Source organism: Coregonus clupeaformis, chromosome 31, assembly GCF_020615455.1.
Source record: "Coregonus clupeaformis isolate EN_2021a chromosome 31, ASM2061545v1, whole genome shotgun sequence".
Taxonomy (NCBI): Eukaryota; Metazoa; Chordata; class Actinopteri; order Salmoniformes; family Salmonidae; genus Coregonus; species Coregonus clupeaformis.
In genome coordinates, this window is record NC_059222.1 from 17,473,153 (window position 1) to 17,617,331 (window position 144,179).

At 43.5% G+C, this 144,179-nt stretch overlaps 3 protein-coding genes across 6 annotated transcripts in view; all 3 read left to right on the forward strand.

Moving 5' to 3' along the window:
- lhcgr (luteinizing hormone/choriogonadotropin receptor) overlaps window positions 1-5,362 on the forward strand; it is a 21,357-nt gene extending 15,995 nt beyond the window's left edge. For both annotated transcript variants that reach the window (XM_041859040.2, XM_041859041.2), the window contains 4 exons: window positions 1,491-1,562; window positions 2,531-2,727; window positions 3,165-3,622; window positions 4,036-5,362. In XM_041859040.2, coding sequence (XP_041714974.2) covers window positions 1,491-1,562; window positions 2,531-2,727; window positions 3,165-3,622; window positions 4,036-4,590 — 1,282 coding nt within the window. In that variant the 3' untranslated portion in view covers window positions 4,591-5,362. The remainder of the gene's footprint in view (window positions 1-1,490; window positions 1,563-2,530; window positions 2,728-3,164; window positions 3,623-4,035) is intronic.
- Window positions 5,363-27,567: 22,205 nt separating this feature from the next.
- On the forward strand, window positions 27,568-80,184 carry LOC121547668 (tyrosine-protein kinase Mer). The gene is made up of 21 exons (XM_041859042.1): window positions 27,568-27,876; window positions 34,256-34,439; window positions 35,634-35,837; window positions 36,098-36,198; window positions 36,419-36,592; window positions 45,784-45,870; window positions 46,523-46,638; window positions 47,293-47,482; window positions 51,420-51,565; window positions 57,764-57,899; window positions 59,952-60,102; window positions 61,429-61,517; window positions 63,501-63,596; window positions 63,834-63,914; window positions 64,200-64,292; window positions 64,488-64,606; window positions 64,729-64,838; window positions 67,105-67,264; window positions 77,427-77,563; window positions 77,867-77,927; window positions 78,404-80,184. Exons 1-21 carry the CDS (start codon window positions 27,792-27,794, stop codon window positions 78,929-78,931), a joined length of 3,048 nt encoding a protein of 1,015 aa, XP_041714976.1. The 5' UTR covers window positions 27,568-27,791; the 3' UTR covers window positions 78,932-80,184.
- Window positions 80,185-140,883: 60,699 nt separating this feature from the next.
- LOC121547669 (transmembrane protein 87A) overlaps window positions 140,884-144,179 on the forward strand; it is a 15,169-nt gene continuing 11,873 nt past the window's right edge. For 2 of the 3 annotated variants that reach the window (XM_041859044.1, XM_041859043.1), the window contains exons 1-2: window positions 141,051-141,241; window positions 142,789-142,849. In XM_041859044.1, the coding sequence (XP_041714978.1) occupies window positions 141,086-141,241; window positions 142,789-142,849 (217 nt within the window). In that variant the 5' untranslated portion in view covers window positions 141,051-141,085. The other variant, XM_041859045.2, reaches the window with a different exon arrangement.

The window sequence follows — 144,179 nt, forward strand, 5'->3', positions numbered from 1 at the left end:
TCTCATTTGAGGTTGGGGGCCCCGGTGCATGTTCCCTGCGTGCCTGTTTGGTAATCCGGCCCTGTGTGTGTGTGTGTGTGTGTGTGTGTGTGTGTGTGTGTGTGTGACTCGGTTCTCATGCCACTCTTCTTATTGCTGTTAACCAAATCAAATTTTTATGTCCTAATATAAGTGATACTCTACCACTGCTTTGTGTTAATGTCTTGAGAATCAAAAACATATGTCTCTCCGACTGACTGTTTCCCCAAAGCACATCAGCACAAGATCAAAGCATGACCACGTTGCAGTTCCCCTGGAGACAGGCAGCAAGAGGTCAGGGGGCCCACAGATAGCATATGATAACAAAACGTGTAGAATTGCAGAAAATGTGCTTTAAAACTGCAACATGTTCTCTCAGCCTCATGGCAAAATGTGTATAATAGCATTATAAAACTGCCAATTTTTCTCGCTGCAAAATGTGTTGAAATGAAGGAGGTCGGTGCTGCACACACACACACACACACACACGCATACACACACACACATACAGTTGTGTTTTCATGAAATGTCAATACTTTTTGTAGTGTGCATTCTTTTCCCATATAAATATATATATTTTCCTTAACCCCTAACCCTAAACCTAACCCTAATACTTAACCTAACCCTAACCTTATACCCAAAAACCCTAAGCCTAACCCTAACCCAAAAACCCCCCTAACCCCAAAACCCTTAAGCATAAAATAGCATTTGAACAAATTCAGGACCTGAAAAAGGTTATTGTTTTCCTACCTTTTCAGGACATTAAGGTGAAATGATAGGACATTGGGGTCCTGATAATATAGGAAAACAAGTGCACACACCCACACCCACACCCACACCCACACCCACACCCACACCCACACCCACACCCACACCCACACACACACACACACACACACACACCCTCACACACACCCACACCCACACCCACACACACACCCACACCCACACCCACACCCACACCCACACCCACACCCACACCCACCCCACACCCACACCCACACCCACACCCACACCCACACCCACACACACACACACACACACACACACACACACACACCCTCACACACACCCACACCCACACCCACACCCACACCCACCCCACACCCACACCCACACACACACTTTGTCTCTCTCTTTCTCTTTCTCCCGCGCTCTCTCTCTCTTTTACTGTAATCATTCAAGCTCACAGGCCTAACAACATAGGATCATAAATGGGAACAATATCTGTTTCAGTCTGTTGCAGTTTATCAATGAGGTTCACAATGAAATCAAGACCAGACACTCATGGTAGTAGGCTCCAAATATAGAGATGGAAAAGAGAGAGCACCTCCTATCTTTGCGATCATGGCTTCTGTGACGGCATGGGCAGTGCCATTGTGGGCTATCTTGTGGCAAGTGTGCCGTCTACACATCTCTATGGCTCCAAGCTGATTTTGAACACATATTTGATTTACCTCTATCTCCTCTAGGGATTCTCCAATCAATGCAGCACGACATAATGGATCTAGGCCTGCGTATTGCGATCACAGTCCGTCTGAAAAGTGAGGTTTCATTTCCTTCTTTGTTTGCTACTTCAGTAGTTTAAATGTCCAGTGCAGCCATTTTTATCTCAATATCAATTCATTTCTGGTTAACAATTAAGCACCTTATTGTGATTGTTTTAAATTACAATTGTCAAAAATAATCAAAAAAGCTTCTTAGCAAAGGGCAATTTCTCAAGCAAGAATTTTGAGTGGGGAGGGGAAAACTGACAATTAGCTATTTATTGGCAGAGAGGTTTGGAACTCTCTTTCTTATTGATTTATTAACTAATTTACCGCATGGTGATGTCACAATGGAAGGCCAAAACTGAAATTTCAGGCAGTCTTTTCAAACAGCTCTTACACTAAAAGGGCATTATCATCATTTTCACAATTGTACAGTATTACTCCAACCTCATAATGTGGAAATATATATTAAACACAGGAAAATCACATTTTTGACTGCACCTTTAAAAACTCAAAAGTCTGAGTTCCCCAAATAATTATTCATTACATCATAGAATTGCTAAGTTTGTAGATTCATCCATTTTGACTTAGAGACATCTTCACTGAAGGTGCCTTATTTGCCTAATTCCTAATTTGAGTAATGAATCATCTACTGATTATGACTTTTCAGGGAGCCCAGTTAAACTATCTGATTGGAAATGCCACTACCTGTCTGAACTTTAGTGAACTGTTTTTCATCCAGTCCTGAAATACTAGTGACACATCCTGATCAATCATGACCTTTCAGTCATGACCTTTCATCTCTCCACCTTTGAACTATGGAAACAGGTTTTTCTATCTAGCCAATGGACTGTAGCCTCATATTACCAGACTCATTTATGTAAGTACGTGAGATCCGGCTGGCTCACGAAGCTAAATGCATTGGTCTTCAGTCTAAAAGAAATGTCAATATAATTATACAGTCATAAAACTTTAGTGACCATTGACCTGTTCTTTACAGCTCTCGCTTCCTGTACCACCAGGTCTCCAGGTGTTATGGTGGATTCATCCGACACATCCCTACTGGTGGAAATACCTGGAATAACCGAAGATGTTGATTATGAGTCCTACGGGGGTGTGGATTTCCAGTATCCAGAACTAGGGTTATATTGTCAGACCAGACCAACCCTCCAGTGCACACCAGAGGCTGACGCCTTTAACCCGTGTGAAGACATAGCAGGTAGAATCAAGAATTGCTGCGCTCAACTCATCTTAGTCCCTAAGCAAAAGTATTTGGGTGCAGGGTTAAAAATACATAAACTGGGGAAGGAAAACCCTAATTCACTGTAATAGTCTTAAGACGTTTTAATGTTCTTTTAAGCAGTCAAGCGGTCAAACAAACGGACATGTTTCGGCAACAGCCTTTTTCAGCGTTGAAAGAACAGTAGGCCTAGGCATGATGCACCCATATACAGAGATGACATCACTTTGTCGTACTGTCTCCTTTCCACTGTTATTTTACTGTTGTTTTACTATCTTAGTTATTTCTTAATTTTATTTTTGTTTAATTTTATATAATTTTGTTACGCACCATTAAATGCATTTTCTGTAAGAAATGTGTTATACAAATCAAGTTTGATTGATTGAGTTTGACTGATTTTCCCATGTTAACTCCAGGTTTCAGTTTTCTCAGAGTCGCCATCTGGTTCATCAACATCCTGGCGATCGCCGGCAACCTGACGGTCCTCCTCATCTTCTTCTTCAGCAGATGTAAACTCACCGTGCCACGCTTCCTCATGTGTCACCTGGCCTTTGCTGACTTCTGCATCGGTGTCTACCTCCTCATGATTGCCGTAGTTGACCTCCGCACCCGAGGCCACTACAGTGAGCACGCCATCGATTGGCAGACGGGGGCGGATTGTAGTGCGGCGGGCTTCCTGTCTGTGTTCGGTGGGGAGCTGTCGGTGTACACGTTGTCGACTATCACTCTGGAGCGCTGGCATACGATAACTCATGCCTTGCAGCTGGAGAAGAGGCTAGGCCTGGCGCAGGCTGCTGGCATCATGGCTGGAGGGTGGTTGATCTGTCTGGGGATGGCCATGCTCCCCCTGGTGGGGGTCAGTAGCTACAGCAGGGTATATGATACACTATGTACTATTAAAAGAAAAACACCAGAACCATGGACGGCAGAGCGTACCTAGTGCTTCTGAAAAGAATAGCGGCCAACATTTTCTGTTCATTTTCCAATTATTCTACATGTTGAATCCACACAAATAGCCACCACTAGTCTGCACCCAGCAGGTGCTTGCTATAACACACCGCGGCGACAGGAAGTGATGGCCATCCATTGTTGTCGCTATGACACATCGCGGCAACAGCAAGCGATGACTGTCCATTGTTGTGTTTAAAACACACTGCGACGACAGCAAGCGATGGCCGTCCATCGTTCTGGGGTGCTCTTTACATTATTGTCCCAGAGAAGAAAATTGGTTAGGACACTTTTTTTCAGTACTGCTGTATACAAAATAACACAATAAATATATTCCAGGTGAGTATGTGCCTTCCCATGGACATCAAGACTCCTCTGGCCCAGGCCTTCATCCTCCTGCTCCTCCTCTTCAACGTGGGGGCGTTCCTGGTGGTCTGTGTCTGCTACGTTCTCATCTACCTGGCAGTACGGAACCCCCAGTTACCCGGCCGCAGCGCAGACGCCAAGATCGCTAAGCGCATGGCTGTCCTCATCTTCACAGACCTCCTCTGCATGGCGCCCATCTCATTCTTCGCTATATCCGCAGCCTTTAAGGTTCCGCTCATCACTGTCACCAACTCCAAGATACTCCTGGTGCTGTTCTTTCCTATCAATTCCTGTGCCAACCCTTTCCTCTATGCCATCTTTACTAAAGCTTTCAGGAAAGATGTCTATCTGTTACTGAGTAACATGGGCTGCTGCGAGAGTAAAACTAATATGTACCGGATGAAGGCCTATTGCTCTGAGAATGTGGTGAAGAGTCGTTCTGGGAACAAGGGCACTCTGCTTTGTACAACACTAAGGATGGACCCTCTGCCACTGCAGAGCCAACAGCTGAAAGATGATGGAGATTAGGGGACAATCTGAAATGGCACCGTATTCCCTAGAGGCTAAATCGAATGCTCTATATAGGTTATAGGATGCCATTTGTGACGCAGCCCAAAACTGAACCTGAAATAAATATTTCAAAGAGGATGAAGATTAGACTAATCTTTTTTATTTTGTTCTATTCATTATCATCAACAACATCAACAAGTAATACAGGATTTTGTAGTGCAATTCACTGGTTCCTACATTCTTACTGGGTTGGGGGAGGTATTGTTCAGTTGGGAAGTTTATTTAACTGGGTCCTACAGTAGAACCAGGATTGTCTGCAATTTGCTGTAAATCAAAGAGACGGTAAACAATTTTGAACGTTTGAACTCCAATGTAATTCTCATATGGCTAAATGTGTAATTCAACCAAATTTTATTTAAATAAAAAAACATTTTCTGTTGGCATCCCAGACTTCCTTGGTGAATCAATGCTACAGTATGTACATGTTTTGTAACAGAATAACTATTCGAATATATATATACATATGTATTTATTTTACATTTGGAAAAGAGTCATATGGAATATCGGCAAGCAGAGGCTGTCAAAGGCTGTCTGTAGACCATTAGAATGAGAAGAGTGTCCACAGACAGTGGTTAGACCAAGTGTAAACCAGCCTTGCATTTCCCATCATGTCTATTTTGCTTGAATAGCAGTACTATGCTCAATAGTCAAATGGCGGCGCACATACAGTACCAGTCAAAAGATTGAACACACCTACTCATTCAAGGGTTTTTCTTTATTTTTGATATTTTCTACATTGTAGAATAATAGTGAAGACAACAAAACGATGAAATAACACATATGGAATCATGTAGTAACCCAAAAAGTGTTAAACAAATCAAAATATATTTTATATTTGAGATTCTTCAAATAGCCACCCTTTGCCTATATGACAGCTTTGCACACTCTTGGCACCGGTTTGGGTGTGTCAACTACTGCAATGCTGCTGTGTTTTTCACGTCAACAGTTTCCTGTGTGTATCAAGAATGGTCGACCACCCAAAGGACATCTAGCCAACTTGACACAACTGTGGGAAGCATTGGAGTCAATATGGGCCAGCATCCCTGTGGAACACTTTCGACATCTTGTAGAGTCCATGCCCAGACGAATTGAGGCTGTTCTGAGGGCAAAAAGGGCTGCAACTCAATATTAGGAAGGTGTTCCTAATGTTTTGTACACTCAGTGTATGTTCATGTTGCACACTCTTCACAACTGCTGCTACCAGACTCTTATTTACTATTGATAATACTGCACAATTTAAACACTTGTCCCCCAATCCCCCCTTCTCTGATACATGTGTAAATATTGTACTATAACTTGTGCTAAAATGTCTATTCTATTATTATATTGTATTATTTCTTATTGTTGTTGCATTGTCGAGAAGGAACTTGCCAGTAGGCATTTCATTGGACAGTGTTTACCATACATATGACTAATAAAACTTGAAACTGAAACCTGGTTTAGGCCTACATTTTATTTGTTTTATCATTACATTATTGGTACAACAGTGCGACAGTAGTCTAACGTATCAACTCAAGGCACAATAGGCTATCAGCTGCTGCAAATATTGACAAGTGCTGATCAAAATGTAATAACGAGATCAATATGGGTAATAATTGAAGGGAATGAAGAGTCACCTCTAAGATCCCTCAGAAACCTCTAGGTACTTCACCATAAAAGTTTACCCCCTCCAAGCAGCAGGATATTATGCTGGCAGCATGATCCCAGATGTATTTTTTTCAAAGTAAGAGCCCCCTGCATAGACATGCTGGGAATATCAAAAAAATGTTGTCGATTGTGAAATACAATTGTTTTTTCACAGCATTGCAACCCCCTTAAAAAAAAGGATGATTTGATGTACCTACAGTGAGGGAAAAAAGTTTTTGATCCCCTGCTGATTGTGTACGTTTGCCCACTGACAAAGACATGATCAGTCTATAATTTTAATGGTAGGTTTATTTGAACAGTGACAGACAGAATAACAACAAAAACATCCAGAAAAACGCATGTCAAAAATGCTATAAATTGATTTGCATTTTAATGAGGGAAATACGTATTTGACCCCTCTGCAAAACATGATTTAGTACTTGGTGGCAAAACCCTTGTTGGCAATCACAGAGGTCAGACGTTTCTTGTAGTTGGCGACCAGGTTTGCACACATCTCAGGAGGGATTTTGTCCCACTCCTCTTTGCAGATCTTCTCCAAGTCATTAATGTTTCGAGGCTGACGTTTGGCAACTCAAACCTTCAGCTCCCTCCACATATTTTCTATGGGATTAAGGTCTGGAGACTGGCTAGGCCACTCCAGGACCTTAATGTGCTTCTTCTTGAGCCACTCCTTTGTTGCCTTGGCCGTGTGTTTTGGGTCATTGTCATGTCCCCTTAGCAGAAAAACACCCCAAAAGCATAATGTTTCCACCTCCATGTTTGACGGTGGGGATGGTGTTCTTGGGGTCATAGGCAGCATTCCTCCTCCTTCAAACACGGCGAGTTGAGTAGATGCCAAAGAGCTCCATTTTGGTCTCATCTGACCACAACACTTTCACCCAGTTCTCCTCTGAATCATTCAGATGTTCATTGGCAAACTTCAGACGGCCCTGTATATGTGCTTTCTTGAGCAGGGGGACCTTGCGGGTGTTGCAGGATTTCAGTCCTTCACGGCGTAGTGTGTTACCAATTGTTTTCTTGGTGACTATGGTCCCAGCTGCCTTGAGATCATTGACAAGATCCTCCCGTGTAGTTCTGGGCTGATTCCTCACTGTTCTCATGATCATTGCAACTCCACGAGGTGAGATCTTGCATGGAGCCCCAGGCCGAGGGAGATTGACAGTTATTTTGTGTTTCTTCCATTTGCGAATAATCGCACCAACTGTTGTCACCTTCTCACCAAGCTGCTTGGCGATGGTCTTGTAGCCCATTCCAGCCTTGTGTAGGTCTACAATCTTGTCCCTGACATCCTTGGAGAGCTCTTTGGTCCTGGCCATGGTGGAGAGTTTGTAATCTGATTGATTGATTGCTTCTGTGGACAGGTGTCTTTTATACAGTTAACAAACGGAGATAAGGAGCACTCCCTTTAAGAGTGTGCTCCTACTCTGTCACGATCGTCGACAGATGAAGCGGACCAAGGCGCAGCGTGATAAGCGTACATTCTTTAATGCGTACACAACACGAACCAAAACAATAAACCAAACGATACGTGAAGTCCTAGGTTATACACACCAAACCAAATGGAACAAGATCCCACAACCTAACATGCCAAAAGGCTGCCTAAGTATGGTCCCCAATCAGAGACAACGAGCTACAGCTGTCTCTGATTGGGAACCACCCTGGCCAACATAGATATAAACGATCTAGAACAAAAGCATAGAAAATGTAACAGAAACTCCACACCCTGGCTCAACATTTAAGAGTCCCCCGAGCCAGGGCGTGACAGTACCCCCCCCCCCAAAGGCGCGTACTGCGACCGCGCCACACCAACACAACGGGGTAGGGGCCGGGTGGGCATTCCGCCTCGGAGGCGGATCCGGCTCCGGGCGTGACCACCACTCTCTCTCTATCCCCCGTAGCGCCCCTGGTCTGGTCTGGCCCCGCTGGCCGGAGCTGGACTGGACACCGGTGGAGCGGATTGCTCTGGCTCCGGTGTGGAGCAGCTGACCGGTGCCGGACCAGGCACCAGTGGAACAGGCACGGACTGTGCCGGACTGACGACGCGCACCACCGGCTTGGTGCGGGGAGCAGGAACGGGCCGGACCGGGCTGGCGACGCGCACCACTGGCTTGGTGCGGGGAGCAGGAACGGGCCGGACCGGGCTGACGACGCGCACCACTGGCTTGGTGCGAGGGACAGGAACAGGCCGGGCTGGACTGTGGAGGCGGACTGGAGGTCTGGAGCAGAGAGCTGACACAACCCGTCCTGGCTGAATGCCTATCTCCACACGATATGCGTGAGGCATCAGCACAGGACGTACTGGGCTGTGCACTCGTACTGGCGCTACAGCACGTGGCACTGGCGCAGGATATCCGGGACCGAGGAGGGGTACTGGAGGCCACGAGCGTTGAGCCGGCACACTCCGTCCTGGCTGCGTGCCCACCTTAGCACGACACGTGCGTGGTGCTAGCACAGGACGTACAGGACTGTGCTGGAACACTCGTGGCACAGTACGTGGCTCTGCATAACACGGAACCTGCCCAGTCTCACGCTGCCTAGCCTGAGTACGGGGAGTTGGCTCTGCTCTACCTCTAGGCTCCGCCAACCACCCTTCCAGCCCCCCAAACCTGGTGGCCTCCTCTCCTAGTCCGCCGATTCGCCCTGTAGCTGCCTCCAGCAGCCGCGTCGTCCACACCGTGTGCCCCCCCAAAAAAATTACTTGGGGTTGCCTCTCGCGTGTCCGTCGTCGGCACGGTTGGCGCCGTTTCTCCTCTCCTGCCTGGGCATTTACTTTTGCCCATGGCCCTCTGCCCGCGAATATGTCCTCCCAAGACCACCATTCGCCCACCTGGGACATCGCCAACTTCTCCTCCTGGGCACGCTGCTTGGTCCACTGGTAGTGGGATCTTCTGTCACGATCGTCGACAGATGAAGCGGACCAAGGCGCAGCGTGATAAGCGTACATTCTTTATTCAGTACTTACACGAACAAAACAACAAACCAAACGATACGTGAAGTCCTAGGTTATACACACCAAACCAAACGGAACAAGATCCCACAACCTAACATGCCATAAGGCTGCCTAAGTATTGTCCCCAATCAGAGACAACGAGCTACAGCTGTCTCTGATTGGGAACCACCCTGGCCAACATAGATATAAACGATCTAGAACAAAAGCATAGAAAATGTAACAGAAACTCCACACCCTGGCTCAACATTTAAGAGTCCCCCGAGCCAGGGCGTGACATACTCTCAGCTCGTTACCTGTATAAAAGACACCTGGGAGCCAGAAATCTTTCTGATTGAGAGGGGGTCAAATACTTACGCAGGACACAGAGATTCAAAAAACAGATGTCTTTAGTGAAGTCCGACAGTACAAGCCAACACGGCAACAGGCCACAGGCGAAACAAGCGTACACTGGACTGTCCAAAGTAAATGTGCACAACGTGCAGGACTCTCTCAAACAATACGAAAATACAGAGAGCACAGAACAGCGGACCAACATCTATACGTGACATCGAACAATTACACACAACACCTGACCAAACACAAGATAACTAAATAGGGTGCCTAATGAACACTAACAATGAACAGGTGTAACAAACAGACAAAACCAATCAAACATGAAACATCGAACGGTGGCAGCTAGTACTCCGGAGACGACGACCACCGAAGCCTGCCCGAACAAGGAGAAGGAGCCGCCTCGGCCGAAACCGTGACAGTACCCCCCCCCCTTGACGCGCGGCTCCAGCCGTGCGCCGCCCCCGGCCTCGGGGACGACCAGGAGGACGCGGAGCAGGGCGCGTAGGATGACCACGATGGAACTCGGTCAGAAGAGACGGGTCTAGGATGTCCCTCCTCGGCACCCAGCACCGCTCCTCCGGGCCGTACCCTCCCACTCCACGAGATATTGGAGACCCCCCATCCGGCGTCTCGAATCTAGGATGGCCCGAACAGTGTACGCCGGAGCCCCCTCGATGTCCAACGGGGGCGGAGGAGTCTCTTCTATCTCAAAGTCCTGGAGTGGACCAGCTACCACCGGCCTGAGGAGAGACACATGGAACGAGGGGTTAATATTCTTGTAATCAATGGGCAGTTGTAACCTGTAACACACCTCGTTCAATCTCCCTAGGACTTTAAAAGGCCCCACAAACCGCCGACCCAGCTTCCGGCAGGGCAGGCGGAGGGGCAGGTTTCTGGTTGAGAGCCAGACTCGATCTCCAGGTGCGTACACTGGCCCCTCACTGCGGTGGAGGTCAGCGCTCGTCTTCTGTCGACGGATGGCTCGCTGCAGATGGACGTGTGCAGCGTTCCACGTCTCCTCCGAGCGCCGCACCCACCGCAGGGGCCTCAATCTGGCTCTCATGCCAAGGTGCCAGAACCGGCTGGTACCCTAACACACACTGGAAAGGGGTTAGTTTAGTGGAGGAGTGGCGGAGAGAGTTCTGTGCCATCTCGGCCCAGGGCACATATCTCGCCCACTCCTCCGGCCGGCCCTGGCAATATGACCTCAGAAACCTACCCACATCCTGGTTGACACGTTCGACCTGCCCAATACTCTCCGGGTAGTAACCCGAGGTAAGGCTCACCGAAACCCCCAACCGTTCCATAAACGCTCTCCAGACTCTGGAGGTAAACTGGGGGCCTCGATCAGACACTACAGTGGGGAGAACAAGTATTTGATACACTGCCGATTTTGCAGGTTTTCCTACTTACAAAGCATGTAGAGGTCTGTAATTTTTATCAGAGGTACACTTCAACTGTGAGAGACGGAATCTAAAACAAAAATCCAGAAAATCACATTGTATGATTTTTAAGTAATTAATTTGCATTTTATTGCATGACATAAGTATTTGATCACCTACCAACCAGTAAGAATTCCGGCTCTCACAGACCTATTAGTTTTTCTTTAAGAAGCCCTCCTGTTCTCCACTCATTACCTGTATTAACTGCACCTGTTTGAAATCGTTACCTGTATAAAAGACACCTGTCCACACACTCAATCAAACAGACTCCAACCTCTCCACAATGGCCAAGACCAGAGAGCTGTGTAAGGACATCAGGGATAAAATTGTAGACCTGCACAAGGCTGGGATGGGCTACAGGACAATAGGCAAGCAGCTTGGTGAGAAGGCAACAACTGTTGGCGCAATTATTAGAAAATGGAAGAAGTTCAAGATGACGGTCAATCACCCTCGGTCTGGGGCTCCATGCAAGATCTCACCTCGTGGGGCATCAATGATCATGAGGAAGGTGAAGGATCAGCCCAGAACTACACGGCAGGACCTGGTCAATGACCTGAAGAGAGCTGGGACCACAGTCTCAAAGAAAACCATTAGTAACACACTACGCTGTCATGGATTAAAATCCAGCAGTGCACGCAAGGTCCCCCCTGCTCAAGCCAGCGCATGTCCAGGCCCGTCTGAAGTTTGCCAATGACCATCTGGATGATCCAGAGGAGGAATGGGAGAAGGTCATGTGGTCTGATGAGACAAAAATAGAGATTTTTGGTCTAAACTCCACTCGCCGTGTTTGGAGGAAGAAGAAGGATGAGTACAACCCCAAGAACACCATCCCAACCGTGAAGCATGGAGGTGGAAACATCATTCTTTGGGGATGCTTTTCTGCAAAGGGGACAGGACGACTGCACCGTGTTGAGGGGAGGATGGATGGGGCCTTGTATCACGAGATCTTGGCCAACAACCTCCTTCCCTCAGTAAGAGCATTGAAGATGGGTCGTGGCTTGGTCTTCCAGCATGACAATGACCCGAAACACACAGCCAGGGCAACTAAGGAGTGGCTCCGTAAGAAGCATCTCAAGGTCCTGGAGTGGCCTAGCCAGTCTCCAGACCTGAACCCAATAGAACATCTTTGGAGGGAGCTGAAAGTCCGTATTGCCCAGCGACAGCCCCGAAACCTGAAGGATCTCGAGAAGGTCTGTATGGAGGAGTGGGCCAAAATCCCTGCTGCAGTGTGTGCAAATCTGGTCAAGACCTACAGGAAACGTATGATCTCTGTAATTGCAAACAAAGGTTTCTGTACCAAATATTAAGTTCTGCTTTTCTGATGTATCAAATACTTATGTCATGCAATAAAATGCAAATTAATTACTTAAAAATCATACAATGTGATTTTCTGGATTTTTGTTTTAGATTCCGTCTCTCACAGTTGAAGTGTACCTATGATAAAAATTACAGACCTCTACATGCTTTGTAAGTAGGAAAACCTGCAAAATCGGCAGTGTATCAAATACTTGTTCCCCCCACTGTATATCCTCGGGTACCCCGTAATGCCGGAAGACGTGAGTAAATAGAGCCTCAGCGGTCTGTAGGGCAGTCGGAAGACCCGGCATGGGAAGGAGACGACAGGCCTTCGAGAACCGATCCACAACGACCAGGATGGTGGTATTCCCCTGTGAGGAGGGAAGGTCGGTAACAAAATCCACCGAGAGGTGAGACCAGGGTCGTTGTGGAACGGGCAGGGGTTGTAACTTACCCCTGGGCAAGTGTCTGGGCGCCTTACACTGGGCACACACTGAGCAGGAGGAGACATAAATCCTCACATCCCTGGCTAACGTTGGCCACCAGTACTTTGTACTAAAGCAGTGCACCGTCCGGCCAATACCTGGATGCCCAGAGGAGGGTGACGTGTGAGCCCAATAAATAAGCCGATCCCCGGACCTCGAGCGGGACGTACGTCCGACCCACCGGACACTGTGGAGGGCTAGGGTCGGTGCGTAATGCCCGCTCGATCTCCGCATCGACCTCCCATACCACCGGTGCAACCAGACAAGACTTAGGTAGTATGGGAGTGGGCTCCACGCACCTCTCCTCTGTGTCATACCGCCGAGACAGGGCATCTGCCTTCCCGTTCTGGGACCCAGGGATGTAAGTGATCTTAAACACGAACCGGGCTAGAAACATAGTCCACCGAGCCTGGCGAGGATTCAGTCTCTTAGCTGCCCGAATGTATTCCAGGTTACGGTGGTCAGTCAGAATGAGAAAAGGGTGTTGAGCCCCCCTCAAGCCAATGCCTCCACACCTTTAGGGCCTGTACCACGGCTAACAGCTCCCTGTCCCCTACGTCATAATTACGCTCCGCGGACTGAGCTTTTTCGAATAAAAAGCACAGGGGCGGAGTTTAGGTGGTGTGCCGGACCGTTGTGAGAGAACAGCCCGATACCGGCTTCAGACGCGTCCACCTCCACTTGGAATTGTAAAGTGGGATCCGGGTGCGCCAGCACTGGAGCCGAGGTAAACAGGTCCTTCAGTCTCCCAAAAGCCCTGTCCGCCTCAGCTGACCACCGCAAGCGCACTGGACCCCCCCTTCAGAAGGGACGTTATGGGAGCTGCCACCTGTCCAAAACCCCGGATAAACCTCCGGTAGTAATTCGCAAAACCCAAGAACTGCTGCACCTCTTTAACCGTGGTTGGGGTTTGCCAATTACGCACGGCTGACACACGGTCAACCTCCATCCTCACCCCTGACGCAGACAACTGATAACCCAAAAAGGAGACAGACTCCTGGAAGAACAGACATTTCTCGGCTTTGACATACAGGTCATACTCCAACAACCTCCTCAATACTCTGCGCACCAGGGCTACATGTTCGGCCCGGGTAGAACTGTACACCAGAATATCGTCTATGTACACCACTACTCCCTGCCCCTGCATGTCCCGGAAAATCTCATCTACAAAGGATTGGAAGTATGGCATGACGAGATACTCGTAATGACCGGAGGTAGTACTAAATGCTGTCTTCCATTCATCGCCCTCTCTAATGCGCACCAAGTTATATGCGCTCCTGAGGTCCAATTTTGTGAAGAACCGTGCCCCGTGTAATGACTCCATCATAGTCGCAATCAGCGGAAGTGGATAACTATATTTCACAGTAACCTGATTTAGACCGCGGTAATCAATACACGGGCGCAAACCTCCATCCTTTTCTTCACAAAAAAGAAGCTCGAGGACCGGGTGAAGTGGAGGGCCGTATGTATCCCTGTCTCAGAGACTCGGCAATGTATGTCTCCATTGCCCTCTTCTCCTCCTGTGACAACGGATACACATGGCTCCGCGGGAGCGCAGCTCCTGCCTGGAGGTCTATCGCACAATCCCCCTGTCTATGAGGTGGCAACCTTGCCGCTCTTGTCTTGCTAAACACGAGTGCCAAATCCTCATACTCGGGGGGAATGTGCAATGCGGGCATCTGGTTCGGACTCTCCACCGAGGTCGCCCCTACGGAAACACCCAGACATAGCCCCTCACACTGAGCAGACCACCCTTTAAGAGCCCTCTCTTGCCACGAAATAGTAGGATCATGGGTACTCAACCAGGGAAGCCCCAGTACCACCGGATACGCAGGAGAGTCGATCAGATAGAGCTGAATCGTCTCCTCATGACCCCCCTGCGTCTCCATCCTAAGTGGCGCTGTGACCTCCCTAATCAACCCGGATCCTAACGGACGACTATCTAGGGCATGTACAGGGAAAGGATTATTTACCGGAAGGAGGGGAATCCCTAACTCTACACAGAATTTGCGATCTACAAAATTCCCAGCTGCGCCTGAATCTACTAGCGCCTTATGCTGGGAACGAGGTGCAACCTGTGGAAAACAAACAGGTATGGTTATGTGTACGACAGAAAGCTCTGGGTAAGTGGGGCGCCTACTCACCTGGAAGGACTCCCCAATGTGTGGCCTGCCTTCTCCTCCACCAGGGACCCTCCCCAGCACCTAGCCGCGGTGTGCCCTCCACGGCCACAGTTGGTGCAGGGGACGGCCCCCCTCGGGCTCCTTCTTCTCCTTCCTCTAGCGCCAGCACCTCCGAGCTCCATCGGGCTCGGCTCGGAGGTGCTGGAGGGTGGAATGGGCGACCCCCACCTGGGACGTCCGCGGGTAGCGAGCAGGGTGTCCAGCCGAATGGCCATGTCAACCAACTGGTCAAATGAAAGCGTGGTATCCCTGCACGCCAACTCTCTGCGGACGTCCTCCCGGAGGCTGCAGCGGAAGTGGTCTATTAGTGCCCGCTCATTCCACCCTGCATCTGCCGCTAGAGTCCGGAACTCCAGTGCAAACTCCTGAGCGCTCCTCATCCCCTGTCGGAGGTAGAATAGACGCTCCCCCGCCGCCTTCCCCTCTGGTGGATGGTCGAACACTGCACGGAAGCGGCGGGAGAACTCCGCATAGGTGATAGTAGCGCCGTCTATTCTCCTCCATTCGGCGTTGGCCCACTCCAACGCCTTGCCGGTGAGACAGGAGATGAGGGCGGAAACGATCTCGTGTCCCGAGGGCGCCGGGTGTACGGTGGCGAGGTAGAGTTCAACTTGTAACAGGAACCCCTGACACCCGGCAGCGGTGCCGTCGTACGCCCTCGGGAGCGAGAGCCGAATCCCACTGGGTTCCGGAAGTTGGACGGGCGGGCTGACCGATGGTGATGGTGCGGTAGGTGGGGGTGTGGGTACCCGCTGGTCTCCCCATCGATGGAGGGTGTTCATCACTCGGTCCAGGGCGTGCCCGATTTGGTTGATTCTGTCCTCCTGACCACGAAGGCGCTCCTCCATGATCTCAGTGGGTGCGGGTGCTCCTGCTGATTCCATAGAGATGGTGTGTAATTCTGTCAGGGTTGAGTGTAGAGGGAACGTGGAATCACACGCAGGACACAGAGACTCAAAAAACAGATGTCTTTAGTGAAGTCCAACAGTACAAGCCAACACGGCAACAGGCCACAGGCGAAACAAGCGTACACTGGACTGTCCAAAGTAAATGTGCACAACGTGCAGGACTCTCTCAAACAATACGAAAATACAGAGAGCACAGAACAGCGGACCAACATCTACACGTGACATCGAACAATTACACACAACACCTGACCAAACACAAGAGAACTAAATAGGGTGCCTAATGAACACTAACAATGAACAGGTGTAACAAACAGACAAAACCAATCAAACATGAAACATCGAACGGTGGCAGCTAGTACTCCGGAGACGACGACCACCGAAGCCTGCCCGAACAAGGAGAAGGAGCCGCCTCGGCCGAAACCGTGACAATACTGGTATGTTGAAAGATATGGTGTAGGCTATATTTAAATAAATACATTTGTAATAAATACAAATATGTTATTGGAATTACTCAAGAGTCTGTAAAACTTAAATTGGTTTCTTGTGCTGGGCAACTGGTTTAATACAGTGCTGGTGACTCCTTACTCCACCCCCTCCATTGTCCTCAATGCAACACTGTACATTAATTACGTATTGGCTTATAGTGAAAAACGATTATTTGTGCAGATGTAAAAGTGGGGTTGGGAGTGCTCAGTAGGGTCTGTAGAATCTATAAATGGTGTCATTTCATGGGGGACTGAGGTCAAAATACCCAACAGCACTTTCTACTCCACCCCTTTCATTGACCTCAATGCAATAGGGTCTTTCTATAAATAATGGGGCCAATGTGTGACATTGTGATCCCGGATCCACATTTCAAAATCATTTGAAACATTTAATATAAGGTATTTATACTAACCAAATATGTTCAGTTCTTCAGTGGGACTGTGTCGTACAGCCTGCTGGTTATTACTCGGTCCGTTTTGAGCAAAATTGTGTTTTTTAGACACAACTGCAAACTTCAAGGAGTAGGGCATTCAAGGAATTGGTCTGATGGTCTGTTGTGATATTATTGGCCTCCCCCTTGCTTTTCATTTTCCTTCAAGCATAATTTTTTGAGATTAGTGATGTTACTCACTACAACAAATAAAAATGAATGTAATTTTGTCCTTGAAACATTTTATTGAAATACTGTAGAATTCCATTCATTCATATGAAGGACTGCTCCATTCACCCTTTCCTTATTGCATGTCAATTTTCCCTAGACGTTACCATCCCGTGTTAGTTGGCAAGTGGGCATGATTGAAATCAAAACCCAACCATCAAATATCCAAAGATTTAGCAACGCCATTAATTTCCTAAATCTCACAAATCTCTGTTTAGGAAGATACTGATTTCATGACCAAAGTTATCCTGTTTACACTCTTTAGTCAGTCACGGCACTAGAATTGATGTGGGTGTGGGCACACACCAATCAGAGTGTTGAATTTGCCATCATGTTGAAAGAACTACAGATGTACAGTATATACACTGAACAAAAATATAAACAAAACATGCAACAATTTCTAAGATTTTACTGAGTTACAGTTCATATAAGGAAATCAATCAATTTAAATAAATTCATTAGGATCTAATCTATGGATTTCACATGACTGGGAATACAGATATGCATCTGTTGGTGACAGATACCTTTAAAAAAAAGTAGGGGCATGGATCAGAAAACCAGTCAGAATCTGGTGTGACCACAATTTGCCTCATGCATTGCGACATATCTCCTTTGCATACAGTTGATCAGGCTGTTGATTGTGGCCTGTGAAATGTTGTCCCACTCCTCTTCAATGGCTGGGCGAAGTTGCTGGAGATTGGCGGGAACTGGAACACGGCTGTGCCGGTCTTGACACCTTAATACTGCCATAAATTAGAGATAGGATAATCTCTGGCTTCTAGTATTGTGAAAGGAATGTCCTTTGTTTCAAAGACTTTTGCCGCCAAAAACTTCAACATCCAACAATGAACATTTGGATAATATATCTCAACATCCAAACGTTGGGAATGATGAGAAATGGAATATGGAAAATTAATGTATAATTTGTGATGTCATTAAAAATTGTATAAAGGCGTTATAACGAAAACATTGAAAATCAACACGAGGTGAAGACGACAAAGTTGCCTCCACTAACAATCAACGTTACGGCTGAGTAGCTGTTCTAAGTACTGTATCTAAGAAGGTTAATTTAAGTGGGACCATCCTGTTACTCTCTTCAAACCATCTACTACACTGCTCTCATCACCCCACAGGGGATCATCAACACGGCTGATTAGCCTTCCTCAGAAGACCACTTCCAGAACGAGTGAAAGTAAACAGATGACTAAGAAGAAGGACATTGTGACCTCTTGTGGACAATCTGAGCCTTACATCTGAACCTTAGATCTAAAAGTCCATCCGAAGGGTCTAACAGACGACGAAGACAAACACGTAAATACATGCATTACTTCTTACCAAACGGGCAGCAGTTCTGGCAAGTGTTTCTCTCGCTCTCTCTTTAACACGCCATCTTTTGTAACAAGTGTCATATTGTGTTAGTCCGCTAGGGACCCGTTTCATTGTATTAAGTTTCTAATCCCTACCTATACCGTGTATGTGTTTGTATCTTGTATTATCATTTTTAATTAGTTAGTAAATAAATAATTAAATAATTTTGTGTGGTATGGAATGATCAGTAAGACCCGGGTTCGTGCAGACTTAAAGAGCCTATGACTTTCAGAATGAGATTGATATGAGGTAAATTATTAATAAATAACTGTTAAATGATAAGAGATATCAAGATATCTTTAGAGTTAATTCGGGAAACGGTAACTCGTTAAACAACTTTTGCCGTGGTGCCCCAAATTCCTAATGAGTTAATTGTTACATTATTAATTTAATCTAGCAACAATTAAACATAGTAGGTAATTATTCGATAAATAATAGTCATCACAATAATGAAAGGCACGTCACTACGCTGCCCACCTACCACCATGGGGCACTCTGTTCACAATGTTGACATCAGCAAAAAGCTGCCTCTAATGTCGTCTTAGAGAATTTGGCAATATATATACAGTATACACAGTACCAGTCAAATGTTAGGACACATCTACTCATTCAAGGGTTTTTCTTTATTTGTACTATGTTGCCAAGAGTGTGCAAAGCTGTCATCAAGGCAAAGGCAATGTATACAGTGTCTTGCGAAAGTATTCACCCCCCTTGGCATTTTTCCTATTTTGTTGCCTTGTGTCATTTGATTTACACAACATGCCTACCACTTTGAAGATGCAAATTGGGGTATGTCTCTATAAACTTAGCACATCTAGCCACTGGGATTTTCAAGGCAAAACTGCTCCAGCTCCTTCAAGTTGGATGGGTTCCGCTGGTGTACAGCAATCTTTACGTCATACCACAGATTCTCAATTGGATTGAGGTCTGGGCTTTGACTAGGCCATTCCAAGACATTTAAATGTTTCCCCTTAAACCACTCAAGTGTTGCTTTAGCAGTATGCTTAGGGTAATTGTCCTGCTGGAAGCTGAACCTCCATCCCAGTCTCAAATCTCTGGAAGACTGAAACAGGTTTCCCTCAAGAATTTCCCTGTATTTAGTGCCATCCATCATTCCTTCAATTCTGACCAGTTTCCCAGTCCCTGCCGATGAAAAACATCCCCAGAGCATGATGCTGCCACCACCATGCTTCACTGTGGGGATGGTGTTCTCGGAGTGATGAGAGGTGTTGGGTTTACGCCAGACATAGCATTTTCCTTGATGGCCAAAAAGCTCAATTTTAGTCTCATCTGACCAGAGTACCTTCTTCCATATGTTTGGGGAGTCTCCCACATGCCTTTTGGCGAACACCAAATGTGTTTGCTTATTTTTTTATTTAAGCAATGGTTTTTTTCTGGCCACTCTTCCGTAAAGCCCAGCTCTGTGGAGTATATGGCTTAAAGTGGTCCTATAGACAGATACTCCAATCTCCGCTGTGGAGCTTTGCAGCTCCTTCAGGGTTATCTTTGGTCTCTTTGTTGCCTCTCTGATTAATGCCTTCCTTGCCTGGTCTGTGAGTTTTGGTGGGTGGCCCTCTCTTGGCAGGTTTGTTGTGGTGCCATATTCTTTCAATTTTTTTATAATGGATTTAATGGTGCTCCGTGGGATGTTCAAAGTTTCAGATATTTTTTTATAACCCAACCCTGATCTGTACTTCTCCACAACTTTGTCCCTGACCTGTTTGGAGAGCTCCTTGGTCTTCATGGTGCCACTTGCTTGGTGGTGCCCCTTGCTTAGTGGTGTTGCAGACTCTGGGGCCTTTCAGAACAGGTGTACAGTTGAAGTCGGAAGTTTATATACACTTAGGTTGGAGTCATTAAAACTTGTTTTTCAACCACTCCTCAAATGTCTTGTTAACAAACTATAGTTTTGGCAAGTCGGTTAGGACATCTACTTTGTGAATGACACAAGTAATTTTTCCAACAATTGTTTACAGACAGATTATTTCACTTAAAATTCACTGTATCACAATTCCAGTGGGTCAGAAGTTTACATACACTAAGTTGACTGTGCCTTTAAACAGCTTGGACATTTCTAGAAAATAATGTCATAGCTTTAGAAGCTTCTGATAGGCTAATTGACATCATTTGAGTCAATTGGAGGTGTACCTGTGGATGTATTTCAAGGCCTACCTTCAAACTCAGTGCCTCTTTGCTTGACATCATGGGAAAATGAAAAGAAATCAGCCAAGACCTCAGAAATTTTTTTGGGGACCTCCACAAGTCTGGTTCATCCTTGGGAGCAATTTTCAAACACCTGAAGGTACCACGTTCATCTGTACAAGCAATAGTACGCAAGTATAAACACCATGGGACCACGCAGCCGTCATAACGCTCAGGAAGGAGACGCGTTCTGTCTCCTAGAGATTAACGTACTTTGGTGCGAAAAGTGCAAATCAATCCCAGAACAACAGCAAAGGACCTTGTGAAGATGCTGGAGGAAACAGGTACAAAAGTATCTATATCCACAGTAAAACAAGTCCTATATCAACATAACCTGAAAGGCCGCTCAGCAAGGAAGAAGCCACTCCTCCAAAACCGCCATAAAAAAGCCAGACTACGGTTTGCAGCTGCACATGGGGACAAAGATCGTACTTTTTGGAGAAATGTTCACTGGTCTGATGAAACAAAAATATAACTGTTTGGCCATAATGACCATCGTTATGTTTGGAGGAAAAAGGGGGTTGCTTGCAAGCCGAAGAACACCATCCCAACTGAGAAGCACGGGGGTGGCAGCATCATGCTGTGGGGGTGCTTTGCTGCAGGAGGGACTGGTGCACTTCACAAAATAGATGGCATCATGAGGAAGGAAAATTATGTGGATATATTGAAGCAACATCTCAAGACATCAGTTAGGAAGTTAAAGCTTGGTCGCAAATGGGTCTTCCAAATGGACAATGACCCCAAGCATACTTCCAAAGTTGTGGCAAAATGGCTTAAGGACAACAAAGTCATGGTACTGGAGTGGCCATCACAATGACAAGACCTCAATCCTATAGAAAATGTGTAGGCAGAACTGAAAAAGCGTGTGCAAGCAAGGAGGCCTACAAACCTGACTCAGTTACACCAGCTCTGTCAGGAGGAATGGGCCAAAATTCACCCAACTTATTGTGGGAAGCTTGTGGAAGGCTATCCGAAACGTTTGACCCAAGTTAAACAATTTAAAGGCAATGCTACCAAATACTAATTGAGTGTATGTAAACTTCTGACCCACTGGGAATGTGATGAAAGAAATAAAAGCTGAAATAAATCATTCTCTCTACTATTATTCTGACATTTTACATTCTAAATATAAAGTGGTGATCCTAACTGACCTAAGACAGGGAAGTTTTACTAAGATTAAATGTCAGGAATTGTGAAAAATTTTATGTATTTTAAATGTATTTGGCTAAGGTGAATGTAAACTTCCGACTTATAATAATAATAATAATAATAATATGCCATTTAGCAGACGCTTTTATCCAAAGCCAACTGTATATATACTGAGATCATATGACAGATCATGTGACACTTAGATTGCACACAGGTGGACTTTATTTAACTAATTGTGTGACTTCTGAAGGTAATTGGTTGCACCAGATCTTTTTTAGGGGCTTCATATTAAAGGGGGTGAATACATATGCACGCACCTTTTTTCCGTTATTTTTTTTATTGAATTTGTTTAAACAAGTTATTTTGTTCATTTCACTTCACCTATTTGGACTATTTTGTGTATGTCCATTACATGAAATCCAAATAAAAATACATTTAAATTACAGGTTGTAATGCAACAAAATAGGAAAAACGCCAAGGGGGATGAATACTTTTGCAAGGCACTATATATATATATATATTTTAATATTATTTTTCACGTAAATCAAGTGCTATTTGCATGTGAAAATGTCATGGGATGCATTTGTTCCATTGTTAACATGTTTGTTGGTGGCCCAGTCTTTGGGGTTATTGACAAATGAAGGTTTGTGGCTTTAAGCATCCTCATCACAAGCTCTACAAGCCCCACTGGCTTGACAACTTGAATTCTAGTTTCAACCACATGGAATGTAGCCTGCTGTGAGAATACTGCTGATCTAGCTCTCTCTTGTTTTTCATAATTTCATAATAAATCACCATTATTTAAAAGAAAACGCTGAAAATACAGTGTTTCTATGTTAAACGGTTTTGTTATATTTCAGTCTTGTGATGTACAGTGGGGAGAACAAGTATTTGATACACTGCTTATTTTGCAGGTTTTCCTACTTACAAAGCCTGTAGAGGTCTGTAATTTTTATCATAGGTACACTTCAACTGTGAGAGACGGAATCTAAAACAAAAATCCAGAAAATCACATTGTATGATTTTTAAGTAATTAATTTGCATTTTATTGCATGACATAAGTATTTGATACATCAGAAAAGCTGAATTGTATATTTGGTACAGAAACCATTGTTTGCAATTACAGAGATTATACGTTTCCTGTAGGTCTTGACCAGGTTTGCACACACTGCAGCAGGGATTTTGGCCCACTCCTCCATACAGACCTTCTCCAGATCCTTCAGGTTTCGGGGGCTGTCGCTGGGCAATACAGACTTTCAGCTCCCTCCAAAGATGTTCTATTGTGTTCAGGTCTGGAGACTGGCTAGGCCACTCCAGGACCTTGAGATGCTTCTTACGGAGCCACTCCTTAGTTGCCCTGGCTGTGTGTTTCGGGTCGTTGTCATGCTGGAAGACCCAGCCACGACCCATCTTCAATGCTCTTACTGAGGGAAGGAGGTTGTTGGCCAAGATCTCGCGATACATTGGCCCATCCATCCTCCCCTCAATACGGTGCAGTCGTCCTGTCCCCTTTGCAGAAAAGCATCCCCAAAGAATGATGTTTCCACCTCCATGCTTCACGGTTGGGATGGTGTTCCTGGGGTTGTACTCATCCTTCTTCTTCCTCCAAACACGGCGAGTGGAGTTTAGACCAAAAAGCTCTATTTTTGTCTCATCAGACCACATGACCTTCTCCCATTCCTCCTCTGGATCATCCAGATGGTCATTGGCAAACTTCAAACGGGCCTGGACATTCGCTGGCTTGAGCAGGGGGACCTTGCGTGCGCTGCAGGATTATAATCCATGACGGCGTAGTGTGTTACTAATGGTTTTCTTTGAGACTGTGGTCCCAGCTCTCTTCAGGTCATTGACCAGGTCCTGCCGTGTAGTTCTGGGCTGATCCCTCACCTTCCTCATGATCATTGATGCCCCACGAGGTGAGATCTTGCATGGAGCCCCAGACCGAGGGTGATCGACCGTCATCTTGAACTTCTTCCATTTTCTAATAATTGCGCCAACAGTTGTTGCCTCCTCACCAAGCTGCTTGCCTATTGTCCTGTAGCCCATCCCAGCCTTGTGCAGGTCTACAATTTTATCCCTGATGTCCTTACACAGCTCTCTGGTCTTGGCCATTGTGGAGAGGTTGGAGTCTGTTTGATTGCGTGTGTGGACAGGTGTCTTTTATACAGGTAACGAGTTCAAACAGGTGCAGTTAATACAGGTAATGAGTGGAGAACAGGAGGGCTTCTTAAAGAAAAACTAACAGGTCTGTGAGAGCCAGAATTCTTACTGGTTGGTAGGTGATCAAATACTTATGTCATGCAATAAAATGCAAATTAATTACTTAAAAATCATACAATGTGATTTTCTGGATTTTTGTTTTAGATTCCGTCTCTCACAGTTGAAGTGTACCTATGATAAAAATTACAGACCTCTACAGGCTTTGTAAGTAGGAAAACCTGCAAAATCGTCTGTGTATCAAATACTTGTTCTCCCCACTGTATATAATGTGTAATATTGGGATGAAAACTCAAAATGTAATACATTTCAACTCTATTTCTGACGTGGTACAGGCGTCTTCTTTTTTTAAGCCCATGTGTGTGAGGCGTATACTTTTGTTTCAAACTAGATTTGTTTAAGACTGCCAAGAAACACTCTGCGTGACCCTGATTTAGCCCACTGCAGTAAAGACTAAACAGAACATTGTTGGCCGCTGGCCTTGTGCTAAGACCTCAAAATGCTGAATCAGCGCCTAGCACCGGTCCTATAACTTTTTTTCCTATACAGTATGTTGTAAATATTATGTAGTACAATTAGTACACAGTATGTAGTTTTAGTAAGTAAAAGGCAAGACAGATTTCGGACACGGCCTCTACACTAGTTTAAAGACAGATTGTGAAGGAATAGTTGTTGTGTTCCAAGATGGCCAGTCCACTTAGGGCTATAACGACCATTACCGATTTGTCAAATTTCATGCAACTCGGCAGGATTGTAGAACCCACACAACTGAAAATGTGACCACTTTCCCAACAACTTAGGCAATAACATAGAGCATTAAATTGTGGTAGATTCTACAGACCCTACTTACTACTCCCAATGCCACTTTTACATTGGCACAAAGAATACAGCCCAATATTGTGAATATACCAGTCTGAACATTGTAGTTTTCGATAGTGGTCTATAAAAATGTTTTTTTAAACATATTTCTGATTTATTTAATGAATATCTTCTTGCATTTGCTTATAAGCACCATAACAATGGCCATTGATTACAAGTTATTGACGTTTAAATGTTTTGAAACGTGGACTTTTATTTTGAAGGTTTTCTCATTACCATACAACAACACGTCATAATTTGTGCTGCTGGCAGAATAGTAGCACATAGTTGTCAGAGAAATGTGATTTCCGATCATGGAGTTTATTATTGTTCTCCAAGCAGCAGGATATTATGTGGCAGTGCGAACGCAAATGTTCTTTTTCAAAATAAGAGTCCGCCTGCAAAGAATTGCTCAAATCTGGGAATATCTATTTATTTTTTCGCACTCTAGTGCAGTACAACAGTTTTTCAAAGCATTACAAGCACCTTAAAAAAATGGATAATTTGACATGTATTAATTTAAATATTGTATTATTTAGATATGTGTTGTTTTGTAGGGGGACCGTGTCGTACATACTCTGTACATACCTAGCCCCCTATGCAATACACTGTAATAGACTGTACATGGGATACATATTGGCTTGTAGAGTGAAAACTTTTCTACATGTCTCAGCTAAAGTGGGGTGGAAAATATTTTGTAGGGTCTCTATTGGTTAGTTTTAGAAGGGGACTGTGTAGCGCGGCCTGCTGATGGCTTTTCACTCCGCCCCCTCCATAGCCCCCAATACACTGTAATAGTAAATATGTATCGTTTTGGAGGGGGACTCATACATATCCAGCAACACAGCTTTAAAGGACCTGGTACTGAACTTAATACGCGCTCAACAACCACAAAAGAAACACAAAATACGTTTTTTATTAAAATGAAAATCTCATTTATTTATAAGTTAAATGTTATGAATATTAACCAGTCTATTAGTACACAGTATAATAACGCTTGCAAAGGCATTTTCTGTAGAGTGTTAAATGTATTACGTAGTCATTTTCTCTCTGATTGTCACACCCTGATCGGTTTCACCTGTCTTGTGCTTGTCTCCACTCCCCACCAGGTGTCTCCCATTTGTCCCCATTATCCCCTGTGTATTTATACCAGTGTTTTCTGTTTGTCTGTTGCCAGTTCGTCTTGTCTCGTCAAGCTTACCCGCACTCTTGGTTTGCTCCAGTCCCTTTTTTCCTGGTTTTGACCATTCTGCCTGCCCTGACCCTGCCTGCCGTTCTTTACCTTGTGACACTGTTCTGGATTACCGACCTTTGCCTGCCCCAACCCTGAGCCTGCCTGCCGTTTCTGTACCTTTCGGACTCTGGATTACTGACCTCTGCCTGCCCTTGAGCTGTCGTTTGCTTGCCCACTGTTTTTGTCAATAAACGTTTGATATTTCGAACTGTCTGCATCTGGGTCTTATCCTGAGCCTTGATACTGATAACTCATATAAAACGTACTCTTGTATGCCATTGTGACAAAGTATACACATTGCCCTCTAATAAGATTGCTTTAGAGACCTAATAAGACTGCTTTAGAGAATAAGTAAATAAGACAGGACTTCTAATAAGACAAAGGCCAAGTAATAATCACTTGTATTTTCTCACAAATGACAATTTGGAGAGATGGGCTATATGATCCATGAATCAGTCCAAAACCCAAGTCCAAGAAACGAACCTTTGGATTAATTGCGACCAAGGTGGGTTTAAGAAAATCCTTGTAAGGCTATGCATAACTGGGGTGATATAAACATATCGCAACATGATTTTTCTTGGATACTGCCTCAAAAGTATTTTATTTGCCAGGCAAAGTGACTGACCTGATGCATTTTTTGGCTCATGTCAAGGCTGGCCTTGGGCTGATTTAAATGTGTAAAGGTGCAGGTATTACCATCACCATTAGGTTCATCTAGGTCGTTATTAGGTATGCCACGCCATCAATATTTACATTGTCTTTGAAGCAGTTGGCTTCTCGACTAATCAACTGCTAATAATCGATATTTGGCACCTCCATCAGAGCAAGGCAAGAGTGCATGGAAGTCTAGTATGGAACGTAATTTTATTTCACACTGGAAGCAAACAGGGTAAGCAACAAAAAGTGTTACAGTGTTTTTTCTTTCCAACTGACATTCAACACAGCAACAGTACATTCATTTATGGTTTTGTAATGAATATAACATGCATGACTAAATGCATGTGTCTATAACACAGTCCCCCTCCAAAACGACACATATTTGGTTAGTAGAAACCCTACTGAGTATTTCCCACCCCACTTTAGCTGAGACAGGTAGAAAAGTTTTCTCTCTACAGCCCAATATTCTCAACATAACATAGCATTTTTTCATTATTGGTCTTAAATATATATATAGAAAACCATATTTTTTATTTGTTTTCATACATTTCTTGTTGGCATAATAAAAGTGGCCATTGATTAAAATGCAATATCTTTTGAATGAGTTAGCCCCATGTAGCTCAGTTGGTAGAGCATGGTGCTTGCAACGCCAGGGTTGTGGGTTCATTTCCCACGGGGGGCCAGTATGAAAAAATTTATGCACTCACTAATTGTAAGTCAATCTGGATAAGAGCGTCTGCTAAATGACGTAAATGTAAAAATTGCATTGTTGTTTCATAATACTGTCCTTTATTTTGAAGGTTTTGGCCTTACCATTCGATATGGCGTCATCGTTTGTGCTGCTGGCAGAATACTAGTGAGGTTCTAATACGGACGAAAACAGCTGTTTTAAAAGTGGATTCTAGAGCAAAATAAGTTTCAGTGTTATTCAATGATGTTGAGAAATGATAATGATAACTACTTGTGTTAACGTGTCAGATCCTTCCAATACGACTTCTAGAAAATAATTGGATACTTTTAATTTTTATTGGAGAGGAGTTGGTAGCGGATAAAATCCTATTGTCTGCGCGCTGCACACTATTTACTATGGCGAAAAAGTCGACTACGATCAATCTATGGACTATTTTACTTACTACCAGTGTTGGCATAATTTGGGGGAATCTGGCCAGTGGTAAGTTGCAATGTAACAATTGTTGGGGTTTGAAGGGCTTTGAACAACTTTTTCTGTCAAAAGTTCATTATGTCTTTGATGAAAATCAACTTCTGTTTTTCAAGCAATTCATTGTCGATGTTTCATATTTGGTCATTTTGAAACTTGAGTTTAAGATTTGGTCGATTGTAAATTCCATAGAGTGATTTCTTGTGAACATGTATTTGGTAAAACATTTGAAACACACATTTACATGTATCCTTAGTGAGGGTTACAAAGGGTCTCAAAATTAGGCTAATTAGTAGGCTTCCAACAAATACTTTTACAAGTACTTGTTTATTACCTTAAAAATAAACCCCCAGTACTCAATTGTTTATGTTGTGGTTTTCATTGGACAAAAGTAAAGTTGTTCTCATCAAATACCTTGAACACTTCAAAATAGGCTTATAAACTCAGCAAAAAAAACGTCCTCTCACTGTCAACTGCGTTTATTTTCAGCAAACTTAACATATGTAAATATTTGTATGAACATAACAAGATTCAACAACTGATACATAAACTGAACAAGTTCCACAGACATGTGACTAACAGAAATGGAATAATGTGTCCCTGAACAAAGGGGGGGTCAAAAAGTAACTGTCAGTATCTGTGGCCACCAGCTGCATTAAGTACTGCAGTGCATCTCCTCCTCATGGATTTGCCAGTTCTTGCTGTGATATGTTACCCCACTCTTCCACCAAGGCACCTGCAAGTTCCTGGACATTTCTGGGGGACCCTCCACCTCCAAATCGATCCCGCTCCAGAGTACAGGCCTCGGTGTAACGCTCATTCCTTCGACGATAAATGCGAATCCGACCATCACCCCTGGTGAGACAAAACCACGACTCGTCAGTGAAGAGCACTTTTTGCCAGTCCTGTCTGGTCCAGCGACGGTGGGTTTGTGCCCATAGGCGACGTTGTTGCCGGTGATGTCTGGTGAGGACCTGCCTTACAACAGGCCTACAAGCCCTCAGTCCAGCCTCTCTCAGCCTATTGCGGACAGTCTGAGCACCTGATGGAGGGATTGTGCGTTCCTGGTGTAACTCGGGCAGTTGTTGTTGCCATCCTGTACCTGTCCCGCAGGTGTGATGTTCGGATGTACCGATCCTGTGCAGGTGTTGTTACACGTGATCTGCCACTGCGAGGACGATCAGCTGTCCGTCCTGTCTCCCTGTAGCGCGGTCTTAGGCGTCTCACAGTATGGACATTGCAATTTATTGCCCTGACCACATCTGCAGTCCTCATGCCTCCTTGCAGCATGCCTAAGGCACGTTCACGCAGATGAGCAGGGACCCTGGACATCTTTCTTTTGGTGTTTTTCAGAGTCAGTAGAAAGGCCTCTTTAGTGTCCTCTAAGTTTTCATAACTGTGACCTTAATTGCCTACTGTCTGTAAGCTGTTAGTGTCTTAATGACTGTTCCACAGGTGCATGTTCTTAAATTGTTTATGGTTCATTGAACAAGCATGGGAAACCGTGTTTAAACACTTTACAATGAAGATCTGTGAAGTTATTTGGATTTTTACAAATGATCTTTGAACGACAGGGTCCTGAAAAAGGGACGTTTCTTTTTTTGCTGTGTTTAGAAATCCAGTGCTATTTGCATGTGGAAATATCTTCGGATCCATTTGTTTATGTTTTTGTACGGGCCCAGCCCAATCTTTGATGGTATTACATCATCCTACAGAGTGTATCTTTAATCCCAGCCTGCAGTATGTGCTTGTCAGGCTTTTATAAGGCCAAATCCAGGTGGTAGTGATTACAAATGGCCTGGATTCTGGAGTTTATATGACTTCCCTGAAGCATCCAGTGCAACTTCTGAAGGATTCTAAGTCTGACCAGTTACTTGGAATGCACAAACCTGTAGGGCACCCCTACATTCCAATGTGCAGTTTCTGTTCCACTGCAGTGTAGTGTTTTGATGTATTGTTAAGGGTTTTGCTAATCTGTGATGTCTGCTTGACTCGTCTAGGGACCTATGGTAAGGAGTTTGTGCAGTGCTGAATAGATGAATCCCTCTTTTATTCTCCTCCTCTCATGTTTAACATGTATACACAGTAGTTATCAGGTAGAACCGAAAACCAGCAGGCTCTGGACCTTGTAGGGTAAGAGTTGAGTACCCCTGAGCTATAGGATGAGAAATATACCAGAGGTTTGGCGCAGGTACACCCAACTAGCGCTAGCTAACGTTAAATACCTAGCAAAAATATATAAATAAATATATATATATATATATATATATATTATTATTATTATTTTTCTTCTATTTTTACAAATCGATTATTGGACTCACAGTATCAATATAAAATCTACAAAAATAATATTGTGATACTCTACTGTATCTATTTTCACCCCCTTCTCTAGGTATATGTAGGGTATGTAGCCTATGACACTGTGTGTGTAGAGGAGAAGTGAGAGAACAGGTTTGGCCTGTTACTAACACAGTGGACCATTGCTTCCAGGGAGGCAGAACAGTTTGCTTCCTCTGATAACAGATTATTTAAACTCTGAACTGCTGGTATTTCCTCCTTCCTCTCTGTCCCAGTGAAAGCTGGTGTCAGTTCCCTTAAAAAAAGTTTTTATGAGCTTAAATTTCACACATGAAACCATATATTCACATGTATAAATTTAGAGTTCACATGTTAACACCACCTTTTCACATGCGAGGAAATTGTTGTTTCACATGTTAAAAACTTTCACATGTGAAAATTGGATATGCAGTTTCGGCGGCAGGTAGCTTAGCGACCGAAAGGTCGCTGGTTCTAATCCCCGAGCCGACTAGGTGAAAAATCTGTCGATGTGCCCTTGAGCAAGGCACTTAACCCTAATTGCTCATGTAAGTCGCTCTGGATAAGAGCGTCTGCTAAATGTAACACTTTCACATGTGAATCTCACTTTGACATATACAGTTGAAGTCGGAAGTTTACATACACCTTAGCCAAATACGTTTAAACTCGGTTTTTCACAATTCCTGACATTTAATCTTAGTAAAAAGTCCCTGTCTTTGGTCAGTTAGGATCACCACTTTATTTTAAGAATGTGAAATGTCTGAATAATTGTCACGGTTTCGGCCGAGGCTGCTCCTCCTCCTTGCTCGGGCAGGCTTCGGCGGTCGTCGTCTCCGGAGTACTAGCTGCCACCGTTGGATGTTTTCGATGTTCGTTTGGTTTTGTCTAGTTGTTGTGCACCTGTTCCCTGTTAGTGTGATTATGTACCATATATATAGTTCCATTTGTTTGTCATGTGTTGTGTGTAATTGTTTTCCTGTCGTTTGGTGCAGTGCTGTTTGCTAGACTCTCTTTGTTTTACCATCGCACTATTGTTCGTGCGCAGTTCGGTTTGGGAGTGTTTTACGCACTGTGGCGTATGTTTCGCCTCCGGGTTGTTTGACCCGTGTTATGATTTTTGGATTTTCTAGTAAAGTCTGGATTACCTGAGCTCCTGTGTCCTGCTATTGATTCGCACCACATCCGCATCAGAGTTCGTGACAATAATAGTAGAGAGAATAATTTATTTCAGCTTTAATTTCTTTCATCACATTCCCAGTGGGTCAGAAGTTTACATACACTCAATTAGTATTTGGTAGCATTGCCTTTAAATTGTTTAACTTGGGTCAAACGTTTCGGATAGCCTTCCACAAGCTTCCCACAATAAGTTGGGTGAATTTTGGCCCATTCCTCCTGACCGAGCTGGTGTAACTGAGTCAGGTTTGTAGGCCTCCTTGCTCGCACACGCTTTTTCAGTTCTGCCTACACATTTTCTATAGGATTGAGGTCTTGTCATTGTGATGGCCACTCCAGTACCATGACTTTGTTGTCCTTAAGCCATTTCGCCACAACTTTGGAAGTATGCTTGGGGTCATTGTCCATTTGGAAGACCCATTTGCGACCAAGCTTTAACTTCCTAACTGATGTCTTGAGATGTTGCTTCAATATATCCACACAATTTTCCTTCCTCATGATGCCATCTATTTTGTGAAGTGCACCAGTCCCTCCTGCAGCAAAGCACCCCCACAGCATGATGCTGCCACCCCCGTGCTTCTCAGTTGGGATGGTGTTCTTCGGCTTGCAAGCAACCCCCTTTTTCCTCCAAACATAACGATGGTCATTATGGCCAAACAGTTCTATTTTTGTTTCATCAGACCAGAGGACATTTCTCCAAAAAGTACGATATTTGTCCCCATGTGTAGTTGCAAACCGTAGTCTGGCTTTTTATGGCGGTTTTGGAGCAGTGGCTTCTTCCTTGCTGAGCGGCCTTTCAGGTTATGTCGATATAGGACTCCTTTACTGTGGATATGGATACTTTTGTACCTGTTTCCTCCAGCATCTTCACAAGGTCCTTTGCTGTTGTTCTGGGATTGATTTGCACTTTTCGCACCAAAGTACGTTCATCTCTAGGAGACAGAAAGCGTCTCCTTCCTGAGCGGTATGACGGCTGCGTGGTCCCATGGTGTTTATACTTGCGTACTATTGTTTGCACAGATGAACGTGGTACCTTCAGGCGTTTGGAAATTGCTCCCAAGGATGAACCAGACTTGTGGAGGTCTACAATTTTTTTTCTGAGGTCTTGGCTGATTTCATTTCATTTTCCCATGATGTCAAGCAAAGAAGCACTGAGTTTGAAGGTAGGCCTTGAAATACATCCACAGGTACACCTCCAATTGACTCAAATGATGTCAATTAGCCTATCAGAAGCTTCTAAAGCCATGACATCATTTTCTGGAATTTTCCAAGCTGTTTAAAGGCACAGTCAACTTAGTGTATGTGGAGTGGTTGAAAAACTTCTGACCCACTCGAATTGTGATACAGTGAAATAATCTGTCTGTAAACAATTGTTGGAAAAATTACTTGTGTCATTCACAAAGTAGATGTCCTTACCGACTTGCCAAAACTATAGTTTGTTAACAAGACATTTGTGGAGTGGTTGAAAAACAAGTTTTAATGTCTCCAACCTAAGTGTATGTAAACTTCCGACTTCAACTGTAGAATTTCATGTTCACATGTGAAAAACAATCACGTAAAAATCAAATTAGCAGCTTTAAAATCTGGTGTTGAAATAATGTTATTCTCCTCACATGAGATGATGTTAACATGTTGCAAACAAAAATAATTATATTGAAAGCAAAACATAAACCCCAAAGTATTGATAGCAAAACAAAATATTGCAAGGAAATCATTTCAAAATGTGAGAACAAATGAATTGTAAATTAATGCAAAAAAAATGTTTTACGTGATTTTTGGGGGGGATAACGCTATTAAATAAAACACATCCCTCTTTCCTCTTTCCTGCAATTTTCCCTATCTTTGGTTATGTTACCTTGGCCTTAGCTGCCTTTTTTCCAGTTGCAAGTTTTGGCACATTCATACTAGCAACATAGCACTGCTAGTTTGCCTCAGAAGGTAAGCAGGGATGGTCCCTGGATGGGAGACCAGATGTAGCTGGAAGTGGTGAAAATAAAAATGTCCCCCAAAAATTGTCACGTGGTCAAAAAAAAATTCACGATGGAAAAGCACATATACAATTTTTACATGTGAAACTTCACACGTGTCCGAAAACTACATGTCTCTGACTGAAAATCTCAACAAATAAATGTATTAGTTTTTTTTACATTAACATTTTCACTTGATTTGTTCACGTGTGAAATTGGAAGGTGTTTTTTTCACATGATTTTATTCATGTTTTTTTGTTGTTGTAAGGGTTAGCCTGGTCCTAGATCTGTGCTGGTTGTTGAACTTGAGTATGACCATAGGAGTTTGCAAGACAGCAAAAACAGATCTGGGACCTGGCTAAGTGGCAGTAGCCTGTCTTGAGATTTTATTAGGATATGGCCATACAAATATTTGGCTCCTCCCATATCAGTTTTTTGCTGTCTAGGCAAGACAGGATAAACAGACCTGGGATTAGGCTATACGAATATCACTTGGCTGAGATCCAAGGGAGGACCTGGAATATTACTGAAATACTCCAGATATTTGGGAGATTCCTCTGCTTAGACAGGGAGAGGGAGAAACAAATGCAGAGTGGTATTGAATATCAAATTAACAAATGAACTGTTCCACCTCCTCCTATACAGTCTCAATACAGTTTGTTTCCATTTGAGTTAGGCTAATCAGGGTGGCTTGAATCATTTGAGTAGTTCCAACTCTGAGGGCAAAAGAGTAAATGTAGGGAACTGAAACACTAGTTTCAATTGCAGATTATTCTCCAATCCCCCTGTGAAGTTATTTGGTGTTTTTTGTTTTTGTGAGAAATGCAGTATATACAGGTATTGACTATTGATCTAAGGTAGGAGAAATGACAGAGAAGCTCTATAATACTGTAACAGGCGTTTGGAAATGACCGTCCCTTCCTGCTCACATACAGCTGAGCATCATGGGAGTCCCTATGTTTACCGTGTCTCTGGAGGACTTGGCCGTGGCAGTGTCTCTCCCCGCATGCCAGGACGTCAGGGTCGGTCCCCCCAGCCCACCGTACCCCCCGAGACCCTCATCATACCAGCCCATGCCCCGAGGGTCCAGCTCAGCCAAAACGACATCAGGAAGCTGAGGTTACTATCTATCAATAACTTGTTTGTATTGTTGGGGTTGTAACTTTTTCTTGTTGTCTTTTTAATATCATCATTAGGTACAGTGCTATGAAAAAGTATTTGCCCCCTTTCTAATTTTCTCTACTTTTGCATATTTGTGATACTGAATGTTATCAGATCTTCAACCAAAACCTAATATTAGATAAAGGGAACATAAGTGGACAAATATCACAACAATTACATATTTATTTCATAAACAAAGTTATGCAACACCCAATTCCCCTGTGTGAAAAAGTAATTGCCCCCTTACATTCAATAACTGATTGTGCCACCTTTAGCTGCAATGACTCCAACCAAATGCTTCCTGTAGTTGTTGATCAGTCTTTCACGTCGCTGTTTAGGAATTTTGGCCCACTTTTCCATGCAGAACTGCTTTAACTCACTGACGTGTGGGTTTTCAAGCATGGACTGCTCGTTTCAAGTCCTGCCACAACATCTCAATTGGGATTAGGTCTGGACTTTGACTAGGCCTCTAGTCCTCTTAAAATTCATGGTACCTTCTATTAAGGCAAGTCTTCCAGGAATTGCCTAGTCAAAGTCCAGACCTAATCCCAATTGAGATGTTGTCGCAGGACTTGAAACGAGCAGTTCATGCTTGAAAACCCACACGTCACTGAGTTAAAGCAGTTCTGCATGGAAGAGTGGGCCAAAATTCCTCCACAGCGACGTGAGAGACTGATCAACAACTACAGGAAGTATTTGGTTGGAGTCAATGCAGCTAAAGGTGGCACAACCAGTTATTGAGTGTAAGGGGGCAATTACTTTTTCACACAGGGGAATTGGGTGTTGCATAACTTTGTTTATGAAATAAATATGTAATTGTTGTGTTATTTGTTCACTTACGTTCCCTTTATCTAATATTAGGTTTTGGTTGAAGATCTGATAACATTCAGTATCACACATATGCAAAAGTAGAGAAAATTAGAAAGGGGGCAAATACTTTTTCATAGCACTGTAGATGTTATTTGTTTTACCATTCAGAACCCCTTTGGAAATATGTATTTGTATTAATCAATGCATGTGCTATCCTCTGAGGTTCAAATGCACATCTTACTGATTTAATATTTCAGTTGCAACTGTAAAATTCAACAACATTCAACTCAACTCAACTTCCATTTAATTCAACTCAATTCTATTCTATTTGATTCCACCCAGGTTCAAGCCCACGGTGGGGTCAGTGCACCTATCCGAGGGCCACGAGGCCAAGTTCAACTGCTCCATCGACGTCCCTGACGCCAACCTGGACCTCACCGTGCTGTGGAGGAAGAACAACATGGAGCTGGCTGAAAACCTGCAGGTGGTCATCAATGAACTACAGACCGTCACACACGGGATCATGACCCTACTGTCCACCGTCAGGTAACTGTGACCGGAGCATTGGAGTGGGAGCAGGGGACATTCTTGGCAGACACAGCACGTGAAGAAAATAGCATTTGGATACTTAGATCCTTGCCATTTTTTAAAGTTAAACTGCCAAGCTTTCGGTCACAATCGACCTTCGTCAGAGCATAGAAAAACAAACACAAAAAGACACAGAGAGTGGAATCAGTATGATAAATCAGGTGAAAAAGTTCTGAAATGTCTGGTTGCTAAATTTTTCCACTACTTGTGTGTCTCAGCATAACTCGTGTGCAGAGAGCTGACGCTGGGGACTACCGCTGTAGACTGAGAGTCTTTGACAAAGTGATAGAGTCCCAGCCTATCAGCATCCAGGTCGAAGGTGAGTCCCAACATCATACGAGTGCATTAAATGGATGACAAGGTTTTCCATGACTGGTTCCAATATACTGTGTGTTTTAGGGGATCAGTTTGAGCAAGATGAGGCGTAGAATCACTGATCATAATAAGTAGTTATTTGTGATGAAAGGGGATTCTGCATAGCCTGACTGCAATGTAGTCGATCTCAAACATGTACTCTGTTTGTCTGTGTGTGTTTTTAGGTCTACCAACGTTCACCAGACAACCAGATGACAGGAACGTAACTCGTAACAGCCCCTTTAACCTGTCGTGTGAAGCGGTGGGTCCCCCGAATCCTATCATGATCCACTGGCTACGCAATGGAGTGTCTGAGATGGGGTACGTTACGCCCTCCCCCAGCAACTACACTGTAGCAGGTGAGAGAGAGACACGCGCACACACACGCACACACACGGGCACATGCACAGGCGCATGCACAGATGAGCACACACGCGTGCGTAGACATGCGCACACAGATGCACACACACATGCACATACACACATATGCACATACACACATGCACATACACACATATGCACATACAATATCTTGCTTTCATATGAAGTATTGAACTGTGGCTGCCAATATTATCTCAGTACCTCTTTCTGGGTTTCACATAGAGTCTGGAGGTGTATTGTATTGTTCTATTGCTCCATCATCTTAGTTTGCATCACAAATGGCACCCTATTCCCTATAAAGTGCACTACCTTTGACCAGAGCCTCTGGTCTAAAGTGGTGCACTACATAGGGAATATGGTGCTATTTGGGACACACGCTTAGCCTCTCTCCTAAGGCCTAGAAAACCTCTTAAAAGAAAGAAAGTGGAATTCCACTCCGCGCTTTGCCGATTTCTCTAAACTTTGAATTCAGGTCATTGATTGAATAGGGATCTTAGCAGCTCACCTGAATCTCTCCTTTATAACGCCACATGTAGGTCATGTTATGTTTTGCAATGTTGAGTTGGGTTTTTTCCCCCAAGTCCTAAAGGAAATGAGTGCATAGGTCTATTAAGGGAAATGTTTTGTTCTGTGTGAATATTATTGATTAACAATTTTTTCACCTTATCTGAAGTAAATTACCTTGTTATTTCATTAAAGTTAATTGTTTCATGTAAGAAAAGAAAAAATATATATAGAGAGATAGAGAGATAGATATATAGAGAAAGTAAGACTGAAAGAGAGTAGAAGGACCAAGATGAACTTGTGTTGTGGTTTATGGAAGGAATACGGTTTCCTCATATCACTGAATGTCCTGGCAGTCTGGCACATTTTGTTATTCAGAAGAGATGGTAAAGGACATTCGTGTCAGTGTTTGTGTGTGTGTGTGTGTGTGTGTGTGTGTGTGTGTGTGTGTGATCGGTGTAAAATGTGCAGAGCTGTGTCCTACTCAGCTGTAGCAGAGATGTGTTGGAGGTCTGAATACTGTGGTGTCAGTCTATCTGCAGCCTCAGCGTCTGTTTCTCCCTTTCTCTCTCTCCCACTCTCTCTTTCCCCCATCTCTTTCTCTCTCTCCCACTCTCTCTTTCCCCCATCTCTTTCTCTCTCTCCCACTCTCTCTTTCCCCCATCTCTTTCTCTCTCTCCCACTCTCTCTTTCCCCCATCTCTTTCTCTCTCTCCCACTCTCTCTTTCCCCCATCTCTTTCTCTCTCTCCCACTCTCTCTTTCCCCCATCTCTTTCTCTCTCTCCCACTCTCTCTTTCCCCCATCTCTTTTCTCTCTCCCACTCTCTCTTTCCCCCATCTCTCTCTCTCTCCCACTCTCTCTTTCCCCCATCTCTCTCTCTCTCCCACTCTCTCTTTCCCCCATCTCTTTCTCTCTCTCCCACTCTCTCTTTCCCCCATCTCTTTCTCTCTCCCTCTGCTCTCCATTTTCCTCTCTCTCTCTCTCTCTCTCTCTCTCTCTCTCTCTCTCCTCTCTCTCTCTCTCTCTCTCTCTCTCTCTCTCTCTCTCTCTCTCTCTCTCTCTCTCTCTCTCTCTCTCTCTCTCTCTCTCTCTCTCTCTCTCTCTCTGCACTATCCCCCCTTTCTCCCTCTCTGTCCTGCTACCACATAGAGATGTATCACCATGTTCACTGTCACCGTGGGCCCCCTGGGTTACACTGCTGAATAGCTGACCACTTTCAACCGGACTCACTCATGCTTTAACAATGCCTGTGTGTGTGTGTCTGTATGTGTGGACTGTAATCTAAGATAACCATGTTGGTTATTGGGGGAAATGGATCCTTTCAGTTAGTCTTGGTGGGGAGGAATATGATACTGTCAGGGGTCAAGATAAGCTTTTTGTGCAAGGAGAATGGTTTGTGTGGTTTGATGAATGGGCATGTGTTGCGTGTCAAAAAGACTGAGTAAAGCTTTAACATTTTGGCCTGGATATTTGCTAAGTTAGTTATGATTTGAATCCTGGACTGACAGAGTGGAGACTGCACCATTGAAATGCTCCAAAACACCTAAAGGGGCCTTAATGATTAGTAATAAATATCTTGAAGCGTGAGCAGTGTTGTGAGCATAAAACTTTAAGTTACATGCCTCCTTTAGGTTCTCCCACAGACAAACACCTCTCTTCAATGTGAAAACACAACATTGGCTCTATGCAATTTACAGCAGCTAATTTACTTGGTGCCCTGGGGCCAAGCATTCTTTAATTACCGGTAGATCAGCTTTAATATTGCATATAGATTGTGGGTTCTATCAATGTAATTGTTTGCATCATTTCCAATCACCCATATTTAATTGTATTTTCCCCTAACCCTACCACCCCTCCTCTAATTGGAGTAAACTAATGGACAACAATTCTTAGACTTCTACTTCCAACTTATTTTTTCAACTGTTCTGTGAAGTTTCACAAAAGTTCTGAACCTTTCTGTTCTCATAATTTCTACAGATTCTAAATTAAAGAGGAACATTTTTACTAAGTGTATTATTATATTATTGATCGATTGACTATGGCTTTTCAAATCACCCAGCACTAACAGGGTCTGGTAGCGCTCAAGTTTTCCCTGTCAGAATAAGCAACAGAGGACTTGGAAACCATATCAACTCCTATAGAAATGGCACTATAGTTATTGTGAATAGGCTCATTTATGTTCTTCTAACTCCGCCTTCTAGTGAGTTTATACAAACTGTCATATCCTACCATTCTGATAGATTGGAGACTGTCAGAAAACATTGTTGTAACGTTAATCATTTGGTTGTTATTCCATTGGTTACCTCGAGGCAGATGCCCCAGAGGCAGAGCATTGAATATGGCGCTTTTAAATGTTATAGCAATCACTAGTAAAACCTTTCTCATGAATTACCTCATAATGATTACTCACTGAAACATGGCTGTCTTCAGACATATCCTCTATTATTGATGTTACTTTATCTGATCACCACTGTGTATTTTTTTACTACCTTTGTTGCCCATAGGGTAATACTGAACACATTATTAAGAAACGCTTCTTACCTCTGAAGTTGCTACAGATTTTATTGAGTGTATGAACAATACACCATCACCTATTCTGCCTTCTTCTTATGATGATTTAGTTGATAACTTTAATAGCAAATTAAGGGCAACCATTGATGCCATAACTCTAGTAAGGTTGAAAAGGGCCACATCCAAACGGAGAGCCCCTTGGATGACTGAGGAAACAAATCTACTAAAGAGAAATTGCAGAGTAGAAGTGGAGAAAGTCAAAGTTGCAGGACATTATAATATTCTGAGAAAGCAACTTGGCATATATAACAAGGCAATTAGAAATGCCAGATGGGGAAATGTTTCTAACTTGATCACTAATAATCAGAATAAAACGAGAGTGCTCTTCTCGACAATTGATGGCCTGATAAATCCTACCCCCGCAAACCTATGTGAACTTTCCTCCACATCTAAATGTGATGAGTTTGTGGCATATTTCAGAGATAAGATAACAAACATTAGGCTGGGTATCAGTCAAGAAAGACCTGATGAGAAGTTTGATGATATGTGCCTTAGACCACGCAAAGGCACTATGGAGTTACTTTCCCTGGTTGACACAGACATGCTCAGGAAAGTGATATCAAAACTTAAGTCTTCCACCTGCCTTCTCATTCCTGTCCCCACCACCTTCTTCAAAACTGTTTTAATTGCATATCTGAAGAAGTGCAAGCTATTGTTAATCACTCCCTGTTCACAGGCACTTTCCTCACTGCACTAAAAACTTCTATGGTGAAACCCCTTCTGAAGAAAAGTAATTTATATTCTTCAGCTCTTAGCAATTTTCGGCCAATCTCCAACCTTCCATTCTTAAGCAAAATTCTTGAGAAATTGGTTTTCAAACAGCTAAATTATTTTTTAAAGTGCCAACTGTATTTTTGAAAAATTCTAATCTGGTTTTTGTGCCCACCACAGCACAAAGACAGCCTTAATTAAAGTGGTAAATTATCTTATTGCCAACACAGATGTCAAACAGCTATCTGTCCTTGTATCCTTGGATTGAAGTTCTGCATTCGACACTGTTGACCACGATATCCCTCTGGTCAGACTGGAGAGGTGGGTGGGCCTCTCCGGTCCAGTTCTAAATTGATTTAGGACAGTTTTTTGTCACCCTTGGTGAACATAACTCAGAGAAAATAAACTCAGCAAAAAAATAAACTTCCCTTTTTCAGGACCCTGTCTTTCAAAGATACAGTGGTGAGTTGTGGGGCCTTTAGTAGTCTAGACACAGTGGTGAGTTGTGGGGCCTTTAGTAGTCTAGACACAGTGGTGAGTTGTGGGGCCTTTAGTAGTCTAGACACAGTGGTGAGTTGTGGGGCCTTTAGTAGTCTAGACACAGTGGTGAGTTGTGGGGCCTTTAGTAGTCTAGACACAGTGGTGAGTTGTGGGGCCTTTAGTAGTCTAGACACAGTGGTGAGTTGTGGGGCCTTTAGTAGTCTAGACACAGTGGTGAGTTGTGGGGCTACTGGCTGGGAGGTGAAGGGTTAGAGGCCAGAGTTGTGCTTTTTCCTAGTGTGTGACATGGCTGGGGTTGTGAGCGTGTGTGTGTGTGTGATGGGGGTTGTAGAGGAGATAGACGGATCGGGGGATGGCTCCCTGGACAAAGGCCTCATTCACGGGACGGCCCACCACCCCGCTCTGCTTTACAGGGAGGGGATTTAAAGGGGAGCTGGCTGGGGACTGCCTGGCTGCAGGCTGGCAGGGTTTACTTACATCCACATCTCTGGATGTTACGGGTAGCCTTTCCTCCCACTAACACTGACCAGTTTCCTTTCCTTTTCTGACTCGATTCTGATTCTGATTGAAGTTTGGGCCTGTTCAGCTTTTGTTACTAGGGTGGTAGCCTACTGTTGTTATGGGTAGCCTTTCCTCCCTCAAATACGGACCATTTTCCTTTCTGTATATTAAAGTCCAGTCAGCCACTGTTCTCTCCCAGAACAATACATGTTACATAATGATTTACAAACTTAGTCCCCAGAGGCACAGTACAGGGTCAGACCATGGCCACATTACATGCCCACAATCTCCTCAGAGCACAAAGGGAACAAATATGTTACAGTGTATTCAAAGATGGAATGGAATAGGCTACTTCAGTCGAAAATTGAAAAAGAAATCGGGGGCAAAATGTGATGCATTGATATAAAAAAGAGCAGAAGAAAATATCTGAGATGTGTGTCCCCAAGTGTACTCCTTTTGACCACAACCCAGTGGAACCTGGTCAAAAGTAGTGCACTATATAGAGAATAGAGTGCCATTTGGGTCTCATGCTGGGCTATATGAGGTTGTTCTGCAACCAGGTCAGTTCAGCAGTGAAATCCTGGTAGAATGGAACCATAGAAATAGAATGGAACCTTGCCAAACCGGATAATTACACACTGTTTGTTGGACTTGGAACCGCAATGCAATACTTCCAGGGCTAGTTACAGAGAGATCATACATTTGGCTCACTGGTTATAGAGAGATCATACATCTGGGCTTGATTGAGGTTGCCTGACTAAATGGAACCAATAGAATAGTTGCAAAAGTGCAAATCCCTGTCCATTTGGCACTCTAGGCAGACTAAAGCAATGCTAAAAGTATTTGAAAGATTTCAAATAGTATTTGAACACAGTTTTGGCTCACTCCAGCCCACTCACTCTCTATATGCATTTCAGCCCACTCACTCTCGCTATGCATTTACCGGTATCCACTAAACAACCAGTTTCAATGTTGTTAGCCTTTTAGTTGGAATGGTCACTTGCAAGTCTCAAGAGATTCTGTTTTGAGCTGCAGGAGTTGTCTAGGACCGCCACCAATAAATGGAGTGGGTGTGAAGAGCAAGTGTCTGACCTTTTGCTTCGTGTGTTGTCTTTTTATTTGGACTCTTTAGTACTTATTGAATGATCTGTGAGTTGAAAGGCCCTCTGAAAGACGCTGTTTCTTCTCTGTATGTGTCCCAAATGGCACCCCATTCCCTTTATAGTGAATTACTTTTCACCAGGGCCATAGGACTCTGGTCAAACGTAATGCACTATATAGGGAATGGGGTGCCATTTGGGACTTACACACAATGTCTTCTCTAGAAAGGGAAGCTGGAAGCTTGGTTGTTGTTTACTAGATTTGGCTCTTTCGCTGTTGCCTGAAATAGACTTAAACTTTGGTTTGCCAAAAAAGCCTTTTCTGCTCTATAAAACCAGTATCATAGACTGAGTAACTCTTTCTCTCTCTCTCTCTCTCTCTCTCTCTCTCTCTCTCTCTCTCTCTCTCTCTCTCTCTCTCTCTCTCTCTCTCTCTCTCTCTCTCTCTCTCTCTCTCTCTCTCTCTCTCTCTCTCTCTCTCTCTCTCTCTCTCTCTCTCTCTCTCTCTCTCTCTCCTCTCTCTCTCTCCCCCCCCCCCCCCCCCCCCTCTCTCTCTCTCTCTCTCTCTCTCTCTCTCTCTCTCTCTCTCTCTCTCTCTCTCTCTCTCTCTCTCTCTCTCTCTCTCTCTCTCTCTCTCTCTCTCTCTCTCTCTCTCTCTCTCTCTCTCTCTCTCTCTCTCTCTCTCTCTCTCTCTCTCTCTCTCTCTCTCTCTCTCTCTCTCTCTCTCTCTCTCTCTCTCTCTCTCTCTCTCTCTCTCTCTCTCTCTCTCTCTCTCTCTCTCTCTCTCTCTCTCTCTCTCTCTCTCTCTCTCTCTCTCTCTCTGTGTGTGTGTGTGTGACCGTACGCTGGCTTGTCTACAGCCTCTCTCAGTTTCTAATGGGAGGTTAGTTTATTTGTCTTTTTGAAGAGCTTCAATCCTGCTGGAAGTATTTAGTAACTCTGAGTAAACATGAGAGAGATCATGTGACTTTGAGAGATGTCAAAACTTTGATCATAGTTTTACCAAAACATAAGGTTTTAGTTTATAAAGGATTTGTAGGTATTTATGTAGACCTTATAATGGGCTTAGGAGGTAAGCTTCAGTACTTTTGAAACTCACTTGTTTAAAATGTCAATGTTTGACTGCCTTGATAACTGAGTGAGAGGCTCCATACCCTAACGAGACAGATGTGGCAAAGAGAACACTGCAGCACCATCAACACCCAAAAGGCTGAAGCAAGGCAGCAGAAGTAGAAGCACAGACTCCGACAGATATTTCAACCAATGCACCATCCAGGGGAATGTACAGATAAATGTGACATACAATAAGTAGCTATAGCTTTTTCAGCTGTGGTGGATAATAAAGAGAATGTATGGTTTAATTTATTAAAATCAGCTCAAATGAATGTCATGGATTGTCTTTCTTTTGACTGAACAGTGAGCAGGCAAAGTCGCGCATCATAAGCTCATTGTTATGGATGTATCCAAATAAATCTAACTAGAAAACAGCTTAAACAAATGCAAATGCAGCTACTTTGCTGTTATTCTGGCTGCACTTTTTGACGCGACTGTAAATTAGCCGTAGTTGGTTAGCTAGCAAGCAAGGGATAAGAACGTTGCCAGTCAGTATGGCAAGGGAACAAAAAGAAGGAACGACTGGGTCGTGTCTCTAGCAACCCTAGATTTGTGTCGGGACTATATCTTGTGGAAGGATGAAATAGTACGAATACATTTATCAAAATAATGTTTTTAATGAAAATCATTATTTGAATATGTTGGTAACCCGTTGTATAAAAGTGATAATGCCCTCGAAGCCGGTGTTTGTTGGATATATTTCTACAGAGGGTTCTTCATTGAACCCAAAAGGGTTCTACCTGGAAATAGAAAGGGTTCTCCTATGGGGACAGCCGAAGAACCCTTTTGGAACCCTTTTTTTCTAAGAGTGTACATTACCCATTATACTCTGTACATCATGTCTCTACACCTCACCAAGACAACAGGCTCATTAGATATTCAGAGGAAAGTAAACAAAACTAGAAAAGGTAAATGTCCTGAAGAAAATGTGTGTACTTGCTTCAGCAGTCTAAAAGTCTGTTGTATGGTGGTGGTAGAAGTTTAAATTGGTAAAGGCTAATGTAGAATCACAGTGAGGGTACAGTACAGAACACATTAATTTGATATTCCGAAAAATGTAAACAACAACAAGCCAAGCTGTTTCCAGTTCCAGTCAGCTCTCATGGGCAGAGCAAGCAGTGCATTGTGGAACGATTTCCGAGCTTGAAGGCAGAGCAAACAGTACATTGTTGTGGAAAAGGTTTCCAAGCATGAAACACTGGACAGTGTGGAAAAAAACAACACAAAAGGGACATTATATGGAGCAGGCCTACGCTGGGTAGATGCAGGGTTTAAACACTGGGACTGTGTGGTGGTAGCCAGGGGAAAGAACCCAGGCATTGAGAGAGATGCCATTGGTCCAGTCTGGACTCTAGTAGTGCAGAAGCGATTGCAAAGTGGAAAGATGCAAAAGTTTTGTTTATTGTTGAGGTACTGCTATAATCTAACCTGACACTTTACTCGCCAACTAACATGACACTTGACTCTCTATATGTAGGTACTAGGCCTATGTTCTAAAAAGGATGATTCAAGGATGAATGTGGTTTACAGTGTTTTATCTCACACTCACAGCAAACCACTCAACCACTCACATCACTAATTCTCTTTAGGCCTACTTGGGACTGAAGCTCTTCCCCCTATCAAGCTGACACAGCTCTCATCAGCCTTTTTCATGGCCTAACACTTTACCCACTACAGTACATGTAGCCCTGTATTCTGCTAATGGTAAACTATTATAAGTGACATCTACTTTCAGGAGTTAAGTGGAAGGGAGTGAAATGAAAAAGTGGCTTTAGTTGGCTTGTATCACATTTTTTGATATGTGAATTTTGCAGCTGACACAATATGAAAATTGGTTTCTGTTTGTGTGGTAGTTGGTAGCGGCATGAACGTTATCAAGACCTTGACTTACTTTCTATTGCCTTGTAGTAGTTTCTGTACTGTATGCCCATGATAAATGTATTGTTTGTAAAAGTTTCAATTGAAACATTTCAGTGGTTGAGTTCACCAAGTTGAACTTGAAGAGATGAATAAGGACACACACTACTACTCCACCATACTTTTATTTGGTTATACACAAAGTTCAACTTTACATTGGAAGCATTATCATTATAAAACGTGTTCCATTACCTTATCCTTCTGTACAATTCAGTTAACATGTTCTGCTGTGTTATGTTTTTGTCTGTAGGTGTGGACAAGTATACCCAATTCAGCTGTGAGGCCCACAACCAGAAAGGTGTCACTACTTCCAGGGAAGCAAACGTCAACATTAAAGGTAATGTGGACTCCAAAGTCTCCTCCCACACTTTCAACTGATTGAATAAGATAACATGGACAGGGGAGATCATCCTAGTTCAGCACTCCTACTCTGAGATGTTTTGTGAATATGGGATTTGATCTTTTTGAGTGCACATTCAGACACGTCAAGCTGTCTGAGCAATAATAGTGCCTTATATCTCAGTGGGTGGTGCCCGGTGAGGCAGCCACGGGGTTAGGTCGCTGCTCGGGTGTTTTTTGGTTTTCTTTGTTAACTTATGGATTGCTGTTTTGGCTGTATTTATTGTGTATGGGGATTCTATTTAAACAATAAGGCCGAGGGGGTGTGGTATATGGCCTATATACCACAAACCCCAGAGGTGCCTTAATGTTATTATAAACTGGTCACAAACGTAGTTAGAGCAGTAAAAATACATGTTTTGTCATACCTGTGGTATATGGTCTGATATACCACGGCTGTCAGCCAATCAGCTTTTAGGGCTCGAACCACCCACTTTATAATCATCAATATATTCTGTCTGTATATTCTGTTTATTCTGGCAGCACCATTTCAGGTAAATGTTCTAGTTCATGTAAATGTACTTGGCAAATAAAGATGATTCTAATGCTCCTTCTCTCGTGATGATGGATTGTGTTTGGTATGTTTGCAGTGCTTCCAGCTCCTGTCTCTGAGGTCACAGTGATACAACGTGAATCTAACAAACTTGTTCTGAGATGGACCCCTGGACACGATGGATTCTCCCCACTCACTACCTGCCAGATCAGGGTAAGCAAAGCTCCACACTCTCTGCCTAGATAGTGTATGATGACACAGAGAGACTAGCCTGGCTACCCATCCACAGTGCTCCGGCCAAACGCCACGCCCACTAACGTTTCTTTTCCACGATAAGTCTGGATTTGATCTCCTACCTGATGACTTCTCGAATGCGAACACATTCAAACCGTTTTGATTGGTCCCAGAAACCGATGGGTTGGGCCAGAGCCTGAACACGTGGGTAAAGCGCAGTTTCTGAAATAGTCATTGGCTTTGATACTCGCTGATGGCTTGTTTTGTACAACGCCCCTCACTTTGACGTCAGCAGAGAGGACTTCTAGGATGGCAGTCTGAATGAATGTATGTTGTGATAGATAAAGCAGAGGAATTCAATTCAGTATGAGTCATCAGGCAACAGAGAGACGGCACCAGTCCAAATACACAACTTGCTGATAGCATCAGTCAGTTGTCAATTCAAACAAATGTTTATCAGTGTTTATTTGAAGCCCTGCCTAAGGGTTGTTTAGTGTTGTTCCTAAACAACTTTGTGATATTTTTGCACAAATGTATCTTTTTGTAAGAAAATTATATCCTAAATGTCTGTCTACAGTAGGCTACTGTTGTGATGAACATAGAACCTATATTTTTCCCTGTGCTCTCTTCAAGGTGAAAGAGGTGAGCCGAAGGAGGGGAGAGGTCAGGCTGGCTAGGATAATCAACGCTACAGCTCCTCCGTTCCAGAGTGATGTCCCGGGGTTACAGGCCATGACCTGGTACAACATGAGCGTTTCCTGTAGCAATGAGCTTGGCCAATCACCAGTCAGTACCTGGGTCCAGAGCAACACTACAGAAGGAGGTGGGTAACATCTATGGGCCCGGGTAAAAGGTAGTGCACTATGTAGGGAATAGGGTGCCATTTAGGACACAACCCCATTGTCTTTGAGCAGGTGCTGGACATCAATACATTTTCAATACAAGGTGAAAAGAGACTCTGTACACTGCATTCTATGCTCCCATGTGAATTATTGGTGACAACGTTTCAGCCACATCATGATCCGCTATACTGCAGCCAGGCCATGGGTCAGTTTGGAGATTTCTGTAGTGTTTTCATGCATAGAGAATACATAGGTCGCAGGAGCATCCTGTCCAGGTCATTGCCTTCTTAAGACTGCATACATCATATGCACTTGCCTGTATGGGATTCTGTAGATCCTGTGTTAGGTCCTGCCTCTGTATAAGATGCATGGCTGTTTGTTGTGCTATTGTAGCCTGGGGGGATCCAAATTGAATTGTTACATTTCACAGTTGTTTCACTTCACGAAAGAGAGCAATTCAGTTTGGATCCGAGCTAGTTTTCTTGACCCCTCATCCCATCAAGTATTCAGAAAGCGGTTTAATTTCATTGATCAGAAATTGTTAGAAGTACAGTACATATTATGTTTTGCATGACAGGGGGTTCCCTAGTGAAATGTACGTCACGTCCAGTGTGACACTCTGGCTCCATGGACTTTGATATTTGAGCCAGGGTGTATTTTGTTTTGTTGGGTATTTGGGTGTATTTCGATGTTGGTAGTTCTGTTGTGTGTATTTCTAGGTTTGGTCTAAGACTCCCAATCGGAGGTAACGAGTGTCAGCTGTCGGCTCGTTATCTCTGATTGGGAGCCATATTTAATCTGTATGTTTTCTTGTTGGGTTTGTGGGTTTTTGTTCCTTTTGGTCAGTGTACCGTAGGACTTCACATTCGTCATTTGTTTGTTGTTTTCGTGGTTGCTTTTATTTAAATAAAGTCATCATGTTCACTCCACGCGCTGCGTATTGGTCCGTTTCCTCAGACGATCGTGACATCCAGAATACAGTGGCTTGCGAAAGTATTCACCCCCCTTGGCATCTTTCCTATTTTGTTGCTTACAACCTGGCATTAAAATTGATTTTTTTGGGGGTTTGTATCATTTGATTTACACAACATGTCTACCACTTTGAAGATGCAAAATATTTTTTATTGTGAAACAAACAAGAAATAAGACAAAAAAACTGAAAACTTGAGCATGCATAACTATTCACCCCCCCAAAGTCAATACTTTGTAGAGCCACCTTTTGCAGCAATTACAGCTGCAAGTCTCTTGGGATATGTCTCTATAAGCTTGGCACATCTAGCCACTGCGATTTTTGCCCATTCTTCAAGGAAAAACTGCTCCAGCTCCTTCAAGTTGGATGGGTTCCGCTGGTGTACAGCAATCTTTAAGTCATACCACAGATTCTCAATTGGATTGAGGTCTGGGCTTTTACTAGGCCATTCCAAGACATTTAAATGTTTCCCCTTAAACCACTCGAGTGTTGCTTTAGCAGTATGCTTAGGGTCATTGTCCTGCTGGAAGGTGAACCTCCGTCCCAGTCTCAAATCTCTGGAAGACTGAAACAGGTTTCCCTCAATAATTTCCCTGTATTTAGCTCCATCCATCATTCCTTCAATTTTGACCAGTTTCCCAGTCCCTGCCGATGAAAAACATCCCCACAGCATGATGCTGCCACCACCATGCTTCACTGTGGGGATGGTGTTCTCGGGGTGATGAGAGGTGTTTGGTTTGCGCCAGACAAAGGGTTTTCCTTGATGGCCAAAAAGCTCAATTTTAGTCTCATCTGACCAGAGGACCTTCTTCCATATGTTTGGGGAGTCTCCCACATGCCTTTTGGCGAACACCAAACGTGTTTGCTTATTTTTTTCTTTAAGCAATGGCTTTTTTCTGGCCACTCTTCCGTAAAGCCCAGCTCTGTGGAGTGTACGGCTTAAAGTGGTCCTATGGACAGATACTCCAATCTCTGCTGTGGAGCTTTGCAGCTCCTTCAGGGTTATCTTTGGTCTCTTTGTTGCCTCTCTGATTAATGCCCTCCTTGCCTGGTCCCTGAGTTTTGGTGGGCGTTCCTCTCTTGGCAGGTTTGTTGTAGTGCCATATTCTTTCCATTTTTTAATAATGGATTTAATGGTGCTCCGTGGGATGTTCAAAGTTTTTGATAAAACATTTTTTACCCAACCCTGATCTGTACTTCTCCACAACTTTGTCCCTGACCTGTTTGGAGAGCTCCTTGGTCTTCATGGTGCCGCTTGCTTGGTGGTGCCCCTTGCTTAGTGGTGTTGCAGACTCTGGGGCCTTTCAGAACAGCTGTATATATACTGAGATCATGTGACAGATCATGTGACACTTAGATTGCACACAGGTGGACTTTATTTAACTAATTATGTGACTTCTGAAGGTAATTGGTTGCACCAGAACTTATTTAGGGGCTTCATAGCAAAGGGGGTGAATACATATGCACACCACTTTTCCGTAATTTTTTTCATTTCACTTCACCAATTTTGACTATTTTGTGTATGTCCATTACATGAAATCCAAATAAAAATCCATTTAAATTACAGGATGTAATGCAACAAAATAGGAAAAAACGCCAAGGGGGGTGAATACTTTTGCAAGGCACTGTATGTCTGTTATATTTTCTTTGTATATCTTCCTGAGAGGCCACATAGGAAGCAAAAGCAGGAGTGGTCTCATGGAGAAAGCATGCAGTTGGTAGAGTACGGGGTGGGGCTGGAGAAAGCATGCAGTTGGTAGAGTACGGGGTGGGGCTGGAGAAAGCATGCAGTTGGTAGAGTACGGGGTGGGGCTGGAGAAAGCATGCAGTTGGTAGAGTACGGGGTGGGGCTGGAGAAAGCATGCAGTTGGTAGAGTACGGGGTGGGGCTGGAGAAAGCATGCAGTTGGTAGAGTACGGGGTGGGGCTGGAGAAAGCATGCAGTTGGTAGAGTACGGGGTGGGGCTGGAGAAAGCATGCAGTTGGTAGAGTACGGGGTGGGGCTGGAGAAAGCATGCAGTTGGTAGAGTACGGGGTGGGGCTGGAGAAAGCATGCAGTTGGTAGAGTACGGGGTGGGGCTGGAGAAAGCATGCAGTTGGTAGAGTACGGGGTGGGGCTGGAGAAAGCATGCAGTTGGTAGAGTACGGGGTGGGGCTGGAGAAAGCATGCAGTTGGTAGAGTACGGGGTGGGGCTGGAGAAAGCATGCAGTTGGTAGAGTACGGGGTGGGGCTGGAGAAAGCATGCAGTTGGTAGAGTACGGGGTGGGGCTGGAGAAAGCATGCAGTTGGTAGAGTACGGGGTGGGGCTGGAGAAAGCATGCAGTTGGTAGAGTACGGGGTGGGGCTGGAGAAAGCATGCAGTTGGTAGAGTACGGGGTGGGGCTGGAGAAAGCATGCAGTTGGTAGAGTACGGGGTGGGGCTGGAGAAAGCATGCAGTTGGTAGAGTACGGGGTGGGGCTGGAGAAAGCATGCAGTTGGTAGAGTACGGGGTGGGGCTGGAGAAAGCATGCAGTTGGTAGAGTACGGGGTGGGGCTGGAGAAAGCATGCAGTTGGTAGAGTACGGGGTGGGGCTGCTTCTGACTTCCTCTCTAAACTGAAGCCGCTGTGGGGGATATTTTAGTCTACAGATCGGACAGAAATCTTTCCATGCTGTGGGAAACATCAGAAGTGGTTGACCCGAATGTGGCCTCATCTCAATCATTTTCTTTGACGACTAGACATATCGAAAATTATTATTATTTGTTTCATTACCACCTATATAAAAATGTTGATGTAACCGTGAAGGACCGTGCACATTAATCAACATTTCAGTGTTCACATCAATGCGAATGTGCCAGAGTTTGGCAAAAGTAGTATGTGAGCTCTATTTGAGTATTATCACAGATTCCAAGATTGAAGATCATATTTGAGTGTGACCCTCTCTTTCCCTTCCCTTTGTTACTCCAGTACCGTCAGTCTACCCCCGTAACCTGACTGTTATGCTAAACGAGTCAATGCTGGTGATCCGATGGAAGGACCCGCCCCCGGATAGGGTCAATGGAATCCTCACGGGTTATGATGTCATCGTCACATATGGGACGCGGGTCAACAAGGTGAGTCTCCACCTGGAACCTGGAAGACATTGATGCTATCACCCTAGAAATATGATTATTAGAACGGACGTTTTCATTCTTTTTCTATGGCGCTCACTGCCTCTCTCAATCACTGAGTCCATCTCCCCATGGGTCTCAAAAAACAATTATATTTTATTCTATTCTATTCTATTGATTCATCCATGCCTCTGTGAGATCTAGAATAGCAGAAACTTGAGATGGCCTACTGTAAAAGGTTGTGTTGCACTTTCAATATTAACAATGTCAGTTTCATACTGAGATTTCGGTACCAAGATTTGAGAACTGAGATGTTCATATGATTTATAGTCCGTCAGTTTGTTCATCAGGTGGTGTGTGTGTTTGTGTGTGTGTGTGAGATGTGGTGGATTGTTGGTCCTGCCTCTGACCTTGTTCCTTTCTACCAAAACAGACGGTCAACTTCCCTATTCTCTGTCCTGAACTAAAGGGTTTCTCTCTACCGTTGAGTCAACAGTAAACTCTCCTGTGTGTAGCAATGTGTGTCCCTGTCTGAGTCATGGGTCATTGGTTGGTGGAGTGAACGGAAAATTAATACATTAGATAGATAGGGACTGTGTCCCAAATGGCACCCTGTTCTCTAATCCCCAACTCAGTCCTGGTGACCCCAAGGGGTGAACGTTTTGGTTTTTGCCATTACACTACACAGCTGATTCAAATAATCAAAGCTTAGGAAAGGCTGCTCTATTTAGTGCATAGCCCTAAGTGTGTCCCATAGGGCTCTGGTTAGAAGTAATGCACTACATAGGGACTCAAACAGAGATATACATGTGTAATAACCATGTGCCCTGTCCAGTCAAAGTTTGACGTCATCACACATCACCACACACAATGGCTTTGTAACAACACCAGTGAATGAAGGGATATGTATAATAACCCATGTGGGTCCTGTCCAGTCAAACACTGGCTGCATGATGTCATCATCACACAAAGGCTTGGTCAGAAACAACATTCACATATCAGTGACTGGAAGTGTGTGTGTGTGTGTGTGTGTGTGTGTGTGAGAATTCTTGTGTGTGTGTATGTAAGTGTGTGTGAGAACCAGCGCCTGTATCCTCAGCTGTTCAGCTGTTTCACCAGCCAAACTGCTGTGTTGTTCAAGAGAGTCATTTACAGAGTGATTCACAGAGGGATTCACAAAAACACCTTACAAAGACACCTAACTTATTCTACTATTCTACTTTTCTACTCTACTCTACTCAATCCTACTCAACCCTACTCTACTCTACTCTACTCAAACCTACTCAACTCTACTCAACCCTACTCTACTCAATTCTACTTTACTTTACTCTACTCAATCCTACTCTACTCTACTCAAACCTACTCTACTCAACTCAACCCTACTCTACTCAACTCTACTTTACTCTACTCAACACTCTTAGAAAAAAGGGTTCCAAAAGGGTTCTTCAGCTTTCCCCATAGGAGAACCCTTTTTGGTTCCAGGTATAACTATTTTGGGTTCCATTTATAACTCTCTGTGGAACGGGTTCTACATGGAATTCAAAAGGGTCCTACTTGGAACCGAAAGAGTTCTACCTGCAACCAAAAAGGGTTCTCCTATGGGGACAGCCGAAGAACCCTTTTAGGTTCTAGATGGCACTTTTTTTTTTCTAAGAGTGTACTCTACTCAACCCTACTCTACTCTACTGAACCCTACTCTACTCTACTCTACTCGATCCTACTCTACTCAATCCTACTCTACTTAAGTAATAATGCCAGAGAAGCCGGTTGTTGGATATATTGGCACGGGTGTTGTTAGGCCCGAGACGAAGTCGAGGACCGACAAGCCGTGCCAATATATCCAACAAACACTGACCTAGTCATTTGTTGTAAATGTTCCATTGCCATACTGGCTGGCAACGTTCTTATCCCTTGCTTGCTAGCTAGCCAACTACGGCTAATTTACAGTCACGTCCATAACTCGTCAGCACACGGTTGTTCAGAGGAGCTAGCCAACAACACAGCTACAGTAACACAATCACTTCAAACTGAAGCTGGAAAGACTGCAAATTAGCTGCGTTTCGTTGTACCTTTTTTCAATCGATTTTTAAAAATATATATCCATAGAAATTATGCCAACTGATTCATGATTTTGACCGGCTGAGAAACGCTGTCTGCCTTTCTGTCTCGTCCCGACTCCCGACACGTTCAATACTATGGGACAGCAGGAGATCGAATTTGAATATTGAAACAATGTTGCAAATGTTGGAGAGACACGACAGCAAGGTTTATACAAATCTCCGCTGTTGAAAACTAAATGTTAGTCAAAAAGAAATGTGAGATAATGTCTAGATGCTTTTTATAGTGGAGATCAAGTTTATAAAGTCAGATGGAACAGTGTAAATAGGCATTTTAACGTAATAGATTTAGTTGGTGGTAACTTGTGGAATAGACATCGGCTGGAATGCGGTTTTAACCAATCAGCATTCAGGATTAGACCAATCCGTTGTATATTCTACTTTACTCTGCTCTACTCAACCCTACTCTATTCTGCTCTATTATACACTACTCTACTCAACTCTACTCTACTCTACTGAACCCTGCTCTACTCTACTGAACCCTACTCTGCTCTGCTCTACTCAACCCTACTCTACTCAACTGTACTCTACTCTACCCTGCTCTACCCTGCTCTGCTCGACGCCACTCTATTCTATCAACAAGCTACAGTATAATTGCTATTTTTAGACATATAATAGATGTTTTTGGTCAGTGACATAGTACAACTTGTGTGTGTTTTCTGTGCCTTTGGCCAGCAGACCAGTCACACTGTCGGCATGTTAGCTAGTTCAGTTTTAGTTTCCAAAATAAAAGTCCTGGTGTGAAATGTTGTCATAGAGAGAGTACACAATGTGTCTGTGTGACTTCCATGTTTTTCCAGGCCGCCAGTCCCACTGTCAGCATGTTAGCTAGTGAGAGAGGAACCCCAGATGTTGCCATGCGGTGGTGTTGTGCAACCAAGGGCCTTGTCCACTGTCACATGTTCCCCAACAATCCCCCTCTCAGCTCTCTGTAAACACCATGCTGATCATGTCTGAGCCCCAAATGGTAACATATTCCCTATTAAGTGCACTACTCTTGACCAGAGCCCTATGGGCCCTGGTCAAAAGAAGTGCACTACATAGGGAATAGGAATAGGGTGTGATTTGGGATTCACCCCAAGTCCACATACCAGCCTGCCTGTCAAGAAAGCTTTGATTTCTTCCCCTTTATAAGAGCTCTGCTGAAACTCTTGAGTGTGAAACTCTTTTCTCAGCTTCCCAGTGTTAGCAGAGCTAGAAACATCCAGAATGGCTCAGCTATTACTTGACACAAAAAAATGTTTTGGTTACAAGTACAAATATATTTCAATGTTACATAGTATTTGGTTAACATCATTCCCTGGCTTTGACTTCACACAGATAATCATTAACTTCAAGGGACCACTACAAACACTATAATCCAAAAATGGCATACAGTATGTACAACAGACAATTTCCCCAGGTGTCCATCTGTTACTGGGTGATGTTCAGATTGTAGTTTTACATTGGTAAATTATTTGCTATCATATAATAATAATTATTATTATTATTTATTAAACTTCTATAGTATTTTCATAGAATCTCAAAGCGCATCTAGAGCAAAAAACAAGCAAGCAATATATCATGACATGATAAGACTACAGATGTAGCATCTTAATTTGATTAGTCTTTTGTTGCTGATAATTTTTATGCACAGCAGCAAATGCAAACTTGTAGTGTATTCAAGGTTTAAAAAGGCTTCTAAAGTTTGTAATTTCCACTTTAAAAAGTCAGACTTGATTTGCCGTAACAAAAAATACATCAACCCCAAGAAAAAATAACCATTGATTATAATCCACATAATAATTAACATTTCCTGTTGCTGCAGGATAATTTTTCTGCTGTAGCAAACTGGCTCAAATTAAGATCCTACCTCTGTATCTATAACAGTGTTTCTTAATTCCTGGGAAGACATTTTAGTTTTTGCCCTAGCACTACACATCTGATTCCACTAATCAAAGGTTTGATGATGAGTTGATTAGTGGTAAGTGTTGATCAAATTAAATCAATTTTTATTTGCCACATGCGCCGAATACAACAGGTGTAGACCTTACAGTGAAATGCTTACTTACAAGCCCTTAACCAACAATGCAGTTTAAGAAAAATAAGGGCTAAGTAAAAATAAAATAAAAGAAGAAACATTGAAAAATAACAAATAACTAAAGAGCAGCAGTAAAATAACATTAGCGAGGCTATATACAGGGGGTACCGGTACAGAGTCAATGTGCGGGGGCACAGGTTAGTCGAGGTAATTGAGGTAATGTGTACATGTAGGTAGAGGTAGAGTGACTATGCATAGATAATAAACAGAGAGTAGCAGCAGCGTAAAAAGAGGGGGTGGGGTGGGGGGAGGACAATGCAAATAGTCCGGGTAGCCATTTGATTAATTGTTCAGCAGTCTTATGGCTTGGAGGTAGAAGCTGTTAAGAAGCCTTTTGGACCTAGACTTGACGCTCCGGTACCACTTGCCGTGCGGTAGCAGAGAGAACAGTCTATGTCTAGGGTGGCTGGAGTCTTTGGCAATTTTTAGGGCCTTCCTCTGACACCGCCTGGTATAGAGGTCCTGGATGGCAGGAAGCTTGGCCCCAGTGATGTACTGGGCCGAACGCACTACCCTCTGTAGTGCCTTGCGGTTGTAGGCCGAGCAGTTGCCATACCAGGCGGTGATGCAACCAGTCACGATGCTCTCGATGGTGCAGCTGTTAAGGACCCATGCTAAATCTTTTCAGTCTCCTGAGGGGGAATAGGCTTTGTCGGGCCCTCTTCACGACTGTCTTGGTGTGTTTGGACCATGATAGTTTGTTGGTGATGTGGACACCAAGGAACTTGAAGCTCTCAACCTGCTCCACTACAGCCCCGTCGATGAGAATGGGGGCTTGCTCTGTCCTCCTTTACATGTAGTCCACAACCATCTCCTTTGTCTTGATCACGTTGAGAGAGAGGTTGTTATCCTGGCATCACACGGACAGATCTCTGACCTCCTCCCTATAGGCTGTCTCATTGTTGTCGGTGATCAGGCCTACCACTGTTGTGTCATCGGCAAACTTAATGATGGTGTTGGAGTCGTGCTTGGCCATGCAGTCATGGGTGAACAGGGAGTACAGGAGGGGACTGAGCACGCACCCCTGAGGGGCCCCCGTGTTGAGGATCAGCGTGGCAGATGTGTTGTTACCTACCCTTAACACCTGGGGGCGGCCCGTCTGGAAGTCCAGGATCCAGTTGCAGAGGGAAGTGTTTAGTCCCATGGTCCTTAGCTTAGTGATGAGCTTTGAGGGCACTATGGTGTTGAACGCTGAGCTGTAGTCAATGAATAGCATTCTCACGTAGGTGTTCCTTTTGTCCAAGTGGGAAAGGGCAGTGTGGAGTGCAATAGAGATTGCATCATCTGTGGATCTGTTGGGGCGGTATGCAAATTGAAGTGGGTCTAGGGTCTCTGGGATAATGGTGTTGATGTGAGCCATGATCAGCCTTTCAAAGCACTTCATGGCTACATGCGTGAGTGCTACGGGTCAGTAGTCATTTAGTGTTCTTGGGCACAGGGACTATGGTGGTCTGCTTGAAACATGTTGGTATTACAGACTCAGTCAGGGACAGGTTGAAAATGTCAGTGAAGACACTTGCCAGTTGGTCAGCACATGCTCGGAGTACACGTCCTGGTAATCCGTCTGGCCCTGCGGCCTTGTGAATGTTGACCTGTTTAAAGGTCTTACTCACATCGGCTACGGAGAGCGTGATCACACAGTCGTCCGGAACAGCTGATGCTCTCTTGCATGCTTCAGTGTTGCTTGCCTCGAAGCGAGCATAGAAGTAATTTAGCTCGTCTGATAGGCTCGTGTCAGTGGGCAGCTCGTGGCTGTGCTTCCCTTTGCAGCCCGTAATAGTTTGCAAGCCCTGCCACATCCGACGAGCGTCGTAGCCAGTGTAGTACGATTCAATCTTAGTCCTGTATTGTCCTGTATTGACGCCTGTTTGATGGTTCGTCGGCGGGCATAGCCAGATTTCTTATAAGCGTCTGTTGAATAGGTGTGTTTGAGAAACACTGATATATGATTGTAAACTGCTGAGTATAACCATGATCTCTCTAACATGCTGTTGTGTTCCTCAGATCCGCAGCTCCTCCAACACTGCTGCGGTGGCCCTACAGGAGTTCAACACTACATACAGTGTTCAGGTAGCTGCTTGTACTCAGGCTGGGCGTGGCATGCTCAGTCCAGCGGTCGGGATCTTCGTACCAGAGAACAGTGAGTAGACCGCACTACATAAGTAGCTCCTAATCCTAATACCTTCATACATATTGAAGTACATAAGCATGTCAACAACCGCAAGTAGATATTTAACCTGGCCATGTCTGAATACCCATACTTGCATCCTAAATAGTAGGCCAGATAAGTATGCGATAAAAATAAAGTTTTATAGTATGTGACGTTTCTAAAATCTAGTATACTTTAAATTTCTGGATGTCATACTCATTTCGGCTTTGACAACAGCCGGTAATCAGATGTGGGGATGTGCTACTGAAATTAACCAATAACGTGAAACAACGCAATCGCGCATGACGCATTCTCAGTATGCGAAAATAGAACGTTTTACAGTATGTGCATTTTTGAAAATTGAGTATGGTTTAAATGCCAGGATGTTGTACTAATTTAGACTCTTCATCTAGTAGAATTCGATGCACACTTTTCCACAATGCATTGGAAGAGGTGGGCTGCGAGTCATAGGCCCTAGTTCCAGTAGAGGTGTGTGGGTAAAATCAAGTGATGTAAAGTACTTAAGTAAAAATACTTTAAAGTACTACTTAAGTTGTTGACTCACCCTAGCCTCCCGAGTGGTGCAGTGGTCTAGTACTTCAACATTTCAACATCATCAAATCACCTCTGCTTAGTCTAATACAGTGACAACTAAAAGATACCAAAAACATTTTAGTCCAATCAATGCAAGCTAAATATCATGTGACTGTCCAAGGTTCTGATTTCTGTGTGTGTGTGTGTGTGTGTGTGTGTGTGTGTGTGTAAATGTATGCACTCACTAACTGTAAGTCGCTCTGGATAAGAGCGTCTGCTAAATGACTAAAATGTAAATGTAAAAATGTGTGTGTGTGTGTGCGCGCATGGGTGAAAGTTGTTGACTCACCCTACTTGTAGAGAAACGCCAATGCCATCCTCCTCTCTTTCATGTTGACGAAACGGTCTATCACTCTGTCATACAGTACACGCTTTTAGTTTTTGTTGTCCTAGGCTACCTAGCTAAAATGCTTGCTCGCTAGCCAAACTTCCTTTCATGCGCAACGATGAGCCAGCTAATTAACATTAGCCTACTACATAGCTACATATTGAACTTCCATCCTCTCAGGCCAGGGGCGCAATGTATGAATTTATGGTTGGATCAGAATCACCGTTATAATCACTTGCCAGTGCGGAGAATTAGGTAAAACCAGAAGTCCAAATCCCTATCTCCATCCATGGCTAATTTAGGAAAGGGACAATTTTAGCTAGCTAGCTAGCCACTAAAGGACAATGACACAATGAGATGCAACAATTCAAGTTTCTTCTGTCAATTACGTTTTGCTGTTGATGTCTTTTTTTTGGTGCGCCAGGACCATTCACAGTTGAGCTAACTTAGTTTAGGTCAATGCTGATTGGCTAATTGTAGACTTTTTTTATCAAGGGAGGCCAAATGCTCGCTGGCTTCCCTTGCATTCAACGCTATGGACGGCAACAATGTCATATTCTTTTTGACCAGACAGTATCAGATATGCTACACATACAGAGACAGAGGGGCGCTGTTTTGCTGTCTCGGATGCTTTCTCCTGTGAGATACATTCAGCCTCTTCCGAATTGAAGGAAAATTATGAAACACAGAGAGACGAAAGATGATAAATTATTATGTGTATGTTTTTTGTTTTTGTTTTTGGTCAATGTTTTGGGGAAGCCTGGCTTCCCTTGGCATCCATGAATACACGCCACTGCCTAGTTCTCTTCAAGTAGCCAAACAACAAAACTAGGCTACTTATTTGGGAAGATGCAGAATAGTGAAGCTTCTGCGGTGGTGTTCAAGGGCAATTTGGTTGTAGCAAAATTACACACAAACTGAGAACACACACATATACAGCAAAACATATACAAATACAACATACAGTTGAGGGAGTTGAAACTTTGATCATGTCGACATCATGTTTATATCATGCCTGTATCATGTTTGTGTGTTCTGTTCTATCAATCGATCATACTTTGATTTGATTGATTCATTGTTTGATTGATTCAATCATTGATTGATTGCCTATTGTGTTCCAGATTGGCCGCTGGCTCCCTCCTCCAGTCCAGACACTAGAGGATCAGACTCTGTGTACATCATACTGGGGGTGGTGTGTGGCTTCTGTCTCCTGCTGCTAGTACTCTGGGCTGCTATCTGCATGAGAGGCAGGATACTAGACACACACTTTGGGTAAGTTTGCATGCTTCTTCACATATTAAAATCTTAATTGTATGACGATGTACAAGGAGGAGATGCACATTGATGTACTACAGTACCCCAAATACTCTGTGTAACATCTGGTTTATCTTGTTCCTGACGCTAAGCTAGTGGTGTCCTCAATACCTTAATGATCTGATCATGATCACTTTAAACCCCAGTGTATTGACTTTGACCGTGCTGCTGTCCATTGTTGTAGTACTGGAAGTCACGCAGTAACTTGATTCTTAAGTTGGTCAAGGGAAACGGTGTAGCTAAGCTCAGTCTTCCTTCCTCAAGTAACTTACCGGTACTTGACTTGTTCCTAGTAGATCAGAGGGCCTCAACAGTGCTTCTCCAGTGAATTCTGTTTTGCCTTTGTGGTTTTCTTCACTCCGTTTCATCAGTAAGAAGCGTCTATTGTATGTTGCAACAGATTTAAAAGTTACTCAGCATTTTGATCCCTGAAGTTGGTGAGGGTAAACGGTGTATTGGTCAGTGGAAGTGGTTATATTTCCTGTTGAAGCAGGGGTATAGTTACTCAGTACATCCGGATACCTTGTCAATAAAGCAGCCTGGTTTCCTCATAATCACTGACAACAGCTGCAGCTGAGGTCAAGGCTGCCAAGGTTGTACTGACTGGCTCATGTTCATTAGGCACCAAATGGAAGAAAACAGCTGGACTAAATCAGCAGTGAGACCTTGGTGGTGTTTTCAACAGAAAATTAAAATGGGCCTATCTCATTGGACAAGCCCAGGTAGTCCCTCCCTGTTTGTCTGTTTTCTTCTGTTTGGTGCCTAATGAACACAACCATCCCTGGTCTTACTGCTGAAGACCGAGGTAGTCCAGCTGTGTTGGAAAGAAATACCAAAAAAATCCTCTCCACTCTGCTCCACCACTCCTCTCTGCTCCTCTCTCCTCTGCTCCTCTCCTCTCCTCTCCTCTCCTCTCCTCTCCTCTCCTCTCCTCTCCTCTCCTCTCCTCTCCTCTCCTCTCCTCAACACCAAAACAACCCATCTCCTTTCCTTTCTGCTGTCTCTGTTCTGGAATTCATTATGTTAAAGAGGTGACTCAGTGTTGCCGTTCAGGATATACAGATAAGAATGCTCAAAACTGGCAGACAACCTCTCATCCCCCAGAGGCAGGAAAATATCAGGTCATGGAGCTAGCTTCCTGATTCAAGATGAATTCTCAATCTAACGTCAACCAAGTGATTACAACTCTGAGGCAAGCTCTTGTTAAAGTGTTAGTGAGTGTGTGACTCACTCTGCTCAATTGTATATAGTAACTTGTTTTGTTTCTCTCTGGCGCCCCTGCAGTCAGATGTTTGGAAGTGGAGAGAAGCTTCAACCCATTGTTCAGTACAGGCCACACAGGTCCTACAACCGATCAGCCATTGAAATTACACGTACGTTAATAAACGTTCTACTCTGATCTAATCTACTCTGCTCTACTTTACTCTACTGTGTTCTACTCTAATCCTTAATGTTTCTATTAACATACAGTACCAGTCAAAAGTTTGGACACACCTACTCATTCAAGGGTTTTTCTTTATTTTTAGTATTTTCTACATTGTAGAATAATAGTGAAGACATCAAAACTATGAAATAACACATATGGAATCATATAGTAACCAAAAAAGTGTTAAACAAATCAAAATATATTTTATATTTGAGATTCTTCAAAGTAGCCACCCTTTGCCTTGTTGACAGCTTTGCACACTCTTGGCATTCTCTCAACCAGCTTCATAAGGTAGTCACCTGGAATGCATTTCAATTAACAGGTGTGCCTTGTTAAAAGTTAATTTGTGGAATTTCTTTCCTTCTTAATGCGTTTGAGCCAATCAGTTGTGTTGTGGCAGGGTAGGGGTGGTATACAGAAGATAGCCCTATTTGGTAAAAGACCAAGTCCATATTATGGCAAGAACAGTTCAAATAAGCAAAGAGAAACAACAGTCCATCATTACTTTAAGACATGAAGGTCAGTCAATCCTGAAAATTTCAAGAACTTTTAAAGTTTCTTCAAGTACAGTCGCAAAAACCATCAAATATGGTGCAAATAGTCTGCATAGCCATTTGATTAGATGTTCAGGAGTCTTATGGCTTGAGGGTAGAAGCTGTTTAGAAGCTTCTTGGACCTAGACTTGGCGCTTTGGTACCGCTTGCCGTGCAGTAGCAGAGAGAACAGTCTATGACTAGGGTGGCTGGAGTCTTTGACCATTTTTAGGACCTTCCTCTGACACCCCCTGGTATAGAGGTCCTGAATGGCAGGAAGCTTGGCCCCAGTGATGAAACTGGCTCTCATGAGGACCGCCACAGGAAAGGAAGACCCATAGTTACCTCTGCTGCAGAGGATGTTCATAAGAGTTACCAGCCTCATAAATTGCAGCCCAAATAAATGCTTCACAGAGTTCAAGTAACAGACACATCTCAACATCAACTGTTCAGAGGAGACTGCGTGAATCAGGCCTTCATGGTCGAATTGCTGCAAAGAAACCACTACTAAAGGACACCAATAAGAAGAAGAGACTTGCTTGGGCCAAGAAACACAAGCAATAGACATTAGACCGGTGGAAATCTGTCTGATTTTGAGATTTTTGGTTCCAAACACTGTGTCTTTGTGAGACGCAGAGTAGGTGAACGGATGATCTCCGCATGTGTGGTTCCCACCGTGAAGCATGGAGGAGGAGGTGTGGGGGTGCTTTGCTGGTGACACTGTCAGTGATTTATTTAGAATTCAAGGCACACTTAACCAGCATGGCTACCTTAGCATTCTGCAGCGATACACATTCCCATCTGGTTTGCGCTTAGTGGGACTATCATTTGTTTTTCAACAGGACAATGACCCAACACACCACCAGGCTGTGTAATGGCTATTTTACCAAGAAGGAGAGTGATGGAGTGCTGCATCAGATGACCTGGCCTCCACAATCCCCCGACCTCAACCCAATTGAGATGGTTTGGGTTTAGTTGGATCGCAGAGTGAGGGAAAAGCAGCCAACAAGTGCTCAGCATATGTGGGAACTCCTTCAAGACTGTTGCAAAAGCATTCCAGGTGAAGCTGGTTGAGAGAATGCCAAGAGTGTGCAAAGCTGTCATCAAGGCGAAGGGTGGCTACTTTGAAGAATCTCAAATATAAAATATATTTTGATTTGTTTAATACTTTTTTGGTTACTACATGATTCCATATGTGCTATTTCATAGTTTTGATGTCTTCACTATTATTCTATAATTTAGAAAATAGTTTTAAAAAATAAAGGAAAACCCTGGAATGAGTAGGTGTGTCCAAACTTTTGACTGGTACTGTATATCAGAGAAGAAAATCTATATCCACAGATTCTGCTCAATAATAGAAATAGGAGCTATATTTTCCCCTCTTGCTCCCTTTCTAGTTGGTAACCTGGGTGTGAGTGATGAACTCCAAGCCAAACTACAGGACTTCATGATTATGAGAAACCTGCTTTCCATCGGGAAGATTCTGGGAGAGGGTGAGGATGACATTCATTTGATTATTTATTACACAAAAGTATGAGGCGATTTGTGTTATAAATTAGGTAGAATAAAACCTTTTCTTAATCATATGTCATTTCTTCAATTTTTTGGTCATCTCATTTCTTTGTGGCTGCTCCTTAATCACATTTCACATGTTATTTATTTGTTGCTATTTGTCATTTAGCTGTATTTCTGACTGTTACCTCTATAGTTACCCATTGTTTATTGACCAGGTGAATTTGGCTCTGTGGTGGAGGGAAATCTGAAACAACTGGATGGAACGTCTGAGAAAGTGGCTGTGAAGACCATGAAATGTGAGCTTCTTCATCCTCTATTTGTTTTCTTTAATTGGGCTGATCTAACAATGCCCATTCATTTAGGTCAGATTCAGATAGCTTTTTTCTCCTTCTTACTCTCTGAGTAATATCCTAGAATGTTGATGAATTCCACATAGCCTGGTCCCAGATCTTTTTGTGCTGTATATGACCGCAGGAGTTGGCATGCCAATGACCGCAGGAGTTGGAAAGACAGTGCAAACAGATCTAAGACCAGGCTAAATAACACATACAATTTGTATTAATCTCCTCTTTGTTTTCCAGTGGATAACTTCTCCCAGAGGGAGATAGAGGAGTTCCTGAATGAGGCTGCCTGTATGAAGGACTTCGACCACCCTAACGTCATCCGGCTGCTAGGTACTGTAGGTCTTCTTTGCTGCCATCACAGACCATCCTGCTCAGTCCTGGTCCATCATGCAGAAACGATGGATTCATGCTCACTCACTCCATCCAGCCATATATACACATAAGAGAGATCAAAAGTTGATGTCTAAAAGATCTTGTAAAATGTACTGGTATTTACCTGGTATTACGTTGACCTGCTCCTGTTAGGTGTTTGTCTGGAGGCGGGGTCTGGTCACTTTCCCAAGCCCATGGTGATCCTGCCCTTCATGAGATATGGAGACCTCCATAGCTTCCTGCTGCGCTCACGCCTCGGAGACTGTCCACTGGTGAGCTATCTGATGCGTTCCCGACGAGCACTTTGGAAAAAAGTATTGTCTTGTCTGAATATGGTTAATGACATTGTAATGATGAACATGATGTCTTCTTCTTCTTCTTCTTCTTCTTTCAGTTCCTGCCCACGCAGACGCTCCTGAAGTTTATGATTGACATCGCCATGGGGATGGAATACCTCAGTGGGCGGAACTTCCTCCACCGCGACTTGGCTGCACGCAACTGCATGTAGGTGTACATTTCACCTGAAACAGAGCCATACAAAACATTACAAACACCTTCCTAATATTGAGTTGCACCCCCTTTTGCCCTCAGAACAGCCTCAATTCGTCGGGCATGGACTCTACAAGGTGTCAAAAGCGTTCCACAGGGATGCTGGCCCATGTTGACTCCAATGCTTCCCACAGTTGTGTCAAGTTGGCTGGATGTCCTTTCGGTGGTGGACCATTCTTGAAACACACGGGAAACTGTTGAGCGTGAAAAACCCAGCAGCGTTGCAGTTCTTGACACACTCAAAACAGTGCGCCTGGCACTTACTACCATACCCCTTTCAAAGGCACTTAATATTTTGTCTTGCCCATTCACCCTCTGAATGGCACACATACACAATCCATGTTTCAATTGTCTCAAGGCTTAAAAATCCTTCTTTAACCTGTCTCCTCCCCTTCATCTACACTGATTTGAAGTGGATTTAACAAGTGACATCAATAAGGGATCATAGCTTTTACCTAGATTTACCTGGGCAGTCTATGTCATGGAAATAGCAGGTATTGCTAATGTTTTGAACACATAGTGATTACATCTTTACATTTTGACAAAGTTCAGGTCAGAGCTGTATATACACACACACACCCATATAAAAACTGAACAAAAATATAAACGCAACATTGGTCCCATGTTTCATGAGCTGTGTTACGAACCCCGTGGCTTTAAACGTCTAGGGGGATGGACATGAGACCCGTAACATAATTCATGCAAATTAGGATGATGACATGGAACAGTGAGAACGAAAAACTACACGACAACCATAAACTACCGTCAAACATAAAATGTTTATTTGTGAACACACGGTAAAGGTTTGGGAAAAAGGGCTGAGCAGGACCCAAGAAATGAAACAATAGTGTAAAACACCCCTAAACTGATCTTGCCTGCTTCAAGAACCGCTAAGCTACTGCTACTCATACAAAAATACAGTGGGTGGTCCGCTCAGGTCTAACTAGTGTTTATAGACAGTTCTTTCTACGGGTAATGTATGCCCAAGGGCAGCTTGCTTAACTTCCCCTTTTCCCAGAAACACACAAAGTTACCAAACAGAGTAACCAGCAAATTAGTGAGTACTCTAAACACAGGACATCACAGTATCCATTACTCACATACAAAAAAGTAGTCTAACAAAATTACCAAACAGGGTAACCAGCAACTTAGTGAGTACACAATTCACAGGACACAACAGTATCCATACTCACATACGGAAATAGTCTCTCTCTCTAACAACACAACTGACTGGTTTTTATACAATGGGCTGTGTGATTGAAAAACCAGCAACAGGTGGTGCAATGCAGAGGAATGTTCACTGATTGGTCCACCTTAGCAATCAGCAGACATCTCAACGACCACCAATCAGGAACATACAGGACACCTGTGATTAGGATAGAAGGAGAGGAAAAACACAGGACACAGGATACCTGTATCCGTAACAAGCTGAAATAAAAGATCCCAGATGCACAAAAAGCTTACTTCTCTCAAATGTTGTGCACAAATTTGATAACATCCTTGTTAGTGAGCATTTCTCCTTTGCCAAGATAATCCATCCACCTGACAGGTGTGGCATATCAAGAAGCTGATTAAACAGCATGATCATTACCCAGGTGCACCTTGTCCTGGGGACAATAAAAGGCCACTCTAAAATGTGAAGTTTTGTCACACAACACAATGCCACAGATGTCTCAAGCTTTGAGGGAGCGTGCAATTGGCATGCTGACTGCAGGAATGTCCACCAGAGCTGTTGCAAGATAATTGAATGTTCATTTCTCTACCATAAGCCGCCTCCAACGTCGTTTTAGAGAATTTGGCAGTACGTCCAACCGGCCTCACAACCACAGACCCACATGTATGGCATCATGTGGGCGAGCGTTTCGCTGATGTAAACGTTGTGAACAGTGTGCCTCCCTGATCAACTCTATGCGAAGGAGATGTACCGCGCTGCATGAGCCAAATGGTGGTTTTCTGATCCTCAGGTACCTCAGGTGTAAACGGAGAGTATGGCAGCTTAACCATCCTTGGTCCTTGGTACTGTTAATGCACGACTGTGGTCTATTTTGGCAACTTATTCAAGTAGAAACTCACGGTTGCTGTCCGCCATATTGTCATTGTTATGTAGACACATTGTCCTGTGCTTGTATCCTGCCTAGTCAACGTTGATATGTTTCTAGTAAGTGGAATTGATAGATTGTTCTATCGATTGATTGGTTGGTTGATTGATCTGGTCCTACAGGCTGCGTGATGACATGACGGTGTGTGTGGCAGACTTCGGCTTGTCTAAGAAGATCTACAGTGGTGATTACTACAGACAGGGCAGGATAGCCAAGATGCCTGTGAAATGGATTGCAGTGGAAAGCCTGGCGGACAGAGTCTTCACTGTAAAGAGTGATGTGGTATGGAGGTCCACACACACACACACACACACACACAATGATGTTGTAAGGAAGGTCTGAGATCGAGCTCCCATCAGCTAGTTTCATTTCTTTCAATCCTTTACTGATGGTGGGAATACATGTGAATGTGTCAGAGAGAAAGGAAAAGTACTGTTATTCTAGTAACACTAGTTCCCTTTCTGAAACATTAAACAGTCAGTCAAATTATAGACTGATCATTTCTTTGTCAGTGGGCAAACGTACAAAATCAGCAGGGGATCAAATACTTTTTTAGCATATATATAGCCTCGTTATTGTTATTTTATTGTGTTATTGTATTAATTTACTATTTTATTTTTATCTATTTGCTACTTTTCTTACTTTTTAACTGCATTGTTGGGAAAGGGCTCGTAAGTAAGCATTTCACAGTAAAGTCTTCACTTGTTGTATTCGGCGCATGTGACAAATACAATTGGTGGGAATAAATGTGAATGTATCAGATAGAAAGGAAAAGTACTGTTATTCTAGTAACACTACTTCCCTTTCTGAAACATTAAACAGTCAGCCCGTGAAGTTCAGGCCACAGCTCACAGCATTGGAAAAGTCCTTGGGTAGGTTAACAGATTTCTCATCAAAGAGCCGTGTGACTGCTGAACAGTTAAACGGCTATCCGGACTTTCTGCTTTTCACCCCCTACCTACATCACATTCAATCAATCACCTAACCAAACCTACATGTACATATTACATCAATCAATCAACCTAACTACCTCGTACCCCAGTACACTGACTCAGTACTCCTTGTACAGTGAGGGAAAAAAGTATTTGATCCCCTGCTGATTTTGTATGTTTGCCCACTGACAAAGAAATGATCAGTCTATAATTTTAATGGTAGGTTTATTTGAACAGTGAGAGACAGAATAACAACAAAAACATTCAGAAAAACGCATGTCAAAAATGTTATAAATTGATTTGCATTTTAATGAGGGAAATAAGTATTTGACCCCTCTGCAAAACATGACTTAGTACTTGGTGGCAAAACCCTTGTTGGCAATCACAGAGGTCAGACGTTTCTTGTAGTTGGCCACCAGGTTTGCACACATCTCAGGAGTGATTTTGTCCCACTCCTCTTTGCAGATCTTCTCCAAGTCATTAAGGTTTCGAGGCTGACGTTTGGCAACTCAAACCTTCAGCTCCCTCCACAGATGGGATTAAGGTCTGGAGACTGGCTAGGCCACTCCAGGACCTTAATGTGCTTCTTCTTGAGCCACTCCTTTGTTGCCTTGGCTGTGTGTTTTGGGTCATTGTCATGCTGGAATACCCATCCACGACCCATTTTCAATGCCCTGGCTGAGGGAAGGAGGTTCTCACCAAAGATTTGACGGTACATGGCCCCGTCCATCGTCCCTTTGATGCGGTGAAGTTGTCCTGTCCCCTTAGCAGAAAAACACCCCCAAAGCATAATGTTTCCACCTCCATGTTTGACGGTGGGGATGGTGTTCTTGGGGTCATAGGCAGCATTCCTCCTCCTCCAAACACGGCGAGTTGAGTTGATGCCAATTTAAGCTCAATTTAGGTCTCATCTGACCACAACACTTTCACCCAGTTCTCCTCTGAATCATTCAGATGTTCATTGGCAAACTTCAGACGGGCATGTATATGTGCTTTCTTGAGCAGGGGGACCTTGCGGGCGCTGCAGGATTTCAGTCCTTCACGGCATAGTGTGTTAACAATTGTTTTCTTGGTGACTATGGTCCCAGCTGCCTTGAGATCATTGACAAGATCCTCCCGTGTAGTTCTGGGCTGATTCCTCACCGTTCTCATGATCATTGCAACTCCACGAGGTGAGATCTTGCATGGAGCCCCAGGCCGAGGGAGATTGACAGTTCTTTTGTGTTTCTTCCATTTGCGAATAATCGCACCAACTGTTGTCACCTTCTCACCAAGCTGCTTGGCGATGGTCTTGTAGCCCATTCCAGCCTTGTGTAGGTCTACAATCTTGTCCCTGACATCCTTGGATAGCTCTTTGGTCTTGGCCATGGTGGAGAGTTTGGAATCTGATTGATAGATTGCTTCTGTGGACAGGTGTCTTTTATACAGGTAACAAGCTGAGATTAGGAGCACTCCCTTTAAGAGTGTGCTCCTAATCTCAGCTCGTTACCTGTATAAAAGACACCTGGGAGCCAGAAATCTTTCTGATTGAGAGGGGGTCAAATACTTATTTCCCTCATTAAAATGCAAATCAATTTATAACATTTTTGACATGCGTTTTTCTGGATTTTTCTGTTGTTATTCTGTCTCTCACTGTTCAAATAAACCTACCATAAAAATTATAGACTGATCATTTCTTTGTCAGTGGGCAAACGTACAAAATCAGCAGTCATACTCTGGACCTAGTTTTGTCCCATGGAATAAATGTTGTAGATCTTAATGTTTTTCCACAAAATCCTGGACTATCGGACCACCATTTTATTACGTTTGCAATCGCAACAAATAATCTGCTCAGACCCCAACCAAGGAGCATCAAAAGTCGTGCTATAAATTCTCAGACAACACAAAAATTCCTTGATGCCCTTCCAGACTCCTTCTGCCTACCCAAGGACGTCAGAGGACAAAAATCAGTTAACCACTTAACTGAGGAACTCAATTTAACCTTGCGCAATACCCTAGATGCAGTTGCACCCCTAAAAACGAAAAACATTTGTCATAAGAAACTAGCTCCCTGGTATACAGAAAATACCCGAGCTTTGAAGCAAGCTTCCAGGAAATTGGAACGGAAATGGCGCCACACCAAACTGGAAGTCTTCCGACTAGCTTGGAAAGACAGTACCGTGCAGTACCGAAGAGCCCTCACTGCTGCTCGATCATCCTACTTTTCCAACTTAATCGAGGAAAATAAGAACAATCCAAAATTTCTTTTTGATACTGTTGCAAAGCTAACTAAAAAGCAGCATTCCCCAAGAGAGGATGGCTTTCACTTCAGCAGTAATAAATTCATGAACTTCTTTGAGGAAAAGATCATGACCATTAGAAAGCAAATTACGGACTCCTCTTTGAATCTGCGTATTCCTCCAGGGCTTAGCTGTCCTGGATCTGCACAGCTCTGCGAGGGCCTGGGATCGGGAGAGACACTTAAGTGTTTTAGTACTATATCTCTTGACACAATGATGAAAATAATCATGGCCTCTAAACCTTCAAGCTGCATACTGGATCCTATTCCTACTAAACTGCTGAAGGAGCTGCTTCCTGTGCTTGGCCCTCCTATGTTGAACATAATAAACAGCTCTCTATCCACCGGATGTGTACCAAACTCACTAAAAGTGGCAGTGATAAAGCCTCTCTTGAAAAAGCCAAACCTTGACCCGGAAAATATAAAAAACTATCGGCCTATATCGAATCTTCCATTCCTCTCAAAAATTTTAGAAAAAGCTGTTGCGCAGCAACTCACTGCCTTTCTGAAGACAAACAATGTATACGAAATGCTTCAGTCTGGTTTTAGACCCCATCATAGCACTGAGACTGCACTTGTGAAGGTGGTAAATGACCTTTTAATGGCGTCAGACCGAGGCTCTGCATCTGTCCTCGTGCTACTAGACCTTAGTGCTGCCTTTGACACTATCGATCACCACATTCTTTTGGAGAGACTGGAAACCCAAATTGGTCTACACGGACAAGTTCTGGCCTGGTTTAGATCTTACCTGTCGGAAAGATATCAGTTTGTCTCTGTGAATGGTCTGTCCTCCGACAAATCAACTGTACATTTCGGTGTTCCTCAAGGTTCCGTTTTAGGACCACTATTGTTTTCACTATATATTTTACCTCTTGGGGATGTTATTCGAAAACATAATGTTAACTTTCACTGCTATGCGGATGACACACAGCTGTACATTTCAATGAAACATGGTGAAGCCCCAAAATTGCCCTCGCTAGAAGCCTGTGTTTCAGACATAAGGAAGTGGATGGCTGAAAACTTTCTACTTTTAAACTCGGACAAAACAGAGATGCTTGTTCTAGGTCCCAAGAAACAAAGAGATCTTCTGTTAAATCTGACAATTCATCTTGATGGTTGTAAAGTCGTCTCAAATAAATCTGTGAAGGACCTCGGCGTTACTCTTGACCCTGATCTCTCTTTTGACGAACATATCAAGACTGTTTCAAGGACAGCTTTTTTCCATCTACGTAACATTGCAAAAATCAGAAATTTTCTGTCCAAAAATGATGCAGAAAAATTAATCCATGCATTTGTTACTTCTAGGTTAGACTACTGCAATGCTCTACTTTCCGGCTACCCGGATAAAGCACTAAATAAACTTCAGTTAGTGCTAAATACGGCTGCTAGAATCCTGACTAGAACCAATAAATTTGATCATATTACTCCAGTGCTAGCTTCCCTACACTGGCTTCCTGTTAAGGCAAGGGCTGATTTCAAGGTTTTACTGTTAACCTATAAAGCGTTACATGGGCTTGCTCCTACCTATCTTTCCGAGTTGGTCCTGCCGTACATACCAATACGTACGCTACGGTCACAAGACGCAGGCCTCCTAATTGTCCCTAGAATTTCTAAGCAAACAGCGGGAGGCAGGGCTTTCTCCTATAGATCTCCATTTTTATGGAACAGTTTGCCTACCCATGTGAGAGACGCAGACTCGGTCTCAACCTTTAAGTCTTTACTGAAGACTTATCTCTTCAGTAGGTCATATGATTGAGTGTAGTCTGGCCCAGGAGTGTGAAGGTGAACGGAAAGGCTCTGGAGCAACGAACAGCCCTTGCTGTCTCTGCCAGGCCGGTTCCCCTCTCTCCACTGGGGTTCTCTGCCTCTAACCCTGTTACAGGGGCTGAGTCACTGGCTTGCTGGTGCTCTTTCATGCCGTCCCTAGGAGGGGTGCGTCACTTGAGTGGGTTGAGTTACTGACGTGATCTTCCTGTCTGGGTTGGCGCCCCCCTTGGTTTGTGCTGTGGTGGAGACCTCTGTGGGCTATACTCGGCCTTGTCTCAGGATTGTAAGTTGGTGGTTGAGGATATCCCTCTGGTGGTGCGGGGGCTGTGCTTTGGCAGAGTGGGTGGGGTTATATCCTTCCTGTTTGGCCCTGTCCGGGGTTTCTTCGGATGGGGCCACAGTGTCTCCCGGACCGCTCCTGTCTCAGCCTCCAGTATTTATGCTGCAGTAGTTTATGTGTCGGGGGGCTGGGGTTAGTTGGTTATACCTGGAGTACTTCTCCTGTCTTATCCAGTGTCCTGTGTGAATTTAAGTATGCTCTCTCTAATTCTCTCGTTCTCTCTTTCTCTCTGAGAACCTGAGCCCTAGGACCATACGTCAGGACTACCGGGCATGCTGACACCTTGCTGTCCCCAGTCCGCCTGGCCTTGCTGCTATTCCAGTTTCAACTGTTCTGCCTGCGGTTACGAAACCCCTACCTGTCCCAGACCTGCTGTTTTCAACTCTTAATGATCGGCTATGAAAAGCCAACTGAGAGACCTGAGCCCTAGGACCATACGTCGGGACTACCGGCCGTGGTGACTCCTTGCTGTCCCCAGTCCGCCTGGCCTTGCTGCTATTCCAGTTTCAACTGTTCTGCCTGCGGTTATGGAACCCCTACCTGTCCCAGACCTGCTGTTTTCAACTCTTAATGATCGGCTATGAAAAGCCAACTGAGATTTATTCCTGATTATTATTTGACCATGCTTGTCACTTATGAACATTTTTGAACATCTTGGCATGGTTCTGTTATAATCTCCACCCGGCACAGCCAGAAGAGGACTGGCCACCCCTCATAGCCTGGTTCCTCTCTAGGTTTCTTCCTAGGTTTTGGCCTTTCTAGGGAGTTTTTCCTAGCCACCGTGCTTCTACACCTGCATTACTAGCTGTTTGGGGTTTTAGGCTGGGTTTCTGTACAGCACTTCGAGATATTAGCTGATGTAAGAAGGGCTATATAAAATAAAATTGATTGATTGAGGGGATCAAATACTTTTTTAGCATGTATATAGCCTCGTTATTGTTATTTTATTGTGTTATTGTATTAATTTACTATTTTATTTGTATCTATTTGCTACTTTTCTTACTTTTTAACTGCATTGTTGGGAAAGGGCTCGTAAGTAAGCATTTCACAGTAAAGTCTTCACGTGTTGTATTCGGCGCATGTGACAAATACAATTGGTGGGAATAAATGTGAATGTATCAGATAGAAAGGAAAAGTACTGTTATTCTGGTAACACTAGTTCCCTTTCTGAAACATTAAACAGTCAGCCCGTGAAGTTCAGGCCACAGCTCACAGCATTGGAAAAGTCCTTGGGTAGGTTAACAGATTTCTCATCAAAGAGCCGTGTGACTGCTGAACAGTTAAACGGCTATCCGGACTTTCTGCTTTTCACCCCCTACCTACATCACATTCAATCAATCACCTAACCAAACCTACATGTACATATTACATCAATCAATCAACCTAACTACCTCGTACCCCAGTACACTGACTCAGTACTCCTTGTACAGTGAGGGAAAAAAGTATTTGATCACGTGCTGATTTTGTACGTTTGCCCACTGACAAAGAAATGATCAGTCTATAATTTTAATGGTAGGTTTATTTGAACAGTGAGAGACAGAATAACAACAAAAACATTCAGAAAAACGCATGTCAAAAATGTTATAAATTGATTTGCATTTTAATGAGGGAAATAAGTATTTGACCCCTCTGCAAAACATGACTTAGTACTTGGTGGCAAAACCCTTGTTGGCAATCACAGAGGTCAGACGTTTCTTGTAGTTGGCCACCAGGTTTGCACACATCTCAGGAGTGATTTTGTCCCACTCCTCTTTGCAGTTCTTCTCCAAGTCATTAAGGTTTCGAGGCTGACGTTTGGCAACTCGAACCTTCAGCTCCCTCCACAGATGGGATTAAGGTCTGGAGACTGGCTAGGCCACTCCAGGACCTTAATGTGCTTCTTCTTGAGCCACTCCTTTGTTGCCTTGGCCGTGTGTTTTGGGTCATTGTCATGCTGGAATACCCATCCACGACCCATTTTCAATGCCCTGGCTGAGGGAAGGAGGTTCTCACCAAAGATTTGACGGTACATGGCCCCGTCCATCGTCCCTTTGATGCGGTGAAGTTGTCCTGTCCCCTTAGCAGAAAAACACCCCCAAAGCATAATGTTTCCACCTCCATGTTTGACGGTGGGGATGGTGTTCTTGGGGTCATAGGCAGCATTCCTCCTCCTCCAAACACGGCGAGTTGAGTTGATGCCAATTTAAGCTCAATTTAGGTCTCATCTGACCACAACACTTTCACCCAGTTCTCCTCTGAATCATTCAGATGTTCATTGGCAAACTTCAGACGGGCATGTATATGTGCTTTCTTGAGCAGGGGGACCTTGCGGGCGCTGCAGGATTTCAGTCCTTCACGGCATAGTGTGTTAACAATTGTTTTCTTGGTGACTATGGTCCCAGCTGCCTTGAGATCATTGACAAGATCCTCCCGTGTAGTTCTGGGCTGATTCCTCACCGTTCTCATGATCATTGCAACTCCACGAGGTGAGATCTTGCATGGAGCCCCAGGCCGAGGGAGATTGACAGTTCTTTTGTGTTTCTTCCATTTGCGAATAATCGCACCAACTGTTGTCACCTTCTCACCAAGCTGCTTGGCGATGGTCTTGTAGCCCATTCCAGCCTTGTGTAGGTCTACAATCTTGTCCCTGACATCCTTGGAGAGCTCTTTGGTCTTGGCCATGGTGGAGAGTTTGGAATCTGATTGATAGATTGCTTCTGTGGACAGGTGTCTTTTATACAGGTAACAAGCTGAGATTAGGAGCACTCCCTTTAAGAGTGTGCTCCTAATCTCAGCTCGTTACCTGTATAAAAGACACCTGGGAGCCAGAAATCTTTCTGATTGAGAGGGGGTCAAATGCTTATTTCCCTCATTAAAATGCAAATCAATTTATAACATTTTTGACATGCGTTTTTCTGGATTTTTCTGTTGTTATTCTGTCTCTCACTGTTCAAATAAACCTACCATAAAAATTATAGACTGATCATTTCTTTGTCAGCGGGCAATACTTTTTTAGCATGTATATAGCCTCGTTATTGTTATTTTATTGTGTTATTGTATTAATTTACTATTTTATTTGTATCTATTTGCTACTTTTCTTACTTTTTAACTGCATTGTTGGGAAAGGGCTCGTAAGTAAGCATTTCACAGTAAAGTCTTCACTTGTTGTATTCGGCGCATGTGACAAATACAATTGGTGGGAATAAATGTGAATGTATCAGATAGAAAGGAAAAGTACTGTTATTCTAGTAACACTACTTCCCTTTCTGAAACATTAAACAGTCAGCCCGTGAAGTTCAGCTCACAGCATTGGAAAAGTCCTTGGGTAGGTTAACAGAGTTCTCAACAAAGAGCTGTGTGACTGCTGAACAGTTAAACGGCTATCCGGACTTTCTGTTTTTCACCCTCTACCTACATGTACATAGTACTTCAATCAATCAACCCAACTACCTCGTACCCCAGTATACTGACTCAGTACTCCTTGTATATAGCATGTAAACGCAGCAAAAAAAGAAACGTCCTCTCACTGTCAACTGCGTTTATTTTCAGCAAACTTAACATGTGTAAATATTTGTATGAACATAAGATTCAACAACTGAGACATAAACTGAACAAGTTCCACAGACATCTGACTAACAGAAATTGAATAATGTGTCCCTGAACAAAGGGGGGGTCAAAATCAAAAGTAACAGTCAGTATCTGGTGTGGCCACCAGCTGCATGAAGTACTGCAGCACATCTCCTCATGGACTGCACCAGATTTGCCAGTTCTTGCTGTGAGATGTTACCCCACTCTTCCACCAAGGCACCTGCAAGTTCCCAGAAATTTCTGGGGGGAATGGCCCTAGCCCTCACCCTCCGATCCAACAGGTCCCAGACGTGCTCAATGGGATTGAGATCCGGGCTCTTCGCTGGCCATGGCAGAACACTGACATTCCTCTCTTGCAGGAAATCACGCACAGAACAAGCAGTATGGCTGGTGGCATTGTCATGGATGAGCCTGCAGGAAGAGTACCACATGAGGGAGGAGGATGTCTTCCCTGTAACGCACAGCATTGAGATTGCCTGCAATGACAACAAGCTCAGTCCGATGATGCTGTGACACACCGCCCCAGACCATGACGGACCCTCCACCTCCAAATCGATCTCGCTCCAGAGTACAGGCCTCGGTGTAACGCCCATTCCTTCAACGATAAACGCGAATCCGACCATCCCCCCTGGTGAGACAAAACCGCGACTCGTCAGTGAAGAGCACTTTTTGCCAGTCCTGTATGGTCCAGTGACAGTGGGTTTGTGCCCATAGGCGATGTTGTTGCCAGTGATGTCTGGTGAGGACCTGCCTTATAACAGGCCTACAAGCCCTCAGTCCAGCCTCTCTCAGCCTATTGCGGACAGTCTGAGCACAGATGGAGGGATTGTGCATTCCTGGTGTAACTCGGGCAGTTGTTGTTGCCATCCTGTACCTGTCCCGCAGGTGTGATGTTCGGATGTACCGATCCTGTGCAGGTGTTGTTACACGTGGTCTGAAACTGTGAGGACGATCAGCTGTCCGTCCTGTCTCCCTGTAGCGCTGTCTTAGGCATCTCACAGTACGGACATTGCAATTTATTGCCCTGGCCACATCTGCAGTCCTCATGCCTCCTTGCAGCATGCCTAAGGCACGTTCACGCAGATGAGCAGGGACCCTGGGCATCTTTCTTTTGGTGTTTTTCAGAGTCAGTAGAAAGGCCTCTTTAGTGTCCTAAGTTTTCATAACTGTGACCTTAATTGCCTACCGTCTGTAAGCTGTTAGTGTCTTAACGTTAATGTATTAATTTACTTTGATTTGTATCTATTTGTTAATTTTCGTACTTTTTAACTGCATTGTTGGGAAAGGGCTCGTAAGTAAGCATTTCACAGTAAAGTCTACACTTGTTGTATTCGGCGCATGTGACAAATACAATTGGATTTGAATAGACTGCAAATGTGATACATGAAATCACAAATTAAAACACATTTACAGTTCTCTGCTCACGTTATGTAGATGCATCTAACATGGTATTTCTAGTGGGGGCTAGCATAACCTAAGAATTTTAACATTTACGTTAACAGTCTATCACAAGAGAGAAACTACAGCTAACATAATCGTGTGCTGTGTTTCTTCTTGCAGTGGGCATTTGGTGTGACCATGTGGGAGATAGCGACACGGGGCATGACGCCGTACCCTGGCATCCAGAACCATGAGATTTATGACTACCTACTTTTGGGCCACAGGCTGAAGCAGCCAAAAGACTGCCTAGATGAACTGTGAGTGTTTTTCTTCTCTCTACATGGCTGTCGTTCGGATTGGGTTTTAGTGGATAGGAACATTTAGCCTGATCCAAGACCTGTTTGTGCTATATTTCCAACTCCTAAGGTCATTGTCAATGAATGGACATATTAACTATACAGATCTGGGACCAGCTTAAGGAACATTATGTTACAGCCAGGACAATATAGATAAACTGAAGAAGAAGTAATGTCTGCAACTCTGTAACGCTCCCCAGTGGTTTGTTAAGACTCAAAACAGACAACATTTGAATGATTATTTTTACTTCTCCTGTCCACCAGGTACGAGATCATGTACAGCTGTTGGCGTGCTGACCCCCTGGACCGCCCCGTCTTCACTCAGGTGAGAGAACTCCCGGCAAAGCTGCTCTAGACAAAGTCTATGTCCCAAATGGCACTCTATTCAATTTATAGTGCACTACTTTTTACCAGGGCCCATAGGGCTCTGGTCAAAAGTAGTGCACTATATAGGAAATAATATGCTGCCATTTGGGATGCAGCCATAGACATAGACACCCTGGTCAAAAGTAGTGCACTACACTATTAGAAAAAAAGGTGCAATCAAGAACCTAAAACGGTTCTTCGGCTGTCCTCATAGAAGAACCCTTTGAAGAACCCTTTTTGTTTTCAGGTAGAACCCTTTTGGTTCTAGGTAGAACCCTTTCCACAGAGGGTTGTACATGGAACCTGAAATGGTTCTACCTGGAACCAAAAAGGGTTATCCTATGGGGACAGCTGAAGAGTGAATATAACGAATAAGGTGAAATTTGGTACGCAGACATAGACTGCGTAAAGATGAATCTTCTAATCTTCCCTTAGGTAGGAGAACAGTTGGAGAAGCTGACAGAGAAACTTCCGGAGGCTTCTACCAGCAAAGAGGACATCATCTACATCAACACCAGTTTCCCTGAGGAGGATCAGGCCTGTGCTTGTGCAGACCCCGACCTGGATTTGCCGCTTTATAGCTCCTCCCCTTCCTGCAGTCATAGCAACCAATTCAGCCCCTCCCCTTCCTGTAGTCATCTGTTCAGCTCTTCTCCGTCCTGCAGTAACAGTCGCCAGAGACGAGACAACCGAGATCTGTTGACAGCAGTCATCCACGAGAGTATGGAGGAAAAGGAGGAGGAAGATGATCGTTACGTTATTGTCATCTCTAATGCCAATAGGAGCGGGGACCCCGCTGTCACCATGACAGCAGCAGCGGCAACAGCAGCAGCTGTGGACAGTGACACTCCCCTGTTGGCTAGGGAGGGCTTGGGTGGAGTTGTGGGGGGAGCTACTCGTGACTCAGTGGGTGATGTCACTGGGATGGAACAGCACACGAGTGACACAACGCTGTTGCTCTGATGGGCATGGAACATTGGGACTAGAAATCCAGTAATTTGAAATCAGACAAAGAAAAGAAAAGCTCTCTCCCAGGGGTCATGTCTGATGATAATACACATCCTTCTTGTCTGCACTCTGGACTGTTGAGGACATAATATAGGTATTGTAATGACCCTGCCATTGATAAGCACGATGACCACTCACCCAAGGGAGCTAGCTTTCTTGGAGCAGCGGTAACATTTCTGGATCTGGACCCTATGATACTGGGTGCAAATCACGCCTCGCAATCTCGTGCTACTCCCTCATTTTGTTACAGTTTGAACGTATGTTACCGTGTGGATCATGAGCACATAGGCCTTCTGCTTAGTGCAGCATGTGTAGTCTCACGTTGCAACACTTCCAAATAGTTTCACCAAGGATTTGCCCAGTGTCTATAGAAATATAATCCCTATTTCTATGATTCTGTCTTGTGTGGTTCTGTCCAGTTTCCATAGAAATAGAATCCCTATTTCTATGATTCTGTATTATGTGGTTCTGTCCAATTTCCATAGAAATAGAATCCCTATTTCTATGATTCTGTCTTGTGGCATTATTAAAATAGTGTTATTACCTTGTCTATTCCCGAATGCTTTGCATTGAAATAATTGTGACCAGTTTTCCAGTGGATGTTTATACCTCAAATGGTTACCACTAGCTATCAGTGTTAATGCAAGAGATGTACATAAGATATGCTTAATTTGCACATCTCTCTTATAGTATATTTCCAATAAAATAAGCTCTGCTCAAAAATGAAGTCAGTGTATCCCTAGCAGATATTGAAAGCTGTGAACAAGGCACAATTACGGCCAACCACTGTTGTAAGTCAGTAGTACACTCCCATTACAATCAGAGGCCATCTAAACATTTGCATTTAAACTGTATGTAATTTTAACAATTCCTTTTATATATTGAAGTATTTATGAAGTGGCAATGTGTATATGAACTTTACATTATATGTGTATATAGAGTATTGTGTACATATGATGTCGATAAACAAAATAGTTATTTTGAATCTCAGAGGACCTTGTATACAGCCTTGAAGTACTCCACCAAGCTTAGACAGTGGACCCTGGAATGTCCACAATATCTAATAGTTTATATTGCAGATTTTAAGTTAAACTTTTGTTAAATATAAATATAGTCAATGTTGATATTGACTTAATTGTTAAAGAGATTTGCATGTTTTTTTTCATGATGCAATAAACGATTGCAAATAAATATAAAATGCAATTTTTTATCCATCTGACCCTGAAAATAATTCCATCCTGGAATGAATAAGATGCACGCGAACACACACACACACAGTTTTGTTTTACTGTCCTTGTGGGAACCAAAACATTTATTCCCTTTCAATATCCTATTTTCCCTAACCTTTAACCTTAAATCTAACCCTAACCCTAATTATAAACCTAATCCCTAAGCCTAAAATTGAATTATTTCCTTGTGGGGACTGACGAAATGTCCCCACCAAATGTTCCATGTTTTACTATCCTTGTGAGGACTTCTGGTACATACAAGGATAGTTAAACAAAAACACACACACACAGAACATGATGATGATCAGAGAAAGGGAAATAACCGATTTCAAGTTGCTATTGTTTTTAATCAAGTATATATATGGTCACTGGCACTAGCTAGCGTCACACCGCCAACATTTTCTTCGATAGGAGGTGATTCGAGGAGAGTGATCCCCCCCACCCCTCTTTGTGGTTACAGCAGCAGTGTTGTTGAAGTCGGGAGTCGGGTCAAAGCTAGCAGGGGGAGCAAGCACGTACACGAACAGAGTGCGTAAAACAACCTGATCTGCTAGGCCTGTTGTGAGTGCTGATTGTACGGAGATTGTGACAGCTGGTTAAATGGCGTCCCTAGACAAGGCAATAACTAGATGTATGTCAGGAGAAGTGCAGTACTATCATAAGGAGAGTTATACTTGGAATACGGAGGAGGAATGGAAGGAAAAAGAGAGGCAGAGGAGGTCTAAGAGAGAGAGGGAGGAAGAGGGTGAGCTTGAGTCAGTTAAAAAGGGCGGGAAAAAGGGAGATGGTTTGTTAAAGAAGAATGGTAGAAAGTGTAAGCAGAGTGAGTTGAAGACCGGAGGAGAAATGGAAGTGAATGAGGGTGAAGTATCGGAGGTGGTAGGTGTGGTGAAGTTCTCGGAGCCCGAGGTTTGCACCGAGGGTCAGGATAAAGATGAGTCTGTGACAGTAGGAAAAAGTGGACCCTTGCCTTTTGGCTGATCCATTTGTGATTTCAGGGTGGGTGAAAGCAGATTTGGGTGCTGTGGAATCAGTAAGGGTAAGCAGAAGTGGTCTTGTGATAATTGTTTGTCTTTCTGCTGGTCAGAGGGCGCAGGCGCTCCGTGTTAAACGAATGTGGGCAAGATATGTGAATTGTTTTGCTCTCAAGAAAAGGGCGCCATTGAAAGGCGTGATTACTGGGGTAGCGGTAAATGTGAAAGCTGACCAACTGAAGGGGAAGATTCCCGGTGTTTGTGATGCTCGTCGTTTGGTGCGACGCAGACAGGGGGGCATGAGTGGAGAAACAGAAGAGTCATTGTCTGTTCTTTTGAGTTTTGATGTTGAGTCTTTGACCGACAAAGTGATGTTAGGATATATAAGTTATCCGGTACGAGCTTTTGTGCCGAATACATTACATTGTTACAGGTGTCAAGCTCATGGGCATTGTGGCAGAAGTGTGTAGGAGAGAGGTTCCTAGGTGTGAGAAGTGTGCAGAAGGGCATGAGACAAAGGAATGTGTAGCATTGGGGAAAGTAGTGGTACGTGTTAATTGTAGGGGTGCCAATGGGGCTGGGGATCCGAAATGTCCGGTGCGAGAGAGGCAGGTTGAGGTTTCCAGGGTTAGAGTAGTGCAGAAGTTGTCATATGTTGAGGCAGTGAAGAAAGTAGAGAAAGATGGGTCAAGGGGGAGGGATCCTGAGAGGAGTGGTGTGAGTAGTAGATCTGTACCAGTACAGAGGATAAACCAACAAGTGATATATGTTTCAGTAAGATTGGTTTTTTGGCATTTATAGCAATGGTTATCAACTGTACTGCAGGGATGGAACGTAAGTCGCAGAACATAGAGGTTGTGGTGGCAGCTGCAGAGAGGTATTTGGGTGTGCGAGACTTGACATCAGAAGAGTTACAGGGTGTGTTAGGTGGTGTCCCATTCCTTCAGGCTGTTGGCCTGAAGTAGTAATGAATACATTTAAATAGTGGAGTATGGTTAGTATTATTATAATTTTTTGTGAGTGTTAGATGGTAGGGTATATATTGTATTATTATTTTTTTTAAGCAAAGTATAAGGGAGTTATACTCCAGTCTAGTAGGTGGCGATAATGCAACATTTATTTGATGCCAACTGCTGTTAAACCTCATCAAAGAGGAAGCTTTACATGGGGGGTGTTTCATCCTGCGAAAGGGATTTTACAGGCATGCTGGGAACATGAGCGAAGACAGAACACGAGCTTTGGGTGGGTGGGTAATACCCAGGCGAAGGAGATGGGACTGTATGGAAGGGAGTTTAGTCCAACGGTAGTTATTCCTGTAAATCCACCATGGCTACTCCTGCCTCCAGTAGTTGATCTAGAAGTGTTGGAGAGACTACAGAAAGATAGGGAGGGTGTTGATCCATCTGATTTCTTTAAGAGACGTCTGGAAACTGTGTATCAGGATTTTGTGGCCATTTACACAGATGGTTCAAAAGATCCAAGGACAGGACGTACTGGTCAGCATTTGTAGGGCGTGAATGTGGGGTGGAAGTCAAGAAACGTATTACAGATCATCTGGCTGTATAAACGGCGGTGCTGATGGCCATACTGTTGGCCTTGCAGTGGGTGGAGGAAGTCAAACAAGACAGAGTAGTTATTTGCGCTGATTCATGTGCAGTGTTAATGAGTCTCCAGTCCTTTAGCTCACGTAGCAGACAAGACCTGCTTTATGAGGTGCTACAAACCCATGGCAGGATTAAACAGATGGGTATACAGATAAGATTTACTTAGTTTAAAGAGTATATTGAGTAGAACGTCATTAGATATAGTGTCAAATATTTATTTTTATTTTTTAAGAGCAACGGGGCTGGCAGGTAGGATTTAGTTTCTCCCTGTCTCTGGCCCACACTCCAGTACAGTAGGTGACGATAATGCACCATAACGTTGGATGCCAAACGCCGATAAACCCCACTGAAGAAGAAGAAGGAGAAGCTTTACATGGTGTATGGTTCCACCCGATACAGAACCAATCAGTAGATATAATCGAGAAGAATCATCAGAAATCACTCGATGAATCAGACAGTGGGGCGCTGCCTGACCGACTAGTTGGTCAGAAGGGTCAAATCAACGTTTCATATCGTAGTTTGCGAGTAGGCAAAAAGCATCAACCACGGCTGTTATTACACCCCGTATATGTTGGTGGCGGTAATGACCATTTTTATTGTGCTGTAACTAAAACTAGAAGAAGATCTTCTGACGTCTTTTCCCTTCGTCAAAGGTACTTAATCGTATTTTTTTTTTTACTGTGATTTCAAAAGCTAATGTAATGGATTTTAAAAAGTGTTTTTACCCCGGGATAGCCCGCTAATATGACCCATAGTAGGGAAGAACATGTATTGAGTGCAATTCGATTTGAATATATAATCCATTTAAAAGGATTTGCAATTTTGCATTAGCAGTCTTTTCGGCTTAAATTTCCCGGGAACCATGGCATGGTGTCATTTCCTGTTTTCGGTGCTAGGCTGCGTGTCCTGTCTCTGTCTTAAATATCAATATTATTCCCGAAGTGTGCAATAGTACACTTTCTCCCATGGATTTAAACTATCTAGCCAATGCTTACACCATTCATATAACCAGGAACCAATATCCAAAGTGGGTACATAGAAAGACTCATTTCATATGATATGCCTGCATTTAAAATGCAAATTAGGGGGTACTTTGGAGGCACTATGGGCAGAGCAAGATCTGATTGGGCCTACAATGACCAAAAAAGGTTGAGAACCACTGGACTAGGCAAGTATTAGATTGTACATTAGAACAATTCCAACAATAATCATCCATTAGCCAAGATGCCCAAAATATTCCTGACCCATGCTTGTTGAAGCCCAAATGTGTCATCACCTGTCTGTAGGCATTTCAGACTACTTAATGTCCATGCGAAGCACAACTTCCTACCCATAACTGTCTTTAGATTCCCTATAAGAAAATAATTTAGAGAAAGCAAAGTAACTCCACTAGTCATGCATTATGATACAGTAGATAATTATGTGTCCTATGTATCAGATCATATTATATCTTCATTTAGAATAAATAATAATAAACGTTTTTCTTTACAGATGCCATCCTGCCATCAACTTGGATCGGTGAGAAAGTTTCTCTGTTCAGTTCTGTTGAACTTAATTTAACCAGGATAGTCCACTCAGTAACAATTGTCACTATTCTGTAGGGAGTACTGGAAGAACAGAGCCGGTTCCCTCTGCAGCAGAAGTTGTGCCCAGCTGCAGTGATGCACCTCCTTCACCAGCTTCGAAAAATGGCAGGCAGCTGATGTTGAGGCCTGGAAGGGGTTGAGGGAGCTACTCCACATGCCTGCAGTGGAACTAGAATGTCCTCCACCCAACGCCATCTGCAGTGTGTGTAGAGTTTTGGAGGAGGCTGAGCTATGGCGCTGTGGGGATTGTGGCTCAGATATATATTTCTGTGCCACCTGTGCTGTGAGAACACACAAAACTCCCAACATTGTCCACCAGTTGGAGTTATGGAAGGTAATGTATTTTATCTTATGTCAATAAACCAGTCAACTTCTGGCTAAAAAAATGGCTTCCCTGTCAAAAATGTTGATAATGTACATACAGTTCAGTTTCTATAAAAGTTACAGTTCCCTGCAGCAGTAAGGTAAATGTGGCTAAATCTGTCGTGCCAAGCACAGAGTTGATTTGGAGTTTTCTAACAACTTGTGCAATGAAATATCCCCCTGATAGTGTAGTTTCAAATCTGCAGCTACTGTAGTCTGTTCTACAACAACTTTGTGTCTGTCTGTCTGTCTTAGTCAGGGCAGTTCATCCCATGTGTCCCTGTGGGCCTACGATGGAAGTGGAGGAGACAAGATGACTGTGAGCTGGAACCTGTCACCCTGATCCACTACAGACTCTGGCCTGCCACCCCCCATCTGCCGCAAACAGCAATTTCAGTGGACCTCCTGCGCCAGTTTGCAGCCCTGCAGCTGGAGTGTGGGGTGTCTTTGAGGGGGATTACCTTTCCATAAATCCAATGTATGCTGGAAGGTAGTTATTGTATTTTAAATTAGAAATCAAACCATACATGTAAGTGTTTTTTACTATGAGGATTATTTTTTAAATATTTTTTTATATCTCCAGACAGTTGAGCTCTACCGGAAGCTCACAAATGAATAATTTGAGGAGTTCAAACACTGGCAGGTTGAACGAGAGACTGTCAGGAAGTTGGCGCAACTGACCTCTGTTCACAGGTATGTCAATGATAACAATTAAGGAACACCTATAAAGTCTCAGTAAGCTAGGATTCTTATTTGCATTCAGTGTTGTTCATAATTTATAAGGGGAAATATATCCAACCTCAGTTGTCTTTCTTATGCTTTGCAAAAGTATTCGTCCCCCTTGGCGTTTTTTCTATTTTGTTGCATTAAAACCTGTAATTTAAATGGATTTTATTTGGATTTAATGTAATGGACATACACAAAATAGTCCAAATTGGTGAAGTGAAATAAAAAAAATAACTTGTTAAAAAAAAAATCTTCAAAATAAATAACGGAAAAGTTGTGCGTGCATATGTATTCACCCCCTTTGCTATGAAGCCCCTAAATAAGATCTGGTGCAACCAATTACCTTCAGAAGTCACATAATTAGTTAAATAAAGTCCACCTGTGTGCTATCTAGGTGTCACATGATCTGTCACATGATCTCAGTATATATACAGCTGTTCTGAAAGGCCCCAGAGTCTGCAACACCACTAAGCAAGGGGCACCACCAAGCAAGCGGCACCATGAAGACCAAGGAGCTCTCCAAACAGGTCAGGGACAAAGTTGTGGAGAAGTACAGATCAGGGTTGGGTTATAAAAAAATATCTGAAACTTTGAACATCCCACGGAGCACCATTAAATCCATTACAAAATTGAAAGAATATGGCACCACAACAAACCTGCCAAGAGAGGGCCGCCCACCAAAACTCACGGACCAGGCAAGGAGGGCATTAATCAGAGAGGCAACAAAGAGACCAAAGATAACCCTGAAGGAGCTGCAAAGCACCACAGCGGAGATTGGAGTATCTGTCCATAGGACCACTTTAAGCCGTACACTCCACAGAGCTGGGCTTTACATAAGAGTGACAAGAAAAAGCCATTACTTAAAGAAAAAAATAAGCAAACACATTTGGTGTTCGCCAAAAGGCATGTGGGAGACTCCCCAAACATATGGAAGAAGGTACCCTGGTTAGATGAGACTAAAATTGAGCTTTTTGGCCATCAAGGAAAACGCTATGTCTGGCGCAAACCCAACACCTCTCATCACCCCGAGAACACCATCCCCACATTGAAGCATGGTGGTGGCAGCATCATGATGTGGGGATGTTTTTCATCAGCAGGGACTGGGAAACTGGTCAGAATTGAAGGAATGATGGATGGCGCTAAATACAGGGAAATTATTGAGGGAAACCTGTTTCGGTCTTCCAGAGATTTGAGACTGGGACGGAGGTTCACCTTCCAGCAGGACAATGACCCTAAGCATACTGCTAAAGCAACACTTGAGTGGTTTAAGGGGAAACATTTAAATGTCTTGGAATGGCCTAGTCAAAGCCCAGACCTCAATCCAATTGAGAATCTGTGGTATGACTTAAAGATTGCTGTACACCAGCGGAACCCATCCAACTTGAAGGAGCTGGAGCAGTTTTGCCTTGAGGAATGGGAAAAAATCCCAGTGGCTAGATCTGCCAAGCTTATAGAGACATACCCCAAGAGACTTGCAGCTGTAATTGCTGCAAAAGGTGGCTCTACAAAGTATTGACTTTGGGGGGGGGTGAATAGTTATATACGCTCAAGTTTAAATTGTTTTGATCTTTTTTCTTGTTTGTTTCACAATAAAAACTATTTTGCATCTTCAAAGTGGTAGGCATGTTGTGTAAATCAAATGATACAAACCCCCAGAACATCCATTTTAATTCCAGGTTGTAAGGCTACAAAATAGGAAAAATACCAAGGGGGTGAATACTTTCGCAAGCCACTGTATTCTATCATTGCTTTGCCAAACAGTAGTAATGTTATGCGGCAATACCATTGCAAGCCTCTCAAAAACCCAACCCTTCGTTCAAGTCGTGGGAGGCGGAAACAGGTAAAGTATGGGATTGTGGGTGGCTTTGCTACCAAGGCCGCTACGGTTGCCATGAAGGCCTGTCTGGATCCACAACATGCTGGATAACGGGGATCTGGTAAAGCTAGGTGGACCAATCATCTGCTTAGTGGATACTACCGATTACAGATACGTTCACGAAGAAACTACAGCGTAAATTACCTATGTTTCCCAAAGAGCACAAGGGTTTAAGTAATACCCTTGCAAATGTCCATTCTCTGTATACCTAATAATTTTGTATAATTAATTATTTGCATTATTATTTTAAAGGAAAACGGTCATCAAATTATTGCAGCTGATGCCCTATTTGGGCTTCCCAGAAAAAGATTGTCTGGGACCAGCATTGAGGGTCCCAAATATGCTGGGTGGTTCTTTTGTGACCAAGACAAAGTTGACTGCTTTGTAGGAGGAGCATCAGACACACCAACTGAGGTATACTGGATTTTGAAGAATGGGATGTATCTCACAATCAGTTAGTTTCACTAGCCCTCTTGTGTGACTTGTGTGACGTGTGTTTGTGTGTATTAACAACAGCTGGGCTACTAATGTTGGAGAAGTTTAAAGGTTTGATTGAAATCAGGAGAAGCCATTTAACCTTGGTGATGCGACTCTGCCATTGGACTATTCTGTCCATAATGTTTTTTAAATTGAACAGATTGGATGAAACATGAACTGCTTAGTGAATGTGACTTTTTTCCTATGCTCATGATGCTGACTGTCAGGTAATGAATACATTTTTTTCTTTATCATTTATTCTGTTAAACACCAATTCTTTGTAGTTGCACAGTTGCCCTAACAATATTAAGAAATAGCTAGTTGTAATTTGTCCTAGTCCCTTAATTAATCATCGTCACCCATTGTAATGCTCATTATGGTTTCTGATTGTACTTTACATTTCAGGTCACTGACGGTACCAGGTATGTGACTGGTAGTGGGCTGACGGAGAACAGATGGAGAGGTTGTGGTCCTACCTTAGAACATTTGGGAAGATCACAAAAGAGATGACACCATCTCATCGTGTTGACACCCTCACCGATGCCCTCCTCTACTACGCAGCCAGGGTCAGGGAGAAGCAAGGTATAAATGTAGAACTGGAAATCAGTTAAGTATTGTGACGACCCATTGTTCAGGATTGTGTTGATATCATTTTTTTTAAAGAAAACGCTGATGTATTTTAAACAATCTATGAAATGTATGTTCACCTTCATATGTAATAGCACCAGTAATACAACTCTGTCTGCAGAAGGTCCTGAAGGAGGAAACCGAGGCAAAGGAGGAGTTGATGGTGCTACTTAACAGCATTCCGGGTTAGATTCCATGTGTTTTGCTCATAATTTTTGTTAATATGTAATTATCCTTTTCTGCTAATTCAATCAGATGAATTGGAAGCAGGGCTTCAGTAGCTGGAGTCAAGGCTTTCTCCTACAGAGCTCCTCTTTATGGAATGATTTGCTGATGTGAGAGAATCAGACTCAGTCTCAACTTCAAGTCTAGACTGAAGACTTCTCTCTTCAGTCAGTCCTATGATTGAGTGTAGTCTGGCCCATGGGTGGGAAGGTGAACAGAAAGGTTCTAGCCCCCACAACACACCCCACCCATAAACCTTGACTTCCTTAAACCTGAAAGCCATCTGAGCCTAGAATCTTGAAATGTTTGCACCCTCTATAGCCATTATGGTCTTTACCTGACCCTGCTGGTCATCTATGAACATTTGAACGTTTTTTTGTGTGCTCTATCCTGTTCTGATTATCCACCAGTCTGACAAGCATGCACACCATGAACCGCTTGTATTGTGCTTCTGCCTCTGCATTGCTTGCTCTTTGGGGTTTTAGGCTGGGTATCTGTAAAGCACTTTGTGATGCTGTTTTACAACTGCTGATGTAAAAAGGGCTTTATAAAATATATTTGATTGTTTTGATGATTAATTCCTTGCTGTGGTTTCACTGACAATTTGATATTTTAGTAAAATTCCTAATAAGATATTTTTCACTAACTTGTGAGCATTGCACATGTAGAACACAGCACAACTGCCAGTGTGGTTTATTTTGTTCTGCAATATATTTAATTAGACCCTTGATTATGTTGGAGGCAGCACACAGTCAGATGTGGAAGTTTGGACCCGTCAGATAAAGGAGACCCTCACAGACAAGAGGACATTGTTCCTTACCTGGCAGGAGAGATACGTGGAAACTCTCGCAGAGCAACATCGAGTTGCGTAAGTAGTTGCTACATCTCTGACCTAAGGTTTTATCCCATCTCTAAACACCCTTTTCTGTCTGGCTTAGCCCTACCAGTCATGACTGCCACGTTCCTATACCCTACTGTGTCCTGGTCCCACAATCTCTTGGATCTCCATAGCTACTCCCTGTTACTTTATACTCTTATCACCACCTCCTGCTGTCACCTGCCCCTTTTCACTACATATTCCAGAAACATCAGTTCCCCCCCTCCCCTGATTAATCTATTCTACATAATAATAATAATAATAATAATAATATGCCATTTAGCAGACGCTTTTATCCAAAGCGACTTACAGTCATGCGCGCATACATTTTTACGTATGGAGTCTTCTGACCTGCACACCAACACTTCACGCTGCATAATCCACTCCACACTCAAATCTACACTCAAATGGGTTTTGCCTTCGTATCTGGTTAGTTTTATGTTGAGATGCTTTCATACTGTTATATTTTCGCTTATATATTTGTATAATATTTTCTAGGTCTGACATGATGTCCCCGTCAATCACCGACGATAGGAACGCTCAGTTGACTACTCAGCTTGAAAAGTAAATCGCTTTTTTAGGATGTTGTCTCCATCATATTTGTCCCACTGTATTGGGGCTGGTCAATATAGGTTTTAAACCTTTTAACAAATGTTCACATTTCAGCCCGGAGAAAAGGTTGAAGGCCATGGAGAAGAGACACCGGATTGTACGCTGGTCTCTTCAACACTGTGCAGCAATTTTGGAAAGTCTGCAGACTAAGAAGAGTCACTGTCTGCTGGCCACAATCTATAGGCTTGTCCTGGAGCGCTCTTTCTATTGTGGCCTGGTCAGAAAGTATGTAGGTACAGCAGCCAATTCAGTGTTGTTGAACACTGCATCACACCCTGGCATATCACTGCTGTTGTTATCTCATTCACCCAGGTGCTTTGAACTATATGAAAGATTTCTATCAAACTTCAAGATTTTCATTACCATTTTCTTAAAATTGTTTTTCAGATGGACAAACCATTGCTGTGCGTCTCTCCAGAAAAATCAAGCGGACATCGGATAAACAGAATAAACAGCAGAACAACACCTACAATGGAAGGAACAAGTCACCTCAATTCCCGCCAAGACTGGAGTATGTGGATGTTCTCCAGCAAGACCATCCAGTCTGGTCCCAGGTGTCCAACAGCTTGGGGGACAGTCTGCTCCGGGCAAAGCAGCATGCGGTGATGCTGCATTACATGTGCCTTAGGGCAGCGGAGGAGAGGGACCTTATACAAGCAGACCTACAAAATGGGCTTTTGCATTGCCGGCAAGAGCTGGGGCTTTTTGAAGAGGCCCTTGCTTCTCTTGGGTAGTGTGAGGCCGAGCCAACACGCTTTCACCTGGGTGCCTCTGTGCTGCTCCGAAATAAAATGCAGAACATATTAAAGCTCCAGCAAGCATTTTCAATGTTGGCTGGTGATGGCTCGGTCAGCACAGATGTAGAGGAGGACAGTGAATCGGAGGACAGTGATTCAGAAGATGAAAGTGGTTGAGGAATGAATGTCTGTCTGTGTGTGCGTGTGAGTACTATAGGGACAAACTATACACTGAGTATTCCAAACATTAGGAACACCTTCCTAATATTGAGTTGCACCCCCCCCCTTTGCCCTCAGAACAGCCTCAATTTGTCAGGGCATGGACTCTACAATGTGTCGAAAGCGTTCCACAGGGATGCTGACCCATGTTGACTCCAATGCTTCCCACAGTTGTGTCAAGTTGGCTGGATGTCCTTTCGGTGGTGGACCATTCTTGATACACGTGAAACTGTTGAGTGTGAAAAACCCAGCAGCGTTACCGTTCTTTACAAAAGTTCTGAACCCTTCTATTCTCATTGTTTCTACAGATTGTAAATTGAAAATAAACATTTTTGCTAAAATATTATTATATTATTGATCGATTGACTATGACTTTTCAGATCACCCAGTAGTGTGATCTGCAGGGTTAGCTCCAGGTAAATATTGCAATGGCCCATGTTGATTCCAATGCTTCCCACAGTTGTGTGAAGTTGGCTGGATGTCCTTTGGGTGGTGGACCATTCTTGATACACACAGGGAAATGTTGAGCGTGAAAAACCCAGCAGCGTTGCAGATCTTGACACAAACCGGTGCGCCTGGCACCTACTACCATACCCCTTTCAAAGGCACTTAAATATTTTGTCTTGCCCATTCACCCTCTGAATGGCACACATACACAATCCAAGTCTCAATTGTCTCAAGGCTTAGAAATCATTCTTTAACCTGTCTCCTCCCCTTCATCTACACTGATTTAAGTGGATTTAACAAGTTACATCAATAAGGGATCATAGCTTTCACCTGGATTCACCTGGACGGGAGATGACAAGTGCCTGGATTAGGACCTGTGCCGCTTTCTGTGTAAGGTAGGGTCGTACTCTGCGAATGTTGTAGAACATGAACCTGCAGGATCGGGTCACCGCTTTGATGTTAGTGGAGAACGACAGGGTGTTGTCCAGGGTCACGCCAAGGTTCTTTGCACTCTGGGAGGAGGACACAATGGAGTTGTCAACCGTGATGGCGAGATCATGGAGCGGGTAGTCCTTCCCCGGGAGGAAGAGCAGCTCCGTCTTGCCGAGGTTCAGTTTGAGGTGGTGATCCGACATCCACACTGATATGTCTTCCAGACATGCAGAGATGAGATTCGCCACCTGGTTATCAGAAGGGGGAAAGGAGAAAATGAATTGTGTGTCGTCTGCGTATGATAGGAGAGACCATGTGAGGATATGACAGAGCCAAGTGACTTGGTGTATAGAGAGAATAGGAGAGGGCCTAGAACTGAACCATGGGGGACACCAGTGGTGAGAGCACGTGGTGCGGAGACAGATTCTCGCCACGCCACCTGGTAGGAGCGACCTGTCAGGTAGGACGCAATCCAAGAGTGAGCAGCGCCGGAGATGCCCAACTCGGAGAGGGTGGAGAGGAGGATCTGATGGTTCACAATATCAAAGGCAACGGATAGGTCTAGAAGGATAAGAGCAGAGGAGAGAGAGTTAGCTTTAGCAGTGCGGAGAGCCTCCGTGACACAGAGAAGAGCAGTCTCAGTTGAATGACCAGTCTTGAAACCTGACTGGTTTGGATCAAGAAGGTCATTCTGAGAGAGATAGCAGGAGAGTTGGCTAGAGACGGCACGCTCAAGAGTTTTGGAGAGAAAAGAAAGAAGGGATACTGATCTGTAGTTGTTGACATCAGAGGGATCGAGTGTAGGTTTTTTGAGGAGGGGTGCAACTCTCGCTCTCTTGAAGACGGAAGGGACATGGCCAGCGGACAAGGATGAGTTGATGAGCGAGGTGAGGTAAGGGAGAAGGTCTCCGGAAATGGTCTGGAGAAGAGGAGAGGGGATAGGGTCAAGCGGGCAGGTTGTTGGGCGGCCGGCCGTCACAAGTCGCAAGATTTCATCTGGAGAGAGAGGGGAGAAAGAAGTCAAAGCATAGGGTAGGGCAGTGTGAGCAGGACCAGCGGTGTCATTTGACTTAATAAATGAGGATCAGATGTCGTCAACCTTCTTTTCAAAATGGTTGACGAAGTCATCCACAGAGAGGGAGGAGGGAGGGTGACGAGTAGGAGTATTCAGCAGGGAGGAGAAGGTGGCAAAGAGCTTCCTAGGGTTAGAGGTAGAGGCTTGAAATTTAGAGTGGTAGAAAGTGGCTTTAGCAGCGGAAACAGAGGAAGAGAATGTAGAGAGGAGGGAGTGAAAAGATGACAGGTCCGCAGGGAGTCCAGTTTTCCTCCATTTCCGCTCGGCTGCCCGGAGCCCTCTTCAGCACCAACTACAGGCCCTGTTCCAGCTCCACTCCCATCTCCAGGCCCAGCTCCACTCCCATTTCCAGCTCCACTCCCAGCTCCAGGCCCAGCTCCACTCCCAGCTCCAGGCCCAGCTCCACTCCCAGCTCCGGCTCTAGACCCAGCACCACCCCCAGCTGCAAACAGATATTCTAAAATCAAAAATGTGCTCCATCTTTTCATAATCAGCAGGCAAGTGGTGGATGGCCATTATAGTAAAGCCCACCGTTGCCCTTTAGTGAAAGCAGTGGCCACAATGGGTATCTGTTCAAAGGGAATGTCCTGATTGTCTAAAGTAATGGGTCAAGTCACTGCCTGTACTGTACATGTCAATGTTGTTCATCTCAATGACCAAGACATTACAAATTTGCATTGAAACATTGTAGAGAGCATTCACTGCATCTTACTTATTGTAAACTTGATGCCACGGCCTGCCTCCAAAATGGAAGATAGTTGGTCTATGCCATAGTGGGAGGACTTTTTTAACTCTATCCCACCTGGCATGCCCTCTACTTCAATGACCACTGTGACGACCCTCCCACTCTGTCTGCCGTATTCTCTCTTTGCTCTTGTTTCCTTATTAGGATGCCGGTGGGCGGAGTTGGGAGGGTCGTCAGCTACATGGGAAACACCTTGGCCGGGTGTGTCCCAGCATAAATGGAACTCTTCCACAGTCATTGAGGAGACTCTCTCCAGGCAGATACTTTGATTTTGGTTGTGATATTTTTGTGGCTTTTTTTGGGTTGTTTGCTTTGGCACTTATCAACACTTTTCTATATTACATTTATGCAAGCAAACACTCACTTACACTACTGATTACTGATTACACACCCCATTGTTATTTCAGTGTGACGATCCCGGCTGTCTGAGTCGGGTCCTGTCTGGTGACTAGTGTTCCTGCTCGTATTCTCCAGTTTCCCGAGGGTTCGGGAACGCTCCGGGGAGCGCTCTGGTTTTCCGCACCTGCATCCCATCAGCAATCTGCACACCTGGTCCTGATCATCACCCTTCTTAGGCTCTGGGCCAACATCCAGTTCCTGCCGGATCGTTAGCCATGAACAGTATGTTGTCAGCGTATCAGTCTCTGAGCCAGTTGTGTTTGTTTTGTTGTTTTGCACCTTTTTTGACTTGCTGTGTACTGACCTCCGTTTTGTTCTGTCTGCAGTCCCTCACCCGGAACCTTCACCCAACCTCTGCCTGATGGTCGGCGGCTGCCGAGCCAGTACCGGACCAACCACTGCACCCTCAACAACCCATCCACGCCACCCGCTCTGTTCCCTGGATTATTCAGCTTCACTCGGACACTATTAATAAACACTCACCTTTGTCTCACGTACCGTGTCCTGGTCTGCTTCTGGGTTCTGGCTTAGTTAACCGTGACAGAACGATCCGCCAGTAATGAACCCAGCGGACCTGGACTCTGTTCGCCATGCTATTACCCAGCAGGAGAAGATGTTGGGCCATCATAGCACGGTACTACAGGAGATCGCGTGGTCAGTTCGGAACCTTTCTACCGGTCTGACGGAGGTCCAGAACCAACGCAAGTGTCCGGTGGAGGATCCACTACCGGTTTCACCCATCTCGCCTGCCGCTTCTGAAGCTGTGTCCATCCGTGAGCCCAAGGTTCCGACGCCGGATAAGTATGAGGGAGAGCTGGGAAGATGCCGTTCCTTCCTTATGCAGTGTGGACTAGTGTTCGATCTACAGCCCTACTCTTATGCCACAGACAAGGCTAGGATAGCCTTTGTGATTGAGTTGCTGCGTGGTCGAGCGCTGGAGTGGGCTTCAGCCGTTTGGGAACGACAGGATCCCTGCATGGCTTCATACCAGGGGTTCACGGCCGAGATGAGGAAGCTCTTCGACCATTCCGTCCGAGGGAGGGACGCAGCTAGGCGCCTGTTTTCGCTTCGCCAAGGAACTCGCAGCGTGGCCGACTTCGTGATCGAGTTCAAGACGTTGGCTGTGGAGAGTGGGTGGAACGAGGAGTCTCTGCAAGCGGCCTTTTACCAGGGTCTGTCGGAGCAGCTCAAGGATGAGTTGATCTCCTATCCGGAGCCTAGTGACCTGGACAGCTTGGTAGCTTTGTCTATTCGGGTGGATAATCGAGTCCGAGAGCGAAGGAGGGAGAAGCAATGGGTTCCGTCCAACCGATCAGCTTCTCAGTTCCCAGTCGGGTCGGGTGGTGGACCAGAACACGTCGATCATTCTCCTCCACAATGGATTAGTGGAGAGGTCCTCTCTCCCGATTCTGAACCCATGCAAGTGGGGCGGCACGGGTTAACCAAGGAGGAGCGTCAACATAGACGTCAGACCAACTGCTGCCTCTACTGTGGTAGCTCGGGACATTACATCTCCACCTGTTCCCGGCGGTCGTCAAACTGCCCGGCTCGCTAAAGTTGGGAGGACTTTTAGCGAGCCAGTTTCAACCTCTCAGTACCTCTGTCAGACCCCGTTTCCGGCTACCCTTGTGAACAGGAATCAGAGCTTAGCGCTTAACGCTTTTATCGATTCAGGTGCCGATGGAAGCTTTCTTGATGCCGAGTTGGTGGAACAGCTGGGGCTTTCCAAGGAGCAATTGCCGGAAGCCATTGAAGCGACCACTCTGAACGGCAGTAGTCTGGCACGTATCACGATGAGGACTGAACCGGTTAAGATGCGGTTGTCGGGGAATCATTCTGAGATGATTTCATTCTTCATTCTGCCGTCTTCCCATGTTCCTCTGGTCCTTGGATACCCCTGGCTGAAGGAACACAATCCCACGTTCGATTGGGTGACGGGCAAGGTAACGAGTTGGAGCCTTGATTGTCATGCTAACTGTCTCAAGACTGCCTGCCCCCATTCGGTTCCCAGTCAGGTGATTGAGGCTAAACCCCCAGATTTGTCCCTGGTTCCCGAGACATATCACGATTTGGGGAAGTTTTCAGTAAGCAGAAGGCTCTGTCACTCCCTCCCCACCGACCCTATGATTGTGCCATCAACCTGGTCCCTGGAGCTGTCTACCCCAAGGGAAGGTTATACAGTATCTCCCGACCTGAACGTGAGGCGTTGGAGACCTACATCAAGGAGTCCCTAGCTGCTGGTCTCGTTCGCCCCTCGTCATCACCCCCTGGGGGCAGGATTCTTCTTTGTGGGTAAGAAGGATGGCTCTCTTCGACCGTGTATTGATTATCGGGGGTTGAATGACATCACGATCAAGAACAAGTATCCCCTGCCCTTGATGAGTTCTGCCTTCGACTCTTACAGGGTGCTACGGTGTTTACCAAGCTAGACCTACGCAATGCGTATCACCTGGTCCGGATCAGAGAGGGGGACGAGTGGTTGACGGGTTTCAATACACCGATGGGTCACTTCGAGTATCAGGTGATGCCGTTTGGACTGACCAATGCTCCAGCGGTATTCCAGAGTATGGTGAACGACGTCCTGAGAGATATGATCGGTCTCTTTTTGTTTGTTTACCTGGATGACATTCTGATCTTCTCGAAGGAACCTTCCGACCACGTCCAGCATGTCCGGCAGGTGCTGCAGCGATTGTTGGAGAATCGCCTGTTCGTGAAGGCCGAGAAGTGCGAGTTTCACGCCCACACGACATCCTTTCTCGGGTACATCATCTCCAGGGGAGAGATTAGGATGGACCAGGAGAAGGTTAGAGCGGTTCTGGAATGGGTCCAGCCCGGTACGAGATTGCAGCTCCAGAGATTTTTTGGGGTTTGCGAATTTCTACCGCAGATTCATCCGGGATTACAGCCGTGTGGCCGCTCCGTTAACTGCCTTGACTTCCAGCATCAGGACCTTCAAGTGGAATCCGGAGGCGGATCGAGCGTTTCTGGATTTGAAGAGGCGATTCACCAACGCACCGATTCTCTCTCAACCGGACACGGCCCGTCAGTTCGTCGTTGAAGTGGACGCGTCTGATGTGGGAGTTGGCGCCATCCTGTCGCAGCGATGCTCCACGGACAGTAAACTCCATCCCTGCGCCTACTACTCTCGTCGCCTTTCGCCTGCGGAGAGGAATTACGATGTGGGTAACCGGGAGCTTCTCGCGGTGAAACTTGCCTTGGAGGAGTGGCGCCACTGGTTGGAGGGGGCGGAGCAACCGTTTATTGTCTGGACGGACCACAAGAATCTTGCTTACGTGCAATCGGCTAAACGTCTCAACTCCCGTCAGGCCAGGTGGGCGTTGTTTTTCGGACGATTCAAGTTTGCCCTGACGTTCCGACCTGGATCTAAGAACGGCAAGGCGGGACGCCTTGTCCCGGATGTTCTCCAAGACGGAGGAGAGTGGGTCCAAGACCGAGACAATCCTCCCCCGGAACTGCGTCGTGGGAGCAGTTATGTGGAAGATTGAGGAGGAGGTGCTGGCGGCCCTTCGGACTCAGCCCGGTCCCGGTAACGGTCCACCCGGTCGGTTGTTTGTGCCTGAGTCGGTTCGTCCTGCTGTCCTCAAATGGTCCCACGCAAGCAAGATGGCTTGTCACCCTGGCGTGGCTCGGACTATGGCGTTTCTTCGCAGACGCTTTTTGGTGGCCTGCCATGGCCGAGGATACTCGGGGTTTTGTTGCTGCCTGTCCAGTGTGTGCGCAGAATAAGAGTATCAATCGGCCCAGCTCTGGACTACTTCACCCCCTTCCTATTCCCCGGCGACCATGGTCGCATCTGGCCCTGGACTTCGTCACGGGGTTGCCCGCCTCTGAGGGGAACACGGTCGTTCTGACTATCGTGGACAGATTCAGCAAGTTCGCCCCACTTTGTGCCAATTGCCAAGCTTCCCTCTGCCTCGGAGACATCCGAGATCCTGGTTAGGGGAGGTTTTCAGGGTCCACGGTTTGCCCAGTGATATCGTTTCCGACCGTGGCCCTCAGTTTACCTCTGCTGTCTGGAAGTCCTTCTGTTTGGCCATTGGAGCTACGGTCAGTCTCACATCTGGTTTTCACCCCCAATCCAATGGTCAGGCGGAGAGAGCCAACCAGAAGATGGAATCAACGCTACGCTGTCTGGTCTCTTCCAACCCCACCTCCTGGGTCTCTCAGTTGCCTTGGGTTGAGTATGCCCACAATACTCTTCCTACATCTGCCACTGGGATGTCTCCCTTCCAGTGCCTGTATGGCTACCAACCTCCCCTGTTTCCTTCTCAGGAGAAGGAGCTCTCAGTGCCTTCTGTTCAGGCCCATATTCGGCGTTGCCACCGGACCTGGCATCGGGCCAGAAAGGCACTCCTTAGAGTTTCGGACCGGTATCAGCTCCAGGCGAATCGTCGCCGGATTCCCGCTCCCACCTATACCATCGGAGATAGGGTTTGGTTGGCCACACGGGATCTTCCGTTACGGACTGAGTCTAGGAAGTTGTTACCGGGGTTCATTGGTCCGTTTGTGGTGGAGAAGGTGATCAATCCAGTGGCAGTTCGACTCAAACTACCGAGGACGCTCAGAGTCCATCCCACCTTTCATGTCTCCTGCCTCAAGCCTGTCTTCCTCAGTCCTCTGTTGCCTCCTCCGCCTCCTCCTCCTCCTCCTCGGATGATCGGAGGTGGTCCTGCCTACACGGTGCGTCGCATCATGGATTCCAGACGGCGGGGCCGGGGTTTCCAGTATCTCGTGGACTGGGAGGGGTATGGTCCTGAGGAGAGGAGTTGGATTCCGCGGCGACAGGTCCTAGACGCAGACCTCATCAGTGACTTCTACCGCCTCCATCCTGGCGCTCCGGGAAGTCCGCCCGGTGGCGTTCGTCGGAGGGGGGGTACTGTGACGATCCCGGCTGTCTGAGTCGGGTCCTGTCTGGTGACTAGTGTTCCTGCTCGTATTCTCCAGTTTCCCGAGGGTTCGGGAACGCTCCGGGGAGCGCTCTGGTTTTCCGCACCTGCATCCCATCAGCAATCTGCACACCTGGTCCTGATCATCACCCTTCTTAGGCTCTGGGCCAACATCCAGTTCCTGCCGGATCGTTAGCCATGAACAGTATGTTGTCAGCGTATCAGTCTCTGAGCCAGTTGTGTTTGTTTTGTTGTTTTGCACCTTTTTTGACTTGCTGTGTACTGACCTCCGTTTTGTTCTGTCTGCAGTCCCTCACCCGGAACCTTCACCCAACCTCTGCCTGATGGTCGGCGGCTGCCGAGCCAGTACCGGACCAACCACTGCACCCTCAACAACCCATCCACGCCACCCGCTCTGTTCCCTGGATTATTCAGCTTCACTCGGACACTATTAATAAACACTCACCTTTGTCTCACGTACCGTGTCCTGGTCTGCTTCTGGGTTCTGGCTTAGTTAACCGTGACATTCAGTTAGTTACTTTAATTAATAAATATATACTTTGAGTACTCCTTGTCTCCACGTGTCTCCCTTTTGTTACGAACTTGAGCCGGTTCGTGACAAGTGGGGGCTCGTCCGGGATTTTGAACTGGTTGTGTTTGGGAGAACGTGGAGTTAATGTCCAATGCTGTAGGGTTTTTCTTTGTAAATTTTGTTAGTTTGTTTGAGTTTGATAGGCCAGTATTGGTTGCCTTTGGGTTTTGTACTGCGTTGGAGAGAGTACATTGGTTAGTTTCCAGTCCCTGCCCAGCCTGGAAACTCTTGCTCTACTCGCTGTTGGGACATCGGTCTGAGGTGAGTACAATCGGCTGTGTACCTCAGTGGGAGATTGGGTAGGGTAGTGACATTTGCTACCCGGAGCTATAGCTTTTTCCCCTGATAGGCTTAGTGACGTGTTTTGTTTGGGATACGTTGGGCATGGTTAAATGTTTGTTATTTTTGTGTGGTGTCAGTGGACTGAGCAGTTGTCTCGGGGGCACATCCGTGGCTTGGGGAAATCTACCAGCGTGCTGGGGGTTTAATTCCTTGCCAGCGGGCTACAGTGCGTAATTACCCACCGCGAATCTGCACGAAGACTAGGGTTGAGTTATTGTAGGTTGGGGAAGCTCCATATCCCAGCTCTCTTCTGTGGTGCTCGGTGTGATTGTCATTTCTCTTGTGTCTGGTGTGCTCAGCAGAGGGGTTGAGCAAGATTATTATGATCTATATATATATATTTTTTTCTTGATTATGGCGTCTAATGTAGATGAGTTCATTCGCTTTCCATCAGAAGAACTGTTAGAATTATGTACTAAAGAACAGCTGTTGAAGGTTGCTGAACACTACAAGGTTGAAATTAGTGATAAACGCCTAAAAAATTCTATTAGGTTAATATTGAAGGCCAATTTGATGGAGAGTGGTATTCTGGATGTTACCACTGGGGCAGCCTCTGCTGAGGACACGTTGTCTCCCGATATGTTACAATGACCGCTCCATCGGTTAGTCATGGTGGTCTTCTTTTTGAACAGCAGAAAGAACTGCTTCTGTTACAGCTAGAGCATGAACAAGCTAAAATGGAGCATGATCGTGTAAAATATGAAAGGGAATTGGAATTTAAACAGGATATAGAGCGTGCTAAAATCAAGCTGCAACAAGAGCGACTAGAGTTGGTTAGGGAAGGAAAGCTCTCAGGGGAGAGTTTGCTCTGGGAAGGTGACCCAGAGTTACCTAGGGTCGTTCCTCTTTTGGTCGTAATCCAGAGACATTTGATGTTGTAGGGAATTTACGGTTGTTGCCCCAGTTTAATGAAAAGGACCCGGAGACATTCTTTTCGTTGTTTGAGCGTGTTGCTGACGCTTAGGAGTTGGCCTGATTCTGATCGCACTTTGATGTTGCAGTGTGTGCTGACTGGTAAAGCGCAAGAAGCATATTCAGCTCTTAGCGTAGCAGACAGTGTTAGTTATGAGAAGGTTAAAACGGCTGTGTTACAGAGTTACGAATTGGTCCCTGAGGCTTACCGCCAACGATTTAGAACTTTAAAAAGGGATGATCAGCAGACTCATGTTGAGTTTGCGCGAATATTATCTTCACAGTTCAATCGCTGGTGTTCTGCCTCTGCAGTTATGACTTTCCAAGGGCTGTGTGATCTGATTATGTTAGAACAATTTAAGGACACAATCCCTGATCGTATAGCGACGTACATTAACGAACGAAAAATAAAGACTGTTGCTGAAGCTGCGGTTTTGGCAGATGAATATGTGTTGACTCACAAAAATGTTTTTGCAGAACCCCGTATTCGGAGTGAGTGGGGGCGTTCGCAGAGATTTGGGCCTCGCTGCTCGAGATACTTCGGTTCCCGGGCAGAGTTTCATTCAAATAGGGTTGAGCCTGATACCCGTGGTAAAACTGACGTTGGTCAAGAGTGTCACTACTGTCAAGAATTAGGTCATTGGAAAAATGAATGTCCGATTCTTAGGTCTAGGGGTAAATTCAGTACAGGTGCTTATGGTAAATCGAGGCCTGCAGCGTTAGCCGCGCCTGTTCCACATCAGTTCACTCATGACGCATTGTCTCATGCCCGGAGCCAGGTGAAGGGTTATATTGATCCCGACTATTTACCTTTCGTTACGGAGGGGTTTTGTGTCTATGGTAGGAAGTAAGAACCTAGTGCCAGTAAAGATCCTAAGAGACACAGGTGCCTCTGAATCATTTGTGTTGGAATCTGTGTTACCCTTCTCTGCGGAGACTGATTCGGGGAATAGTGTTCTAATTAGGGGAATAGGTTTGAACACTCTGTCAGTTCCATTGCATAAACTGATGTTGGATTGTGGACTGGTGAAAGGTGAGGTTGTTGTGGGGGTGCGTCCTTCATTGCCTATTGAGGGTATTGACGTGATCCTTGGAAATAACTTGGCTGGGGAGCGTGTGTGGCCTATCATGTCTCCATCTTTAGTGGTTTCCACTAAGCCGTCAATTGTAGGGATTCCTGATGAGAGTGCGCAGAATTTCCCAGAGGTGTTTTCTGCGTGTGCAGTGACGCGTTCTATGATACAGGACGACCTGGTCACGGAGCTGGCTAACGAGAATACCATAAAGAAGTCTGTTACTGTTTTCCCTGTTATCCCGTTATCTGTATCCCGCTCCGATTTAATCGAGGCGCAACGGACTGACCCTACATTAGAAGAGTTGCGGGACCAAATTGTGTCTGTGGAACAGTTGGGAGATGTCGCACAGGGCTATTTTCTCCAAGAGGAGGTCCTGATGAGAAAGTGGATGTCTCATGGTAGTTGTTTTCTGGGGGAGGCGATTAGTCAGGTTGTGGTACCAGTTAAGCTTCGTGAGTTGGTGCTGACAACTTCTCACAACGACGTTGCTGGGCATATGGGTGTGAGAAAAACCTACAATCGCATATTACGACATTTTTTTTGGCCAAGATTAAAGAGGGATGTTTCTGATTTCATCAAAACTTGTCACACCTGTCAATTAACTGGTAAACCTAATCAAGCTATTAAGCCGGTACCACTGTTCCCTATTCCTGTACTCAGTAAACCTTTTGAGTATCTGATTATTGACTGTGTTGGTCCTCTGCCTCGTTCCAGAAAGGGTAGTAATTATTTGTTGACGGTGATGTGTCAGACCACTAGGTTTCCTGCTGCCTATCCTCTCCGGTCTATCACGACTAAGTCTGTGTTAAAAGCTTTGACTCAGTTTTTCTCACTGTTTGGAATCCCTAAGGTCATTCAAAGTGATCAAGGATCTAATTTCACCTCTAATCTCTTTGGACAGGTTCTCCAACAACTCCATATTAAACACAACTTGTCTAGCGCTTATCATGCCCAAAGTCAAGGAGCACTGGAACGTTTCCATCAAACGCTTAAGTCTTTGTTGAGATCTTATTGTACTGAGATGGATAAGGATTGGGAGGAGGGGTTGCCTTGGTTACTGTTAGCTGCTAGGGAGGTTTCACAGGAGAGCACAGGTTTTAGCCCAAATGACCTAGTGTTTGGACATAAGGTGCGTGGGCTTTTTATCTGTTCTCCAGGATGACTGGAAGTCTCCCGAGCCTCCTCAGTCCCTGTTATCATATGTGTGTGATTTTCGGCGACGCTTGTATGCCGCTGGTGAAATGGCTAAAGAGAAGCTATCATCTTCACAGGACAGGATGAAGAGCATATATGATCGGCGAGCTGAGCCTCGTCACTTTAGTCCAGGTGATCAGGTTCTGGCTCTGCTGCCAATTGTTGGTTCTCCTTTTCAAGCCAAGTTTCAAGGTTCATATACAGTGGTGCGCCAGTACACTGAGCAAAATTATCTAGTTGCCACTCCAGAACGGAGGAAAGCACACCAACTGTGCCATATAAATTTGTTAAAACCCTATTATGCACGTTCCTCTGAGACTGAACAGGGGGAGTCTACAGAGGACGGTAAGGCTGTTCTTTTGGCTGATACTGTTTATTCCCTGGATTCTGGTCATGCTAGGTCTGTGCAGGAGCAGGAAGATGTTTCTGGTCCCGACGATTGCATACTGCAGGGTAGATTGAAGAATTCAGAGACACTGGAGATTTTAGATAGTCTTCTTACTCATCTACCTGTTGATGGGCAAAAAGAGATGGTGGGTCTGATTCGGAGATTTCCAGGGTTGTTTTCTGATACACCAACACGTACAAACTTAATAGAACATGATATTGACATTGGAGATGCTGACCCCATTCGTCAACGGTTCTATAGAGTTTCTTCAGAGAAACTGCGTTGTCTGGATGCTGAGGTCAGGTACATGCTGGAGAGTAAAATAGCAGAGCCTTCTTTCTCCAGTTGGGCTTCTCCCTGTATCTTGGTCAGTAAATCGGATGGAACAAACAGATTTTGTACGGACTACCGTAAGGTAAACGATGTCACTAAGCCGGATTCATTTCCTCTTCCTCGGATGGAGGACTGCGTTGATCAAGTCGGGCGCAGCTAAGTTTGTGAGCAAATTTGACCTGTTAAAGGGCTATTGGCAGGTGCCACTGACGAGTAGGGCACGTGAAATCTCTGCCTTTATTACACCTTTTGGTCTGTACTCGTATTCGGTTATGAGTTTCGGGCTGCGTAATGCGCCTGCAACTTTTCAGCGACTTATGAACAGGGTTGTCTCTGGTCTGGCCGGGTGCGCTGTTTATCTGGACGATGTAGTGATATATGCAGATACTTGGGAGGAACATCTGTCCCGTATTCAAGCCTTGTTCGAACGTCTGGCTGCGGGTCGTCTCACGATAAATTTGGCTAAATGTGAGTTTGCTCAGGCGACTGTTACATACCTTGGAAAGGTGGTTGGGCAGGGTGAAGTGCGTCCTGTTCGGGCTAAAGTGGTAGCTATTGATGCTTTTCCACTACCAACTACTAAAAAGGAACTGATGCGTTTCTTGGGAATGATTGGGTATTATCGTGGTTTTTGTAGGAACTTCTCTACTGTGGTCGCTCCCTTGACAGATTTGCTGAAAGCTAAGGCTGTGTACGTATGGTCTTCTCATTGTCAACAGGCTTTCGAAGATGCAAAGAGGTTGCTTACTTCAACTCCGGTACTGGCTGCTCCTCGTGTGGATTTGTCATTTACCTTGCAGGTGGATGCTAGTCATGTGGGGGCGGGTGCAGTGTTGCTGCAAGCAGATGTGGCTGGGGTTGAGAGGCCTGTTAGTTTATTTTCCAAAAAGTTTAACCATTATCAGTTGAACTATTCGGTCATTGAAAAAGAAGCATTAGCACTTATATGGGCGCTACAACACTTTGAAGTGTATGTTGGGTCGGGTGTAGTACCTATTGTGGTCTACACCGACCATAACCCTCTCACATTTTTGAGGTCCATGAGGTGTCCTAATCAGAGGATAATGAGATGGTGTTTATTTTTACAATCTTTCCATCTAGATGTGCGGCACATCCGGGGACTGATAACGTGATTGCTGATGCGCTCTCTCGTGCGCCCTGTTCATGAATATTGATGTGACCGACCAGTGTTTGATTTTGTCATGTTCTATCTTTCCTGTTTGTCCCCTCCTAGTCTTGTGTTTTTCTTTCCTCTTAAAGGTTGCTTCCTGTGTAAAGGTTGCTGAGGTCTGGAGAGGAGGATGATGGGTGGGGGCAAGTGGAGGGGTGAACATGTACAAATTGTCGGTTTGGGACGCAGGGGCTGGTACGTTGGTCCGGGGGTCCTTGTTGGTCCCGGTCTTATGGGGGGGGTGTGACGACCCTCCCACTCTGTCTGCCGTATTCTCTCTTTGCTCTTGTTTCCTTATTAGGATGCCGGTGGGCGGAGTTGGGAGGGTCGTCAGCTACATGGGAAACACCTTGGCCGGGTGTGTCCCAGCATAAATGGAACTCTTCCACAGTCATTGAGGAGACTCTCTCCAGGCAGATACTTTGATTTTGGTTGTGATATTTTTGTGGCTTTTTTTGGGTTGTTTGCTTTGGCACTTATCAACACTTTTCTATATTACATTTATGCAAGCAAACACTCACTTACACTACTGATTACTGATTACACACCCCATTGTTATTTCAGTTAGTTACTTTAATTAATAAATATATACTTTGAGTACTCCTTGTCTCCACGTGTCTCCCTTTTGTTACGAACTTGAGCCGGTTCGTGACACCACCTTCTTGGCAGCCACAGCCATATATGGAACTCTGCCCTGTCCACCTGCTTCATCTAAACAGAAACAGAAATAAGGCTTTAGTGAAGGAATATCAAGTGTACACATTATTCCAAGCTTCTACCAGTGATCCAGAAATCCAGAAATCTGCTGACTTGAATATCAACAATGTAAACCAACAAGGCCCAGCTACCACATCTGTTTATGTTAGCCCTTGTATCCAGAACTCTGCCTGTGAATTTGTGGTTACATTTTTTAAGCTTGCTTAAAAGCGGAGCAGGACTGTTATTTAATTGTTGAATCACAGATATACAGTACATTTTAATAGTTATTTCAAATAAAATGGTACATACTATACTTCTGGTTGAATAAGGCTTGTACTCCATGCACCCTAGCCTTGTCAAACCCCTTTGACTGTGAAGCTGCAGGTTTGCCTAGATGTAACAATAAAAGAGGCACAGTGCTGTATGAGTGTGCTTAAAGGCATTATAGATGTACAGATGTAGGATCTTAATTTGAGTCCGTTTTCTACAGCAGGAAAATAATCCAGCAGTAACAGGAAATGTGATATGTGGATTATAATAAATTGACATTTTGTCAGGTGGTTGATACATTTATCGCAAGGGGAAATCAAGTCTGACATTTCTAAGTGGAAATTACAAACTTCAGAAGCCTTTTCAAACCTCAAATACACTACAAGTTAAAAATGTCCTGCATTGCAGATAAGTTTTCCTGCCACAGGGTGATCAAATTAATATCCTACATTTACATTTACATTTACGTCATTTAGCAGACGCTCTTATCCAGAGCGACTTACAAATTGGTGCATTCACCTTATAGCCAGTGGGATAACCACTTTAGAAATGTTTTGGGGGGGGGGGGGGGTTAGAAGGATTACTTTATCCTATCCCAGGTGTTCCTTAAAGAGGTGGGGTTTCAAATGTCTCCGGAAGGTGGTGAGTGACTCCGCTGTCCTGGCGTCGTGAGGGAGCTTGTTCCACCATTGGGGTGCCAGAGCAGCGAACAGTTTTGATGGGCTGAGCGGGAACTGTATGCTTGAGATGAAGTGTTACCAAAGTTATGTTTTTAATATGTGTACCAGAAAAGTGTACAGAAAACCTGGCCCTCAACAAATTCCTTTCCCCTCCCAGATGAGGCTGTGCTGACTGGTATGGGGTCCTCGGGGTTGTGGACAAGGAATGCTGTGTCGACCCCCATACCTTCCAACTCGATAACCTAACAAAAAATGATGTAGTAATAGACAAGATAAATAATAAGTGAAATTAGATGTAAAAAAAAACAATACCTAAAAATGCTTATAGGGAAAGAGTTGGCAAAAAGACTGAAATCCCTTTGTAAGAAAAATGCCTGTTCTCTGGATCTTAAATCTGTATCTCAAATCTAAATCCAACTATCAAATCCCAAAACATTACTTTTTTAAAGTAAAAGTTTCCAAATGTCATGATTTACTATTGTGACCTTACAGTATATATTCCCACCATTGATTTCAGCCGTCTTAAATAATCTTTGACTTTTAAGGCCTTCAGGTTCCCCTTCAACTCCTTACCTCCTGCCTGTAGCTTGTCTGCCTCCTCACTGTAATGGGCTTTTGTGGCAGGTGGTAATGCCTGCCATTTGCCCTGTGTACCTGCCATAACTCCTGACATACAACAGAAAACATGACAATGTCAGTGACATTGTTTTATTTATCTATTCTATCAAGGCATTACTACAACAAAACATTTTCTTGTTGAAACAATGTCGAAATAGGTGTCAGATGGAGTCAGTAGACATTAGAATTTGTTGTTAGACCCATAACGTTTTGAAGAGAAACTGTGGTATCTGAACAATTTATGACTTTGCTAATGGTTGCAAATGGTCTTAGAGGATGTTGACTTAGCTTAAGGGAGCATCTGGAGAGTAGTTCTATAGGGGCACCCTAAAGCAGAGGAAGTCTGTTAGGTGGAGTCCTGGGATTGGTCTGTAGGGGAAAACACCCATATCAGGTTACATAGGATATATACTATGGTTTGGGACAAAAGAAGGGGAGAATAACATATTAGAGATTGGAGCCGGTTATTCTCCAGATATCGGCAGATATCTGTAAATTGACGCTGGAATCCTTTAATATAATAAACCTTTATAATCAAAGTACAGTGTCAGCGGATTTCCTTGTTCTCACAGCATAATTAGCATCGTTTTCTCGACACTACAATAATGGCGACGAGGTATTTGGGTCGTGTTGCGTCTTTTCTCAGCGTTCCATTCATGGGCGCCGAGCTGACTCTCGCTCCAGAGTCCGGCAGATAAGGGTGAGTTTTCTCACCACTTTGGGCACTGGTCAGTTCGTGTGTCTGCGTGTGTGTGCGTTGAATGAATGCACCGTTAAGAACTTGCGTGTGTGCTTTGCTGTTATTTGCTGTGGGGTAAGAGTCTGTTCTAAATTTGTTTGCGCTGGTAACAACGCAAACAGGGGGGAGTGTCTATAGGGATATTTTGCTTGAATAAAATTCAAAAAGAATACAATGAAGGAAAGGCCAGGAACTAAGGAAAAATGTATACAAATTAGGACATCGCGGATCTATGTTAAGCCCTCAAACGAGGCGATCATTAGGATGGGCCGAAAATCCTAAAAGCGCATTAGGTGGGTTTAGGTCAGTCCTGGGGACTGGGGTTGTGGTATATACATTCGATTGCAAGTTACCGCTCGACTTATAGTTGACGAAGTATATGTTGTGATGTAACCGCTCATTATATATTCGCGAACTCGTGTGGCACAAATTTAGGAACAAAGGAAAAAATGGCGCGATGGTAGTAGCATGCTTAGGGGTCTGTAAGAACGGAAATAAGCCTCTTAAACTGTATGTGTGTGTGTGTGGAAGAGAGTAGGATTTGTGTTCTATGTTTTGTGTTGGTTTGTGAGTTCTGTTAAGTGTTACTGGTTGTCTATGGGGGGAAAGAACGGAGCGACAGATAGTCTGTCTACTTTCTGTTGTTTAGGCTTGGAGAGAGCTGCTTGGGAGCTCCTTCCACTCTGAAATCGCATTGTGAATGAACTACGCATGCGTGTGATTTTATGAGTTTAGAGTTACGTAGAGCAAATGTGTCACTCCCCTGCCTGCACTGAGCTGCTGGGAGACGCAGACACGAATGGAGTGTTCTGTTTGTTAAATCGGCTGTTGCTTAACGATGAAACTATTTGATTGAGATCTATTGAATTGATAAATGAGAGATATGTTGACGGATTAAAAATAAAATAAAAATAAAATAAAATGTTATTGAGCTATTCATACTATTCCTGAGTTAAGCTGTTTACTTATTTCTTAGAGCGAATGTGAACAGAGGGGTATTGAATGGTTGAAATAACCCAGTGAGTGCATAAAATACTAAATTCTTGTCTGTTCTTTGTTCTTCTGTCATATGAGAGATGATGAGGAGGAGACAGAGAGACAGAGGAGGTGCTGATGAGTGCATCATGCGACAGAGTGTCCTGCAACGGATCAAGTCAAATCAAGGCTAGTACTGTTCTATTCACAAAACTTACCTTCCCATGGAGGATATTTTGGGTGCCTAGCATATTTGATGTTATGACAATTTGACAAGGACTTGGCAACAGACTGATCAATTGATGTAATTAAGAATTCCATTTTGGAGTTTTTTGTGAATGAGTGGGTTTGATTAGAGTTGAGTGGGAAATCGAGCACTGACATTATTCTGTAAAATTAAGGTAATTGGGTGCTTATTAGGCAATTGATTTGTGAGTACTGTAGTGTTGCTGGATTATAGGTCTTAATTTTTTGGATTGCTCTAAGGTGACTACTTTCATTTACTTTCCTGATCGGATGTGGTAAGATTGCCACTAATCAATAATTTGGTAAAATAAAATAAAATAAATTGATACAAATAAGTAAATTGATGAATAAATTAATAAATTAATAAATTAATTATTTAATTTGGGGAAGAAAAAAAAAAGAAGAGGGAACTATAGGCTACATAGTCTAAAATAATAAAGGAATATAAAAGAGTTGTTACAAGGGGGGAAAGGGACATAAAACTATGAAAGTAATTACTCCTGTTGATGTAGTAGAAAATAGTAATCCTTTAGTTAATGGTATTGCAAGGTTATCTGGAAAGGGGAATAAACGTTGGTGTGACATTGAACAACCATGGCTAGTGGAAGGGATTCTTAACCCTGACGTCATCAACATGATGAAAGTGCTTGTATAATAGAGAGAGGAAAAGCAGAAATGACCATAAAGATGAATCCAAACTCCAAAAGTAAGAAGAAAACGAGATGTCTGAAAACTAAGGGTGGAGTGAGGTTCAGGAGGATGGAACTTGAAGATGATGATGATGATGATCAGAGTGATTCAGAAGAGATCATGGGTGGATATGACTGTGTGATCAGAAGGAAGTTGGCAAGAGAGGAAAGAAGGGGTGATGGAAGTTGAAGGAAGAAGAAGGATACTAGAGATTCGATCTCTGATGAAAGTGAAGATGGAGAAAGCGATGAAGATTTGGAGATTAAAGGTGCTTTATGTTCAGGAGGATTTTATCCTACAATGATTAGCACAAAATAAATAGAAAGAGATATACAGTGGGGAAAAAAAGTATTTAGTCAGCCACCAATTGTGCAAGTTCTCCCACTTAAAAAGATGAGAGAGGCATGTAATTTTCATCATAGGTACACGTCAACTATGACAGACAAATTGAGAATTTTTTTTCCAGAAAATCACATTGTAGGATTTTTTATGAATTGATTTGCAAATTATGGTGGAAAATAAGTATTTGGTCACCTACAAACAAGCAAGATTTCTGGCTCTCACAGACCTGTAACTTCTTCTTTAAGAGGCTCCTCTGTCCTCCACTCGTTACCTGTATTAATGGCACCTGTTTGAACTTGTTATCAGTATAAAAGACACCTGTCCACAACCTCAAACAGTCACACTCCAAACTCCACTATGGCCAAGACCAAAAGAGCTGTCAAAGGACACCAGAAACAAAATTGTAGACCTGCACCAGGTTGGGAAGACTGAATCTGCAATAGGTAAGCAGCTTGGTTTGAAGAAATCAACTGTGGGAGCAATTATTAGGAAATGGAAGACATACAAGACCACTGATAATCTCCCTCGATCTGGGGCTCCACGCAAGATCTCACCCCGTGGGGTCAAAATGATCACAAGAACAGTGAGCAAAAATCCCAGAACCACACGGGGGGACCTAGTGAATGACCTGCAGAGAGCTGGGACCAAAGTAACAAAGCCTACCATCAGTAGCACACTACGCCGCCAGGGACTCAAATCCTGCAGTGCCAGACGTGTCCCCCTGCTTAAGCCAGTACATGTCCAGGCCCGTCTGAAGTTTGCTAGAGTGCATTTGGATGATCCAGAAGAGGATTGGGAGAATGTCAGATGAAACCAAAATATAACTTTTTGGTAAAAACTCAACTCGTCGTGTTTGGAGGACAAAGAATGCTGAGTTGCATCCAAAGAACACCATACCTACTGTGAAGCTTGGGGGTGGAAACATCATGCTTTGGGGCTGTTTTTCTGCAAAGGGACCAGGACGACTGATCCGTGTAAAGGAAAGAATGAATGGGGCCATGTATCGTGAGATTTTGAGTGAAAACCTCGTTCCATCAGCAAGGGCATTGAAGATGAAACGTGGCTGGGTCTTTCAGCATGACAATGATCCCAAACACACCGCCCGGGCAACGAAGGAGTGGCTTCGTAAGAAGCATTTCAAGGTCCTGGAGTCGCCTAGCCAGTCTCCAGATCTCAACCCCATAGAAAATCTTTGGAGGGAGTTGAAAGTCCGTGTTGCCCAGCGACAGCCCCAAAACATCACTGCTCTAGAGGAGATCTGCATGGAGGAATGGGCCAAAATACCAGCAACAGTGTGTGAAAACCTTGTGAAGACTTACAGAAAACGTTTGACCTGTGTCATTGCCAACAAAGGGTATATAACAAAGTATTGAGAAAGTTTTGTTATTGACCAAATACTTATTTTCCACCATAATTTGCAAATACATTCATAAAAAATCCTACAATGTGATTTTCTGGATTTTTTCTCCTCATTTTATCTGTCATAGTTGACGTGTACCTATGATGAAAATTACAGGCCTCTCTCATCTTTTTAAGTGGGAGAACTTGCACAATTGGTGGCTGACTAAATACTTTTTTTCCCCACTGTAGACCGATGCGTATCATGCCTGGATAAAGGGAATAATTTAGAAGAAGTAAGAGAACTGGAAGAACAACTCAAGAAGCTGAAGAAGAGAAGAAAAACTGCTGAGAAAAGGATCCCAAGAATTGGAGAAGTATACATTGAGGCAAAGGAAAGAGAGCACAAGTAAGAAGATGATGCCAGATGATATTTCGAGGACAGAACCTATAATATAAGCCTTTGAAGAATACCGATATGTCAGATATACTTGAGAAGCTGCCTACTTTTCAAGATGGAGCATATCCTTTGATTTAAAAAATTTGAAGAAATTATGGTGGGAACATAGTCTGCCATAGGAGACATTAAGGTACTTTTGGCTAATCTCCTTGGGATTCCAGATATGGAAGACATTTTTCAGAGAGCGGGACTTAATAGATATGTGGGGACTGCAGTGAATGACCCTGAATTGTTGGCTGCAAGTAGAAATCGGCTGTGGAGAGCACTGAAAGATAAGTTTCCAACAAATGTGCATTCTGACAACATTCTGATTGATCCACTAGGACAAAAAGAAAATCTGAGAGCCTATGTGTCAAGAGTTCATCAAGGGAGAAATATTACTGGAAATGATCCAGATGTGAGTCAAATTGAGAAGTCAATTTTGAGAGCTAAACTGCAGATGGGACTGCCCTCACAAGTAAGGAGCAAACTGGCAGAGGTGGTTGGACTTGGAAGCATGACAAAAGGTGTCTATAGAGATCATATAGCCCATCAAGTGGATCTGTACAGGAAAAAGGAACACAACTAGAAAGAACAGGACCAAGAAACTCTCAGAAAACTAAATGAAATACAACTGGGGAAGAATAAGAAGGAGAAGAAATAAGCTTTGGTTATGAAGAATCAGTGTGCACCAAATCAACAATCACTGCCACAGCTTCAACTGAACAAGGTCAAATGCAATTGTACCAGCAACAACTAGTGGTACAAGCTGTTTCATATCCATAACCAGTCTCTGGACAGACACAGAATTGGAGAGGAAGAGGACGAGAAGGCTTAGAAAGAGGAAGAGGAGGAAGATTTAAGCCATACTTCCAACAATCTTCAGAAGTGTGTTATGATTGTGGACAGGTTGGTGAATTTGCTGTGAGTGTAATGGGCCAGAAGGAAACACAAGAGGGAATTTCAGAGGAACATACAGGAGCAAGTGAAGATCATCTGGAGGACAGGTGAACCCTTATAGGGGCAAGGAGCAAGGATTCTAGGGGTGCCTAGAAGATCCGAAAGGGGGGTGTCAGCTGGTAGCACCAGTTAGGGGAAAAATATCCAACAATTGAGGTGAAAATAAACAACTGACCATGGGAAGTGATGGTGGATAGCGGAACTGCTTTTATCTGTGTTCAGCCTGAAGAGGTTACACATCTCACTATGTCAAATCAACTAATTAGGATAGGGATTTGAGGGAGTGAAACAGTTGATTATTCTTAAGGAACCAATTGAGCTCTGCTATGAAAATTAGAAAAGTACAATACCCATACTGGTATCAGAACATGCACCTATTGCATTGTTGGGAAGAGATGCATTGTGTAAAATTGTACAATAAGATGTACACCAGACGGCTGTCTGGTAGAAGTGCCAAAGGAAAAGGTTTACCAATTGTTGATGATGACAGAGATGAATTAGTCTTTAGTATTCTGGACTGGAAATCTCAATGAAGATTTTTTGAAGCAGGCTAAGATATGGAAGACATTTAAAGGGGAAAATAGGCCAGATGCGAGGCTTCTGGAATATCCATTTCAATTCAGCTCAAGTATTTCAAGAATGCTGCCGAATTGAACTCAGAGGAATGGTTGAGTCATCAACTAAAGAAAGTTCAACTCAGCTTATGTTGAATAATTTTAGGACCACAAGGAGCAGCTATGAAGATAAACATAGACGATTATCTGGATAAAGAATTTGAGATTGAGAAGAGTGTGCAACATGTGACCTAGTTGGTTTCTGAAGGCTATGAGCAGAAGCAAATAGGAGAAATGATGACAGAAGCAGAGAAAGCTGTTTTTGTACTGATGAAAGAGAATTGTGGGATTTGGAGGAGTGAAGATCAGCGATTTCTGAAAATAATGATTTTGGCTCAAGGACAAGGAGAGTCATAAGCTGTACGGATGACACATGAATCTATTTGAAGTGTGAAGGGATTAAGAATCAATTAAAGAGGAGATGTTGCAAAAAGTTCAAGAATGTTTGTGATATCAAAGTAGTACTGATATTGGATTTGTGAAATCAGCCCAATTGAAGTGAAAGTTGAACTTCGACGAGGAGGCAGACCTCCTTGGAAGAATCAGTATCCATTGAAAGATGAAGCAATCCAAGGGATTGAACCAGAAGTTGAAGGACTTTCGAAAGCAGGTGTTTTGAAGACAATAGAAAAAATCCTTAGAGTAGCAATCAATTGTTGTCTTGGGAGAAACCATGAGGGGTTGATAGTAGCGCCTCTAGACCTATTAGGTTTGATGATTTAGGAAGCTAGGGGTTAGCTAATGTTGCAAGGGGGGAAATTAGGAGAAAGATCACAAAGGAGTAGGGTTTTTGGGAACCATATTTGCTTGAACAGATTGACTATGTCATAGGCAGGTGGACAATCTGTCTGAAAAGTAATGTTTACAGGGGGTGACTGTTATTCTTGGTTACATTCCTACACCAAGAGGGGAATAAGATGTCAAACTAAGCTAAAAGATGCTCAATCGTTTGCCAAGTTTTTGTGTAAAGAAGTCATAAGCAGGTGGGGACTTCCCGATCAAATATCCTAAAATTAGTGGGAAAGGAATTAGTGGATAAATCAGTGAAATGGTTTTTGAAAAATTAGGAGAAAAAGTCAGACTAAAAAGTTATGAAAACTAGGGTTGAAGGAACTCTAGGACAGACAGCTCAGCTTCAATGTTAGTACGAGAGAGAGAACAGTGGTGAAGGGAAATTTAGTGTTCAGTGGGAAGATAGATATGGCAGGAGTTTAGATCTGTTAGGAGCAGTTGCATTGAGAAAGTATGCGTTGCTGAATGATAAGAGAAGATTGAGGATGATTGTAGTCTCTGTGTACAATTCCCAGCAGGGGGATCAAGGTGATTATAAATGTATTTTTTATAATCCACAGTTTGAAAGTGAGGGATTAGAGTTGGGACTGAGAGTTAATGTAGTGACACTAGTGGTGATAGATGGAAATACAAGTAAAGAGTTCAAAGCTTTGGGGAAAATAGATGAATCAACAACAATGACATCAACACTTCAGCCTATTAAAACAACAGTGAGAAGCAATTCAACTCTTTCAACATTGACAGTTATTAAAGCTATAAATGTATCACATTTGATTACAAGGGAGCCAATCGCTCCAGCACCAATTTTAGAAGAAAAGACTGTCATTAGGGTTAGGATGGGTGGTACAGCTCATCTTCCTTGTAGATGTGAGAGAAGGAATGTGTAGAGGTGACATTCCTCTCATGTGGAGAGATAATTATGGAGAAGAAGTGTTGTTATGAGGACAAGAAGAAGAAGCTGTTTCACCTAGTGAAAGGAAGTATATTTTGTAAAACGATATGAAGTGGAAGAGGGTTATGAGTGATTGCTAACTTATTTTATCTTTATCTTGAGGGTCCATGTCTGTTGAGAATTCCAGCACAAGGAACATGGGGGTTGAATCTTAGAGAAGGTGGCTCAACCTCTATAAAGTATGTGTAAATCTTATGCTTTATTATGGCTGTTGTATGGCTGTTGTATCAGCAACAATCATTAAGAGATATAATAATGTAGTTGTGGAAGCATTTGTTTAGGCCTAGGTTTAAGTGTTCTTGGTTAAATGAATTAACCTATGTGAATTTGTTAGATGGGAAGGAAAATCAGTTAACAGCGCTTCATGAATCATTGGAGGTGAAACCCGTGAGGGCTCAAAGCTGTTTTTGTTGAAATAAAACATATGATGGAAAGAGGATGTTTAGGGGAATATCAGATGGTGATGATTATATGATGACTTTGGGGTAAGCATGAACATAAGGTTAGTAATGAGAAATATAATGTAACTTTTGATGTTGAATTTAGTAAGAAGAGAAGGACTTTGAGGGTGAGAGAAGTTTTGCATGGTAATGTGACTATTGGGAATTTTAGAAACATCTGGGGTTTGTGGAGAGAAATAATATATTCTTACCCTATGGATGGAAAGGATGTTGTTACATGTCGATGTTGAAGCTTCCATATGAGGTTTTGAAATTAAAAGAGGGGAAGCACGGGGAAAGAGATAAATCTGATTCTGAAAGAGATAAATGTAATAGTCTGGAAGCCTACCATTTGAGGATAAGTCTAGGAGAGAAGTTTTTTCCATGGTATGGTGTAAATTTTTGGAAGATAACATAGATAATATTACCTATAATTTGAAGGGTTTTGCAAATGAAACAATAAGAGGTTTAACCTTCTGTCAAGACTCAAAGGAGTATTGATGGATATATATCAATTTTGAATTTTTCACATGTTTTTAAATATTATGTTGATTTTAGTATTTTGTGATGAATCAAAGGGGGGAAATGGAATGTGATTCATTTTATATATAATTTTATATATCATTTTTAGTTGATATTGATGTTTTAATTTGAATGTGTTGTTTTGCAAAAGATACTGTTTGGTCTTTTCTTTTCTTCCAGAAGCATATGGGGGAATGTGTAGAAGGGACAATATGAAGGGACAATATGAGTGGACTGGAGGAAGTGGAACAAGGAAGGTGTGGAAATGTTCAGATTCCATCATCAACGATGCATTGGAAGTCGACACTGCTGAGGAGATGAAGTGTAGTGGACTACATTCCAGTGTCTGCAATGATATATAGACATATTTGCATGTGTAATACATAATTTGTGTCATATTCTTTCTGTATTAAGTTTTGAAGAATGATATTTGCTGTTATTGGGTACATGAGGGGATCTCAGATGTTTTTGTTCATTTCGTGGATGCTTAGGGATATTGGGTCTAGGCAGGGATAGAGAGAATCCACAGGAGGGTCCGATGGGTCGACCAGCCTGAATGTGGACATTTTTGATTGTATTTTGTTTGCTGAGGCTTTCATGTGTATTTAAATTGCATCATAGTTTAAAATGCATTGATAAAGATGTATGAATTGATCTGGATTACTTAAGTGGTTGCCTGGGGCAGAGGGGCCGTGAGAGAATTTTACTGTCTTGATTGATTGATGGATATTTGGAAAGAAAGCTGCCAGACAGGTTTTTCGCTCTCACACTCCATAAAGATTTGTTCATATTTCATAGAAATGTATTTACACTCCATAAAGATTTGTTCATATTTCATAGAAATGTATTTACACTCCATAGAAAAAGGTGTTTACTCTCCATAAAATTTGGTTTATTGTTAAAAGTTACTCAATAAGAGAAAAAATTGTATTTGTCATAAACCTATTCTTTTTGGTTTCGAGACTTAGTTAGTCTCAAAGGGGGGAAATATGTGGTATCTGAACAATTTATGACTTTGCTAATGGTTGCAAATGGTCTTAGAGGATGTTGACTTAGCTTAAGGGAGCATATGGAGAGTAGTTCTATAGGGGCACCCTAAAGCAGAGGAAGTCTGTTAGGTGGAGTCCTGGGATTGGTCTGTAGGGGAAAACACCCATATCAGGTTACATAGGATATATACTATGGTTTGGGACAAAAGAAGGGGAGAATAACATATTAGAGATTGGAGCCGGTTATTCTCCAGATATCGGCAGATATCTGTAAATTGACGCTGGAATCCTTTGATATAATAAACCTTTATAATCAAAGTACAGTGTCAGCGGATTTCCTTGTTCTCACAGCATAATTAGCATAGTTTTCTCGACACTACAAAACCCCTCTGATCATTCATCTAAAAATAATAATAATTAACCTACATCAAAAGACACACTGATTGAGAAATGCATACAGTCCACAATACTTGAATGCCTGCCTTGCTCTTGTAATTGCAAACAGGTAATTAAAGCCAAACCTGCACAAACCTTTCGCTTTAAGGTGGTCCCTCATAAACAGGTTGTAAGCTGACACATTCCGTTTGTAGAGCTTAGTTTTTGTTTTGAAGGACAGCTTGACTCTGGGACAGTTTTCTTCTTTCATTCCCTAACTAATTCTAGTGGAAACAATAGGAAGACAACACAATAGTAAAGACTACAGCATCACATTTTCAAATCCGAGTAATTACACATATTAGTTTATTAAAAGAGTAGACACAAAAATATTGCTCCACCAACTCAGCATTTTATCTAGCAGATTATTGAAAAAGGAGCCCTTATATACCATGAATTATCTGTATTGTGTCACAACCAGAGGGGCAGTGGGGGGTGTTTTGAATCTGGGTTTTACCAGGCAATATGAAACTAGAGGCAAAACACAAATAGCTACTGGAAAAAGTTAAAATAACATAAGAATCAACATTATTTTCACAACAGCAGGATCCAGGATTTGCATGTTATTTTTTCAGAATTTGAAGTCATAACCCTCTGATAGCTAGCCAAGGGGAAGGGGTAGGGAGTGCATTGGGACCAGGTGAGGGAATCCAATAGCCCAACAACGATGGATGAATGAATACTTAATGGTTCCATAGCGGCATTTGTTTGGGAATAATGGCACACATGTAACACATCACAGAACATTCAACACTTCACTTAAATATAACATAAATATCACAGGACATACGTCACAAGACAAGGTCATACAGACACATAGATAGAGGTATTCTGTAGGTGGTGAGTTACGGTTTAGTCTTCCTGGATTTAGGAACCTGATGCTGGTTGATATGAATGACTTGTGTGCCCTGTTTGTTCTACTGAGTGGGGTTTTGAACCTTCGACCTGACAGCAGCTGTTGGTACTGGTCATATAGTGGGTGTGTCTTAGTAACATTTTCTGGATTTATGGATGGTTCTTGATTTGTAGAGTGATGGGATGCTTTGAGACTTGACACTGCCGAACCATACCACCCAAGGAAGCAGAAGGTTAAGATGCTTTCAATTAATTTCTTATATAAAAGGTGAATCATCAGTAAGGCCATAGGAAGTTTCCTAAGTAATCCTAAGCCAAATGTTTTGCCCAGAACCCAGGGAGATATTACAAAAAGAGAAAACCCTTTCTGATGTTCACAGAATAAAAAACAGAACATTAATGACCCTAACCTCCACCACACTCTCCGACAGTCCAGTTCTGGTGGGCGACCCTCTCCTGGTCATTCCCTGGTCAAATAAGGCTTTCAAAACCTCTCTTTGATCAAGAAAAATTGATGATCTTCTTTGTCCTAAGAACAGAATGACACTTGTTATGACATATCCTAATCAAGCATTATATATGGATCAGCATGCATATCACAGACTTCATATGAGAAGTGGGCCATAATCAGCTAAGAAATCACTAAGGCATATTACAAGATTACACGCAAGGCAAGCCCCATGGCAGATGATACTAACTTCACATTATTCACATCCAGCCATAGGTACAGTATGATGGAATAAGGCATGTTTCAGTATAAGCTTTGTGCCCTTAGCCATTAACACACTAAAAACCGACTCCACTGATTATTGCAAGGACTTACTAGTGAGATTGTTTCCATGATATGTTGGCTGATGCGGTACACTGTTGTTATGTTACTGTGTTGTGTTGCTATTGACATGGTGATTTTGCTTCTGTTTGTAACTAACTTTGTAACAATGGGCTGTAAAATCAGAACAAACTTTATTCACCAAGAATATTTACATGTACCAGGAATTTGACCTGGTGACATGGTGCTGATATACAGTATATGGATAAGAATATTATAACAATATTACAAGGACTCATGTATTCAAGTATGTTGTGCTGGAGTATCCTGATGTTCAGCTTGTCAGTTGCACCAAAGAGCTAGAGAAGGAGCTTGAACGAGTACAATGCATATGGCTATATTTTGCTACCCTGCTCCCCAGCTCTACCCTCACGTTTTTGGCCATAGTTGGTGACTTTAACGGAATGTAGATAGGAAGCCACAATTTTACCCCTCAAAGACATGAGAGATCCATCGCACCCTCTTCACGACCCTCCACGGCTTCTCAGTTCCACCTGCTAGGACAAAGCCATTCCAACTATTTCCTACATTCTGCTATCAGACTCTATACTGGTAGAGATACATTTAACGTCTACACGTTTCTATGATATATTCAAATCAAATACAATTGTATTGGTCGCATACACATATTTAGCAGATGTTATTGCAGGTGTAGAAAAATGCTTGTGTTCCTAGCTCCAACAGTGCAGTAGTATCTCCTGAGTGGCGCAGTGGTCTAAGGCACTGCATCGCAGTGCTAACTGTGTCACTAGAGATACTGGTTCGAATCCAGGCTCTGTCGCAGCCGGCCGCGACCGGGAGACTCTTGGGCGGCGCACAATTGGCCCAGCGTCGTCCAGGGTAGGGGAGGGAATGGCCGGCAGGGATGTAGCTCAGTTGATAGAGCATGGCGTTTGCAACGCCAGGGTTGTGGGTTCGATTCCCACGGGGGGCCAGTATAAAAAAATAAAAAAATAAAAAAAAAATATTCACTAACTGTAAGTCGCTCTGGATAAGAGCGTCTGCTAAATGACTAAAATGTAAAATGTAATGTAAATGTATCTAACAATTCACAAGAATACACACAAATCTAAAAGTAAAAGAATGGAATTAAGAAATATATAAATATTAGGACGAGCAATGTCGGAGTGGCATTGACTAGAATACAGTATTTAAACATTATTAAAGTGACCAGTGATTCCATGTCTATGTACATAGGGCAACAGCCTCTAAGGTGCAGGGTTGAGTAACCGGGTGGTAGCCGGCTGGTGACAGTGACTAAGTTCAGGGAAGGGTACTGGGTGGAGGCCGGCTAGTGATGGCTATTTAACAGTCTGATGGCCTTTTTCAGTCTCTCGGTCCCAGCTTTGATGCACCTGTACTGACCTCTCCTTCTGGATGATAGTGGGGTAAACAGGCCGTGGCTCGGGTGGTTGATGTCCTTGATTATCTTTTTGGCCTTCCTGTGACATCGGGTGCTGTAGGTGTCCTGGAGGGCCGGCGGTGTGCCCCTGGTGATGCGTTGGGCAGACCGTACCACCTTCTGGAGAGCCCTGCGGTTGCGGGCGGTGCAGTTGCCGTACAAGGCGGTGATACAGCCTAACAGGATGCTCTCAATAGTGCATCTGTAAAAGTTTGTGAGGGTCTTAGGGGCCAAGCCAAATTTATTCAGCCTCCTGATGTTGAAGAGGCGCTGTTGTGCCTTCTTCACCACATTGTCTCTGTGGGTGGAGCATTTCAGATTGTCAGTGATGTGTACGCCGAGGAAATTCAAGCTTTTCACCTTCTCCACTGCGGTCTCGTCAATGTGGATGGGGGCGTGCTCCCTCTGCTGTCTCCTGAAGTCCACAGTCAGCTCTTTCGTTGTGTTGACATTGAGGGAGAGGTTATTTTCCTGGCTGTTCTATATTGTTTTGTCTCTTGCAATTTAAGAGTCAATGCAATTCACACTGTGCCTTAACATGTTCTACTTGTCTACTAATAAATTCAAACTAAAACCGTGTGAGGGTTTTTGCCTATTATGCTGTACCAAAAGCAATGACCACCAACTCTGATTGTGTGGCAATAAAGAGTCTTGCTGCGACCAGTATAACAGAACAATCTAAAGACACTACACAAGATGGGAGACCAAGACCAGTCTGTCACATCTTTCCTTTTCATCTGTCATGTGAGCAGTGGCAGTCTTTCTGAATTCGTAAATGATAAAGAAATGTGTGTGTAAGATATGACAAAAATGTCACACCCTCAGTTAAACTAATAATGTATGACTATTAGAAGACTAGAGCTTAGAGAGTTAATCATATGTGCTAGTATAAGATGCATATTTGCCCAGCAACAGAGTATTTGTGTCTTGTGAAACCAGTAAGGGAAGTCTGTGTATGTGTGACCTGATGCTGGAGGAACCAGAAAAGCAACCACACGAACACAGCTGGAGTGTGAAATAGATACAGGAAGAAACAATAGGTTGCTGTGCAAGCTAACAGAGAAATGAGATAGTTGCCTAAATATGGGCTAGGAGCTTTCTCATTGGCCCACTTAGGGGCGTAGTAAAGGTATAAAAAACATTGTGCATTGTATGATTTTCAGAGCGCGCTCAATTAATAAAGACTGATCATTACAGAAAGGGGTCTTTGTTTAATTTATTTAAACTAGAGATTTACACCTCTGGGAATTATTCAAAGATTTAAGAAGTGTTTGACTTCAACCATTGAGATAACAAAATTCTTGTGACAGTAAAGTACAATCTGGGTCAGCCATCGGTCAACGACCAATGCGCGAGACTGCTCTCTACACAAAAACAAAACTGAAACTATAGAACTGCAAATGAGCCGTCGTGGGGCAGTGTGCCCACAAAAGCCTGGGACTTGGTTGGAGGTCGTACAGGGTCGTATTCACTAGGCACCAAACAGAATGAAAACAGACTGAAACTGCAAGGGACTGCCTGAACTTGTCCTATGAGAAACGCTTGTTTTTAGTTTTTCATTGCAAGGGAGTTTTGCTACGGTCCGCACCAATAAATACGACCTAGTACTTACATAGGTTACAACAGAGCTACCTAATTCTCTTCCTGGAGATCTAACCTCCTGTGGGTATTCAGTCCAACCCTAACCTAACATACCTGATTCAGCTAGTTGAGGGCCATGTTCCAGGCCCTGACCAAATTGCAGATAATGCATTGCATCAACCAATAGTTGCATAGCACGTCATTTGCATGCCACGTCATCGACTGCGCAGTCAGGCATTAGATTGCTATACCGCTATATCATATGGGTCGCAGTCCTGCTTGACTACATTGCAGACGGCTGCCAGATCTCGCAAAGCTTGGATAGTTGTTTAACATATCAGCTAACCACATCATATGATATAGCAATGTAATGCCCGACAGTCGATGACGTGGCGCACAACCATTGGTTGATGCAATGCAACGTCTTCAACGTAATCAGGCAGGAACACCACCAATATGTGGTTAGCTGATATGTGCAACACTAGCCTCACGGGGGGCCAGTATGAAAAAAATACGTATGCACTCACTAACTGTAAGTCGCTCTGGATAAGAGCGTCTGCTAAATGACTCAAATGTAAATGTAAATGTGGCCATCCTTCCAAATCTTGTCTCGTTGAATCGTGTTGGAAATCTTGAGGAATCCAGTACAGGATTCTGGGTTTGAATGGGAGTGTAGGTTTTTCTTCAAACACTTATCTGGCGCACCTAACTAACTTGATAAGCTGAATCACGTTAGTTACTACTGGGTTTGGAGCGAAAACCTACAGGATGGTAGCTTTACACAGGGTTGCCCAACCCTTGTAGTATCTGAACATTCCAGAATTTGTTTCTGCTTGCGGAAACACCTGGAAAACATTACTATAGGGGCCCCCTAAAACAGAGGAGAGTCTGTTATGTGTAAAGGCCAGGGATTGGTCTATAAAAAACCACCCATATTATGTTACATATTATAAATACCATGGTTGGAACAAAGGACGGGGAGAAATAACATATTAGAGATTGGGTCAGTTGTTCTCCAGATGTCTGCAGGAGTTTGTAAATTGATACTGTTATCTTTGATGTAATAAACCATTATAATCAAGGACAGTGTCAGCGGATTTCTTCTCATCACAGCATATCAGCATCGTTGTCTCGACACCACAGAATGGCGACGAGGACCTTTGGGACGTGTTGCGTCTCTCCAGCATTCCATTCATGAGCTACGAAGTGACTCCCACTCAAGACGCCGGCAGATAAGGTGAGATTTCTCACAATTTTGGGCGCTGGTCAGTTCGTGTGCTGTGTTTGTGCGTTGAGGAGATGTACCGTTTAAAAACTTGTGTGTGCACCTTGCTCTTATTTGCTGTGTGATGAGAATCCGTTCTAAATTTCTAAATTTGTTTGCGTTGAAAACAACGCAAACAGGGGGGAGTGTCTATAGGAATTGATAACACTGGGCACAGGGATATTTGGCTTGAATAAAATTAAAGGGAAAAGGAATAGAATGAAGGAATAAGGCCAGGAAATAAGGAAAAAGTATACGACTAGTACGTCGCTGATTTAAGGAAGCCCTCAAAAGAGGCGATCATTAGGATGGGCCGTAAATCCTAGGAAGGTCACTAGAGTGAACTTTCGGGTCAGTTCTGGGAACTGGAGTTGTGGAAGATACATTCATTTGCATGTTACCCCTCGACATATAGTTGACGAGGTATATGTTCGAAGTAACCTCTCATTGAATATCTGCAACTCGAGGTAGCAGAAATTTAGGAAGGAACGATGAGAAATAAGGAGCGACGGTAGCATGCTTTAGAGGACCGTATGAATGGATGCATTCTTTTCATGTGTGCGTGTTAGGAAAGAGAGTGTGTGTGCGGAAGAAAAAAATAAACACGTCTCTGTTGTGTTTCAGCTGTGTGTCGACTCATGTTATGATAAGATTTATGTTAGAGATATATACATATATATGTTTTGGTTGAGAACAGGGGTTTTAGTTTTTTGTAAGGAAATATGTTAGTTAAGGTTAAAACCTTGTATGAGTCTCTATAAAAGAGAACGTTTAATAATTGTTAAAAAACTATGAGCCCCCTGGGAGGACGTGAAGGTTAAAACCTTGTATGAGTCTCTATAAATGAGAACGTTTAATAATTGTTAAAAGACTATGAGCCCACAGGGAGGATTTTATGATTGTATAGAGATGTTTTGTAATGGATAAGAAAATAACTATAAATCTGCAGATTAGGATAAGTGAAGTTAAGAAACTTCGAAGTAGGATTTGTGTTCTATGTTCTGTGTTGGTTTGTGAGTTTTGTTAAGTGTTACTGTTTGTCTGTGTTGGAAATAACGGAGGGACAGCTGGTCTGTCTGCTTTCTGTTGTTTAGCTTGGAGAGAACTGCTTGGGAGCTCCTATCGCTTTAAAATCGCACTGGTGAATGAGCTACGCATGTGTGGGATTTTATGAGTTTAGAGTTACGTAGAGTAAATATGCCACTCCCCTGCCTGCACTGAGCTGCTGTGACACACAGAATTAGTGCTACAGACAGAGAAGAAAGGGGGAGACTTTGAATACGCACAAATAACGTATTCTGTTTGATAAGTGGCTGTTGCTTAACTATGAAACTATTTGATTGAGATCTATTGAATTTATAAATGAGAGATATGTTGACGGATTAAAAATAAATAAATAAAATAAAATGTTATTGCGCTATTTATAATATTCCTGAGTTAAGCTGTTTGCTTATTTCTTAGCGCGAACGTGAACATACAGTGGGGAAAAAAAGTATTTAGTCAGCCACCAATTGTGAAAGTTCTCCCACTTAAAAAGATGAGAGAGGCCTGTAATTTTCATCATAGGTACACGTCAACTATGACAGACAAAATGAGGAAAAAAAATCCAGAAAATCACATTGTAGGATTTTTTATGAATTTATTTGCAAATTATGGTGGAAAATAAGTATTTGGTCAATAACAAAAGTTTCTCAATACTTTGTTATATACCCTTTGTTGGCAATGACACAGGTCAAACGTTTTCTGTAAGTCTTCACAAGGTTTTCACACACGGTATTTTGGGCCTTTCTCCATGCAGATCTCCTCTAGAGCGTGATGTTTTGGGGCTGTCGCTGGGCAACACGGACTTTCAACTCCCTCCAAAGATTTTCTATGGGGTTGAGATCTGGAGACTGGCTAGGCCATTCCAGGACCTTGAAATGCTTCTTACGAAGCCACTCCTTCGTTGCCCGGGCGGTGTGTTTGGGATCATTGTCATACTGAAAGACCCAGCCACGTTTCATCTTCAATGCCCTTGCTGATGGAAGGAGGTTTTCACTCAAAATCTCATGATACATGGCCCCATTCATTCTTTCCTTTACACGGATCAGTCGTCCTGGTCCCTTTGCAGAAAAACAGCCCCAAAGCATGATGTTTCCACCCCCATGCTTCACAGTAGGTATGGTGTTCTTTGGATGCAACTCAGCATTCTTTGTCCTCCAAACACGACGAGTTGAGTTTTGACCAAAAAGTTATATTTTGGTTTCATCTGACCATATGACATTCTCCCAATCCTCTTCTGGATCATCCAAATGCACTCTAGCACGGGCCTGGACATGTACTGGCTTAAGCAGGGGGACACGTCTGGCACTGCAGGATTTAAGTCCCTGGCGGCGTAGTGTGTTACTGATGGTAGGCTTTGTTACTTTGGTCCCAGCTCTCTGCAGGTCATTCACTAGGTCCCCCCGTGTGGTTCTGGGATTTTTGCTCACCGGTCTTGTGATCATTTTGACCCCACGGGGTGAGATCTTGCGTGGAGCCCCAGATCTAGGGAGATTATCAGTGGTCTTGTATGCCTTCCATTTCCTAATAATTGCTCCCACAGTTGATTTCTTCAAACCAAGCTGCTTACCTATTGCAGATTCAGTCTTCCCAGCCTGGTGCAGGTCTACAATTTTGTTTCTGGTGTCCTTTGACAGCTCTTTGGTCTTGGCCATAGTGGAGTTTGGAGTGTGACTGTTTGAGGTTGTGGACAGGTGTCTTTTATACTGATAACAAGTTCAAACAGGTGCCATTAATACAGGTAACGAGTGGAGGACAGAGGAGCCTCTTAAAGAAGAAGTTACAGGTCTGTGAGAGCCAGAAATCTTGCTTGTTTGTAGGTGACCAAATACTTATTTTCCACCATAATTTGCAAATAAATTCCTTAAAAATCCTACAATGTGATTTTCTGGAATTTTTTTCCTCAATTTGTCTCTCATATTTGACGTGTACCTATGATGAAAATTACAGGCCTCTCTCATCTTTTTAAGTGGGAGAACTTGCACAATTGGTGGCTGACTAAATACTTTTTTTCCCCACTGTAGGTATGTCTAAAAGGGTATTGTATGGTTGAAATAACCCAGTGAGTGCATAAAAGACTAAATTCTTGTCTGTTCCTTTTGTTCTTCTGTCATGTGAGAGACGAGAAGGAGGAGAAAGAGAGAGAGAGGAGGTGCTGACCAGTGCGTCACGCGAAGTGTATGCTGCCCCGGATCCAGTCCAATCAAGGCCAGTACTGCTCTGTTCACAAACTTACTTTCCCATACAGGATATTGTGTGTGCCTAGCATATTTCATGTTGTGACAATTTAACAGGGACTTGGCAACAGACTGATCAATTGATGTAATTAAGAATTGCACATTGGAGTTTTTTGTGCATGGGTTGGTTTGATTAGAGTTGTGTTGGAAATCCAGCACTGACATTATTCTGTAAAATTAAGGTAATTGGGTGATTATTAAGCAATTGGTTTGTGAGTGCTGTAGTGTTGCTGGATTACAGGTCTTTCTTTTTTGGATTGCTCTGAAGTTGACTACTTTCCTTTACTTTTCCTGATCGGATGTGGTAAGATTGCCACTAATCAATAATTTTGTAAAATAAAATAAAAATAAAATAAAATAATAAATTAATTAATACATTAATAAAAAATAAATAAATATATTGATTAATTAATGCATTAATTAATTAATTAATTTAAATAAATAAAAAATAAAAAAAGGAGGGAAACATTCACAATAAATGAATATAAAAGAGTTGTTACAATGGGGAAAAAGGACATCAAAACTATGAAAGTAATTACTCCTGTTGATGTAGTACAAAATAGTAATCCTCTAGTTAATGGTATTGCAAGGTTATCTGGAAAATTGAATAAACGTTGGCCTGACATTGAACAACCATGGCCAGTGGAAGGGACTCTTAACCCAGACGTCATCAAGATAATGAAAGTGCTTGTGGCAACGTATAAGGCAGATCAAAAGAAGGGGGAAAAAGGGGAACAACGTAAAGAAAAGAGACAAAGAGAGCTGGGTGTTCTTAAGCTGTTTGAAAATGAAGGACAAAAACTGATAAAAGATACAAAAGATAAAAGATACAGAGGTATAGAGAAAATGGCAAAAGAGGTGAAGGTGACAGAAAAACTAATGGCAGAAGTCAATACACCTTTCTCACATACGGATTCAGCAAAAAGACCCCCACCTTACGAGGAAGAAGTAGAGTTTAAGGACGTCTATCCTCAGCTTCCAGTGATCATTCAGGAGGGTGATTATTGCATCAGAGATGAAGATGAATGAATAATAGAGAGAGGACAAGCAGAAACGACCATAAAGATGAATCCAAACTCCAAAAGTAAGAAGAAAATGAGATGTCTGGAAACTAAGGGTGGAGTGAGGTTCAGGAGGATGGAACTTGAAGATGATGATGATGATGATCAGAGTGATTCAGAAGAGATCATGGGTGGATATGACCCTGTGATCAGATGGAGGTTGGCCAGAGCGGAAAGAAGGGGTGATGGAAGTTGGAAGAAGAAGAATACAAGAGATTCGAGTTCTGATGAAAGTGAAGATGAAGACAGCGATAAAGATTTGGAGATTAAAGGGGCTTCGTATTCAAGAGGATTTTATCCTACAATGACTAGCACAGAAGAAATAGAAAAATATATAGACTGATGCGTATCATGCCTGGATAAGGCCAATAATTTAGAAGAAGTAAGAGAACTGGAAGAACAACTCAAGAAGCTGAAGATACAGAAGAAAAAACTGCTAAAAAAAGGATCCCAAGAATTGGAGAAGAGGTATACATTGAGGCCAAGACAAGGGAGCACAAGTAAGAAGATGATGCCAGTGATAATTCGAGGACAGAACCTGGAGTATAAGCCTTTGCAGAATACCGATATGTCAGATATACTTGAGAAGCTGCCTACTCTTCAAGATGGAGCATATCCTTGGATTTCAAAATTGGAAGAAATTACGGTGGGAACACAGTCTGCCATAGGAGACATTAAGATACTTTTGGCTAATCTCCTTGGGATTCCAGAAATGGGAGAAATTTTTCAGAGAGCTGGACTTCATCGATATGTGGGGACTGCAGTGAATGATCCTGAATTGTTGGCTGCAAGTAGAAATCGGCTGTGGAGAGCACTGAAAGATACGTTTCCAACAAATGTGCATCCTGACAACATTCTGATTGACCCACTAGGACAACAAGAAAATCCGAGAGCCTATGTGTCAAGAGTTCATCAAGTGTGGAGAAATATTACCGGAAATGATCCAGATGTGAGTCAAATTGAGCAGTCAATTTTGAGAGCTAAACTGCAGATGGGACTGCCCTCACCAGTAAGGAGCAAACTGGCAGAGGTGGTTGAACTTGGAAGCATGACTAAAGGTGTCTATACATATCATATAGCCCATCAAGTGGATCTGTACCGGAAAAAGGAACACAACCAGAAAGAACAGGACCAAGAAACTCTCAGAAAACTCAATCAAATACAACTGGTGGAGAATAAGAAGGAGAAGAAACAAACTTTGGTTATGCAGAATCAGTGTGCACCAAATCAACAATCACTGCCACAGCTTCAACCGGACCAGTTCCAACCGCAATTGTACCAGCCACCAATAGCGGTACCAGTTATGTCATATCCACAGCCAGTTTCTGAACAGACACAGAATTGGAGAGGAAGAGGACGAGAAGGCTTAGGAAGAGGAAGAGGAGGAGGAGGAAGATTTAAGCCATACTTCCAGCAATCTTCAGAAGTGTGTTATAATTGTGGACAGGTTGGTCACTTTGCCCGTGAGTGTAATGGGCCAGGAGGAAACATCAGAGGGAATTTCAGAGGAAGATACAGGGGCCAGTCAAGATCATCTGGAGGACCTGTGAACCCTTATAGGGGCCCGGAGCAAGGATTCTAGGGGTGCCCAGAAGATCCGAAAGGGGGGTGTCAGCTGGTAGCATCAGGACCGGAAAAAGATCCAACAATTGAGGTGAAAGTAAACAACTGACCATTGGAAGTGATGGCGGATAGCGGAGCTGCTTTTACCTGTGTTCGGCCTGAAGATGCTACACATCTCCCTATGTCCAATGAACTCATTAGGACAATTGGATTTGAGGGAGTGAAACAGCTGATTCCTCTTACGGAACCAATTGAGCTCTGCTATGAAAATCCGGAGTAAAAGGGGGGGTGGGGTGGGGGGGGGGGTAGAAGGATTACTTTATCCTATCCCAGGTATTCCTTAAAGAGGTGGGGTTTCAAATGTCTCCGGAAGGTGGTGAGTGACTCCGCTGTCCTGGCGTCGTGAGGGAGCTTGTTCCACCATTGGGGTGCCAGAGCAGCGAACAGTTTTGACTGGGCGAGTTGCAGCAATCCAGACGGGAGATGACAAGTGCCTGGATTAGGACCTGTGCCGCTTCCTGTGTAAGGCAGGGTCGTACTCTCCGAATGTTGTAGAGCATGAACCTACAGGATCGGGTCACCGCCTTGATGTTAGCGGAGAACGACAGGGTGTTGTCCAGGGTCACGCCAAGGCTCTTCGCACTCTGGGAGGAGGACACAACGGAGTTGTCAACTGTGATGGCGAGATCATGGAACGGGCAGTCCTTCCCCGGGAGAAAGAGCAGCTCCGTCTTGCCGAGGTTCAGCTTGAGGTGGTGATCCGTCATCCATACTGATATGTCTGCCAGACATGCAGAGATGCGATTCGCCACCTGGTTATCAGAAGAGGGAAAGGAGAAAATGAGTTGTGTGTCGTCAGCGTAGCAATGATAGGAGAGGCCATGTGAGGATATGACAGAGCCAAGTGACTTGGTGTATAGCGAGAATAGGAGAGGGCCTAGAACTGAGCCCTGGGGGACACCAGTGGTGAGAGCACGTGGTGCGGAGACAGCTTCTCGCCACGCCACTTGGTAGGAGCGACCGGTCAGGTAGGACGCAATCCAAGAGTGAGCCGCGCCGGAGATGCCCAGCTCGGAGAGGGTGGAGAGGAGGATCCGATGGTTCACAGTATCAAAGGCAGCAGACAGGTCTAGAAGGACAAGAGCAGAGGAGAGAGAGTTAGCTTTAGCAGTGCGGAGAGCCTCCGTGACACAGAGAAGAGCAGTCTCAGTTGAATGACCAGTCTTGAAACCTGACTGGTTTGGATCAAGAAGGTCATTCTGAGAGAGATAGCAAGAGAGTTGGCTAAAGACGGCACGCTCAATAGTTTTGGAGAGAAAAGAAAGAAGGGATACTGGTCTGTAGTTGTTGACATCAGAGGGGTCGAGTGTTGGTTTTTTGAGAAGGGGTGCAACTCTCGCTCTCTTGAAGACGGAAGGGACATAGCCAGCGGTCAAGGATGAGTTGATCAGCGAGGTGAGGTAAGGGAGAAGGTCACCGGAGATGGTCTGGAGAAGAGAGGAGGGGATAGGGTCAAGCGGGCAGGTTGTTGGGCGGCCTGCCGTCACAAGTCGCAAGATTTTATCTGGAGAGAGAGGGGAGAAAGAAGTCAAAGCATAGGGTAGGGCAGTGTGAGCAGGACCAGCAGTGTCATGTGACTTAACAAACGAGGATCGGAAGTTTTCAAAATGGTTGACGAAGTCATCCATAGAGAGGGATGTCAGAGAGATGATGACATTTCTTGGTATTGCTGGTTATTCTTCAGCTTGGGTTGAGAGCTATACTAGTTTGACGGGACCTTTGAGAGCTATGGTTAAGGATACTGGAAATGGTCAATCTTTCCTGGACACAGGAAGGCCATGTGGCATTTGAAACGATCAAATAGAGGTTGCAGGAGGCACCTGCACTCACACTACCAGACTACTCTAAGAATTTTTTGCTATATGTGTCTACTTCTACTGGAGGTAAATATGCATGTGCAGTTCTTTGTCAGCCGACAGGCACAGGGACGAATCCTCATCCTATTTCCTACTACTCTACTGCCTATTCAGAAGTAGAAGTAGGGCTACCACTGTGCTACAGAGCAATGGTGGGAGTATATTCAATGTATGACAAAGCATCATCTGTTATGATAGGTTACCCAGTAACAATTCTTACCCATCATAGTCTCAGAAATCTGAGCTATGGGAAATATACATTGACTATGCCTAGGCTCAGAGACTATCACAGGCTCTTTGTGGATAAATCAGTGAAATTGATGTTGCAAAAATTGGGAATTAAGCAACGTCTTGGAGCAGTTTATCACCCACAAAGTCAAGGGATTTGTGAAAAAATGAACGGTGTCTTGAAAAATCGCATTGTCAAAATTTGTCAGCATATGGTTCTAAACTGGATGGCGGCGCTTCCTTTAGTATTAATGGTGTGTCGCTCAAGTGAGTTGTGTGATCTACGTATGACACCCCATGAACTGGTCACAGGAAGAAGGATGCCTACGCCTTGTTTGCGAATAAGCGGAAACGTCCAAGCTTGGCTCTTTTGGAAGATGAAATGAGAGCGTACGTTACATATATGGCCAATTTTCATAAAAAGTTGTCCACATATGTTTCTGACAGGCAAAGAAAAGAAGAGGTGCAGGAGAAGCTTGATGAGCAAAAAAGGAGTACAGTGCAACCTGGGGACAAGGTGTTCGTGAAGGTATTTAGAAGGAAGTGGTATAACGAACGTCGTGAAGGACCATTTGAAGTTGTTCGTAGTACTGGAACAGCTGTCCAGGTTAAAGGGTCTCCAACGTGGTATAATTTGTCACATTGTGTTAAAGCGCCTGGAGAAGAGGTGCCACGCGCAGAGAGAAAGGATGTTGAAGGCTCAAGAGAGCAGGATGAAGATAGGGGAGAACAGGCAGAAGGAGAGATGCATGACAATATCCAGAGTCAAAACCCAGAAGGAGAGATTGTCCATGTTGTGGACAACGTTGATGATAATGTTTACACTTCTGATGATGCCAGTGATGACTCTGCAATGGATGGAAAGGAAAGGAGATTTGGGGACATTGATTTTCAATACGTCCCAGAAACAACAGGGAATATTTCAGTGGAATGTGAAACAGTGGAGATCACCGTTACAGGAGAAGCTGGTGATTCGGTTAGACAAAGTAGGCCCAGACCAGTTAGGAGAAAAGTCAGACCAAAACGTTACGAAAACTAGGGTTGAAGTAACTCTAGGAAAGTCAGCTCAGCTTCCATGTCAGTGCACGAGTGAGAACAGTGGTGAAGGGAAATTTAGAGTTCAGTGGGAAGATAGCTATGGCAGGAGTTTAGATCTGTTAGGAGCAGTTGCATTGAGAAAGTATGCGTTGCTGAATGATAAGAGAAGACTGAAGATTGAGGGTGATTGTAGTCTCTATGTGTACAATTCCCAGCAGGAGGATCAAGGTGATTATAAATGTATTTTTTATAATCCACAGTTTGAAAGTGAGGGATTAGAGTCGGGACTGAGAGTTAATGTAGTGATACTAGTGGTGATAGATGGAAATACAAGTAAAGAGCTCCAAGCTGTAGGGAAAATAGATGAATAAACAACAATGACATCAACACTTCAGCCTAATACAACAACAGTGAGAAGCAATTCAACTCTTTCAACATTGACAGTTATTAAAGCTATAAATGTATCACATTTGATTACAATGGCGCCTCAGAAAATCGCTCCAACACCATTTTTAGAAGAAAAGACTGTAATTGGGGTTAGGATGGGTGGTACAGCTCATCTTCCTTGTAGATGTGAGAGACGGAGTGGGGGTGGTGACATTCCTCCCATGTGGAGAGATAATTATGGAGAAGAAGTGTTATCAGGACCAGAAGTAGAAGCTGTGCCATCTAGTCAAAGGAGGTATATTTTGTACAACGATATGAAGTGGAAGAGGGTTATGAGTGATTGCTCACTTATTTTGCGTAATGTTACATGGGAAGATCAGGGAGAATATACGTGTACTTATTTAGCGCCAGCGTTCAAATTTGTTCTGGTTAAGAATTATTGGTTAGAAGGCTATGTAACTCGTAAGGTGACACTTATGATGGAAGATTTAAAGTCTGTTGAGGTTTCCACAGTCACCAAAGAAGTTCAGGAGCAGTATATTATAGTAGCCACTCCAACAGTAAATAATACACAGAGGACATCTGTCACTTTGCCACTGGAAATAATTAAGAGTGTTAATACATCAACTAAAGCCACTATTTTAACAGTAACTTTGAAAGAGATTAATGTTACGACGGCGATAACAAATTTCGGAAATGTGACACAGACACCAACAACAACTTTTCTGAAACTAAAGGATGCAGTAAATGTGACTCAGAAGTCTATGATACAGATGGAGAGTGCTGTAAATGGTAGTAAGGATAGTGTTGAAATAGGAGAGCAGATGGTAGCAGAGAATGATGTAGATTCATCTGAAATAGTGCAGAATACTATCCCGGAGGTACAGGATTAGTTTTTTAATTTTGATGGAACACCAGAAGATATATCTGATCAATTCCGCTCGTTAGGGAAGAGAGAAACTAAATGGAAGGCATATGGATTTGATTCTTCTGTTTTGCAAATTAAAGATGGATGGGCAGGTAGGAATCTATGGTTCCAGCAGTTAACTCATTTTGTAAGATAATAATAATAATAATATGCCATTTAGCAGACGCTTTTATCCAAAGCGACTTACAGTCATGTGTGCATACATTTTTATGTATGGGTGGTCCCGGGGATCGAACCCACTACCCTGGCGTTACAAGCGCCATGCTCTACCAATTGAGCTACAGAGGACCACCATCAGTGAGGAATCTTGAGGGTCCATGTCTGTTGAGAATTCCAGCACCAGGCACATGGGGTTCAATCTTAGAGACGGTGGCTCAACCTCTATCAACTGTGTGTCAATCTTATGCTTTATCATGGCTGTTGTATCAGCAACAATCATGAACAGATATAAAGATGTCGTTGTCGAAGCATTTGTTTAGGCCTAGGTTTAATTGTTCTTGGTTAAATGAATTACCCTATGTGAATTTGTTAGATCGGAAGGAAAATCAGTTAACAGTGATTCCTGAAGCATTGGATGTCACGATCGTTTACGAACGAGAAGGACCAAGGCGCAGCGTGATAAGCATACATGTTTATTTAACGAATAAACACCACGACAAAAAACAAACGAAACGTGAAGTCCAAGGTAGCATACACACAACATACCTTACACGGAACAAGATCCCACAACTAACAGGTGCCAAAAGGCTGCCTAAGTATGGACCCCAATCAGAGACAACATAGATCTACACATACTAGATCTGAAACATAGAAAACAACATAGCAAACAACACAGAAAATACACACCCTGACTCAACAAATACAAGTCCTCAGAGTCAGGGCGTGACATGGGAGGTGAAACCCGTGAGGGCTAAAAGCTGTTTTTGTTCAAATAAAACATATGATGGACCGGGTATGTTTATGGGAATATCAGATTGTGATAATTATATGATGACTTTGGGTAAGCATGAACGTAAGGTTAGTAATGAGAAATATAAAGTAACTTTTTATGTTCCATTTAGTAAGAAGAGCAGGACTTTGATGGTGAAAGATCAGCTTTTGCCTGGCAATGTGACTATTGGGAATATTTGTTGGGTTTGTGGTGATAAAGCATATATATTCTTACCCTATGGATGGACAGGATGTTGTTACATGTCGACGTTGAAGCTTCCATATGAGGTTTATACTATTCAAAAGGGGGAGGCACCGGACACTGATAAATCTGATACTAGGTCTGGAAATAGGGTGAAAAGGGAAATGGCGCAAAGTCTAGGAGAGAAGTGGGGACTTTGACTTTTTCCATGGTATGGTGTAACATTTTTGGCAGATCACATTGATAATATTACCTATACTTTGCAGGGTTTTGCAAATGAAACGATACGAGGGTTTAACCTTCTGTCAAATACTCAAAGAAGTCACAGACTGACACTGTTAAAACATGACATGGCTCTTGACTATATTTTAGCCAAACAAGGTGGCTTATGTTTGGCTATGAACTTGACGGGGGATGATTGTTATACTTTGATCCCTGATAGTTCAGATAATATCACTAGTGTTATAGATGCATTGAAGAATATAAGGGATGCGTTTGGTCGATCTGAAGGAGCTGGATGGTCAGCGAAGGCTTGGTTGCAAGATCAGTTAGGCCCAGCGGGAGCAGTGATAGTTCAGATTTTAGTAGCCGCTCTTGTAGCGCTGTGTGTGATGTTTTGCTTTTGTACTTTGTTATTGACTTTTGCGAAGGCTATGATATTGAGATGGGTTGGAGTTGTGATGCCTGGAGACAACACTCAGATGCCGTTGTTAACTGTTACTGATCTAGATGGAGATAAACAAGTGGGACTGGATGGAGTATTGATGGATAGATATCCATTTTGAATATCCGATCATTTTTCACGTCTTTATATATTATTGTGATATTAAGTATTTTCTTATGAATCAAAGGGGGGAAATGGAATGTGATTCATTTTATATATCATTTGATATATCATTTTATATATCATTTTTATATTATTGTTGATATTGATGTTTTAATTTGCATGTGTTGTTTTGCAAAAGATACTGGTTGGTGTTTTCTTTTCTTCCAGAAGCATATGGGGGAATGTGTAGAGGGGATTCAAATACTCAAACATGGACAATATGAATGGACTGGAGGAAGTGGAACAAGGAAGGTGTGGAAATGTTCAGATTCCATCATCAACGTTGCATTAAAAGTCGACACTGCTGAGGAGATGCAGTGTAGTGGACTACATTCCAGTGTCTGCAATGATATATATATATACAGTGGGGAAAAAAAGTATTTAGTCAGCCACCAATTGTGCAAGTTCTCCCACTTAAAAAGATGAGAGAGGCCTGTAATTTTCATCATAGGTACACGTCAACTATGACAGACAAATTTAGGAAAAAAAATCCAGAAAATCACATTGTAGGATTTTTTATGAATTTATTTGCAAATTATGGTGGAAAATAAGTATTTGGTCACCTACAAACAAGCAAGATTTCTGGCTCTCACAGACCTGTAACTTCTTCTTTAAGAGGCTCCTCTGTCCTCCACTCGTTACCTGTATTAATGGCACCTGTTTGAACTTGTTACCAGTATAAAAGACACCTGTCCACAACCTCAAACAGTCACACTCCAAACTCCACTATGGCCAAGACCAAAGAGCTGTCAAAGGACACCAGAAACAAAATTGTAGACCTGCACCAGGCTGGGAAGACTGAATCTGCAATAGGTAAGCAGCTTGGTTTGAAGAAATCAACTGTGGGAGCAGTTATTAGGAAATGGAAGACATACAAGACCACTGATATTCTCCCTCGATCTGGGGCTCCACGCAAGATCTCACCCCGTGGGGTCAAAATGATCACAAGAACGGTGAGCAAAAATCCCAGAACCACACGGGGGACCTAGTGAATGACCTGCAGAGAGCTGGGACCAAAGTAACAAAGCCTACCATCAGTAACACACTACGCCGCCAGGGACTCAAATCCTGCAGTGCAAGATGTGTCCCCCTGCTTAAGCCAGTACATGACCAGGCCCGTCTGAAGTTTGCTAGAGTGCATTTGGATGATCCAGAAGAGGATTGGGAGAATGTCATATGGTCAGATGAAACCAAAATAGAACTTTTTTGGTAAAAACTCAACTCGTCGTGTTTGGAGGACAAATAATGCTGAGTTGCATCCAAAGAACACCATACCTACTGTGAAGCATGGGGGGTGGAAACATCATGCTTTGGGGCTGTTTTTCTGCAAAGGGACCAGGACGACTGATCCGTGTAAAGGAAAGAATGAATGGGGCCATGTATCGGGAGATTTTGAGTGAAAACCTCCTTCCATCAGCAAGGGCATTGAAGATGAAACGTGGCTGGGTCTTTCAGCATGACAATGATCCCAAACACACCGCCCGGGCAACAAAGGAGTGGCTTCGTATGAAGCATTTCAAGGTCCTGGAGTGGCCTAGCCAGTCTCCAGATCTCAACCCCATAGAAAATCTTTGGAGGGAGTTGAAAGTCTGTGTTGCCCAGCGACAGCCCCAAAACATCACTGCTCTAGAGGAGATCTGCATGGAGGAATGGGCCAAAATACCAGCAACAGCGTGTGAAAACCTTGTGAAGACTTACAGAAAACGTTTGACCTGTGTCATTGCCAACAAAGGGTATATAACAAAGTATTGAGAAATTTTTGTTATTGACCAAATACTTATTTTCCACCATAATTTGCAAATAAATTCATAAAAAATCCTACATTGTGATTTTCTGGATATTTTTTTCTCATTTTGTCTGTCATAGTTGACGTGTACCTATGATGAAAATGACAGGCCTCTCTCATCTTTTTAAGTGGGAGAACTTGCACAATTGGTGGCTGACTAAATACTTTTTTTCCCCACTGTATATATATATATATATATATATATATATATATATATATACATATTTGCATGTGTAATACATAATTTGTGTCATATTCTTTCTGTATTAATTGATAAGAATTATGTTTTCTGTTGTTGGGTACATGTGGGGACCTCAGATGTTTTTGTTTTTTCGTGGATGCTTAGGGACATTGGGTCTAGGCAGGGACAGAGAGAATCCACAGGAGGGTCCGATGGGTCGACCAGCCTGAATGTGGACATTTTTGATTGTATTTTGTTTTCTGAGGCTTTCATGTGTATTCAATTGCATCATAGTTTAAAATGCATTGATGTAGATTTATAAATTGATCTGGAGTACTTAGGTGGTCGCCTGGGGCAGAGGGGCCGTGAGAGAATTTTACTGTCTTGATTGATTGATGGATATTTGGAAAGAAAGCTGCCAGACAGGTTTTTCGCTCTTACACTCCATAGCGATTTGCTTACACTTCATAAAAATGTGTTCACACTACATACATTTAGTTTTATTGTTAAAGTTACACAAGATTTGTCATAATCCTATTATTTTTGTTTTCGAGACTTAATTAGTCTCGAAGGGGGGAAATATGTAGTATCTGAACATTCCAGAATTTGGCTCTGCTTGCGGAAACACCTGGAAAACATTACTATAGGGGCCCCCTAAAACAGAGGAGAGTCTGTTATGTGTAAAGGCCAGGGATTGGTCTATAAAAAAACACCCATATTATGTTACATATTATAAATACCATGGTTGGAACAAAGGACGGGGAGAAATAACATATTAGAGATTGGGTCAGTTGTTCTCTGCAGGAGTCTGTAAATTGATAATGTTATCTTTGATGTAATAAACCATTATAATCAAGGACAGTGTCAGCAGATTTCTTGTCATCACAGCATATCAGCATCGTTGTCTCGACACCACACCCTGTTCCTGGAGCGCTACCCTCCTGTAGGTTTTTGCTCCAAACCCCAGGTGTGACTAACCTGATTAATTTTATCAACCTGCTAATTATTAGAGTCAGGTGTGCTAGATTAGGGTTGGAGCAAAAACCTACAGGACGGTAGCTCTCCAGGAACAGGGTTGGGCAGTCCTGCTCTACAGGAACAGGGGTGGTAAGCCCTCCAATAGTGATTTGGGATTTGTAAAAAAGGAAATAAAAGTAGTGGCCAATAAATCACCAAATAATCTGAACTAGTTATGCTAATCTGTTATGTTAACTATCCAAACGTTGTAATGCACCCATAAATTAAGAAGCAATGAAGTCCACCTGGAACGCACCCGTGTCGACCTGCAACCGCAGGCTAGCAATGAACGCACCTGTGCCGACCTACAACGCCTCTGCGGGCTAGCGATGTGATGATTGTTGTCAAAAAAAATGTTTTATGTAACTAGGCAAGTCAGTTAAGAACAAATTCTTATTTACAATGACGGCCTACCCTAATCGGGTGAGCCAGCTGGGCCACGAGTTGCCGGAGGTCGTTCAGAGTTGACGTTTTACGTTTTAAATATTTTTATTAATTAATAATAATAATAAACCATTTAGCAGACGCTTTTATTCAAAGCGACTTATAGTCATGCGTGCATAATTTTGTTTTGTGTGTTGTTAAGTTGCGTCAATTCAAATCTGGTATTGGAACAAAAAGAGGTCAATACACGTCTTCTAAAATAGACTAGTATTTTAATTAATGCAAAACACTTCAATGGTAAATATGATGTTCGTATATACGGGTCCACTGAAAAACCACGCAGGGTAGTCAGAGAACTGAGCCATCGATCTAAGTTCTTCTTTAAATACTCTGACAGAGATAGTTCCCGCTCCCTGCTGGCCTATCAGAGTAGAGACTGAGCGTGGTTTAGACTTACTCAGCCTATCGTTGGCGCACAGGCTGGTCCCAGTCCCTTGGCGCTTCACTGTTGCCAGGTGTCAGTTGTTTTCTCCACAACTTGTCTCGAGTCAGCAACCTCAGACATCTTTGTAGCAGAACACATGTCCTTGAGCATTCTAACAAAGAGGCAGTGTGTGTGTATGTGAGACACAAGTCTTGTCTCAGCCTACCCCCTAATAGTTCCCCACATTAATCACAGCTTGTTATGTTAAACAGTCTATATCAGTACAGCACAAACCTATTATGTTTAATCATTAATGTATTATTTCTAAGCTAACAGCACATCTAAAATATAAGAGAATAATTTCCCACAGTGTATGGGTGGTCCCAGGGATCGAACCCACTACCTTGGCGTTACAAGCGCCATGCTCTACCAGCTGAGCTACAGAGCAATTAAGGTTCTGCAAATGCAATGCTCACTTATTATTTATTAATGACCATTTTGCTTCCTATGGCGGGCAAGGGAGGTCTGGTTGTCGGCCATGCTGGAAATGTGATCTTGCGTTATTGTGTCATTGTCAATACAGTACACATACACCACGATATTTTTATTATTATATTGATTTCTTTTTCTTTTTTACAGTAACATGTAAAACACAAAAAAACAGAACAGCCAGAGGGATTACACAAAGAAATAAGGAAGAGAGAAAATAATAATAATAATACAAATCCACATTATATCAAATCAAATACAGACATGTAATAAATACTTTTTTTTTACATTTTGTTTTGTATACGTTTTAATGATGCTAAATTGTTTTCCAAATCTGAATTTTAAAAAACAATATTGTTTTAAAGGGGCATTTTTCTTCATACAATTTGATTCATATTGTACACCACGATATGAAACGTTGATTTGAACCTTCTGACCAGCTAGTGGGTCAGGCGGCGCCCCACTGTCTGATTCATATCGCGTGATTTCTGATGATTGTTCTCGATTATATCGACTGATTGGTTCTGTATGGGGTGCACCTGATGGTTCAATACATCTATTGCCAAAACGTCAACTCAAAGATACGCATGTGCATGACGTTATTTCCACTCAGGTGAGTTGGCCAGTCGCCCCAGCCACACAACATACTGAAAACATGGCTGCTTCTGTGCGGGTGAGGACGTGGAACAGCACGGCTAGCTCAGTGAAAACCTGGCTGCTTTATTTGACAGGGATTATTTTACTAGGAGATGTAAATAGCGGGGTAATGGCAGCTCCAGAACCGGGACAATGGAGCATTACAGTTGTCAATGTGAGTATTAAAATATTTAATCTAGCTGGCTAGAACAACAGTGCGATTCATTTGAGCTAGCAATCCAACATAGCTAGAATGGGCTTGGATGCAAGGGTCGTTTTTCTGTTCATAAAATGGAACATTATTGATTAATAATGCATTTTCCTGAACATATTCAGGCTTTATCGATATGCACAAGCCGTTGTAACAAACATGAATGTTTTATCTGACCGCTAGATATCTGGTTAGTGAGCCTATGCTACCAAACTGTCAATTAAAGATATAGCCACAGATCTTCTAAAACCAGAGGCGCAACATCGCGAGACTTCCGGGAACGCTTGCCAAGTAGACCAGGCCCGGATTTGGGGTTGGAGAAGTCAATGTGAAACATTGTTCCTTAGTTGTACGTTTCCTCGAAATCTAAAGGCACAACATAGATTCGAGCCAATGTCTTAAGTAGATGAACACGTTTTTACTCCAACCTCGTGAAAGTGACAAACTGACACGTTTATATTTTCGTCAAAAACAACTTTACATCGAAAGAGTGGCTTTTGCTTTTTGACGGCGTTCACATGCGCAGTTCGGCGCAAGACGAGATTACGTGTTTCTGCGCATGAGTTTAGCTAGACATCGTCGCCATGACATCGCCTACAGGCGTGATCGGGGATTTATATTGGAGAAGCAGTGTTTGCCGATCTTTATATATTAATTTCTTGGCCAAACATAGCTAGGTTAGGCATGTAGCTAGTTAAAGTTACATAGCTAAATCTAAACAAACAACACGAGACACAGACCACTGTACTGTACTTAGGGCTAGATCATTGCCTGCAATTTAGCCCAGATAGAAGATAAGCCTACCAATCATTCAGCTAGTTAAATTAGTGAGCTAACTAATGTTCAGATTAGAATATGTGGGCTATGACAAATCTATTTGGTAGACTAGCTACTGTGTCCAATGAATTGAAGAGGTCTACCAGTAATTTGCTTTCAAGTTAGTGAAGGGAAGTGAACAAGTGCACAAGAGAGGTAGGCTAATTGGGACGTAACCCCGGTTTTCCATGGAGGTGGTCAGGTGTCTGTCCACCACCATATCCTGTTGCAGAGTAATGTGAGCGCTGCCCATTGCCTGCCTAGGGACTCCCAATAATGGTTACCAGGGTCTATATGAAGTGTCTGAGTAGGAATGAGTGCTGATCAAGGATCAGGTCCCCCCTGCCCATGTAATCTAATTTAGTGCGATCTGAAAAAGCAAAACTGATTCTAAATCATCACTCTTACTCAGAGGCTGGATACATACAGCCCCAGATGAGAGAAAGGACACGAGTGCTGTGGTTTATGGTGGCAATAGGGTTTCCTCATATAACTGAATGTCATGGGTGCATATATTATATGAATGGGGAATCCTGGGAATCAAACCCTCTATCCTGGCGTTGAAAGCGCAATGCTCTACTAACTGAGCTACAGAGGACCTGTTAGGCATTAGGCCTAGACTACACCAGAGTTAGGACTGACTATCACTCAGTTTAACTAATGCGAATGTAAACACTATTTCCTCTTCTTCACAGACCTCAAGACCATTACTTTTGAGGAAATCCATGTATAAAGACACTGATATCAAATTGAAAGGTAAGATTAGCCTATGTTTGATGTCAATGTGGTTTGTCATACTGTATATCGGAAATGCCTCGCGTAAGGGCGACTTACAGTTAGTGAGTGCATACATTTTTTTTTCATACTGCCCCCCCGTGGGAAACGAACCCACAACCCTGCTCTTGCTAGTGCCATGCTCTACCAACTGAGCTACTATTTTATGTTTATCTATTTATAAATGTTATTTTTAACTGCGTTGTTGGGAAAGGGTAAGCATTTCACGATAAAGTCTACACGTGTTGTATTTATTTGTGACAAATAAAATGTCATTTGATTTATCCGAGGCCTCTATGAAAACAGGCACAGCTCATATATATATATATATATATATATATATATATATATATATATATATATATATACACACACACATACAGTGGGGAGAACAAGTATTTGATACACTGCCTATTTTGCAGGTTTTCCTACTTACAAAGCATGTAGAGGTCTATACTTTTTATCATAGGTACACTTCAACTGTGAGAGACGGAATCTAAAACAAAAATCCAGAAAATCACATTGTATGATTTTTAAGTAATTAATTTGCATTTTATTGCATGACATGAGTATTTGATCATCTACCAACCAGTAAGAATTCCGGCTCTCACAGACCTGTTAGTTTTTCTTTAAGAAGCCCTCCTGTTCTCCACTCATTACCTGTATAAAAGACACCTGTCCACACACTCAATCAAACAGACTCCAACCTCTCCACAATGGCCAAGACCAGAGAGCTGTGTAAGGACATCAGGGATACAATTGTAGACCTGCACAAGGCTGGGATGGGCAACAGGACAATAGGCAAGCAGCTTGGTGAGAAGGCAACAACTGTTGGCGCAATTATTAGAAAATGGAAGAAGTTCAAGATGACGGTCAATCAACCCCGGTCTGGGGCTCCATGCAAGATCTCACCTCGTGGGGCATCAATGATCATGAGGAAGGTGAGGGATCAGCCCAGAACTACACGGCAGGACCTGGTCAATGACCTGAAGAGAGCTGGGACCACAGTCTCAAAGAAAACCATTAGTAACACACTACGCCGTCATGGATTAAAATCCTGCAGCGCACGCAAGGTCCCCCTGCTCAAGCCAGCGCATGTCCAGGCCCGCCTGAAGTTTGCCAATGACCATCTGGATGATCCAGAGGAGGAATGGGAGAAGATCATGTGGTCTGATGAGACAAAATATAGTTTTTTGGTCTAAACTCCACTCGCCGTGTTTGGAGGAAGAAGAAGAATGAGTACAACCCCAAGAACACCATCCAACCGTGAAGCATGGAGGTGGAAACATCATTCTTTGGGGTTGCTTTTCTG

Bases quoted from the DNA above. Each gene is read 5' to 3' on its own strand.
- LOC121547668 (XM_041859042.1), top strand. From the start codon at position 27,792: ATGGCGAAAAAGTCGACTACGATCAATCTATGGACTATTTTACTTACT. The intron at 35,838-36,097 runs GTAACTGTGACC...TGTGTGTCTCAG, and splicing joins ACCCTACTGTCCACCGTCAG to CATAACTCGTGTGCAGAGAG. The intron at 63,597-63,833 runs GTGAGGATGACA...TTTATTGACCAG, and splicing joins CGGGAAGATTCTGGGAGAGG to GTGAATTTGGCTCTGTGGTG.